Source organism: Gopherus evgoodei, chromosome 5 (genome assembly GCF_007399415.2).
Source record: "Gopherus evgoodei ecotype Sinaloan lineage chromosome 5, rGopEvg1_v1.p, whole genome shotgun sequence".
Classification (NCBI taxonomy): Eukaryota; Metazoa; Chordata; order Testudines; family Testudinidae; genus Gopherus; species Gopherus evgoodei.
The window spans coordinates 109,186,890-109,331,068 of NC_044326.1; the positions used below are offsets into that span (position 1 = coordinate 109,186,890).

The 144,179-nt window shown below is 41.5% G+C and overlaps 1 protein-coding gene across 12 annotated transcripts; it reads right to left on the reverse strand.

Moving 5' to 3' along the window:
• Window positions 1-11,573: 11,573 nt before the first annotated feature.
• Window positions 11,574-116,450, reverse strand: EMCN (endomucin). Of its 12 annotated transcripts, none has more exons than XM_030565213.1 (16): window positions 116,307-116,450; window positions 85,001-85,054; window positions 81,942-81,995; window positions 78,432-78,479; window positions 75,660-75,707; window positions 73,359-73,412; window positions 69,569-69,622; window positions 66,726-66,779; window positions 55,524-55,592; window positions 43,951-43,980; window positions 39,849-39,902; window positions 37,902-37,997; window positions 36,030-36,054; window positions 35,112-35,173; window positions 19,214-19,287; window positions 11,574-11,663 (listed from the first exon to the last, which is right to left on the reverse strand). In XM_030565213.1, the coding sequence occupies exons 1-16, from the start codon at window positions 116,365-116,367 to the stop codon at window positions 11,658-11,660; spliced, it is 843 nt and encodes a 280-aa protein (XP_030421073.1). In that variant the 5' UTR covers window positions 116,368-116,450; the 3' UTR covers window positions 11,574-11,657. The 12 variants fall into 12 exon arrangements, 1 of the variants encoding a protein (XP_030421073.1); XR_004000727.1 differs by lacking the exons at window positions 11,574-11,663; window positions 19,214-19,287 and adding exons at window positions 27,723-27,811; window positions 27,927-28,073; XR_004000733.1 differs by lacking the exons at window positions 11,574-11,663; window positions 19,214-19,287; window positions 55,524-55,592 and adding exons at window positions 27,718-27,811; window positions 27,927-28,073.
• Window positions 116,451-144,179: the final 27,729 nt, after the last annotated feature.

Genomic DNA, 144,179 nt, shown 5'->3' on the forward strand with positions numbered 1-144,179 from the left:
AAGCTAGCCTTAGCGGTGGTTCACCTCTGGGTCCCATTTTATCTCAATGCCCAATGGGCCTAATTAATTACTTTTGCCCAGAGTTCTCAGCAAAATCTCAGCTATGCAGTAAGATTAAGTCATTGCCTTTTGCATTCACTATAAAAATCTCGATAAAGTACTCTGCTATGTATCCCATGCAGACAGCAACTTGGGAAGTCAGAGGGATGATGCTTGTTGCTGGTGGCCATCTCCCTGGCAAGTGGTCCAGCAGCAGTCTGTTGCCTGGCAGACAACCTCCAATTGCAGCTTGCCAAAATGTCTCCACAGAGGTCCACCTCCATGTCAACCTGGCAGTGCGGACCTGCCAACTCACTGTCTATGCTACATGAGTGTGTACACCCACAAACAACAATCCTGACAGAGAATGGAGGTGAATGGAAAGGGAACACCTGTTTTCATTCTCTTATGGGCATTAGTCTTAAGTCAGTCCTATGCTCTGACACGTACATGCTAGAAAATATCACCATTCCATAGTGCACTACCACGTGCACATCAGGGAAGCTCCTATTGTTAGCTGGCTCATCCCATCCCTACAGGAGAGGCATGAGACAGATGTGTATTATATGTGTAGCAGCGGCCAAACCATCTTTTCTGGGCTGGGATATCCAACATTCACCACCTCAGCCAGTTCCAGCCTTTTTTCCCCACCTGTACCAGAGAAGAGCACTGGCGTCTATATGAGGGCATGCCTAAGAAAGTAGAAAATCAGATTTTGAATTTGGAAGCGAATTTACTCCACGTAGCCTTGCTTATTTGACCTGAAAGTTCAAGCACCTGGTGCCAGAAATGGACATATTGAACTTAGGATGTGCAGAATGACTGACGGAAACTAAGTAGTTAATGAATTTTGTATTACTTTGTCTGGCCGATTTTCTTCTTTGAGATAGTCTCTTAAATAGGCTTGGTTTCACTAAGATAATCCATTAAATACAAGGCTTAGTTTGGGGAAATCCTTCCAAATTTTGGATTCTTGGCAGTGTAGTACTTCCAGTAAAAAACAAAATTAGCTGTAGTCCAAGCACTAAGTCTTTTGAAAGAGAAAGCTCTAGGGATTACACTAATGTGTTCACAGTGTTCCTTTCCTTTGAGTAAGACTTAGAAGAAGATCACTGGAAAATATGACAAAGGCTGATGAGGATGATCAAAATCCAGCAAGATCAACTCCCCCAGTCCTTATTTAGGTGTAGTGCCCTAAGTGGTGGCTGGTGTTATGGCATTTAATTGTTAACGCAGGAAGAGTACATATCACTTTTCATATCCCCAAGGGACAAGGTAACATCCTACTTTGCTGCACAACTGTCCACCCTAGAGATGGGTCTGAGCTGCATAGTTCAGAGCCTGATTGTAACTTTCCTAAGGTCTCCAGCCCTAATCCTCACTGGGTACGTCTACACTATGGGATTATTCCGATTTTACATAAACCGGTTTTGTAAAACAGATTGTATAAAGTCGAGTGCATGCGGCCACACTAAGCACATTAATTCGGTGGTGTGCGTCCATGTACTGAGGCTAGAGTCGATTTCTGGAGCGTTGCACTCTGGGTAGCTATCCTGTAGCTATCGCATAGTTCCCGCAATCTCCTCCACCCTTTTGAATTCTGGGTTGAGATCTCAATGCATGATGGGGCAAAAACAGTGTCTTGGGTGATTCTGGGTAAATGTTGTCACTCATTCCTTCCTCCGTGAAAGCAATGGCAGACAATCATTTCGCGCCTTTTTTCCCCTGGATTGCCCTGGCAGATGCCATAGCATGGCAACCATGGAGCCCGTTTTGCCTTTTGTCGCTGTCACCGTATGTGTACTGGATGCCGCTGACAGAGGCGGTACTGCAGCGCTACACAGCAGCATTCATTTGCCATTGCAAAGTAGCAGAGATGGTTACCAGTTGTTCTATACCGTCTGCTGTGCCATTGTAAATTGGCAATGAGATAACAGTTATCAGTCATTCTGAACCATCTGCTGCTGTCATGGGAGTTCCTGGCTGGCTTTTGCTGAGGTCGACCGGGGGCGCAAAGACAAAAATGGGAATGACTCCCCGAGTCAATCCCTCCTTTATGGTTTATCTAAAAATAGAGTCAGTCCTGCCTAGAATATGGGGCAAGTGTACTAGAGAACCCGTGTATCAGAGAACCAGAGAGCACAGCCGCTCCATGTCAGATCCCGCAGAAATGATGAGCTGCATGCCATTCATGGGGGGTGCCCCTGCAACAACCCCACCCATTGCTTCCCTCCTCCCCTAACCTTCCTGGGCTACTGTGGCAGTGTCCCCCCATTTGTGTGATGAAGTAATAAAGAATGCAGGAATAAGAAACACTGAGTTTTTAGTGAGATAAAATGAGGGGGAGGCAGCCTCCAGCTGCTATGATAGTCCAGGCAGCACATTAAACAGTGTGGGGGGGGGGAGAGAAGCGCAGCATCCCGCTGCTATGATAGTCCAGGCAGTACAGAATCTTTTCTTTAGACATGAAAGCGGGGGTTGGGGGGTGATGGAACTCAGTCCCCAGTTGCTATGATGAGGACGGTTATCAGTCATTCTGTACCATCTACCGAGAATGACGGGAGTCATTCCTATTTTTACCCAGGCACCCCCAGCCGATTTCACCTGAGGCCAGCCAGGAGTACTGATGATGAGGAGGGCCATCAGTCCTTTTGTACGGTACCATCTGCCACTGGGGAGGAGAGGGGAGGGTAGAGGATGCTGCTATTCAGTGCTGCAGCACCACGTCTACCAGCAGCATGCAATAGACATAGGGTGACATATAAAAAGTCAAGAAACTATTTTTTTCCCTTTTCTTTCACGGGGGGGGGGGGTTAATTTGACGACATATACCCTGAAACACCCCGGGACAACATGCTCCCAGGCATTGGGAGCTCAGCCAAGAATGCAAATGCTTTTTGGAGACTGCGGGGACTGTGGGATAGCTGGAGTCCTCAGTACCCCCCCCCCCATCCATGAACGTCCATTTGATTCTTTGGCTTTCCGTTACACTTGTCACAGAGCACTGTTCTGTGGACGCTGTATCATAGCCTGGAGATTTTTTCAAATGCTTTGGCATTTTGTCTTCTGTAACGGAGCTGTGATAGAACAGATTTGTCTCCCCATACAGCGATCAGACCCAGTATCTCCCGTACGGTCCATGCTGGAGCTCTTTTTGGATTTGGGACTGCATCGCCACACCTGTGCTGATCAGAGCTCCACGCTGGGCAAACAGGAAATGAAATTCAAAAGTTCATGGGTCTTTTCCTGTCTACCTGGCCAGTGCATCCGAGTTCAGATTGCTGTCCAGAGCAGTCACAATGGTGCACTGTGGGATACCGCCCAGAGACCTATACCGTTGATTTGCGGCCACACTAATCCTAATCCGATATGGTAATACCGATTTCAGCGCTACTCCTCTCGTCGGGGAGGAATACAGAAACTAGTTTAAAGAGCCTTTTATATTGATACAAAGGGCCTCGTCCTGTGGATGGGTGCAACGTTAAATCGGTTTAACGCTAATAAATTCGGTTTAAACGGGTAGTGTAGACCAGGCCACTGTTTCAATTTTAACAGCTGAATTCAAGGGCCCCATCTCCTGCAGAAGAGCCTGCAAAAGAGAGTTCAGAAGCCTTAACTGTAACTAGAAAAGGCCTTAACTGTAAAGCTTACGGAGCCCCTGAAGAGCAGCAGCTATTATACATCAACATACGATGGGTCACATACATTTGTTTTAATTTCTCAGAACCACTTTCATCTCCAGTTCTTAATTCTATTGCAATGTGCTTTGAAGCTGCTTTTGAGTCATTTACAACCAGGTCTTACCCTGCATGCAAAATGGCTTTAATTATTACTTTGCTTTAAAAACAAAACAGAAAAACAAAATCGCAGATTTGCCTATATCTGAAGGCTGAGAGTCAGTCTTTGATCCAGATGCAGCCAATCCACATCATGTTCTGCTCAGTTGGCTTGTTGCTATTTTATGCTCTTCTTTTTGTGGTGTGTTATAATGGCATTGTATTTTAGTTGTGTGTTTAGCTCCCCAAGAACTTCAAGCAGGGGTGGTGGATTTGCTAAGTAATATAAGAAAGTGAGGAGGGAGGACAAATGACAAATCGCATCAGTAAAAGAACACAGTAATGCACAGAGAAGTGTCCCACTGATCTAATCAGAGAGTTACAAGTTGTTAATAACAGCAACAACAGTATTAGCATAGTCATTCCTCTATTGAATAGAGCCACATCTGGAAAAATGTTAAAGAATAATTGAAATTAGAAATGAAAAAAATCATCTAGCCCCCATGCCTGCCAGCATAGAATTGTTCCCTATAGTAGGTTTAGTTTTTTTCTTGTTAGAAGAATTTTGAGTCAGATTCTCTGCTGTAAAAGAAACTTTGAATTCCCTTTGTATTCCCTCAGTTCAGAGACTGCTCTGTGCAGTGCCATTCCCCTGAGTGCTGCTCTAACTTATACCAGCTGCCTATGGCCCCAAGGACTCATAACGGCAGCTGAGGATCTTTGGTGGACAGACACACGCCAACCAGGCCCATTGTACTGGCATTGCTATGGTAGTTCTATGTTATCTGAGGAATCCCCCCCTCACAGAGAGGGGGGCATTTTCCAGGGGACAAATAAACTTTGCATTGGCAGGTTGGCACTAGCACAGCCTGAAGTCTGGCCCTTTATGTTTGCAATAGGTACAAAAATGCTGTTGTAAAGATAACTGTACGGCAGGTCTTGAATGAAACTGGAATATAGAGTGTTATTCTCCAGCACAGACATAACTATGCAGCACAAATTAAAAATACTAAAGAGAGATAGAGTTTGAGAATTCTTGGTTTATTTTCTTTCCATAGCAACAAGATCATAGATGAGGAAGAAAGTCTCTTTTAGGGAGAGATGCTACTAGTAGTAGCATAAAGAGAGGGGGTAGGATTAAGAGGAATGAGAGGGGTATGTTTATGTAAAGAGGGGGCATTACACATAGGTGCAGGTATGATCTGTGCTCACATATAGACTGAATGAAATGAGAGGTTTAAAGACTGATTTGTGTCCTGGCATCGGTGTGCAAATGGGAGAGAGAACGAATGACGGGAACCTTCCCCATACAGGGGGTGAACACAGTCCCAGTTTGGCATTCAGGCAAATGTAAGTGTGGACACAGACTAGCACTGTAAGGGCAGGGCCAGTGCAAGGAAGTTTCGCGCTCTAGGTGAAACTTCCACCTTGCACCCCTCCCCAGCTAACCCTGCCCCCCCCCACGGCAGCTAACTCAGCCCCCAACCCGGGGAGCCCCCCTGCAGCAGCTACCCCCCCACTGTGACAGCTACCTCTCTCCCCCCTGTCCCCACCCCTGGCAGCTAACCCGGCCTGGGGAGACTCCCCCCCCCACAGCTAACCCTGCCTGGGGAGACTTCCCCCCACACCCGGCAGCTAACCAGGCCTGGGGAGACCTCCTGCGGAAACTAAGCCTGCCTGAGTAGCCAGCCCCAGCTCACCTCGACTCCGCCTCCTCCACTGAGCACGTGGGCCCTGCTCTAATTCTCCTCCCTGCCCAGGCTTGCGGTGCCGATTGGAGGAGACTTAGAGCTGGGCTGTGTGCTCAGCAGAGGAGGCAGAGCGGAGGTGAGCTGGGGCAGGGAGTGGTTCCCCTGTGCACCCCCCCCTTGTTATTGCGGGCAACTCTCTCCATATGCCCTCCCACCCAGCTCACCTCCACCTCCTCGCCTGAGGGGGCTTTTAGGTGCCCCCAATCACTAGGCGCCCTAGGCGGCCGCCTAGTTTGCCTAAATGGTTGCACCGGCCCTGCATAAGGGGGCAAAGGAAGGACAGAGAGGTGGCTGGACTATCACTTGCCTTGAATGGAGTACGTTTTGCAGGGTGGCTTTCTCCGTGCTTTCATTGTAGCACAGAGCCAGATCCTCAAAAATATATTTAGGTGTCTAACTCCAGTTGATTTCTATGCAAGTTAGTTTACTAAATACCTTTGAAAATCTGAGCCATAATGTCTCCCAGAGCTCTTGCTGGGGCTGTGTATCTCTGCACCATCTCCAACCCAGGGCAGTGCCTATATCTGGTAAACCACATACAACTGTTTAACACTACTAAGTTATAGCCCATCCTTCCAGCAAGCTGGCACAGCACAATAATAAATCAACATTCTAAAGTGGGATCTATTCAAATGTGTTAACCAGAGTTTCTAAAAATGAGCATAAACTCTAAAAGGCAGAATTAGCCAGAACTTTCAAGTCAACATTAGAAAAAATACTTCTTACAGGGCTGCCAAATCTTCTGTAAGTCTGGGCCGGAACAAACCCAAAGAAATGCAGATACCATATGAAATGTAGACACTCTATGGATAAGCACCTGGACTCAAGCTGAATGCTGCCTAATACAAACACCGAGCATTCTTCTCCCCTGACTAACTTGACTCTCAAGTGCTTTCTTAATCATGACTCAAGACTCAATACATCTTTGAAGGAGCTGAACATAAATTGTTTGCGGGTCAAAAATGTCCTTTATTCCTGAATTGCAGCAATGCACATTAATTACCTTCTGATTATGTTCAGACTGTCGAAATTTTTGAATTGGTTCATATTGCCACACAGAACAAATACAGGCAAGATTCATGCCTTGGATCTAGCTGTTGGTTACACAGAAGGTCAGACTAGATGACCTAATAGTCTCTTCAGGCCTACTTTCTATTTCAGCCATGTTTTACTGACAGGTATCATCTCACTGGGCTTGATTTTGCATTTCACCTAGAGATTCCATGAGTGTTTTATGTGTGTAACTGCTTACCTTTCTGTTAATTTAAAGGCCTAGTTTCTCTCCTTGGTGGGTAGTTTGTGCCCCAGCTAGACCTTAAACATCACCCTTTTGGGATAACAGAGTCCCAAAAGGGACTTTTCTAATCTCTTTCCCTGGGCCACAGCACTTCCTCAAGCATCTGTCAATCTTCTCCATTGTACAACTCAAGTACCCCTTACTGGTCATCCAGAGAGAAAGCCTTGGCCCTCAAAAATGAAGCAGGGGCAGGTCTGACCACTAGTTTGTCCCACTGAGAATATTTCCTTTGTTCTGCTACAAACATCCACTTCTTGGGCTAAATTAGCCTGTGAAATTAGCCTGGCTGTCTTCTGAAGCCTCTTCCCAGGCCTTTTGACAGAAGAGAGACAGAGCGTCTTCTCCTTTCCTACTCTATCTCTTGCTGCTGAGCCCGGCTCCTGCCCCTCTCTCTCCCACACTGAGAAAGAGAGCTCTTTATATCCCCAGCCTCTTCCCCAGTATGCTTTGCTGCAAGGCCTAAAACTCACTGGTGTTCCTTGGCACCACAATGCCAAGAATGCTTTGCTGCAGAAACAGGGTAACACTTGGACCTGAGGCCTGCCTCATGCAGTGTGCAACAGGAAAACAGGGTCAGGTCCAGTATTTGTATTTGGTGTGGATTATATATTGTGTATTTGCAGAGAGAGAGAAGAGAGGCTCTTAATACAGATACAAAGTTTTATTGTAAGATTAACATTATCTGGACACTTAATGACAGTTTCTGCACACTGATATTGCATAATCACTTATATTAATCTTCCACACTCACATTTCTCAGCTCTTTCAAACTGCCCTATAAAGAATGTGTGACGAAACACCTAGTTTACATTTACATGAAAACTTGGGCATAGATTCTTTTTTCCATTATGAATCCTCAGTAGTCAGGAAGATGAAGTGGGTATAATAATTTGTATAAACTCTAGAATTGCTCATTTTAGATGGCCTCACCTTTTGAAAGTACAGACATCATGATGCTTTTGCTCAGCCAAACTCCCTCGAGTCACTCAGATGATCCAGCACAAAGAATGCATGAGCTTTCGTGGATGAATTCGATGAAGTGGGTATTCACCCATGAAAGCTCATGCTCCAATATGTCTGTTAGTCTATAAGGTGCCACAGGACTCTGTTGCTTTTACAGATCCAGACTAATATGGCTACCCCTCTGATACTTATCTAAGCATAAAAGTTCAGCTGCAGCCTGTAGCACACTGGTTGTGGACTTGGTGCCCAGCTTTCACAGTGCTTCATAGAAAAGTTTTCCATTGAGTCTCTTAGGGTATGTCTACACTACAGGATTATTCCGATTTTACATAAACTGGTTTTGTAAAACAGATTGTATAAAGTCGAGTGCACGCGGCCACACAAAGCACAATAATTCGGTGGTGTGCATCCATGTACCGAGGCTAGCATCGATTTCTGGAGCGTTGCACTCTGGTTAGCTATTCCATAGTTCCCGCAGTCGCCCCCGCCCATTAGAATTCTGGGTTGAGATCCCAATGCCCGATGGGGCAAAAACAGTGTCGCGGGTGATTCTGGGTAAAAGTCATCACTCATTCCTTCCTCCGTGAAAGCAATGGCAGACAATCATTTTGTGCTCTTTTTCCCTGGATTGCCCTGGCAGACGCCACAGCATGGCAACCATGGACCCCTTTTTGCCTTTTGTCACTGTCATCGTATGTGTACTGGATGCTGCTGACAGAGGCGATACTGCAGCGCTACACAGCAGCATTAATTTGCCTTTGCAAGGTAGCAGAGACTGTTACCAGTCATTCTGTACCATCTGCTGTGCCATTGTAAATTGGTGATGAGATGACGGTTATCAGTCATTCTGTACCATCTGCTGCTGTCATGGGTGCTCCTGGCTGACCTTTGCTGAGGTTGGCCGGGGGTGCAAAGACAAAAATGGGAATGACTCCCCAGGTCATTCCCTCCTTTATGTTGTATCTAAAAATAGAGTCAGTCCTGCCTAGAATATGGGGCAAGTGTACTAGAGAACCAGTGTATCAGAGAACCAGAGAGCACAGCTGCTCCGTGTCAGATCCCACAGAAATGAGCTGCATGCCATTCTAGGGAGTGCCCTTGCAACAACCCCACCCATTGCTTCCCTCCTCCCCCAACCCTTCTGGGCTACCATTGCAGTGTCCCCCCATTCGTGTGATGAAGTAATAAAGAATGCAGGAATAAGAAACACTGAGTTTTTAGTGAGATAAAATGAGGGGGAGGCAGCCTCGAGCTGCTATGATAGTCCAGGCAGTACAGAATCTTTTCTTTAGACATGAAAGGGTGGGGCTGATGGAGTTCAGCCCCCAGTTGCTATGATGAGGATGGTTACCAACCGTTCTGTACCATCTGCTGGGAATAACCGGGAGTCATTCCTATTTTTATCCAGGTGCCCCCGGCCAACCTCACCTGAGGCTAGCCAGGAGCACTCACAGGCTGATGACGAGGACGGCTACCAGTCCTACTGCACTGTACCATCTGCCACCGGGGAAGGGAGGGGAGAGGATGCTGCTGTTCAGTGCCCCAGCACCGCGTCTACCAGCAGCATGCAGTAGACCTACGGTGACATTGAAAAAAATTAAGAAACAATTTTTTTCCCTTTTCTTTACGGGTGGGGAGGGGGAGTAAATTGATGAGATACACCCTGAACCACCCTGGACAACGTGTTTGACCCTACAGGCATTGGGAGCTCAGCCAAGAATGCAAATGCTTTTTGGAGACTGCAGGGACTGTGGGATAGCTGGAGTCCTCAGTTCCACCTCCCTTCCTCCATGAGCGTCCATTTGATTCTTTGGCTTTCCGTTACGCTTGTCACACAGCACTGTGCTGTGGACTCTGCAACATAGCCTGGAGATTTTTTTCAAATGCTTTGGCATTTTGTCTTCTGTAACGGAGCTGTGATAGAACAGAGTTGTCTCCCCATACAGCGATCAGACCCAGTATCTCCCGTACGGTCCATGCTGGAGCTCTTTTTGGATTTGGGACTGCATTGCCACACCTGTGCTGATCAGAGCTCCACGCTGGGCAAACAGGAAATGAAATTCAAAAGTTCGCGGGGCTTTTCCTGTCTACCTGTCCAGTGCATCCAAGTTCAGATTGCTTTCCAGAGCGGTCACAGTGGTGCATTGTGGGATACCGCCCAGAGGCCAATACCATCGATTTGCGGCCACACTAACCCTAATCTGATATGGTAATACCGATTTCAGCGCTACTCCTCTCGTCGGGGAGGAGTACAGAAACCGGTTTAAAGAGCCCTTTATATCGATATAAAGGGCCTCGTTGTGTAGACGGGTGCAGCGTTAAATCGGCTTAACGCTTCTAAAATCGGTATAAACGCGTAATGTAGACCAGGTCTTAGATACAGGGTGAGACTAATCAAAGAGAAAACAAGAAGCTGATAATGCCTACCACTGGAAGAGCACTTTTCATTTTCAAAGTACTATACAAACATTAACTAATTAATCCTCACAGCAGCCCTGTGAGTGGTAGGTAGGTGTTATTGTTGCCACTTTGCAGAGCAGCAAAACTAGAAAGAAGAGCTAAGTGACTTGCCTGAATGCATAGTGGAAAGAACTAGGATTAGAATGCTTGGTTCTCAATCCTGTGTTTAGACCACTAATCAGACTCCTGTGTCTCATTTTCATATTTCAGCAAATAAATAGAACTTGAATCAATAGATTGAGATTGATCAAATTATTGTAAATTCCAACAGTTTGTATATCTAGAAAAGCAGACCACATGGAGATAGCAGCACTATTTAGATACTTACGTAAGTGCTTTCTAAATTGAGATCTTCTGTAATTATCACTGGAAGGAATCATTAAATTTCCAGAGTTGATAAATAATGAATAGGAATTCCATGCATTACTCAAAATTGGAGAAACAAGGCCTATCACTGTTGTTATTCCCTTGACAAATGCAGCCTGTAGTATTGTAAATGCCTTGAGTCCTCACTGTACATTGGAGATTAAATCTGAAAAAATATTCTTACAGCAGATATAACAAAGTGACTACCCAAGGAACAGTAAAAAAAAACAAAAACAAATCCTATAATATTTGTTTGTAATTCGTTTGTATTTTAAGGCCCATGTGCAGCAATTTACAGTGTTTTAAAAAAATCTAATGTAAAATGTAATTGGTAAAATGCCCCCTTCATGGAAACAAACAAAACCAAAACCACTTTGATATTATCTCCAAGTGCCCCATCCTGCAAACATTTACTACTAGGTGAAGTGCTTCCTACTATGAGTAGCCCCATAGAAGTCAATGGACGTACTTGTAATGATAATTTTGCATGCTAGTGTTTGAAAGATCAGGCCCCAAGTTTGCAATCTACTACATATGATTTCAGAAGACTATTTATTGAGCATAAAAGAAAATATATTAACATATTCCTTCCTGTATGGGAAGAAAACTTTTCTATATACAAGAAAGACATCATTATTAGTCACACACCACCAGATTTTTACAATATTTGTATCATTTCTGAAAGTTTCTCTGCTTTAATATGTGTAGAAATAATAAATATGTACAGTACACCAGTTATGTAGCCATTAAGAAAACACAAGAGTCTTTCCAGCAGAAAACACGAGGCATTTAAAGTATGGAAATTAAGAGCTAATCATAGAACAATTAACACAAATGTTCTGCCTGTCTATAGGAAGCTGCAGCTGATCCACATGTCCCCTGTGGAACTATAACTTCAGAGGGCAGTTCCTTTATTCTGTAGGAAGCTGCAGCTGATCCACACGTCCCCTGTGGAACTATAACTTCAGAGGGCAGCTCCTTTATAATGTGGCAAAAGAGGCAGCTTCACACCTGAAATGGCAATAAAAATCTCAAGATTATCATCCCTATTCAGATTAGTCAGTATCAACTATTGGCATACAAACAAGGTTGTTATATGGTGCCAAAATCAAAAGAAAACTATTGGAATTATAGATGGAATGTTTCTTCTCAATTGCTTACATCTGTAGGAATTCACATTATTTGTTCTCCCGGGGCAATATTTGATCAAAGGCCTCATTTGAGAACAAGGACTTGCCTCAGTTTATAAAATATTAATTGATTTCAACTGAGCAGTAATTTCTCACCAAATCTGTCTGGTCACTGAATGTGCAAATTCATGAAAGAAAACTTGCTCCTTTAAATCATTTGCCTACATCAGGCGCACATTGGTGAAGTCTAACCGAGCACCAAGCAGAACCCCAGCCTATAAGAGCACAGTGACCAAATTTCCCACTATGCCCATACAAAGACTAACCCTATGAATTTACTATTATTCTCCAAAAGGCCTTAGAATGAAGGACAGGGGCAAGTTTGGCTATTTGTACAATAAGACCCCCCCCCAAAAAATGACCAGTAAAAACACTGAGTGAATGCATTGTTTAGGAGCTGTTCCTGCTGCACTCATGAAAGCCAATGGGAGTTTTGCCACTTCCTTCAGTGCAAGCAGGACAGAGCCGTCTGTACATTTCTCATCTGTTGTTTCTTACCCATACTCATTTTGAGACCTATCCTGTGATGTACTGAGCACCAACTAACATCGGCTTCAAAAGGAGTTGAGAACCCTCCCTCCTCCGATAAGGAACTTTGCAGAACCATAGGTTCTTCCCCAGAAATGGTGCCTCATTAATATATTTTTCACTGGTAGGTACTGTAATTTAAATGCTTTCTTTTTTTATCTACTAGAGATAGAAACTGCTTCTTATGTAAGAAAAAGGTTTATGCATTTTGATCTGAACACTTTTTATCTAAATGTACATAGTCTTTCTAATTCTATTTAAAGATTCATTTTTTCTGATTGTCTGCTTGCTATCCATATCTTCATGCAGGCTTTGGTGCCTTTGCTTTGGCATGTATTGCTTGGTAGTCTATGCATCCTATGTTCCCCAGAATTGTATATGGCCCATTTGGGAAGCATATTTTTAAATTTTATTTGACTTTAGCTCTCTGTGCCTATACTGCTAATTCCCATCTATCCTAATATTGTGCAGCATGCTGCTCGTTGATTGGCTGCCGGCCTGAGCCCTGGAATGGCTGCATTTCACTGCTGTTGATTGTTTGAGTCCTATTCCTGCAATCAGACCCATGCGGTTAGACCTCTGAGCATACTTGGAGCACCAGTGAATCACTCATGTGGATCAGCTTGCAGGATTATGGTCCTGCTATATAAAGCTCAGTGTAGTAGAAAGTGCTGTATGAATATAAATATGTTTGCACTATATACATGAATTATAGAAAGAAAATGTAACTTTTTTGCATGGTAATAGTGCTCAAGCTCTCTGTACACTACAAAAGCCACTTAAATGCCTCTGAAAATATTAATATTACTTTTAACTTAGCAGCTTCATTCACTCACAGCAACCAGGTTTCTTTTCAGTGCTACAGAACTGCTGCTCATTACTGCTTCCAGTGGAAGCTGTTATGACTTCTAGTTAAGGCAGCAGAGTCTTAAATGGCAAATAGCTGTGTACACTCAGGCCTTTATCTTCCTTGTCACACTTCAAAAGGCCAGTCTGCATTCTGCAGAGAAGTATAAAGAGATATTAAAAACCAACAACCAACCAGCTAATTAAAATTTGTGCACTTGTGGCAGAGGCCCTTTGGGAAAGGTCAGACAAACAAAGGAAAAGTGTGGCCGCAGCCATCTTGGGAGAGGTGCAACAAACAAGGATTTAAGATAAGAAGATCTAGGTGTCATGAAAGGAAAGAGATTCCCTAGTACAAAGATCTGTCTGCCCTAAAACAAAGACATGGCCACAAAATAAATTAACTCCCCCTCCAGTAAACAAACTATGGATGTGGGTGGAGAAGCCCCAGTAACTAAGGCTGACTTGAAAGATCCACCATTTAGAAATCAGAACGATCAATAAAGGAGATGAGGGAAGAGTTCCAAGTCTCCTAAAGATATTTAAAAAAATGAAATTCTAATAGACACCAAGAGCAGATATAATTTAAATTAAGGGCTCCTTCAAAAGTAAACTCCCAATCAAGGGCAAGCTTCTTTTTCTGATCCTTTTTTTAGGGATTTCAGAAGGTTTAGGGAAGGGAGGGATTATTCTAGGGGGATTTTAACAAAGTACTTAATCCCAATGAAATGTACACAGAGCAGCAAGTGCAAATTTGTTGCATAATTAAGAAAATAAGGACCTGGATGTATATGATACGGTTTCTCATGATATTCTTATAGATAAGCTAGGAAAGTACAATTTAGATGGGGCTACTATAAAGTGGGTGCATAACTGGCTGGATAACCGTACTCAGAGAGTAGTTGTTAACGGCTCCCAATCCTGCTGGAAAGGTATAACAAGTGGGGTTCCGCAGGGGTCTGTTTTGGGACCGGTTCTGTTCAATATCTTCATCAACGATTTAGATGTTGGCATAGAAAGTACGCTTATTAAGTTTGCGGACGATACCAAACTGGGAGGGATTGCAACTGCTTTGGAGGACAGGGTCAAAATTCAAACTGATCTGGACAAGTTGGAGAAATGGTCTGAGGTAAACAGAATGAAGTTCAATAAAGATAAATGCAAAGTGCTCCACTTAGGAAGGAACAATCAGTTTCACACATACAGAATGGGAAGAGACTGTCTAGGAAGGAGTATGGCAGAAAGAGATCTAGGGGTCATAGTGGACCACAAGCTTAATATGAGTCAACAGTGTGATACTGCTGCAAAAAAAGCAAACGTGATTCTGGGATGCATTAACAGGTGTGTTGTAAACAAGACACGAGAAGTCATTCTTCCGCTTTACTCTGCGCTGGTTAGGCCTCAACTGGAGTATTGTGTCCAGTTCTGGGCACCGCATTTCAAGAAAGATGTGGAGAAATTGGAGAGGGTCCAGAGAAGAGCAACGAGAATGATTAAAGGTCTTGAGAACATGACCTATGAAGGAAGGCTGAAGGAATTGGGTTTGTTTAGTTTGGAAAAGAGAAGACTGAGAGGGGACATGATAGCAGTTTTCAGGTATCTAAAAGGGTGTCATCAGGAGGAGGGAGAAAACTTGTTCACCTTAGCCTCCAATGATAGAACAAGAAGCAATGGGCTTAAACTGCAGCAAGGGAGATTTAGGTTGGACATTAGGAAAAAGTTCCTAACTGTCAGGGTAGTTAAACATTGGAATAGATTGCCTAGGGAAGTTGTGGAATCTCCATCTCTGGAGATATTTAAGAGTAGGTTAGATAAATGTCTATCAGGGATGGTCTAGACAGTATTTGGTCCTGCCATGAGGGCAGGGGACTGGACTCGATGACCTCTCGAGGTCCCTTCCATGAGTCTATATCTGGTGGGGAAAGAAACTGGATGTCTTCTACTCACGGATTCGAGGATTTATATGATTTAAATGTTCTAGGATGTTGGCTAATCTGGTCAAAAATCCTAATCCAGAAATGATATCTTGATCTGATCATGCTCCCTGCATATATTAATTTAAAAGATTTGGACTCAGAGGAAAAACAAAGGGCCTGACAGTACAATAAAACTTTGTTATATGACCCCCTTAAAATGTTCAGCAATATATGGAAAAAAAATTATAAAGGAAGGATCAATAAGTGTTTTGGGGATGCTCAAAAGGCAGTAATGAGAGGGATAGTAACAAATATAGCATCATACCTCAAAAAGATGAGAGCTCTTGAAGAAGAGAGATTGGTTAAAGAACTTTCTGTTTTGGAAAGTAAACATAACTCTACAGGATCTAAAAAAGAGTGTATAAGAAAATAATAGAGATAAGAGGGAAGATTAATCTGTCACAAAGAAGAAAAGCTGAGCAAACACATATATTAAACAAAGATATTATGAAAAGGGCAATAATTTTGATAGGGTTTTATCCAGAAATTTAACAAAGAAACAGAATAAATCATCCATCCCTCTGATTAGAAATAAAAAGGCAGATTAGTGACTGGCATCAAACAGATCTCAGAAATGTTTGCTAACCTTTTCCATACTTGGTACACTTCAGAACATCCAAATCCTGAACTTATAAGTAGATATTTGAGAAGCATGAAAATGCCTCAGCTCTTAGAGGATGATGGGGCAGCTCTTGATAGGCAAATTGCTGCAGAGGAAGTTAAAGTTGTAATTAAGAATTTAAAATCCAATAAAGCTGCAGGTCCCAACGGGTTTTCTGAGGCGTATTATAGAGTTCTAATGCAATTGTTAGTCCTTATTTTAACTGAACTGTTTAATAGTTTAATAATATTGCCGGGGAATGACATTCCAAATTCACTGAAAAAGAGGCAAATATTGTGGTCATTCCTAAAGAAGGAAAATACCTTACCAAGTGCTCATGCTACAGACCTATTTCTTTAATTAAAGTGGATACTAAAATTTATGCCAAGGTGCTAGCAAACAGATTAGGTGTTATCTTGTACAAATATATGCACCCTGACCAATGTTGGTTTGTTGCTGACAGGCATCTGTCTGATAATAGCAGAAGAACTCTGAATTTGATCTATAATGTGCATTCGAGCAGTTCTTCCCATGCACTGCTTTTTTGGACACTGAGAAAGCCTTTGACTGGCTGGAGTGCGCGCACCTCAGACGGATTTTGGTAAAGTTTCATTTTGGAAATCAGTTTTATAGGGGCATATTGCCCCTACGTACTCATCCTCATACATCTGCTTTAGTTAATGGTCATCGATGCCTTCCTTTTAATTTGTCTAGAAGCATGAAACATGGTTGCCAGTTATCTCCCATGTTGTTTGCTTTGGCAAGGGTGCCATTTGCGATAAACGTTTAGAAGCAGCCCCTTGATAAAGAGCATCAAAATGCCTTCTTGGATTAGAACACAAAATAGGTTTGTATTCTGACAACATCTTGTTATATTTGCAGTATCCAGAAGCCTAGATAGAAATTACAGATCAATTGGCTTTGGAATTTGGATAGCTATCGGGCTTCAAAATAAACCATGATAAATCTGAAATTTAGGACATATTCCCAAAAGGATCAAAGTAAATTGTTATCAGCTATATACATTTAAATGGGTAAAGGAATCCTATATATTTTAAAGAACAAATATTGTGGAGAAACAATTGTAGAGCACACTACCAGTTCGGGGTGTCTACCCTGTTTTTGACAGTCTGCCCTGTGGTGAGCTCTCATGGTCATTGAGCCATTCTAGACAGCATGACAGTGCGCTATTAAAATTTGTATGGAAACATAAAAAACAAAAGGTGAGTTTTAAGCTTCTACGGCCTACAATGTGGGATGAACTCGCTTTCCCTAATCTGGCTTCTTATTATGCATCACCATTAAAAGACATGATTCAAGTTAACACTAGACCATCCAAACATTGGGTATAACTCAAACAAAACAGAAGCCCAAATAAAGGTATTCCTAGTAATTGTTGGGTTAAAAAGAAACGTAGGTCACCAAAAAATAAAAAAAAATAAAATCACCCATTCAACCAGACATCCTTAGCAGCTTTGGAGAAATTTAGTCAACTCCTGTTGCTTAAGCCCTCTCTTTTATCTACTTTCATTAATGATCAGGAATGTACACCTAGGAAGTAAGGTGGGTATGAGCTGAGTGTGGGTATGAGCTGAGATTACTCAATTCTCACAACTGTTCCTGGGGCCTGATCTGAAATCATACAAATATGAAAATCCTATATTTCCAATATTTACAACTCAAATGTTTTATTGTGAAAACTGGACACAAGGCAGCTCTATCTAGACCTTGAATCACATTTGAAGAGTTGGCCCAGGAACAAATAAAGTAAATAAATACAAGATTTAATTTCTAAGATGTACACAGTTTTGACTGGAAAAAAATGTTGATAAGAAAACAACCCAGATGAAAAGATGGGAGAGGAATTTGGACAAATAAACTGATCTGGATGACTCAGTGTCCATGTAGGAAAGGGGTTATGTGTCTCCAATGTGTGTAGCTCACAAAGAAAATGTTTATAAATTGCTATATAGATGGCATTTGACTCCATTATATTTTTGCTAATAGAGAGGTGCTCTGTTGGTGGGGTTGTGGTGAAAGAGTAAACATACTTGCACATCTGGTGGCTGTGTCCAGGAACTGGAGAGTTTGGGGACGAAATTATTAAGAGATTCACTGACTGCTGACTTAGTGCTCTAGTAAAGGATCTGTATTTAAACAGCATGATAAATACATTTATTTTTTCTTGTAAGCAGCTAAACTTTGTTTTGCACATTAGTGGTAAAAGGTGACTCCTCATCCTATGGAATTGTGGTATAGTAAAATATGGACTGTCCTTTTCATGGAAAAGCTTTCACACCAAGTTTATACACAAGCTAAATGCCAAAAAGAGGATAGATTTTTAGAAATGTAGGTACCCTTTGTAGTGTACCCAGAGTAGGAGATCTCCCTAACCAGCCAGCCAGAATCCTTAGGCAAGGTTCTTTGAATATTAACCGGATCCTGAGTAATAAGTAATGTATGGAGTAGCATGTTAACATTTTATTATAACTTTGCCTTAATAAAAAGTAAATAAAATATGATATAATAAAAATGACAAGCGATTACTGTGAAAAGAAGGGCAAGGGTACAACCACAGGGGGGGAAAGATGGAAAGACATGACTGCCTGAAAAGACTTTATATTTGGAGACCACCACAAAGACCTTGATGGGTTTCAAGTTTTGACCTGGATGGATTCTCCAGAGACCCCTGTTTTCCTATATTCAAAAACGTGGGACAACATTCTCAAATTTAGGGTGACTGAAATCTAGCACCTTAATCCACATTGAAGCACCTAAATAAAAATGGACTAATATGTAGAGGTCTGAAATGTGCACAACTTCCTGTGAAGCCAGTGGGACTGAGGTCTTAGCACTCCTGTAAATCTGGCTGTTTTTATTTAGGCACTTAACTTCATATGTTTAGTTTGGGCTCACATACAAAAACGTAAAGCTCCACCCAATAGGAAATAATAGTCAACAGTCAAAGCGAAGAAATGCACTCGTTAGCCCCATCCTGCAAGGTGCAGGGTACCTCCATTTTCATTGGCTTCAACAGATATTGAGAAAATAGCACCTCTTAGAATTATTTCAGCACAAAGCAGGATTGACTCTTATTTCAGTAGAATGCTACCACATGATATCAGCTGTAGCCCATATAGAAATCTTAACTTTTTGAGTACATGAGTGGCAAAATATCAGGCCAGAGCAATGGAGTAAAATTCTAATATTGCTTTTACAACATGGGGAAACCCCCCCAGCTAATTTGTGATTCTAGTTCATGAAAGTTTAAGCAAAATGGCCTTAAGGTTCTTTCTGACAGAAGTCATTAGTTTTTTCTGCTTATGATTTTTTGCTTTTTGTTTTAGCTTAACTGAACCATGCTAATGATAACAGATATTAATGAAAGTTACAGAAAACAGAATGAAAGAGTAAACATACATATTTATTGCCCAGGTGTGAGGAGGATTCATCATGTTGGTGAGTTCTATTCTTTCCCTGAGAGGAGTGCTCACCTAATGTAGAGAAGGTACATTTTGATTAATTAGGCATAGAAACATAATGAGAAACAAGTGCAGCAAGAATACATCACAGGCTGCTTTGCAAAATCAGCCCAGTTTCCCTGTCAGAATTACATTACATGCAACATTCTCCATTCCACTCCACACAGTGGATCTTGACTTGGCTATTCTGTATTCTCTGTAGCTTCAATTTAGAAAAACAGGGATGGACTTAAGCATTCACTTAAGGCTTTCCTGAATTGTGGCCTAAGTGCTCATAAGTTCCATATATATCTGTTTTTCCAGAACACCCTATTTTCACTAACACGTGTATGAGAGGAGACTAATTTAAGAGGTCTATATAGTTAAATTACAATGAAGTTTGAAACATCCTTGTAAAAATGTATCATATTTATCATGATTACATACTGTATAAACATGAGTCAATACAAATCAGAGGTGCAACGAATCCAGTATGTTCTATTCAACTGAAAACCAAATTGTAGCTATTTGAAATGAATAACTAATGGTTCAAGTGACCTTACGTGGGCAGCGATATATGCCGTACGATCCAGTGCAATCTTCAGAATTCAGTGGAGAGAGACCTTTATATCAACTGGGATTCTATTAGAACTGGTTGAAAAATCCAAAAGTAATTTTACAATAAAAATTGAATTTGTTTTGATTTCAAAGTGTTTAAAATGGAAACTTGTTTTGTTTTGTTTATTTGGATTTTTTTTTAAAAGTTCATAATGTCTATCAAAAACATCAAAAAAGTTATTGAAATGGTTATCAACAAATGTTTGCTTACCGGCCCCCGACCCCAGTTTTTACTAAACAAAAAATATCAGGAACCGGTTCAATAGCTTTTTACTATACAGATTGGGGGGGGGGGGGGGAAGGGAAAGGGAAGAGGAAATATTAGAATAAAAGGTCCAGAGTTTTTTTGGTGAAAAATGGAGCAGTTCAACAATATCAAAATATTTTGTGACAATTTTTGTTTTCAGACAACTGCCAAAAATGTCAGCCAACTCTAGATGCAATACAGTTTTGCCTCAGCCAACTCCACAGATTTTTAAGGACCCTCCCTGACATCTTTATGGGTGATAACAATCCCTCCCCCCCGCACAAACACTTGTTCTTTCTTCTCCTGCATGTTTTAACCTTGCTCCACTTTTGGTCATCTGTACAGTATTAAGATAGGGAGTGGAAAGGAACACAACAAATAGAACTGGTTGAAAAAAAGTGGGGAAGGGGAGGAATTCCACAAAAAAATTTGCCAAGATTTCTTTTTCAGAATTTCAAATTTTTCAAGATTTTCTGATCAGCTCTTCTGCCAAAGGTACCCCATCCCTGTTACCCACCATGAAGACATTATTAAAGAATCACAATGCCCCCACTGAAACAGGACAGTTCTAAAGCCTTGATCCAAAACTGTTGATGTCAGTGTAAATGTTCCCCTTGATGCGAATGATCTTTGGCTCAGGATCTAAAATGAGGTGTGTTTCTTAGAACTAGCAATAATGACTGCTTCAGAAAGCTGAGTATCCAGACTCATCCCTGCCACTAGTAGTGAATTTGCTTCCTTTAAGGTCCAGGGAACACAGGACTACATTAGCCTCTCCCTAGATGGCAAAGACATTTAGTCCAGGCATGGTGCCTAACAGATGATCTAGCCAGTGTGATGTATATGACATCCGGAGAAGGACTGATCCACTCAAAAATTGCTAGGTGTCAATGTCCTCTTTGCAGGATCAATGAGCATCCACTGGGAATTTGATCTGACAGTGCAATGCCTCAATGTTTTTTTTTTAATTGGTTGTCTGTGTTAACATATCACCTGGTGGGGAGTTTTGTGGGTAGAATTCTAGAATAAACCATAACAATGCCTGCTCCATCTTTGCTCACATATTTGGATTACACATGCTTAGTAAACACAGTATTAGAGTCTATATCTATTACTCCAAACCAACAATTTAGTGAGGAGGACAGAATAGAATAGAATTTCAGAATAGAAAAGGGAACACAGGAAGTCTCTGAACAAAAGAAACTAAGGCAATAAAAGGACTGTTTCAGAAATAAGAACGGATTATGCCTCAAAGAAACTATAGAAAATTTTAGCATATACATGGAGCACCTGGACAAGCCTACAAATGGGGTATTGGAAAGCAGGAAAGGGAGCAGTATTACAATTGTTGGATCCAAGATGTTTGCTCTGCTGAATATCTTGAGGCACCAGGGGAAAAAAAACAAACAGAAGAAACTAATTTGAATGTTCTTATTTAAGTGTGAAGAGATTTTTATTAATCCAAAAAGTCTTAACTGAAAGATATTGTTCCCAAGACTGTAAAAAAATAAGTTTTGACCTGCGTATTTTATAGCAAGTCGAAAGGTTTGGTTTCCATGTGCATGTTAGAACAGCTGAGATTTCAATTTACTTGCAGAATTATTTAGCACTAAACTGTGCAGCATGTTGCTAAGTGTGGCTTACGGGAGAAAAGGTGTCTTGGTCAAAATCTCTGAATATAGTGAATCATTTTGAAAGTACTGGACACAGAATGCAAAAATATTGCTGTTCTCAAGCAATCTAGATAGATTATATGGGCACATTGGGGGACTGTTGTTCAGAGAAAGAACATGATACAGGAATCACCAGAAACACCAAAATAGCTAGCCTTCAAAATCAGTGAGAAACTGACTTTTGTTTCCTTTAGCTGATTCAAGATTGTCTAGTGAAAGCTAAGCAGCATATTTAAGAAATTCCACCATTGGCGTAGGAGATGGAACATACTGAAGGACTATATAAAAGAGTGTGAGGTCATCGGTGACAACTGACACAGAGCTGCCTCTCCCTGTATGTTTGTACAGCACCTAGCACAATGGGACCCCAGTCTCAACTGAAACATATACGTAATAGTGTAATAATACTAATGAATTTTCCCGATGCCAGTTAATTACTGTTGAAAATTCATTTCATGATTGTCTACTCTGCTAAAATCACTGATGGAATTGTTATAAAAACGAGAAAATGTGGGAATTAGGAGGTATTGACAGAAAAAAATTAATGCAGTTAAACATGTGTTGTCAGTTGCACAGGTGTAAGTGCAATGGGACCCCACTTTACCTGTGATCTTGACTTACAAGACCTCTCCAGTTGGAGTAGGAATTATCTCATATAAATTGGCAGAGGGCAGTGAGAAGCCAACTGCACATAAATCATGCACAGCTTCAAAAACTGAAAGAAATGATGCACAGATTAAGATAGAGGTCTGAGGTACAGTATTAGGATAATGGAATTACATAGATACTAGCCCGGATATTTTATTTGACAACTAACTGTAAAGCCTTACTGAAATCTTAAGATTTTATTCCTATTACTTGTATCCTCCCTCTCTCTCATTCCCTTGCATTAGTTAAAAGAACAGGAGTACTTGTGGCACCTTAGAGACTCAGGGTATGGCTACACTTGCAGCTGTACAGCGCTGGGAGTTAAACTTGTCTTTGTACAGCTGAGTAGGGAAAGCGCTGCAGTCTGTCCACACTGACAGCTACCAGCACGCTGTTGTGGCCTCATTTGCAGCATCTGCAGCAGCATTGGGAGAGGTGCATTATGGGCAGCTATCCCAGCATTCAAGTGGCTGCAATGTGCTTTTCAAAAGGGTGGGGTGGGGTGGAGCGTGACAGGGAGCGTGGGGGAGAGAGAGAGTGGATTTTTGGAGCTGACACTGTGTCAGCGCCCTACCTTGCAAGTTCCGACCCCTTCCCCTACCCCTCTCTCACTCACTGAAAGCAAACAGCAACTGTTTTTTTCCCTCACAGACCAGATAAGCAGCCGCGCTGAAACGGACACCCCCTTCCCTCCTGCCCACCGTGGTGCTTCTCTTCTCAAGCCCCCTTCCTCCCTTCTCTTCAAGCAAACATTAGCTGTGGGCATTCCAAAAGGAGCCCCCCTGCCTCTGCCCATTCACAGCAAACACTAGCTGTGTTTGTTTTTTTGATAACCAGCTCCAGAGCCCCGAGTTCACAACAAAACAAACAGAGGCATCACAACAAAACAAAGAGAGTTATCTTCACTTAAAAGGATTATGGGAAGCTTCCGGAGGTCAGTCACAGCGTAGTAAGATTATTCCCTGTTTACACTGGCATCCCAGCTCAGCGCTATACTCTTTATTCCTCTCATGGAGGTGGAGTACAAGCTGCGCTGTAACCACAGAGATACAGTGCTGTATGTGCCTTGCCAGTGTGAACGGGGAGTGAGTTACAGCGCTATAAAGCCACCAATAGCGCTGTAACTCTCAAGTGTAGCCAAGGCCTAACAAATTTATTTGAGCATAAGCTTTCCTGGGCTGCAGCCAACTTCATCGGATGAATGCAGTGGAAAATACAGTAGGGAGATATATATACACACAGAGAACATGAAACATTGGGTGTTACCATCAGGGGTGGCTCTAGGGATTTTGCCGCCCCAAGCACGGCAGGCAGACTGCCTTCCGCGGCTTGCTTGTAGAGGGTCCTCTTTTCCCGGAGCTTTGGTGGACCTCCCGCCGCAGGACCAGGCAAACCGCCAAAGGCACCCTGCTTGCCGCCCTCAGGGTGACTGGCAGAGCGCCCACTGCGGCTTGCCACCCCAAGCATTCACTTGGCGTGCTGGGGCCTGGAGCCGCCCCTGGTTACCATACACACTCTAACGAGAGTGATCAATTAAGGTGAGTTATTATCAGCAGGAGAGAGAAAAAAACTTTTTGTAGTGGTAATCAAAATGGTCCATTTGCAGCAGTTGACAAGAAGGTGTTAGGAACAGTGTGTGTGTGGGGGGAATAAACATGGGGAAATAGTTTTACTTTGTGTAATGACCCATCCACTTCCAGTCTTTGTTCAAGCCTAATTTAATGGTGTCCATTTTGCAAATTAATTCCAATTTAGCATTTTGATTACCACTACAAAAAAAACTAGGATAGCTTCACAAGGAGTACTGTAATTCAGCATTGGTCTTTGATATGGTCAGCATGGTATTATGGCACTAACTAAAAATTGTTTTTTGCAGCCTAGTAATTCAGATACTCTTATCAAAGTCATCAAGCGAAATTCAGGCACTAGACTATAGTCTGATATTCAGTTTCCTTCCTTCTGCAGCCAGTTGTCATCCTTAATCAGAATGGGGATGGAGGAGATAAAGAGCAGAACTTGATTATCATGTGACGGTAAATACAGTTCTTGATTCAATAATGTATTTACTGAAATAAATAGGAAATGTAGATCAGATGCTAGCTAATTGCAAAAAAGATTCCGCAGAGTCCCAAGTGACAGTGTCAGGCTGACATCTTTTCAGTGATAGCACAGCTGAAAACTTAAGTGTTGTTATTGAGTAAAACCATTAACCTGCAGCAAGCCAGGAGTCTCCAGCTATTACACCTAATGTACTAAAAAGTACACAGTACTAAATAAATTGATGATATGAAGGGGAAAATATTGTATTTAGTGAAGCAGTTTTTATTTGTTGAATGAAACTTTCACTTGGGTGGGGAACATATGGCATACGTAACACCCATGAACATGTTAATTAGTTCTTGTAAGTTGCTGTCATACACAGAGTGTCCTGACAGATCAGCTCATGAACATCTATTCTGACACTGTTATGCTTCTGACTTGTGTCTCATTGGTTGAGCGTATTGTGACTCTTTGCTCTACAGGGGAATTTTGGGTTCTGAAATAGACATATCTCTGTTCTATATTTTTTCAGGTACTTGAAATTTATAACAGAGATGTTAGGTTTCCAATTTGACTCAGGATGCTAATGTTGTTACCCTGGGGACAGATATGACAATATTCTGGACAAAATTTATGAAATCAAGTTAAACCTTTTTGAATTAAGTATTTTAGGAGTCCACTGTATTAAAAAGGCAAACTTACATGTACTATTGTGGTATTGTACAGAATTTCTTCAGGAGGAAGACAGGATTAATGCAATCTCTGGGAAGCATTAGGAACTTCAAAGGAATTTTTGGGACACTATATGTGATGTGCATTTCTTAGGAAACACTTGCAGGGAAGCGAATGCAAACGACCCACAGAGGATTGCATTTTTTTTCATGCTTCTCCTTGAGCAGAAAGCCATTGTCAGGCTGATGAGCTATTCACGCTCTTTTCAAAGCAAACTGGCTAAATGAAAAGACCGAGGAGTACTTATGGCACCTTAGAGACTAACAAATTTATTTGAGCATAAGTTTTCATGGGCTAAACTCCACTTCATCGGATGCATGCAGTGGAAAATACAGTAGGAAGATATATATACACAGAGAACATAAAAAAAAATGATCATCACTACAAAAGTTTTTCTCCTGCTAATAGCCCACCTTAATTGATTACTCTTGTTATAGTTGGTATAGCAACACCCATTTTTTTTCATATTCTCTGTGTATATATATCTTTCTACTGTATTTTCCACTGCATGCATCCGATGAAGTGGTTTTAGCCCACCAAAGCTTATGCTCAAATAAATTTGCTAGTCTCTAAGGTGCCACAAGTACTCCTCATTCTTTTTGCTGATACAGACTAACACGGCTACTACTCTGAAATCTGGCTAAATGAGTGACTCACAGGAGGCATGAAGGTTCTTGTTCTGAGCAAAGGGTGTTATGAACATGAACCCTATGTGGGCTTTGAAGCACTGCTCACCTGCCAAAGCTCATGCTGGTGTTGGGGTAATCTTTGGTAAGCTCATTAGCCTGCATGCAGGTTCTTTTATTGTTTTTAATGTTTTATGTGCAATGCTTTATATCTTAAAATAAATATGCTTGCTTAGAAGGAACTGTGTGGTAATTTATAACTGTTGGTAATTACTCTGTTATCAGTCTCTGAAGAGAAGGCACAAGAAGCCTACTTTGGCAGTCTGTCTTTTGCTGGGGATTCCACAGCATAGTCAGGGAATCATGCCGTCTGGAAATACCCTTGTCAGAAGTGAGAGAGTTGTGTGTCTCCACCCCAGATAGACAATGTCTGGGGAGATGGAAGCCCAGAGTAGGTGCTCTTTCTGGGCCACAGAGTGGGAATACATGTGCAGTTGCCTTGAACGGTGATAATCCCAAGCCCAATACACATGCAGAACATAACCAGAGAAGCATGCGGAGTAACAGAAGCTGTCCTAAGGACAGGTCATCCAGAGGCCTTTATACTGCAGAGACAAGCACAAGGAGCTCTTTGAATTTAATAGGAGTGCTGCCCAAGTAAGCAATGTAGGCCATCAAAAATAAGAATCTGTATTTTGTGTTAGATTTCTATGGGATGTTATTAATGAGGCCAAGTGTGCTTCGGTGTCACTCCACCACAACATCTATCAGCAAAAAACCTGGCATGTGTAACAATAATTTTGGTATAAAGCAATTGCAGCATAAGTGTGTCTTGGTCTGATGAAAATGTAACAATAGAGGCTAATTTTTCATAAAAGTGCAAAAGGCATCCGTGGAGACCAGAAGCTGTATGTTCATCACTGTAATTCTAAAATTAAAAAGGGAGGGAGTGTAAATAATGCTTGAAAATAGAACCGTGCTGAACTGAAAATGCAGCCACAGCAAAATGAGGGAGTGCAAAAATAAATTCAGTGATGACTTCACAGTTGATTGTGGCCTGTTCATCTAGTAACATTCACAGTAACACACTAGGAAATAGGAGACAGTGTGAGGCAGGTAATAGTAGGAGGAAAATCAGGGCACAGGTAGCTCTCACTTGAACCCAACCCAATGCTGATCTCCTGGCCACACTAGGCCTAACCAACCAATAGTTCCTTCTCACAACCAGCAGGACAGAGGTACCTATCCAGACAACAATGTCAGTTATGGGGCACAATGGAATAGAAAGATAAGGGATAAGTAGCTATCCACTGCTCAATAGCCAACCAGGGAAAGATGCAGAAAGAGGCAATTCCCCTGAGAGAAGGAGGTCTCAGGGTACAGCTGGCAAACCAAGTATCCTGAAAATTCAGGTGCATATATCATTCCCCAGTGCTGTGATCCCTTAGCAGTCCCCAGAGTTCTCCTCAGTGGCTGGGGTAGACTTTGCTTTAAAAACTCTTGGAAACATATACAGGACACAGAAATAACAAACAACAAAATAACACTCATTTAAAAACACAACCACAGAGATGTGCAGAAAAATGTGTAATTGGACTAGATAGCAGCACTCAGAGGTCTCAGTCAGAATTGTGTGGTGGGTGCTGTACAGAAAAATAAAAGACATTCGCTACCTGGAAGGCCATGTGGGGAATTTATTCTTCAATTTCTATGAGGAAACAACAGTGACAGGTCATTATAAAATAAGAGACAAACTAAGAGAGGGTGAGAATAAAAATCAGACAGAAAGAAAAGAAGTACTTAAGGCCTGGCTTGACATAGCCCTGGCAAGGATGACTTAGTTGGGGTTGATCCCGCTTTGAGCAGGGGATTGGACTACATGACCTCCTGAGGTCTCTTCCAACCTAATATTCTATGATTGTATAATTTCTCCCAGGGGATGACTTTCCATGAACAGCTCCAAGACTATCCACCTTCAAGGAGAAAAACAAACGAAAAAAGGCATTGAAAGCACAGTTCACAATAACAGAAGCAAAGATTTACTAAGTAGTCAAAGTCACCACCTTAAGTACATGGGAATGCCTTTACCCTTTCCAGGCACTGAGTATGCCAGTGGTCTGCTGCCTGCTGACCTGCATTGGAAGTCTCCTCATAACAGAAAGAGGGAATAGAAAGCACTTCCTACATCAGAGGGGTTTATACTTTCAGGTGACCCTGGATTCCTTCCTGTAGATCCTAGAAGAAATGAAGGAAATGAGAGAGAATGAAACCACTAGTGCAAATTGAAAAATGTGGTCTAATGTGGAACCATTCCCCATAGCCAAACTCCCTTTGGCATGAGCAGGGCACCCAGGATTGAGCCCACACTGGGTCAAACACATTGAAAACCTCAGAAAACAAACAGGTGCCTTACCTCCTTAAGCCCCATCGCCCAGATGTGCATGTGCTTATCACAGAAGATGCCTAGGCTCTGTGCCTGTAGATGGAGGGATTATTCCTTGTCTTCCTCTGACATGGTTCCAACAACAGCATGAGGGCATCATGTCTCGAGCACATTTAACCACAAATGTGTCCTGACAGAACAAATTGCTTAAACAAAACATTGACTCTCCAGTGGAGTGAAGATGGGGGTATGCCCTAATTGTGAAATGATGGAAAACCATGGATCCAAAACACAGTTGCATAGGCATTTGCTCTGAGAGCTGTGCTAAGTATTCAGGTGTAAGTGCCACAATGCACACATATTCCAATGTGTGGAGTGTTGAGTGAAGTAACAGAATCTTTTTTTCTGTCTCTCACTGACTAAATTCTGTCTCTCACTGTCTCTTCATCTTCTTCAGACACCACATGCAGCATTCCTTATCATAGAGAGGGAAGTTGCGTGTTATGGATCATAGAGGTCATGGTGGAGAACAGCATGTTAAACAGGAGAATGGCACAAAGAATTCACAGGCCACAGTACCAAAATAAAAATAAAAATCCATTCTGTCAAGTATCTCACATCTTCAGAATATGTAGCTCACATGACTGTGCATAGGACATACCTGTGGGCAATATCATGGAAACCTGGTAGGTTCAATTACAACCATTGGATACTAAAAGACCTAAGATCATTAGTATTATTAACATCCAAAAGCAATGGTTGGAGATGCTCAAGTATATAATGGACCTGGGAAATACTGGTGAGTGTGGTTCTGTGTTCTGGATTCGTGATTGGTTCAAATGTATTGTGCTATCCGTGAGCACCTTGAACAGAGAGATGTCTCTTTCCTTCAACATGGTTAATACCTAGGAATCATGGAACACTTACCAGGAAGGGGAAACAAGAACCAGCTGCGGGGAAATCACTATTCACAGACATCCATTCTGTCCCATTTCCCTCTGGTTGCATTCATCCTCTTGGGGAAAAGTATAGTAGCCCAAGAGAAAAGGAGAGGACCGTGCATGGAGTGAGTACCGAATTCCCACCAAAGACGTGGATGTGCCACCCCTTCCCATTGGCCGCCCCAAGCACCTGCGTGCTGCACTGGTGCTAGGAGCTGGCCCTGGAAGGAATGACACCTGGTGTATCAGAGAACATTCAGGTGTCTGGATTTCGCTAGGCAACTATGCAATAACTTTTACATTGCCACATTCTCAGGAGACTTTATATTAAATATCATACGGGTGTGATAACAATATCAAAGACCATTGCTACAGTCAGACAGCTGCTAGTGCAGCTACTCCAGTCTTGGTTCCAGAGTGATGATTTATGATCCATTATCTATGTACCAGTACAGTTCTACCATGTGCACTTCATATTTATGGGACATCCTCACTCCAAATACTATGCCTCAGGGCTTTCTACAGATCTGTGATCCACTTCTTTCAATTGCCTTTTAGGGAAGTTAATAAATACACACTCTACAATGAAGTAGATGAGAACCCAGCTCCCACTACAAAAGGAGGTATCTAGGATGTCATGCTGGGGTTTTTAAGATGTTAGACAACTGTATCTGGGTGATGACTGTACTTGTCTCTCACTTGTCAGAAAATCCTGCATTATTACTCATTGTCTGGAAACATGCCTAAAGTTGAAATGTCATATATAGAACTCTGTGGTGAATGCTCAGTCCTAGACAGGAAAACCCAACGTAAGCACATATATTCACAATTTTCCTGGCTGACTGTTGTGATGCATGCTACAGTATGTGATGACTTCTTGTTGCTAGCATGCAGAGCCCTTCACATGCCATATAGTCAGCCTGGAGTGGCAAAGTTATATCTGTGCATGCTCCATGTAAAGCTTTCCAAACTATATACAGTATCCAAAGTTCTTGTCCAAGTCAAATTTTCACCACAGGCTGCATTTATGCTCTCTCTCACTTCTCAGGTATTCTCATGTACTACTAAACTCTCACATGAAATCCAAACCTTATAGACATATATTCTTCAGCACACGCATTTTTCTTATTTGTTTCTAAAACGATGAGAACATTAAACTTAGTTTTACATGGTTTTCCTAATGTCACAAGGCCCATTGGCAGAACAAATGTATTTGGGCCAGCTCTTTGGTTGGAAGACATTTTCTGCACTTTTTCAACATTATTTGTAGATATCCCTCTGTATGTTCTAAAATTCTTCGCTACTTCTTTAAAGTATGATCCAAATGCACTGCTGAAATAGGCCAGTCTCCTTTGTTCTCTATTGCCAGAGACCAGATGCAAAATTCTGCCTTGACACACATCTCATCCATGCAACTTCATTGAAGACAGTGAGATTCCAGGATTGCATGTCAGGGCAAAATGTTTCCTGGTACTTTCATTTGCTTTTCTAAAAAGTCATTGTTCCTTCCTCATGTGAATAAATCCAAAAACACCAACTGTGCTTATTGACAAAGCTTACTTCAAATACAAGATCAAAATTAGCCATTTATGTAAACTTCCCAAAGCACACTGCCTCCATGGAATATTGAGTGACAATATACCCAATCAGTGAAACAACAGAAGCATTACCATTGGTTGAATATACACTTTGAGGGCAAGACACATCTAAAACCACTGAGAGATGATTAAGATACAGGAAAACATTTAAGCATGTGTTTAACTAACAAACTGAATAGCTCCATTGACTTTGATAGAACTACTCACACATGTACATTCTTAGCTGCTTTCCTGGATTAAGACCCTCAACTTTTTGCAGATACATATGCACCACAATAAAAATAATAATAGAGTCAATGGCAGCCAAAGTGAAGTCCTTTCAATGCTATTTGTGAAAATGAAGCTGGCTATACTACGATTTCCTCTTTAATTGAAAAAAGAACAGGAGTGCTTGCAGCACCTTAGAGACTAACAAATTTATTTGAGTCTTGAATTGAGTTGCTTTTCCCGAATCTAGTTTTAAAAAAAAGGAATGCATATAAAAGTTTATATGACAGATATGGCAGTTTCCTGCAATATCTTTGGGAGACCTTATTGAATTAAGCTTAAATAGCTTTGGAGTCCATTGTATTATAAATGCAAAGTTGATGTGCTATGTGGGTTTGTATGCAATTCCTCTGGGGGGGAGATATGGCCAAAGTAAACACTGGGAAGGATTATGAGCTTCAAAGGACTATTTGAAACAATGTGCCAGACAAGAATGAATTTTGGGACAAAGTTAAGTGTGTTTCCCAGGAAATCTCTAGGGGGAGGTGTGCGCAAAGGTAACACCTTCGATTATGCAAAAGGTCAGTCTTTGGAAACGACACCCTGAGGAGGGCACCTTTGTTTCCTGATTACCTATCCCTGGTCTCGAAAGATCAAAGGCCCAAGCTATACGAAGAGGTGACTCTCAGATTCATGGAGGTGATTGTTCTGAGCCAGCAGCTGTTATGAACTTTTAACCATAGGAAAATCCTTTGGTGGAATTCAAAAGATGGATCACTTGCCAGAGCCCTTTTTGGAGCTGAGGGGTGATCTCTGGTAAACCTATTAGCGTGTGTGTAAGTTCTTTTCTTGTGTTTTAATATGTTTTTTCTGTGATGCTCTCACATGAATTTACATGCTTAGAAAGAACTGTGTGGTAACCTATAACTGTGGACAATTACACTGTTTATAGCCTCTGAGGAGAAAGCAAAATGCAGACGCAGGCCATTTAGGCAGCCTGGTAAAACACTCCATCACCAGGGAGAAAGATGTGAGTCTCTGCCCAAGAGAGTTGATGGCTGAGGAGCTGGGACCATAAACGTGGGTGCTGTTGTTGGATCACTGAGGGGGAATGCAGTTGCACTGTGACAGTTTACATTGCTCTAGAATAACTTTTTCACAATGTACTTGTTTTAAGTATACTCACTAACTTAGTCTGACATTCCATACATTTCTGTGTATCTGTGCTATTATGAAATGATTGTCTTTGGGCCCAAATCTGCAACCTGTATTCAAGTGAGTAAATCTTTCTTACATTAATAGATACTTTGAGGTGACTAGGACTTCTGTGAGTAAGGAGTATTTTCATCAGGTTTGTAATATGAATGGACCCTTTTTCAGATTTTAAAAAAAAATTAATTAAATTAAATCAAATCATTTTAAGAAACTTGGAAGAAAAATGCCCTTTATACCTGCGGATATGTGTTTAATTTCAGAATTTATTAAAATGTAGAATTTCATCAGTAAAAGAGTCAGGTGTATTAAATATGAATAGGATTAACTAGGGGGGAAATTCATGTTCCCTAAGTGGTTATGATTCATATCTTCCAAATATAGCAAACATACAGCATACCTCGGTAAAAGAGAATATTAAGCATTCTCTCCACAGAAGGAGTTCAGATAGCCAACTTGTGATCTAGAAGCTGATTAAAAAGACCTCAGGCCCCATCTTGTAAAACATGGGCACCTGATTCTCTTCTCATTTAACTGATTCAAAACAGGAGTAACCTACTGAAATCAATGGCGTTATTCCAGTGTTAAAATTGGTGAGAGGGAAGAATCAGGTCCTGTAGGTGTCCAAGAAATCTAGTAACTACCAGAAGCTTTATGCAGCTTTTTAAAGAAATACTGCAATTTTACAAACACACACACACCCCACTCCAATCCACTTAAAATACACCTATGATCTCAGTTTCTAATAATACATTTTAAAAAACCCCCAAGCAAGCCCTGGAATTCAATTTTATGTTTTCTAAAACCTGGATTCCATTTGTCTTGCAACAGCAGGCCAGGGTCAGTTAGAGAGTGAAGGAATGTGGCTCTGCAGCCAGCCTAGGATAAATGGGTACTGCTCCAGCCAGGCAAAGCATTTGGAGCCTGATCTCTTTGACTGCAACAGGCCAACGGGAGCGACGGGATTTGCAGTGCAGCCAGTAGACCGCAGACTGTACCACTCCTTTCTGCCATATGTGTGAGGTGGTTTGAGTTGGCTACCAGTCCCCAGAAGATCACATAGTATTTTGAGGAGAGGGCACAGCAGCTATGTAGCAGCCCCTAGAAACTGCCACTGAGGGGAAGCAGCCAGCCAGGACCCATTAAAGATTCCAGGAAGAGGAAGAAGGGTGGAGACTTGAGGAACTCTTTCCCTGCAGATTCGTGGTGGCGAGTGTCTACAGCTGCGGTGGGGAAGGACCTATGTAGGTCAGGAAGAGTCCTGTATTGGGATGGGGAGGGAGTGAAATCTCAAATCTCATGAAGACAGATGTTCTCATGAGAAGTTTTGCTTTTTTTGGTGCAGTAACTGGGATTCGGATTAGCATGGTCTGAGTCTTGATCTAAATCAGTATCTCTGTCCTTCTGCATTTAACAATATATTCTTGTAGCTCATAGTTCCACCCCAAGTTCTGTAGGGATTATTATTTCATTATGCTTAAAACAAGGAAGGTTTAATTCCTTTCACAAACATGATATATATTCTCTGTTTCCTCCTTCAGATTTTATGATGTCAATAATTTACAGTAAACAACATCAAGTTAGCGAGTGACAGAGTAAATTGTAATGTAAAGCCGTAATAAGGGCAGTATTTTGTAACAAAAGAGACTGTTGAGTGATAGAAGCAGAGCTGGGTGAATACTGCAAAAAAAGTAATTGCACACATTAATTCAAACCAAAAGTAGGAATTTTGGAGACAGTATTTGCAACTCCTTTTATTTGCTTTCTGCAAATACTCATAATCAGCCAAGTTTTGTTCACAAAAATATCTGCATAATGGGTCACACATGATTACACTCCTGGAAACGTTTCCTGGGTCATCTTAAAAGCCAAGGTCTTTGTGGGGATGAGAGTCAATACAATCAGAGTAGAAACATAGCTGACTGTACATAACTTGAACAGTAGATTATAAACAGCAAATACTAGAAGTATGTTAGCAAGCAGTTTGCAAGCAACCATTTGCTGAAGAATTGTGAATAATGAACAAAGTCTGTTCACAGATCATTTGCCAACAGAAAAAGGGGATTATTTATCAAATATGTTAATAGTTCACCCTGCTCTACATAAGAATGCAAGTCCCCCACATAAATAAATAAATAGATAGATAAAACAAAGACGTGTTCTTGTGAAGTCACAAGGATCAATTATCCAGACTTACTACATTTCCTTGATTTGGGCTTTTGTTAATGACTGGGGTTTAAAGGGACAACAAAAACTTTAAAAAATCATGTTTTAAAAATTAAATTTGAACAAATTTTGAAAAAAAAATTATTTTCACTATAATGTTTGGGTCTGATCCAAAGCCTATTAAAGAGACTCCCGTTGACTTCAGTGGGCTTTAGATCAGATCTTTTACGTCCATTTGGCATTTCTCTCAGCTGGGACAATGAGAATCAGTTAAGTCACCTTCTCAATGCTGCAATGCTTAGGCTGCAAATATTGCAGACCACTGTTTATTGAGTGGGACAGCTGCTCAGCAACCATTGTCCTTGAGTACTTGCATTTTAGGTCCTTATTCCATACGTGGCATCCTGCCAATGTGAAAGTACCTTCTGTCCACACCACTGGGTCAGTTGGAGTTCTACTCAGGGAAAATGGCTATTCCAGGGGAATACTGAACTTGCTCCTAGCATGGTGCAAATTCATAATACTAAATGTTATTATGATTGTTTCTAGGTTTAAGCTATAAACATAGCTTTAATCTCCTCAGACAAGCAATTTTTCCCCAACTGTCATTAAAGACAGAGTCTGCATTTACTTCAAGTCACTATTTGGCTGCTACTAAGGAATCATTTTGTGATTTTTTTAGGGGGCGGGGACAGCGTAAACATCAAGTGACATCCAAACTCCTCTTCTCCCCAGCCTTTTCGATCAAAGAAAAGCATCCACTTACCCGTCTCAGGAGAAGTTGTCTTTACAGAAAGAAGTTTGACACCCTCTTTATCTGTTGTGGCTCTGTTTTAGTTGGGAGACATTTGAACAGACAATTAGTATATGACTTCTGCATATTTGTCAGTGCAGAAAGTACTAAGGGTATGATCCTGTAACAGGATCCATCTTGGTGGATGTCATGTTGGGAATCCCCACTGACTTCAGTAGGGCTTTGCATGGATACAAAGATCTTCTTGCATCACTCTGATTGTAGGGCCTAAACCAACATTTCTCAAAGTGGGTGTGCAGAGGGGAGGGCTAATGGGAGAAGCTGCTGTGGGATGAGAGAAGCTTCCTTTTCTGCTCCTGCAATGTCTCTAATACACCTGGCCACAGAAGCAGCTCAGGCATACACGGCTACAGGTTCAAGAAGCAGCTCACCAGCCAAGCTTTGTGTTTCTTCACTCAAAACACAGTTCAGCTTCATGGATACACGTCTCGGTCCCACTGAGTCAGCAGTGGGCCCTCCAGCCATCCCAAGAAGCATGTACCCTGATGGATCTGTCTCAATTTTACTCTGTGGCAACACATGTACAGCTCATCGTGCAAATGCAATCTAATTGAATGGAAGTGAATTAGTGAGTTAGGGAATGGGGAGGAGAGCAAAAGAAAAAAAAATAAAAGAGAAACAAGAGAAAAAAGAAGGGAGATGGGAAAGAAAAGCAGAGAAAGAGGAAATGGACAGAAAAAAAGCAAAGTGGCACAACTGTGCCCTGAAATACACACTCTCAAAATGGTGTTTCCCCTTTTTGGGTATTTTTATGGGTGTTAACAGTTTATTATATTTCAATGGAGAAAATTAAGAACATTCAGAAATTGCTGCCTTCACAAGAGCCACGTGACTAGGCTTAAAGGACTGCAGGGGCATAGTTTAACTTACTGTTCAGTTCCAGTCTCTTGTCCCTCTGGAAGAAGAAACAAATGTGTTATTCTGATTGCCTAGATGTGGGCTAAATAACAAGCTGAAACACAGCCATGACTAGTATAGCCCTATTTTGAGATTTTGTAGCTCTGCATCAAATATTAATAAAATAATAAACAAACAGGAATAACAACTTGCACTTATCATGCAGGGTCACCATAATTTGTAAAGGTGGCTAAGTATAATTATCATAATTTTTACAGAAACTCAGGAACAAGGATTAAATGACTCACAAAAGATCACACAACAAGACCATGAAGCTAAAGGGAAATGCTGTATGGTTTTTCCTGTATCGATTGTCCAAGTTACAATCACTGCCCATCAAAGAATAATCTCAGTTTTCATGGGTTTGTTCCAGGTCTTGCAAGCTTAATTTTGCAGCCATGCCATATTTGGAACTCCCACTGTCCCCACACACCAATGACAGTTAGAGGCCTGAACTTATTGTTTGGGGCTTCTCATGTATCAGTATTTTCACATTGATCCTAATTTCACGGCGTTGGATCGACACAGAACATCAGAGTACAATGTGATGAACAGTATCATCATGGTGTGATTTGAGACACAAAAGTTTTCCCTTTCTTTTCATATCTGTAACATTCCAAAGTTACCATGTTGCAGTCTCTAGCCTTCTAGACAAGAAGTGGACACGGAAACAATGAATTATGCATGCTATGTATTCCACATTCTTTATTCTTGTCCTGTGGGTGGGTGGGTGGGCGAGGAGGGTTAGATTAGATATATTTCTACAGCACTGGTTTTAAGAGTGTGGACGTTTAGTGAGCCTAGAGGTAGGCAAATACTTCAAAAGATGTCCACAAATATTCATTACAATTTTAAAATGAATTTGCTTCGATTGAGTTTGTATTTGCAGGGGGAAAGGCAGAGAAATTCTCTCCACCTAAAATCTTCACTCCTTGGCAATGAAGATTCAGTAATTTTCCAGGCAAGGAATCATTTCCCTTCTATGTTTTTGCGGTCTGCATTGTCATTTTCAAAATTTATTACAACATGCTATTTACCTTGGCCTGTAGCTTCAAGGCTTTGTTATAACTCCACATTTCCAGCCCCCAGGAATTTCACAGCTAAATCCCTGCATAGAGCTCCCCGCTCTTGCCAGCTTGAAAGCAGAGAGACCACATTATGGATTCAAATTTGTCTCTCCTACTTAATAACACACTGCATTTGCCTCTGGCCCACTAAGCTCATTCCCCAATATGTTTGGCAAAATTAATGTAGTAAAGTTATTTCTCCCTGTGAGCCTCAATATTTTATGGGTAATACTGGAAATGGTGGCAGACTGCTCTGTCCAAATCACTGCTTATTGATGAAAATACTGTTTTCCCTGGGATTTTATGGTGGATAAGGGAAAATATAAACATGGGATCTCTCCAAAAAAAGGAAAAATCGATTTTTTCCTTTGTGCTTTGAACAGAGCTAAAATGAACACAGCTGATTTTAACAACAAATACAACTTATTTTGCCCCTTGCTTTTCCAAGCAATTTCTCTCTGCAGACTAGAGTCATTGACAGCGTCACCAGAGCTGGCTGTTAGGTAACTGCTAAAGAAGAGAGAGCATTAAACATATTGGATTTGTGTGTTCTACAACAGGTGTTGTTTCCTCCTGTACATATACCCCATAGTGATCTTAATAAAGAAGTGTTAATTCCTTTTTTGACTAAATATTTTCAAATCAGCATGGTTATCTCTCCGAATACAATAAAATTTGTATGCTAGGTCAGATTTTAATACAAACATTTGCAGTGTTCCTTTAATAAGGAGTAATATATCGAAGAGTTCCTGGCTGCAGAAAAATGTTCAACAAATACCTGTGGTTTTCCTCTGGCACATTCTGTACAAAGCCACCAGAATGAACACAGAAAGGGTTATTACTATCAAGGCAATCACAACTGGCAAAATAATATCTGCAAAAAGTGGAGAAAATTATTTTACCAACCACATTCCACAGGCATAACTTCAAACATATATAAACATCAAACAAATTAATCTCTTCTCTTAGCCCCTCCTCCATCAGTACAGCTGAAGCTATTAATTTCTCTTGAATCTTGTTACATTTGTTACTCCTCATGCATTCACTAGGTGTCAGCCTTGCAGCCTTTTTGAAAACCAGGCCTTTAGGCAACAAAGAAAGATTTAGTGGCTTTCTCCCCCATCCCTGATCATTTTGGAGTCTTTGTCTTAAATATCAGACTCCTAACAGTACAGAGTGTATTCACATGCACATGTCTTTAGGCCATTAAGGTTATAATTTCTCGCCATGTGGGAATACTCTAATCATGATAAAAATACAAAATGTTCACCTTGAGAGTTAATAGCCCCAATATACATTTTCAGCACCCATGTTCCAGGAACAATTTAAAAAAAAAATCATGTACTGCAAACCAAGGCAGATTTGAAATTCAGTGACTAAAGTGATTATTTCTTTTTTAATATGGTAATCACAGAAAGACATGTAGGAGTTACACAGTTTAGTAATATTCTGCACAATACCTATGACCAGAGATACAAAAAGAAAGATTTCTTTTAAAAATGAGGCAGTTTGTCTCCTTTTATTATTTCCCACCATCTGTTGTTTCCTGACAGGTATTTCCCAGCCAAGTAGTAAGAATGTGTACAAGGAAAGATTTATGTAATAAGAGACACTTGCTGAAAAATGGCCCTGTTTCTCTCTAATTATAATTTTTCATGGCTCCATCCTTCACATTCAAGTTTAACAGGCTAGCCTGGTGGCCTAAAAGAGGGTTCTCTGCCCTGCAACGTGGGAGATTTTCAGACATACACTAGCACTCCCCAAGCTGATAGAGCACTGCATCAATTCAACAGCAACCTTCTCTCACTGTTTAAACAGTGGTATTTTCTGGATTCTGGGAAACTTAGCTTTATTTCCCAGACCACCGCCAGCTTTCTCCAGTCTAAGAGTGATGAAGAAGCAATAGATTCAGACTCTGGGGAAGAGCAGTGGGGGGATACATTGCATTATTCAATAGCAGTGTTTCTGACAGGTGAAGCACTAGCAGTGATACTACCTGGATCCAAAGGAAGAGCTGATCTAGATAAAAAAAGATGGTGGCCACTTAGAAGGACCTCCATGGTAGGGGGATAAAATGGGGAAATAGAATCTTCATAGCTCCACCAAGGATGGAGTTGATCCTTTCCAAAAAGTTTCTTGAGGTGATTTAAAATATAGCTACATCTGCACTGGAGCTAAGTTTAGATCTTAGAGAAAACTGAATATGCATATAGCTGAGCAACTATTAAGAAGAGTAATAGAAAACAGACCTGCAATAACACTTCCTCACAAGATGTACATGTGTTTTAACATATACAAGAAAGGGAGTAGCACCCTCAGACCAACTGCTTGAAGAAGTTTGGAGAATGCAACCTAGGACTGCACACATTTACCCTGTGCCTTGACTGGCTCTCTCAGTGCCAAATTAAAGGCATGTGAAAGGCAAGCAATTTAGTCCTGCAATTCCCCAGGTCACTTTTTCACTCATGTCCCATTGCCTTCAGTTCATGGGAATAATTGCGCAGCTCTGACTTGAGAGTAGTGTTAGCTCAGTGCCCATTAAGCCTTGCTTCTCTATGAGTAAAGCCTTATAACAGAGACAGTTCAATCGGTTTCGTAATGGGGCCCATAATCCAGGAAGGACTGAGATAAGGCTTCTTGTTTCATTGCTGTTCACTCACCTAAAACCAAACAGTTTCTACCAGCAAATTCTAAAGACAGAGAATGAAGAAACATATGTACTCACTGGAATATTGGTCATTATCCGCTTGTTTGTCATTGCTACCAGGACTGCCAGGACCTATTGGCAAAGAAACTAATTATCTCTCAGGTTAATTCAGACCTTGTTTTATAATAGCACCCCCTTTTTAATTTTATGCAACCAGTCCTGGAACAGGAGCACAGCTCCTTCCCTCCCGCCCCACCACTGACATATGTATTCTATAGAGAAGGTATCATTTGGGCTGACAAATTGCTTTGGTGACTTGGGCTCTGCAATGGGGAGGAGTCTAGCTGAGGGGAATCTGCTGTGGGCTAGGAGAAAATACTCATCAGGAATGTGCACTGTGAATGTAGCATAGCATCCAGCCCTGGGACCATCTGCGTGCTCTCTCTCTCTCTCTCTCTCTCTCTCACACACACACACACACACACACACACACACACACACACACACACACACCCAGCCCTGGGACCATCTGCGTGCTCTCTCTCTCTTTCTCTCTCTCTCTCTCTCTCTCTCTCACACACACACACACACACACACACACACACACACACACACACACACACTCTGAGTGTGCATGCCATACTGTTTTCAATGTTAGGAAGTTCCAGTACTGTTCAGTGTTTCGGTACACATATTTCCTGCCATGCAAAAAAAATAAATAAATAAAATTTTGGGTGAAGATTAGATGTGCATCGAAAAGAGCAACGATGATAAGTCAGACTAAAAGAATCCACAGGCAGAAACCAACAGGCTGAAAGTTCAGAACTTTAAACCACTTTCTTGAGAGTCAAGCGTTTTCATGGGAGATGAATGCTCTCTCTACTGTGTTTATAGACAGAAATGGTTGGTTAGTTTAATCAGCACTAGGAGTTCTCTAGGGATTTTCCAGGATCTGTTTTCTAAGCACTGTTTTCTACCTTTGGGCACTAATCTGAATTGGAGTCAGCTATCAATTACCAAAGTAGTTTATTACCTCACTGCAGAAAGGTTAAAGAAAAACAAAATCACTGAATTTGAAAGAAAAAGCGAACACTTGTGCTTCCGTGCTTACATTTCACTGCACACATGACTACATTGTTTAAAAAAGGAGGTCTGAGTCACACAAGCCGTGGTATTGTGCACCTAGAACTGCGTGTCCAATTACTGCAACTGAGCATACAAACTGAGCAAATGCCCTGTCTAAAAAAAGTGTTAGATGCCTAACAATAATAAAATAATAGCAGGACCGCCCAGAAGACTCAGGGGTCCTGGGGCAAAGCAATTTCAGGGGCCCCTTTGATAAAAAAAAAGTTGCAATACTGTAGAATACTATATTCTCATGGGGGCCCCTGTGAGGCATGCAGCCTGGGGCAAATTGCCCCACCTGCCCATAGTAAGGCATAGTATTTACATACAGATACAATATAAGAAATAGCTCTTCTATAATGGAGTAAAAAAAAGAGAAAGGTGGATTCAAGAGAGCTAATAGCACATAGAGTCATAGAGCTGAAGGCCAGAAAGGACCAATAGATAGACTCATTTGTATATCACAGGCCACCAACATCACCCTCACACTAAACCGAACAACCAAAAGTAAACCAAGGTATTACACAGCTCACAGGAGACTAGCCTATTATGTGCCACAGGCAGAGTATATAGTAGTGTTATGTATAATACATAGTATAGTTATTACTTTTTTATGTATGTTATGGTAGCCCCTAGAGGCTCCATTCAAGATGGAGTCCCACTGTACTACAGACTGCGCACGCACAACACACAGACACACACACACGAGTAGCCATCTCAAAGTGCTTATAATCTAAATAGAGTGAGAAAAAGGAAAGCCCCATTTTACAGATGGAAATTGAGGCACACACAGAGATTAAGTCACTTTCCCAAGGTTGGAGGAAATCCGTGGTAGAGCCAGAAATTGAACTCAAAGCTCCTGAGGCCCAGTCCAGTGCCTTAAACTCTAGACTATCATTTTCTTATACTGGTACTGTAAACATGTAGGGATAGCAAATAATTGTAATAACAAACTGAGCGTGAAACCCAGCTAAGCCTTAGAGCAGGGGTCAGCAACCTTTCAGACGTGGTGTGCCGAGTCTTAATTTATTCACTCTAATTTAAGGTTTTGCGTGCCAGTAATATATTTTGAAGTTTTTAGAAGGTCTCTTTCTATAAGTCTATAATATATAACTAAACTATTGTTATATGTAAAGTAAATAAGGTTTTAAAAATGTTTAAGAAGCTTGATTTAAAACAAAATTAAACTGCAGAGCCCCATGGACCAGTGGCCAGGACTCAAGCAGTTAAGGCAGTGGTAGGCAACCTATGGCACGCGTGCCATAGGTTGCCTACCCCTGCCTTAAAGCATGGGCTGTCCCTTACTGTATTAATTTCAAACTCAAGGCCAATCTTGAGGGAAGCTTCAGTTTTTAATCTATTCTTCTTAGGTTGCCATAACCGTGTGTTCAGCTATAAAATAGTACCTTGCCTACAGCTGAAGAGGAGGAGAAGGGATTGGATTGCTTCTTTACAGGCTTGCTGGATATTACAGGTTTGTTGCATTTTTCAGATAACTTGAAACAACAGGTATTCACAGGAATGTTTATCATGCAACATGTCTGGTTGGCAGCTACACTGGGAGTCATGAGATCTGGATTTTATTTCAGGCTCTGCTACTGATTGGCTGTGTGACCTTGGGAAAGTCACAATCTCACTGTTTCCCTTCCTATCCTATTTCTGCCTTGTCTCGGATTTTAAGATCTTTGTGGCAGGGATTATTGCTTACTATGTACTGGTACAGTGCTTAGCACAATGGGGCCGTGATTTAAGTGCTATAATATAATATAGATAATCATCATCCAAGGTCCTTATCTCTGCAAAGTTCAAGTTACCTCTTCTGGGGTGTCTGTCTGCTTGAAAATGAAAATGCAGGAATGGAATTCATAAGCCATCATAAAGAGCCTGAGATAATTCTAATAACTTTCATAATTCAGTGCTATCTCTTCAGATTTCTCAGAGGAATATTATCAAAACATTCATTACATTTCCTGTACTTGCTATAGCACGAATTAGGCAAGCAAACAGAAAGCACAAATTCAACTTATCATGGATACTTTTTAAATCCAGTAACAGAAACAAATTAAACAGAAAAGCTTGTCACAATAAACGTGGTCTCAGAACTCGGCATGCGTGTTCTCAGGTGTGAAGCTAAGGATTTTCATTCATTTTTGTGTTTTCTTCTAGCTCACTTCATTAAATGATGCATAGTAACACGCACTTATGTGACTGACTGAAGAATAAACCATTTACAGTACCAGTAGGATAAATCACATGGCATTATATATATATGAAACTCTCAATGAGAACTGCAACAGTTAAAAGGGATCTCTATTAAGAGGCTAAAATGGGTAAAGGAATACAAACTTGTACTCAATTATCAGTTTTATTAGCTAAAATTCTCCCCTATACCAGGCCCACCCACCTATACTCCTCGTCTGAATGTGAATTTGGAAGATGTTTAACAAACACAAAATGATCTATGCAAGTCTTGGAGTATGGGGAGAGGGTTAGTCCTCCTGGTTGCAGGAGGGGAAGTTCTAGAAAGAGCTGGAAGAGACAAAAGAACAGCATACAGAAGAGCCTGCTCTTTGATAACTCCAAAGAGCGGTCGAAAGGACAATACCAGCTGAGCGCTGGCACAGAAAACCGTTGCCCCCTGAGACCTGCCAGTACTTGCTAATTAAAAGAAAAGTGATACAAGAATTAACAGTGACTATAATAAGAATCTTAGAATATCTTGGCAAATATTTTATTCTTGTATCAATTTTCCACTGCAACCTAATCTCTCTTTAGCCTTTTTAGAGAGCTTTAATTTTGTGCCTGTACCCTGTATGTTTTCAGTGTCTCCTGCTGCAATATTATGTTCAGTTGAATTATCAGGAGAAACTATTTCTTACAGCAACAAATATATGTCTCCTCTCCATTTTAGTGCTATACTTTGAACTCATTCTCTCTCCCTGGAGCTTCCTGGTGTCCTTTATATGTATGATTCCTCTTTCATTCTGTTCTCCCCTCCCTGCATTCAATTCCCTTTAATGAACGTGTAAGGACTAGGTTCTTTTCTCACTCTTACTTGGTGTTAATGGTGATTTCCAGTGTGAGCCTACAAAAAAAAGACAAAAAGAACACTATGGTTAGCAGTTGCTTTAAGATTAGTGGCATCGTGCTGTGCGGATACTTGGAGGAAACTGCTTGCATGCCTTAGAAACTATTAAACTCCAAAAGCTGGTGTTGCTTTAAAGAATTTGAAACATACTTTGTTTGAAAAAGTTTTGCACTTAAAATCTCTTTGTTATATGATGGAGGAACAGGCTTTAAATTGAATGTCCATCCCAGCTGCAGTGAACATTTTTCACTAAGGGTGGCAAAGCTTTTTTGCATGATGCTTAGAAAGCTACAACTGGAAAGATATTAAATCAGTAGGACTTATTCATGAGGCGCTAGATAGCCACTTATTCAGTGAATTGCATGGGAGTGAGCTACAGAGTAACTGGAGTAGGCTTTCCCAGTATTGCATTGCTATTTTTGAAGCATCATGGGTGCATGTCACCATGCATCACTGTAGTAACACAAAGCAGTGCTGAGATGTAAGGCTCTGGCTACTTTGTGACTCTCTTCGATTCTGTTCAACATGATAGCTTCTCTCTTTCCAGGCTCAGCAAAAGAAGCTCTGGTCAGACCAATGGATTCTACAAAGAATACATTTGCGTACCCGACGATACAAGGGGGTAGGTATGATTACCCTAAGGATGAAATTCACCCTGTGCAGAGAGCCAGCACCAGGCCTATTTTGAGGATTTTAGTACATAGGCTTTGGGTTCATCCATGTACAGGTTGTGAATTTCAACCTTTTGTTTTAAGAGAGTTTAGATCCCGAGCGCAAAGTTATTCAGAATACATTGAGGGTAGAATTACCCTGTTACAACCTGTCTTTTAGGTTAAGTCTGTATTGCAACAGAATACACTGGAGCGGTAGCAAAAAAGGGGGAAGCAAAAAATAAAAGCATGTACATTTGAAAAAGAACAGTATCTAAATAGAAAACAAATAGCCCTTATCTTCACTTTTGTCCCCCATTTCTTCCTCTATGTTTCTGCTACCTACAATCTGCGCAGTGAAACTTTTAGAAACAGCAGTACTTGCCTGTCCTGGACCCAGCGACTCTGCTTTCTAGCCATGTTATGAACAAACAGAGATCTCTCCTGCACGGTATGGAGCTGCTGAGCGCTTTCAGTCTGCTCTGCTCCTCAGAAGATTTAGCCCTCCAATTTGTTTTTAGAAGATAATATTAGGCACTGTGTACAATGAAGTTTCTTTTTTAAAAAAAAAGAAAACATAGTTCTAATTGCTTAATCTTAGCCTAAGAGCAAGAGTAGTAAGAGTTTAATCATGTTCTCAGTGATGTAAGAGCTCCTGTCCACCTCTGATCATCTCATGTGACCATATTGCTGTAACCCTTTTTCCTCCTTGCCCCATTCTCTCCATAACTGCCAACTGACTCCTAGCTGGTGTGATAATAACATATCTCCTACACTTATGGGACTGGGTGGGGGTGGAAGTGACCTTGCACAGCATCAGCAGGATCAGAGAAGCGTAAATCCACTGGTGCTATGTGCCGTTTGGTTGTAGCCAAGGGCCTGTTTGCTGCAACTAATATATTCCGAAAAAGTTCTGAGACTAGAACTTGAGTACGTGCCTTTCAGTAGATAGCTGGCATTTAACTGGCAAACATCTTAAGTGTCTTCAATGCCTCATTGTGACAGGTAACTAGTTACTTCAGACCCTCAAGTGTCACAAACCCTTTAAAAATGAATATTCATTAACTAGCTTAGTGATTTTTGGCTAGTAGTCTGCAGAGCAGCAGGAGTAACGTGCATCATTAATGAAGAAGAAATGGACCTAATGCTTACTAACCTATTACTGTCAGATGCAACATTTACTCCAGTAATTGTGTGGTACAGTAATTCCTATTCTTGTTAGAACGCTGCTGTGCCATGTCTAGACTAGAACATCTTTGGAAATTAAGGCGGCTTGTGAATATTTCAGATTTGGAGCCATGGATTGTCATCACATCCAAGAGTGGTCTTTATGATACACTGTTAAACTCTCTCACATGTGCATTGTGAAAGTCAATGGGAGTTGGGCACCAAACTCCTCTTTGAAACTCTCCCCTTTTATATATTGTTAGTGGAATGCTGACCCTTTAGTGTGACAGAGGCTTCCCGAGCATGGGCTAGCTGACTGTGACTATTTCTATCTGGTGTGCACCTCACTGTCATCATCCTTGTCTTGGTGGTCTCCAAACTGACTTATTGAAAGGGGGCTACCTTTAATGAATATTCAGAAGCTACAGATGGTGCAGGACACAAGGCTTGATAAATTAGTGGTGTGAAAAACAACAACCAGTCCTCGCTTACAGACAGCCCCCTCAACCTGAAGCAAATACTCACCAGCCACTACACACCACACAACAGAAACACTAACCCAGGAACCAGTCCCTGTAACAAACTGCGTTGCTCATTCTGTCTACATATCTATTAAAGGGACACCATCGTAGGACCAAACCACATCAGCCACACCATCAGGGGCTCATTCACCTGCACATCTACCAATATGATATATGTCATCATGAGCCAGCAATGCCCCTCTGTCAGGTACATTGGCCAAACCGGACAATAAATAAATGGACACAAATCTGACATCAGGAATCATAACATTCAAAAACCAGTGGGAGAACACTTCACTCTCCCTGGACACTAAATAATAGACTTAAAAGTGGCAATTCTTCAACAACAAAACTTCAAAAACAGACTTCAGTGAGAAATGGCAGAGCGGGAATTAATTTGCAAACAGGACACCATTAAATTAGGCCTGAATAAAGACTGGGAGTGGATGGGTCACTACAAAAAGTAATTTTTCCTCTGCTGATACTCACACCTTCTTGTCAGCTGTTGGAAATGGGCAAGGTCCACCCTGATTGCATTGGCCTCGATAGCACTACAAAAGTAATTTTCCCTCTCTTGATGTTCACCCCTTCTTGTCAACTGTTAAGAATAGGCCACTTCCACCTTAACTGAATCAGCCTTGTTAGCACTGACGGCCCTCCTTCCCATCCATCACATGGTATGGCAACTCTCATCTTTTCATGTGCTGTGTATTTATACTGCCTACCGTATTTTTCACTCCATGCATCTGACGAAGTGGGTTTTAGCCTACGAAAGCTTATGCCCAAATAAATTTGTTAGTCTCTAAGGTGCCACAAGGACTCCTCGTTGTTTTAACAACCAGATAGCAGCTGTTCTCCAAAGCTTGTAGAAGCTTCCAGTTTGCACCTGGGTTCAATTCAAGGTGTTAATTTTGATCATGAAAGTCCTACATGAGTTTGGCCTGGCTGCCTTAGAATCTGCCTCTTTCCACATGTGCTACCCTAGCCGTTGAGAGGAGCTAGGATGTTTTTGCTAACAGCCTCTAACTGGTGCGCTCTCAGCTCTGGAATTCTCTTCCTCCACTTGTCTGACAGCTCTGGAATTCTCTTCCTCCACTTGTCTGACTAAACAATTTTGTGTTTAGTGAAAGGCCTGTCTATTTTCTTAGGGCTCTTTCTTTGCAGGGTGATAGTGAGGACTGCAGTTCTCTGATTTTATCCTGGAGGAATCTGTAAGGAGAGGTAGACTACAACTCTGCAAGAGAGACTGGCATGTGATCTGCACTCCAGCTCTTCTGGATGGTGAAGCAGCCCAAATGCTGCTTGAGGGAAAGCTGCCATAATTCAGAGCAACCTTCTGGCTACTCTAAATGATACCAAGGGCTAAATCAGCCCCTGGAGCAGACCAGAACCCTGGAGGTGTGTAAAGACACTTTCAGGGCCAGCTCCAGGGTTTTGCTGCCCCAAGCAGCCAAAAAAAGAAACCCCAAAAAACAAAAACACCCCCCTCCGCGATCGTGATCATGATCTGCGGCAATTCAGTGGGAGGTCCTTCGCTCCAAGAGGGAGTGAGAGACCCTCCACCGAATTGCCACCAAATACCTGAAAGTGCTGCCCCGCCTCAGAGTTGCCACCTCAAGCACCTGCTTGATAAGCTGGTGCCTGGAGCCGGCCCTGGTCACTTTTGCCCATGTGCTGGCCCTCTGCATAATGGTGAATTACTCCAAGTGTAATCTTGAACAGTTCACTCATCCTCTGGTGTCCTACACTGCCCCTCTATAAAATGCAGATGTTACTTACCATACAAGCATACTTACCATACCTAACGTCTGAAACACTGCATAAGTGCTATTGGTTATAAACATTAGTATTACTAGCCAGAATATGCTCACTAAAACATAGAATGACTGCTGTTGTGTGTTTGTCTCTACACCACAAATGTAGTATGAAGGAATCATATGGGAAGAGTGGGATCAAAATAAACACACAGATCTACCTACATATTACCTGTCCCCAAACCCTACTTTAAAAGAACATTACTAAAGTTACAAAGTCAAGCACACAGGAGTCAGGAAATGCAACCTTAATTTGGCCTTCTTGTACATAAGCAGTTTTTGTGTGTAATTTCATAGGTTTTTAAAAAAGCAAATTGAAAAAAAGAGAAATCCCATCACGTGGCCTCATATTGACACCCACAGGGTTCAGCAGAAGGGTTGAAACCTTGAGATTCATCACAAAGAACTCTGCTGCATGCTGCCCGGGCACCAGGCGCTATCTATTTAGCTTAACACAGAGATGGTTAAGGGGTGACTTGATTACAGTCTGGTAAGTATTTACCTAGGAAACAAATATTTAACAATGGGCTCTTCAGTTTACCAAAGAAAGTTATAACTTGATCTAATGGCTGGAAGTTGAAAGTAGACATATTCAGCCTGGAAGATATATTTAAAAAAAAAAGAGCTTAATTAACCATTGGAACAACTTATCAAGGGTTGTGGTGGATTCTCCATCACTGGCAATTTTTAAATCGAGATGTTTTTCTAAGAGACACACTCTTGGAATTATTGTGGAGGAAGTTCTTTGATCTGTGCTATGTTGGAGGTCAGACTAGATAATCACAATGGTCCCTTCTGGCTTTGGAATCTATGAATAATGCACACTGCTGTTCTGACAGATCTCTGGTCACTTTGAAGACAGACAGTGAAGGGCATTAGAGGACTCAAACTATTTAAAGGGATACTACCCACTTTAGCAGACCACCTTAGCCAGGGATTACAAAAATCACCTAACTCATGACCATTATTATGAAGTATCTTTTCCAGATGTGATCTGCATTCTACCAAAAATAGAAAAGAGAAAACAGAGAATAGTGAAGAGAAGGGAAAAAAAAAAAAGAATTGGGATCTGGGATCCCTACCCTCTCTCTTTTCCTTCCATCTCCAGTCAAACAACTGGCTTGTTTGTTCTGGAGGTGGCTCAGCAGTGGTATATAAACCCACATGTTCAAGGTGGCCAAAGCAGTAGATGTTTTCAGTTTGTATTCTCTAAATATCCAGTCAACAGACAGGTGTTTGGAGGGGTTATGCACAGCTGTTTTACAGAAAGAGAGATGGGAAGAAAGGCAGGAGTAAGATACTGTAGTTGTTCTGTCTGTTCCTAGTCAACCTCATCCTTTGGGGCTGTAAGTTAGAGGGGCAGATGCTCTGTATAAATAATCTGGGAAGACGTCCAGATTCATCATTGAAAAGTGAAGTGTACAACATTGGCTGCGCTAAATCCTTGTTGGGTGGTGAGCAAAACAATTTTTTTGGCACAACTGACTACAGTTTGGTTTGAAAATACCTGACTCAATCAATTCAGAGATGGTTAGAAGATTGACAGATGGTGAAAGAGACCAATAACTAACCTCCTTCCATTGTATTCTCAAAGGTCCTCTAACTAAATAGCCTCAATAGCCTGTAGTTTACTACTTCAATTTTGGAGGGCAGCCACATGAAACTGATACACAAGCAAAACAAATGCTTAAAATACAAACCTGACAGATTTCTCAGAGGGGATTATTGCAATATAAATCAGAGTAGAACAGAGAGACTTATAAATTCCTCATTGGACTGACCATACTTTTCTGTCTAGATCTATAATTATGTAAAACAAAACCCTGCTACATTTGACATATCCCAATCTCCTCAATTGATCGTCACATGCATCTTGTTGCTCAGAAGTTGCAGCCACTGCAGTAGCATTACGATAAAGACTCTGATAAGAGTTTTTATATAGTAGCTTGCTTGTGTACATGAAGGATCAAACCCCTGTGGCCTCACTCACATGAGTTATCCTGTTGGTTTTAGGGAGATTACTCCTGTGATTTAAGTGAGTGGGATTTGGTCTGATCTGTACAATGAAGGTACTCATAGTTGTAAGGGGTCAATTCATTTGACTATATCTTAAATCAGCCTATAGTAGGGATCACTTAATTCTAACACCCTGCTTGGTGGATCTACCCTCATATTGCCTTAACCTACAGAGTCCATGAGTCCTTCAGGAACCATCTCATGCATCCCTTGTTGTTTAAATCAAAAAATAAAATGGCACGCTATCTGGTATTGCTCATATTCAATTGGATTCTAATTCACCCCATAAATATCCTTCATCTGTTTAAAAAACAGAAGAATGATTAGCAGTATGTGCTTATTTGCTCAGCTGGAGGCATCTCAGAATGTACCATTTGTCTATTAGTATGTATATTATGAGGAAGGGTTAAAGTAAGGTGAATGTGTGCGTGAGTGGGGGGGCAAGAGTGGAGCTTGCTCTCTTTTGCTAAAAGCCATGGGGAGCTCCCCTTCCTCTTGCTGGCTTGGGTAAACAGAACTATCACAGAGCCCTCATACTCCTGGGTTGGCTGTTTCAATCTACTTTAATCACTGCATTACAGTATTATTGGTCTCTGATATTCCCTGAAGTTCTTATATAGGCTCCCCCCCTCATTTCAGCTGCTTTCCAGCTCTCTCAGATGTGCCTCCCACTGCCTAAGCTTTCTGGGAGAGCTGGCTGGAAGCTGTGAAGAAAATGTAGTTTCTGCAAAAATACTTTCAACAGGAAAATTTCAAGTTTGCGGAAGTTGGTTCCATTTCCTGTTGGGAAAAATCAAAACAACAAATATTTTGTTTCAAGCTGAGTAAAGCTAAATCAAACTATTTTGGTTGGTCAAACCAAATCTCAATATTTTATTTTGGATCAATTTGATATTATGTTTGTCCACTTGAACTGCCCGTTCTCCTGGGCTGGACTACATTGCTCACGATGCACTGCAGTCTCCCATACATTTGAACTGCAACAATACATTATGGGAGATATAGTCCAACCAGAGAGTCTGGCCCCTATTGGAGAATGGGGGCCTGAAGCCTTATATCACTGGAAATGGAGATCCCCAGCTTCTCAATGAGATACACAGCATTTGTTTTAGCTCTAGATAATGAACTGTAAATTCATATGATTGTTAAAGCTATTTAACGGTTTCTGTTTAGTCTTTGATCTCTGAATAATTGGATTCATGGTAACTTTATAGGAGGAGAACTACAAAAACAACCAGTAACATTTCTAAAAAAGCTCTAAAACCTACACACAGTGTATGATGAGATGGGGTCGTATGAAGGTTTTACTGGTACTTGTTCACTAGTGGCTTTGCCACTCATGGGTATGTAGCTGTAGGGGGGGAGTATTGCCTCTTCGAGACTAAAGGAGTCCCCAGAGCCATATCTCATTGAGGTGATTCTTCTGCAAACAGAAGCAAGAGACAAAGGTGTGATTGGAAAAGTAATTCCAAGGTGGCTACTAACTTTAGGTAGGGCCCAATAAAGGAGTCTTAAATGTGGAAGGGGCAAGACGCCTTTCTCTCTCAGCCAGACAGCTGGAATCCTGGGAAAGGTAGTCCCCAGGCTGATGGGGGACATGAGGCTTCACAGCAGAGTAGCAAAGCAAAGTTTTCTGTGTTTACAAAAACCAAAAAAAGAATAAAACTTTCCTCACAAACTTTACTATAGAACATAATTGTATAAATAATTTAATACACCCCAGCATCTATCAATCCATTGTTTCAATTTCATTTCAACATGTAGAATTTACCTGTGTTACTTAAAAAAAAATCAAATACCCTTAATTTAAAAATGGTGATTTACTTGTATTGCATTATATCAAAGTTGAAGATTACATATGGGGCATGACACATTTGCCAAAGGCTGTCAAGCAAACCAGTATATCAGAATAATTTCCAACAATGTATGTGCCTTGTGGCTTTTGTCCCAAACCCACTGAAATTAATGAAGACTCCCAGGGATTTCAATGGACCTTGGATAAGGTCCTTTAAAAATGACCAAAAACATCCTTGCTAAGAGGCTGATGATTATACATTTTCTTTACTTAGCGACTAAGTAAATATTTCATTGTATAGAAACATTGGACAAGATGAAGTACTGTGTTTACACTCCAGTTTTATATCTGTGTATAAGACAGGAATAATGCAGTGGTGAATGAAGTTCATCATGTTTAATCTAATCACATCAAAGAACTACAATGGGCCCATAACTTAGTTTCATGCTCAGCTGATGCATCTCTCTCAACAGATATACTTTATAGGACTCCAGCCAGAGAATAAGCCATTTGTGGGAGATCTCAAAGGTGTTAGCTACTCTTCCTGGCAAATACTACCACTTCTCCATCTCTAGCCAAAGTTCAAGATTTCATCCACATTTTGTTGCAATTTGAAAATCCAGTGTCACTTTCCAGTTTTCATTATCAGTTTGCCATCATATTTAATAAAGTTTTATCAGCTGCTCAAAGGATAGGACTTTCCCATCTCCAAGGAAAGAAAATAAGTGGTGGCTTTTGCATCTTACTCTGCAGTAGGTACTATGGAAAGCAAGCAGCAGTGATCTCCAAAGCTACAGCTAAACAGCTTTTAGCAGATCAGTTCATAGCATCCATGTATGTGGTGATCCATCTGCTTTGAACAGCTACTGAAGGGTTGCTGAGATCTGAAACATATGCATCTGTGTTAAGCTGGAGCTCACATCAGTTGTTATATTTCTATTAGTCAATGGAGCCTAGGGCGCTTTCTTACTCTATTCTTGGAGAATCTAGTCTGAGTTAGAACCATTTTCTGCCAGAAGTGTATAAGGCTAGGTAATAGTGTCTGCTCGCTTCTAAGAGAGCTGATTTTGAACTGTGCTGACAGCTGCTACAGACAGCAATCTGGATTGATCTTGGATTCTTCTATAATTTTTTTCTTCATTAAACTTTGGTGTTAAAGTTTGTGGGCCATATTTTCGTCTTAATTTACATGCAAGCAAAACCATCATCTTTAGTGGATTTGTACAGGGTATAAATGATAGCAAAATTTGGACCAGTAGGCATTAAAAGAAACCCAAATAGGTAGTTTGTGATTCCTCAACAGACAGTAGAGGTAAACCAGACAGAAACATTGGACTCACCAGATCATAACAAACCACTGTCCATCTAGTCTGTCCTCTACCTTCAGCCATGGCCAGTACCTAATGATTCAAAGATGAAACCTCTACACCAGCCAGTTGTACCAAGTGGCTCATGTGCTGTTGGGGTTACAGTGACATGGAGTCCACTTGCCCATTTAGCTAAGGGTGGCTCCAGGGCCCACACACAGTTGTAATCCCACAGGGATCACATGTTCCAAGAGTCACCTCACTACTGGCAACAACCCAGGTCTAAGTATTCTACTCATATTTAGTTGCTGTGAGAACAGATTGTTCTGGGGAACATGTATATTCCACAGTGGAGGATCAGTGAGATAACATAATTTTCATTTATCTTTTTTGATACAATTTATTCAGCATGGGCAAAATTCATTCCTGTACAGAGGAATGGCCAAGGTACTGTTATGAACTGGGTGAAACGGAGTTAAAAGCTCCTTGAGACTGGGCATGAACACACCTTTCAATTACCAATACTGTCAGGATAAGTTAATTACAAGCCCCTCCACCCAAGACAAAAGTGGTTCTCATCCTGCCCAAGAGTTTTGGGCAGAGGTGTTTTGCTGAGCATTGTCTGGGTAAGTGTGTGTGCGTGTTGGGTCAGGGTGAAGGGGAAAGGCAGAACATGCAGAAACACAGAGGAGAGAGAGAGACAGAGACACACACACACACACTCAGGGGCAGACCACAAAAGTCACTGTAGGTGCAGCTGAAAGCACAGCATGGGACCCTGGAAAAAACCTGGGGGGAGGTTATTTGGGTCAGCAGTGCTGCCAGAAAAGAAGCTTGGGCCTGTAAGCAATAGAAACTATTTCTTGTTACTTTGATTCCTCCTGCATTCAGAAACACAGGACTTTGTACATTCTTGGTAGATAAAACTGCATCAAAGAAATACCTGAGGGTATGTATATATTTAAAACACTGCAGCTGCACTGCTGTAGTGCTTCAGCATTGACGCTACTTACGCTGATGGGAGGGGTATTTGCATTGGCATAGGTAATTCCCCTCCCCGAGAGGTGGTAGCTAGGACAACGGAAGAATTCTTCTGTTCATCTAGCACTGTCTACACTGGGGTCATCTAGCTATATTTTTCAGGGGCAAGAATTTTTCCCACCCCTGAAAGATGTAGCTATGCCGATGTAAATTCCTAATGTAGATCAGGCTTAATGTGTCACCAATTTTAACTCTGAACTGGAACGACCTATTAGACCCTGAGTTTTTGGCTAGCTGCTCAGGTCAGAAGTAGGGATGTAAAATATCAAATGGTTAAACTGTTATCTGGTAAGTATTAGTCTAACCATTAACTCACCCTAATTGTTAAACCCCGGTGTGCCGGTTGGAGGGGCCTCAGCCCTTTAATCGGTTAGCTAGTTAAATGATATAATTTTTACCTTTTAAACAGTTAAATATTGTTTAAATAGCTACATCCCTAGTCAGAAGGGGTACTTATGCCTTACTTAAAACCTGATGTAAAGCCCACTGCAGTTATTTAGAAAGAAACCCATTAACTTCAGTGGGCTTTGGATCAGACCCTTAAGCCTATACTGAGGGCTGAAGTGGGCACGAAGTTATTCACAGGCCCTCTGCGCTGGACCCAACGTGAGCCTAAAGAGGCAACCTAATGAGGAGATTCTCTTAATTCGATCTGTAATTTCCTTTACAGTTAAATCTCAACAGCTGATTTGGGGCCTGCAGTAATATCTAAGCCTTGTGTCTAATACAAAGTATTTGGATCTCCTAAGTAGATGGAGCAGTTCTTGTGCCAATCCTCTAAAGAAGCTGACTCATTCAGATATAGCCAGTGCTTATAAATGGAAGAGCTGCACTGAGCCTGCTAGAGATTTGAATTTTGATAAAACCCATAACTCAGATCTATAAGAGACTTAATTTGATGTAAGAAGTAGAAGGAGAAAGTGTAAATCTGAGATCTCTGCTTATTACAAAGCCAGTGTTCTGTAATAAAATCCCCTGCTGGTTCCTCTTGGGCACTCAGCGATCCAGATCCACCCTTCCCACTGACACATCACTGCAGTAATTCATCATGTGCTTATTCTGCCAGCTGCAGAAAAGATTTCTGCATGCTTAACAGGAGGAGGCTGAATTCACAGCAAAGCATCACAGCAGAGAAAGCAGGTTGCTGCTGTAAAACAGAGTCACATCATCGTTTAATGGGTCTGTTGTCAACAGCTGATTATAAATAAGCTTTTAAAGGGATGCCTTACCAGCCGTCATCCAAGTGGAGTCTGATGCTGCCGTCACAGAACTCCTTGGCAGTGGTTCAGTTTTCCCTGCTGATATTTTGGTAGGATAAATGACAGTATGTTAACCACTGTTCTCAACACATATTTGTCAAAGGAATAATCAGCAGGAAAGCAAGGGGGAAAACTGGAGCTGTTCTGTAAATCTGCTGTCTGAGCATCAGGTTTTGCCTACTACTTGTGTCCAATAGCCCTTCATTTCTTTTAATGAACTGAAATTTTACATATATCCTCTCTTGATCTCAGGGTGAATTACCACTTATCTTATATATAATCCACATACATTTCAGTTTTTCCACATAGTGCATTTAATTTCCCTCCCCGCAGGCTGCTAGCTAACTAGTTTTGATATTAGAACCACATCAATAAGCCAAAAATGATTGTGAAGTGCAGAGAACATCAAAACCAAAATTATCTGTGTGTAAAAAATTATGTATAGTCAACCATCTTAGCAATTCATAGACACACTTCAAAAATTGAGGCTACTTTGGCTAAGCATCTTTCAGGCCAAAAGAAAGTGTGCATTTCCAGTCAAAATCTTTCTATTTCCCGTAAGAGATTTTAAGTGGAAAACGAAGTGATTTCTGTGGAGCTTACACCTTACACATACACACACACACACACAGAGGACCATATTTTAAACTAGGATTCACTCAGGTCTGTAATTTTGCACCTATAGTCAATAGCATATGCAGCTGATTGCAGATATGAATAAAACCCAGGTCTTATCAGCACAACTCAAAAGCACGTTATAAAGTCTGCCAGCATCATTATTCCCATTTAACAGATGGGGAATCTGAGGCAGAGAGCAAGGAAGTGACTTTTCAAAGATTACCCAGCAGGCCAATGGCAGAACCAGATATCCTGAGTTCCAGTCCAGTGCTCTATCCACTAGGGCATAGCGCAACATCAAAATCCTCAGGAATAGGAAAGCCCAACCCCCATTCAAATGAATGGTAAATCATTGTTCAAATAATCAAGGCAGCTTTGAAAACCTCGCAGGAAATGTCTACTTGATTGTGCCCCTGGTAGTCAGAGGTCTAAATTATATTAATTATAGTATTCTAATATTTATATACACACTTGATTGTGTCTGCTCTTTTGCATCTGTAGTTCACTACAAACAAAAATACCAGACACACAAAGCGGGTGAGGTAATATATTTTTATTGGACCAACTTTTGCTGGTCAGAGAGACAAGCTCTGGATCTTACACACAGCTCTTATTTGGGAGTGTGGACTGCAGGGCAGATACAGTAGTTTTGATTTAGTAAAAGCTACTAGGGTTGTTCTCAAATACTAATAGAAGACAAAGGAGAGTGGCCTAATATGTTTGGCCTAATATATCAATAAACAGAGGGAGAGGGAAAGAGTGCCTGTGGAGGGGAAGAAATATAGTAGACTGAGAAAAGAGGCTATTTCATTCTTTCACAAAGCACACAGACTTTGTGAGGGCTTTTTCCAAATCTATAATGAAAGGTGACAGCAGCAACAGAAATAGTAGCAGAGATGAGGAGAGCTGTTAAATCTCTGCTGTGTGGATGGGATCATCTTCTGAAGCTTTTACCAGGGGTTGGCATGGGGAAAGTGATTTCCCCAGTTAAAAAAGCAATATATATGTTCTTTTGCAGAAAGTCCTCATTTTTAATATTGATCCAGCCTATTGGTTTTTTAAAATTTCATTATTTCAAAATTTGAATTATTGTCATTTGTCCTCTGAGACACACTGAAGATGGGTAGTGGGAGGGAATGAAGAGTAATTGAAAAAGAAAGGCAGTGGCCAATATTCTAATAGACTAATCTCCGTTTTATGGGCAAAATTCTGGTCTGTCTTTTGTACTTGTCACAGAGGGAAATGAGGACACAGGAAACTCCCCTCCCTCATCCCTCCAGTGTTCAAATAAAGATGGTGGAATGCAGGTAATGAAGCCACAATCACCTTTCGTGAAAAATTATTAGGTCTCAAAATCTGTTTTCATTCTGCATCAGAACAAGAATGACTCACCCTAGAATAGCCAATTGAACATTTGGGATGCAGGAAACCTAGGTTCAAATTTCTGCTGTTAATCAGGCAGAATAGTGACTTTAAACTGAGTCTCCCACCCCAATCCTAGGTAAGTGATCCACCAGTCTTGCTATTCTGCTGTATTGCTTTAATCAGAAATTCCATCCTGGACTTGAGAAACCTTCCCAACAATATTTGTGTCAAAACTGTTACATTTCTGCAAAACATTCTGGCTTTGATGAAATTGCATTTTGGGATGGAAAAAATGTTGATTTTTTAAAAAATCCAACACTACCCTTGCCCTCAGAGACAGCTATATATTGTTTTATTCATTTGCAAATGCAGCTGGAGGGCGGGGAGATGGATGGAAGAAAGCTTGCTGTGTTTCTTCTGCCCCAGAGTGAGCATGCAAGAAAGGCCACCCTTCATGTTGTTTCCAATCAGAACCTTAACAGTGAATGAAAATTGAAATTACCCTACTTTGATTATGGGGCTAAATCCCACACTCCTTAATCAAAGCTCCCACTGATTTAAAGAGAGTAAAGGTTGGGTAAGGACTGCAAATGTAATCAGGGAACATTTGCCTCTTTGGTAGTAGTCTATAAACGGGAATTAGTTGGTTAAATTTTAGATTCTTGCTCCAATTGTTAGGGCTTTATAAGTAAGAAGATCACATAATAAGCACCACCCATTAAGTTGCAGACAGGATGAGGGTGTGTTGGGTGGACAAGGAAAATCATATCCGTTGAAATAGTCCTGAATTAAAATGTCAGCACCCATTTCAATTCAAATACCCACAAATTTTGAGGCCCTATATCTTTGGGCCTTTTCCAGCTCAAGACCATCTCTATGTATTAATGTATGTTTTGTTTATGGAATACACCACTCACCAGACTTCCCCTACTTTCTTTCTTCCTTATTGCTTCAAAATATTAAAGAGGTTTCCAAGCCTAGCCTACTCCAGGATGTCAATACTGACCACCACCGGGAACTAAGCTGCACAGACAGAAATGCTTTTCCTCGTCAGCATTTTCTCACATGCCAGGAGCCCTACCTGTCGGTATGTTTTAGTTTCAGATGGCTGTGCTGCACTGATACCCTTGAGTCAGGAACCTCTATCAAATCGAAAAGAGCTACATTAGTGATTTTTGCTTAGGGCTTTTGACACTTTCTCCCACACTTCAACAGCTTCTGCATTGGGGACGTTTTAGCCCGTTGTTCACTCATGCTTTCTGCAATAACAGCACCTGAATGGCTGGTCAAAATATAATGGAGAAGGAGGACCAAATGCATTAGTCTGTTCAATACAAAGGCAAAGCCTGAATTTTGATGCATACAGCCTTTGAAGGTGTAACTGACAAGTAAAAGAGAGGACTAATTTTCAGGCCCAAAGGTTGTGGACTGAGAGTAATATTGTTACTATTGTTAACATTGTTAAAATTGTCACTCTTCCCTAGCCTAAATTATCTTATGCTCACTTTGAAGCAGTTAAATCCATTACATTATAGAACACAGATTTAAGGAAAGAACAAGAAGCCTTGATGACTTATGCCATTTAAAACTAGACTCAACAATGTTTTGGAGAATATGCTGGGAAGCCATCACGCACTATTAGGGTGCTGGACTACACGACCAAATAAATATTTCCATCTTTAAGTTCTATGATAACTTGAAAAAAAGAATATTTTAAAGGCCCCAATTCAGTGAAGCACTTAAGCAAGTGATATGGTGAAGTCCTTTTCTATTTGGTAAAGCATCTAAGCATATGTAAAAAGTGCATCCTTCTGTGTTTTGCTGAAACAGGGCCAAAGTATTATTCTAGCTTTGAAAAGTAATGGTGAAAATGGCACCTTCTTACTCAATAGATCTGCTCTGAGTCCAGGGGCGGTTCTGAGGGACCAGCTGACTGTCCACAGGCAAGCCACCAAGGCAGCCTGCCTGCCATGGTTGGGGCGGCAAAATGCCTAGAGCCGCCCCTGTCTGAGTCACATCTATTTACTTTAGGGACAAAAGTTTGTACTGAATTTAACTCCCTTTTCAGTCAACACAGCTGAGGGAGAGGCAGCTGGATTCTATTCCTGCTTGTTTGTAGCAGGGTTAGCTCTGCAGCACTCTGCCTCCATTTTCCTATCAAAGCTCCTTAATAAATGCCACACTGATCTGTTTTGAGCCAGTACTAGAAATGTGTAAAATCTGGGCTTTATTGTTTAAATATGGGAATGCTATTCTGGGACCACTCTGATCACTTTATATGGTCATGTCTTGATTATCCACTTTATTTTAAAAAACAGACAATCCAAAGACCTTATCATCCCACATCCTCAAATTACAAGGTTGTTCAAATCCAGTGCATTGGTTCAAAGCCATCTCTCCCATAAAAATAAAACACTTTAGTGTCTGAGCCACTGGAGTAGGACTTCATTATGGAGAGGTTTACTGTGGAATGAAGTATCTGAGAAGTAAACTTAATAGCTAAGAGAACACTTGGGAAACATTTTGGTGGAAGCAGGGGCAGATGTCAGGACATGGCCCAAACCTGTGTTAACTGCAAAACATTTGAGCCCTTTTCCTTTGAGGAAGAAGAGAGATGCCCAGAGAAGCAAATGGCTAGAGAGGGAAGGACTGGAGCAGGTGAGACGACAAGAAAGAGGCCAAGAAACCAAAGGAAGAAGCAGGACAGACTAGACAAGAGACAAGTTAAGAACCAAATTCCTGGGGGAGAACCCCAAGGGAAAGGGATATGAAAAGGGGGAAGAAGTAGAAGCAGATAAGTTAGATGAAGATGGAGAAAGGCAAGGCAAAAAGGTTGAGGGCCGGAGAGATCCAGAAGCAAGGGCAACAACTTATTGACATCCAGGGTAAGGTGGGTAATATTGTAGATGGGGAGACTTTAAAAGTGGGCAAAAAGTCTGATGCAAAAGGTTGCCCATAGTGTGAAGACAGATGGGCAGACACTGAGAGGAAAAGGCTGCCCCTCCATCAGAATGTACCTTTTACAGATGGAAAATGGAGAGGGTGTCTATGAAGATTTTAGAGAGAGGCAGGTTAAAGAAATCTTGCACATGGGAGGGGACAGCAGCCCCTAGAGGAAAGAAAGGGCCCAGGGAGGAAACATTTTTTTAAAGGGGGGAGGGGGAGGTAAATGACAGAATGGGAGTAGCCTATGACTGGCTCACATGGGCCAAATTGGGAGACTGGACTGGATGATTAACCAGTTAAAGGGATTCAGGTCATCAGCTGGGGCTGTTAAATGGGAGAAAGGGAGGCTGGAAGAAGGGCAAAGAAATTCAGGATCTCAGAGAGGTGAGACCTCTTATTCCCCCACCTTGTGCCATCGGGGTATGTTGAAGCTTGAAAAAAGCCTTAAGGTGATGAGACACGAAGCTGCATAAGACATAAATGAAGTACACTGTGGTGAATTTACATAAGTGTGTGTGAGGACTGCCTGCAAAGGGAAATCCAAGGTGAGGAGCCCACCCTGCGATACTTACATTAATTTTATACTTAATGTAACACAGCAGGATTCATTGCAGCTGTTCATGATCAGAATCAGGCCCTTGATGTTTACTGAAGTGAAAGACTTACAGTTGGCAAGGGAAAGGCATATTGCAGACTGTAACTTTGCCAATGTAACTCAACTCCAGCTAGCTACAATACCACCTGTTATTTCAACCTTAGGTCTCTGTGGAGCATAGACTGCCAACTGTACTGGATTTTATGATCTGAGAAATTTTCCTCATAGGGGGTCCAATCCTGAAGTCCTTAGGCAAAATTTCAATGAGAATGCATCTCATTGATAGCTTTAGCTGACTAGGGACTGAATGGCGACTTCAGGAGTGGACCCTGCATTTGGAAAGACTCCAAGAAAGAAGGAAAAAGGATATATGTTAAAATAGGTTAAAATTAAAAGCAGTACGTTTCTGGGGGGTGGGGAAGGGGTGGGAAGGGGGGAGTTCTGCTCTCACTGACATTGGTGTAAATCAAAAGTAACTATTTGCTTCAGTGGAGATATGACTTTTTATTTACATTGGTGAGAGAGCAGAATTAGACCCAGTGTTTGCACCCATGTTAATAGAAAAGACATCATCTGGAGGACTGATTAATATTTATTCTTTGGAGATTCTGGGATTGCTTACCCTATGGAAAAACAAAACAAAACCAACTTTGGAATTAAAAATAGCTCTGGTCACGGGGTAGTAGGATCAGATGAGCAAGTCAAGTGTCCTTTGTCGTATTTGAAATCCACAGAACTGATTGACAGGATACTCAATTTAGCAACATAAATAGTCCGAGCTAATTAGTAAAATGAACTCAGTAGGTTGCAGCAGTCAGTCTGACTACTGACCAGTAACGTTGGATGTCTTCTGCAGGCTGAATTCTTCTGAGAGGAGGTGGGAAAGTTTAGTGAAAATGTTCAGCTGTTTCCAAGAACAAGCCTAGAGAAATAGTTTTGTTGTTTTGCTCATGTTAAAAAATTCCGGTAATCTTTTCTTTAATCAGATGTAGCACCCTTAATCTTTGGAGCAAGGACTAGAAATTTGGCAGGAAATGGCTGTTTTCTCAAGGATGTGCCTTTTTCCATCTTCATGAAAATTCACCAAAACTTGGCCTTTGAAAAAAATCACAGTTCATACATGCTTAATAGAGACTTCTTCAGATTTAGCAGCTAAAATCTCTGAAGATTCCAGCCTCACTGAAGATACTCCATCCCCTCACAGCTTCTAAGGATGACAGACTTTGTTTTTTCAGTTTGCTTTTTTCTGAAAACCTAAGAACTTGCATTAAAAAACCCTATGTTAAAAGAACATTATTAGGATTGCAAAGTTCAGCCCTGAAAAGTTAGGAAATGCCAAAATTAAGGTTGCCAATACAACCTTAACTCATCCCTCCTTGTGCATATGCATTATGACACAGTCTTTAACTGCATGATCACATAGTATTTTTTCCACAGAACTCCTGTATCATTCAGTGCATATGCTGGACTTGTGCTAGGGACAAATCAGAGTTGTGTAGTGAAGGAAACTGTTGTCTGTGGGACCCCTGCGCATCCATCCTGTGCAACAAACAAGGCAGAAATCCAGTGGAGAAAATAGTATGCAGTCATGTAATTAAAGACTATATTATAATGCATATGCATGATTAAGGTTGCACAGGCAGCTCAGAGGAGTTCAGCACAATTTTCTACTGACATTTATATTCCAAAACCAAAAAAACATCTTCTTTAAATGCATGCTCAAGTTTGTGGCGTAGAGAATCTCTCTCATTGTCTCATATGCACAGCAGGCGATAGAGACTGCTGAATCCCAGGCAAAGTGAAAACATTGAGACATTTGTACTGCTTATACTAATGGTTGAATCACTGGAAACTGAAAAGTAATATAAAGGATTGTGTTAGTGCAGACATCTTTCAGGTCTGTCTGGTGCTAAAATATGAAAGTTAATAATGTGCATACGAAGCATTTGTAACATTTAGGATACTAATGCTTTCCCTTATGTTTCCAAAGATGTGCAGGATTTAGCTATACCACTCTGGCCTGGTCTATGCTGGGAGTGGGAGGTCGATCTAAGATACGCAACTTAAACTACAAGAATAGCGTAGCTGAAGTTGACGTATCTTAGATCAACTTAGAATCACTTACTTCGCATCCTCGCGGCATGGGATTGACTGCTGCCGCTTTCTCGTTGACTCAGCTTCCACCTCTCACCGTGCTGGAGTTCCGGTGTTGATGGCAGAATGGTTGGGGATCAATTTATAGCGTCTACACTAGACAGGATAAATCGATCCTCAATAGATCGATCACTACCCCTGATTAGTACAAGGCCTGATACTATTCAACATTTTCATGAATGATCCGAAAGCAGATATATCATCACAGCTGATAGAATTTGTGGATGACACAAAGATTGGTTGTATGATGGGGCCAGGGTAAGCATACAGAGCTATTTGATCACATGATAAACTGGGTCCATTTGGATAAAATGCATTTTAATATACCCAAATGAAAAGTTATTCACCTAAGAACAAGCAATACAGGGCATGTCTACAGAATGGTAGTCTGTATCCTAAAAAGCAATAACTTAGAAAAAGATTTATGTATTGGTCACAGTAGTCAAGCAACTCCACATGAGCTCCCAGGGCGATGACGTGGTAAAAAGGGCTTATGAGATCCTTGGATGTATAAAAAGGAGAGTAGTAAGTAGGGAAGTGATTTAACTTCTGAATACAGCATTGGTGAGACCAAATCTTGAATAGCATATGTAGTTCTGGTGTCCACAATGTAAAAAAAAAAGATATTAAAAAATTGGAAAGTGTGCATTACAAAGCCACAGAAATGGATTGAGGGCTGGAGAAAATGCCTTAAAGTGAGAGATTTAAAGAGTTTATTAAAAAGAATGTTGTATGGTGACTTGATTATAGTGTGTAAACACCTTCACAGGAAGAAAAAACCAGGTACTAAAGGGTTCTTTAATCTAGCAGAGAAAGGAACAAAGAGAACTAAAGGCTGGAAAGAATAGTAAATATGGCAGGCAACCAGCCTGGCTTAACAGTGAAATCCTTGCTGATCTTAAACACAAAAAAGAAGCTTACAAGAAGTGGAAGATTGGACAAATGACCAGGGAGGAGTATAAAAATATTGCCAAGGCACGCAGGAGTGAAATCAGGAAGGCCAAATCACACTTGGAATTGCAGCTAGCAACGGATGTTAAGAGTAACAAGAAGGGTTTCTTTGGGTATGTTAGCAACAAGAAGGTCAAGGAAAGCATGGGCCCATTACTGAATGAGGAAGGCAACCTAGTGGCAGAGGATGTGGAAAAAGCTAATGTAAGCGTTGCTTTTTTTTTTTTTTTTTTTTTGCCTCTGCCTTCACAAACAAGGTCAGCTCCCAGACCACTGCACTGGGGAGCACAGTATGGGGAGGAGGTGACCAACCCTCTGTGGAGAAAGAAGTGGTTCAGGACTATTTAGAAAAGCTGGACGAGCACAAGTGCATGGGGCCAGATGCACTGCATCCGAGGGTGCTAAAGGAGTTGGCAGATTTGATTGCCATTGGCCATTATATCTGAAAACTCATAGCGATCGGGGGTGCTCCTGGATGACTGGGAAAAGGCTAATATAGTGCCCATCTTTTTAAAAGGGAAGGAGGAGGATCTGGGCAACTACAGGCCAGTCAGCCTCACCTGAGTCCCTGGAAAAATCATGGAGCAGGTCATCAAAGAATCAATTCTGAAGCACTTAGAGGAGAGGAAAGTGAACAGGAACAGGTTACTTGGGGAGGTGGTGGAATCTCCTTCCTTAGAGGTTTTTAAGGTCAGGCTTGACAAAGCCCTGGCTGGGATGATTTAGTTGGGGATTGGTCCTGCTTTGAACAGAGAGTTGGACTAGATGACTCTTGAGGTCCCTTCCAACCCTGATATTCTATGATGCCATTATTCTACGGAAGCTGAAGCCAGAAAAAATTCAAATGAGAAATGAGCCACATATTTTTAAACAGTAAGGGTGATTAATCATTGGAACAAGCTACCAAAGGATGTATCATGGAGCAGGTCATCAAAGAATCAATTCTGAAGCACTTAGAGGAGAGGAAAGTGAACAGGAACAGTCAGCATGGATTCACCAAGGGCAAGTCATGCCTGACTAACCTAATTGCCTCCTATGACGAGATAACTGGCTTGGTAGATGAGGGGAAAGGGGTGGACATGACTTTAGCAAAGCTTTTGATAGTGTCTCCCACAGTATTCTTGCCAACAAGTTAAAGAAATATGGGCTGATAGAATGGACTATAAGTTGGATAGAAAGCTGGCTAGATAGTCAGGCTCAACAGGTAGTGATCAATGGCTCCATGTCTAGTTGGCAGCCGGTATCAAGCGGAGTGCCCCAAGGGTCGGTCCTGGGGCTGGTTTTGTTCAATATCTTCATTAATGAACTGGAGGATGGTGTGGATTGCACCTTCAGCAAGTTTGCAGATGACACTGGAGTGGTAGATATGCTGGAGGGTATGGATAGGATACAGGGGGACCTAGACAAATTAGAGGACTGGGCCAAAAGAAATCTGATGAGGTTCAACAAGGACTCTGCACTTGTTACGGAAGAATCCCATGCACTCCTACAGATTAGGCAGCAGTTCTGTAGAAAAGAACCTAGAGGTTACAGTGGACAAGAAGCTGGATATGAGTCAACAGTGTGCCCTTGTTGCCAAGAAGGCTAACAGCATTCTGGGCTGTATAAGTAGGACCATTGCCAGCATATTGAGGGACATGATTGTCCGCCTCTATTTCGCATTGGTGAGGCCTCATTTGTAGTACTGTGTCCAGTTTTGAGACCCACATTACAAGAAGGATGTGGGAAAATTGGAAAGAGTCCAGCAGAGGGCAACAAAACTGTTTAAGGGGCTGGAGCACATGACTTATGAAGAAAGGCTGAGGGAACTGGGATTGTTTAGTCAGCAGAAGAGAAGAATCAGGGGGGATTTGATAGCTGCTTTCACTACCTGAAAGGGGGTTCCAAAGAGGATGGATCTAGACTGTTCTCAGTGGTAACAGATGACAAAACAAGGAGTAATGGTCTCAAGTTGCAGTGGAGGAGGTTTAGGTTGGATATTAGGAAAAATGTTTTCACTAGGAGGGTGGTGAAACACTAGAATCGGTTACTTGGGGAGGTGGTGGAATCTCCTTCCTTAGAGGTTTTTAAGGTCAGGCTTGACAAAGCCCTGGCTGGGATGATTTAGTTGGGGATTGGTCCTGCTTTGAACAGAGAGTTGGACTAGATGACTCTTGAGGTCCCTTCCAACCCTGATATTCTATGATGCCATTATTCTACGGAAGCTGAAGCCAGAAAAAATTCAAATGAGAAATGAGCCACATATTTTTAAACAGTAAGGGTGATTAATCATTGGAACAAGCTACCAAAGGATGTATCTATTGAGGTCTTCAGATCAAGACTGGATGCTTTTCTGGATAATATGCCTTAGCCAAACACAAGTGATTGGACTCAATACATGGGAAGCTGAATGAAACACAATGGCCTGTATTATACATGAGGTCAGATTAAAAGATCTAATGGTCCCTTGTTGCCTTAAACTTCAAGAATCTATGAAACATCATTGATTAATGTGTCTGCTCTAAATAGATTATAAATAAGATTATAAAAGGATGTAGTCTTACCTGCAGTTGACTGAATACTCTTGGATGGTGGAGTCATAGATGAATTTTCTTGTGCTGATATTTTGATAAAAGAAACACTATTAGTCAGTTAACCGCTGTTCTGAACAGATGTCTGTCAAAGGAATAATCAATAATCAAACAATGGAGGAAAAGGGGAGTCATTCTGCAGAGCAGCTCTCTTTGAGCAGGTAGTAATACTTTCCTTTGATGGTTTATAGATTAACCTTTTCTTTTAAAAACTGCCAATTGTTTTGTGCATTTTGTGATGCGAAGAAACATTTGAATCTCTTTTGGAGTGTGTTGTCTAACAGCTTCCTTAAAGACTCCTGCAAATTTTGCAAGTGCATCTATTTTGTGCATTGTTACCTGTGAAGAGATGCCACTGCAAATATTGCTTGCATAATTAAGAAGTTTGTTTCAAACTTTGACTTCATACCTTTTCTATTAACAGGTTTGTGTAAAGATTGTGTTCATTTGTGTAACAGCTACTAAACTCCTAAAATTATAGCAACTAATTACGGGGTGTTGAATATATGTAGTCCTGGGCATATCTTGATCTGCTATATTCCTGGATTCCATTCTGAGTGGAGAAGCTTGGCTTCTTGTATTATGGCCACATAAGTAATTGAATGAGAGTCCTTGGGAAAAACCAGGTAGGAAGCATTCAGAAGGAAACTCTTTCTTTGCTGGACTCTTCTCTTTTAAAAACATCCCAGTAGGGCGCATACTGGCATTATACTGCTTGAATCATCATCATTCTGATGAGATGTAAAATGTTAAGTAGCGAAAAATCTCACAGCACTCTTCAGAAGGGCAAGGATATTAACCTAACATCAGCATTCTGGTCAAATCTCAAGGTGGATATAATCTGCCTACCTGAAATTCCCTCTTTCATTCAATATCACATTCTTCTCTTCCTCTCCTAAAATTGAGATATTGTGTAGTTTTACAATATGCTTGGGAAAGATTTAGCACATTTCACCAAAAAAATGACTGCCTTTCAATGACAGTACATAAGGCCAAATTCTGCCCCCCGCTCCCAAGACACACCATTTCTTAATAGGAGTGTGTGCATGTGTCTGTCAGTTTGTATCTAAATGTAGAATTAGTCCAACAATTTATATAAGAACTATAATTTGTTACATTCAGTCATTGTGTCAATATTCTCTGATTCCCCCTGACATTTTCCTCTTGGTCACTCAGTGATACAGTTCTGCCCTTCCCGCTGATACATTACTGCAGTAATTCATCAAGTATCTACTCAGTCAGTTGACTTTGGGGTTCTTCTGCAGAAAAGATATGTGTCTGATTGGCAACAGCAGAACCAAATTCACAAGAAAGCATCACAAAACAGAGAAAGAGACTGCTGCACAGAACAATGTCAAATAAACCTGATTTCATTCTATGCTGAAATTACAAATTTGGTTAATCTGGAAAAGCTATTCCTGATTAACTATTCCTGATCAACTCCAAGTGTAAGAGTACTTTATTCAAAATTAGTTGAGTACATGGATTAAACTAAATTGAAATAAGGCACTCTTATTCTGGCATAAAAGCGTCCACACTTGGAAATAGTCAGGAATAGTTAATTGGCTTTACATACATACTCTGCCTTCTTCCAAAGTAAACTTTCATGTGTAGATAAGCCCTTAGACTTTTGCAAGGCATTTGACTTAGTAACGCAGAACATTCCAATTAAAAAATTAGCACTATAGAATACCAATAAAGCATGTGATAAGTAGCTAAATGACTGGTCTAAAACGTTAGTTGTCAATGGGGAATCATCATCAAATGGTGTGTTTATCATGGGGTTCCCCATGGATCAGTACTAGGCCTGATACTATTCAACATTTTCATGAATGAACCAAAAGCAGATATATCATCACAGCTGATAGAATTTGTGGAAGACACAAAGATTAGTGTTATGATGGGGCCAGGGCAGTCATACAAAGCTATTTGATACATGATAAACTGGGTCCATTTGGATAAAATGCATTTTAATATAACCAAATGAAAAGTTACACACTTAGAAACAAGCAATACAGGGCATGTCTACAGAATGGGGGTCTGTATCCTAGAAAGCAATAACTCAGAAAAGGATTTATGGGTCATAGTGGTCAAGCAACTCCACATGAGCTCCCAGTGCGATGCCATGGTTAAAAGGGCTTGAATGTATAGACAGAGGAGTAGTAAGTAGGGAAGTGATTTTACTTTTGAATACAGCATTGGTGAGACCAATACTGGAACAGGATATATAGTTCTGGTCTCCACAATGTAAAAAAAAAGATATTAAAAAATTGGAAAGTGTGCATTACAAAGCCACAGAAATGGATTGAGGACTGGAGAAAATGCCTTAAAGTGAGAGATTTAAAGAGCCTATTGAAAAGAAAGTTGTGTGGTGACTTGATTATAGTGTGTAAATGCCTTCACAGGAAGAAAATACCAGGTACTAAAGGATTCTTCAATCTAGCAGAGAAAGGCATAAAGAGAACCAAAGCCTGGAAGATGAAGCCAGACAAAATTCAAATGAGAAATAAGGCACACATTTTTAAACAGTAAGGGTGATTAATTATTGGAACAAGCTACCAAAGGAAACATCTATTGATGTCTTCAGATCAAGACTGGATGCTTTTCTGGATAATATGCTTTAGCCAAACACAAGTGATTGGAATCAATACATAGGGAGCTGAACGAAACACAATGGCCTGTATTATAAATGAGGTCAGATTAAAAGATCTAATGGTCCCTTGTTGCCTTCAACTTCAGGAATCTATGAAACATCATTGATTAAGTGTTTGCTCTAAATAGATTATAAATAAGATTATAAAAGGATGTAGTCTTACCTGCAGTTGACTGAATATTCTTGGATGGTGGAGTCATAGATGAATTTTCTTGTGCTGATATTTTGATAAAAGAAACACTGTTAGTCAGTTAACCACTGTTCTGAACAGATGTCTGTCAAAGGAATAATCAATAATCAAACAATGGAGGAAAAGGGGAGTCATTCTGCAGAGCAGCTCTCTTTGAGCAGGTAGTAATACTTTCCTTTGATGGTTTATAGATTAACCTTTTCTTTTAAAAACTGCCACTTGTTTTGTGCATTTTGTGATGCGAAGAAACATTTGAATCTCTTTTGGAGTGTGTTGTCTAACAGCTTCCTTAAAGACTCCTGCAAATTTTGCAAGTGCATCTATTTTATGCATTCAGTGACCTGTGAAGAGGTACTGCTGCAAATTTTGCTTGCATAACTAAGTGTTATTTCAAATTTGACCACATATCTTTTCTTTTAAAATGTCATAGCTACATTTGTGTACCAGCTATTAAACTACTAAAATTGTAGGAACTAACTACGGGGTGTTTAGTATGTAATCCTGGGCATATCTTGATCTCCTCTAAGTGGGCTATAATCCTGGATTTCATTCTGGGTGCAGAAGCTTGGCTTCTTATATTATGGCTAGATAGGTAATTGAATGAGAGTCTTTGGGAAAAACCAGGTAGGAAGCATTCAGAAGGAAATTCTTTCTTTGCTGGACTCTTCTGTTTTAAAAACACCCCAGTAGGGTGCACACTGGCACTATGCTGCTGGAATGATCATCATTCAAATGAGATGTAAAACGTTAAGTAGTGAAAAATCTCATAGCACTCTTCAGAAGGACAAGGATATTTACCTAATGTCAGCCTTCTGGTCAAATCCCAAGGTGCATATAATCTGCCTACCTGAAATTCCCTCTTTCATTCAATATCACATTCTTCTCTTCCTCTCCTAAAATTGAAATGTTGTGTAGTTTTACGACATACTTGGGAAAGATTTAACACATTTGACCAAAAAACTGACTGCTTTTCAATGACAGTACTATCATAAACCTAGTCCCAGATTTGGACCTTAGCGTCCAAAATATGGGGGTTAGTATGAAAACCTCCAAGCTTAGTTACCAGCTTGGACCTGGTAAAGCTGCCACCACCCAAAAAATTAGAGTGTTTTGGGGCACTCTGGTCCCCCCAAAAACCTTCCCTGGGGACCCCAAGACCCAAATCCCTTGAGTCTCACAACAAAGGGAAATAAACCTTTTCCCTTCCCCCCTCCAGGTGTTCCTGGAGAGATACACAGAAGCAAACTCCGTGAATCTAAACAGAGGGATTCCACCCTCCCCGTTTCCAGCCTTGGAAAACAGAAGTACTGAGAGCTAATTTCTCTTCCCCCCTCACCCAGAGGGAATGCAAAGTCAGGCTAGTAAATCTAACACACACAGATTTCCCCCTGACTTCTTTCTCCCACCAATTCCCTGGTGAGCACAGACTCAATTCCCTGGAGTTCCCCACTAAAGAAAAACTCCAACAGGTCTTAAAAAGAAAACTTTATGTAAAAAGAAAGAAAAATACATAAAAATGGTCTCTCTGTATTAAGGTGACAAATACAGGGTCAATTTCTTAAAAGAAATATGAATAAACAGCCTTATTTAAAAAGAATACAATTCAAAGCACTTGAGCAACTATACCCAGGTAAATACAAAAGAAAACAATAGAAACCTTACTGCCTTACTATATTTGTACTTACAACTTGGAAACAGAAGATTAGAAAGCAGGAAACAGAAAAATCCTTCCCAAAGCCGAGAGGGACAGATTCAATACAAAGACTTTTAGACAAACTTCCCTCCACTCAGACCTGAAAAAGTTTGGTTTCCTGATTGGTCCTCTGGTCAGGTGCTTCAGGTTACTTTTTTTTTTTTAGGTGAAAGAGACATTAACCCTTAGCTATCTGTTTATGACAAGTACATAAGGCCAAATTCTATCCTCAGATACACACACACACACACACACACACACACACCCTTTTAATAAGAGTTTGTACGTGTCCATCTGTATGTATCTAAGAGTAGAATTAGTCCAATAATTTAAATAGAAACTATAATTTGTTAGATACAGTCACTGTGTCAATAGTCTCTGATTTCCCCTGACATTTTACTCTTGGATACAGTTCTGCCCTTCCCACTGATACATTTCTATAGTAATTCATCAATTATCTACTTAGTCAGTTAACTCTGGGGTTCTTCTGCAGAAAAGATATGTGTTTGATTGGCAACAGCAGAACCAAATTCACAGGAAAGCATCACGAAACAGAGAAAGAGGCTGCTGTACAGAACAATGTCAAACAAATCTGATTTCATTCTTTGCTGAAATTACAAATTTGATTAATCTGGAAAAAGCTATTCCTGATTAACTATTCCTGAGTAACTCCAAGTGTGGACACTCTTATTCCAGAATAAGAGTGCTTTATTCAAATTAGTTGAGTACATGGATTAAACTAAATTGAAATAAGGCACTCTTATTCTGGCATAAAAGCGTCCACACTTGGAAATAGTCAGGAATAGTTAATTGGCTTTACATACATACTCTGCCTTCTTCCAAAGTAAACTTTCATGTGTAGATAAGCCCTTAGACTTTTGTAAGGCATTTGACTTAATAACGCACAACATTCTGATTAAAAAATTAGCACTACAGAATACTAATAAAGCATGTGATAAGTAGCTAAATGACTAATCTAAAAATTAGTTGTCAATGGGGAATCATCATCAAATGGTGTGTTTATCATGGGGTTCCCCATGGATCAGTACTAGGCCTGATACTATTCAACATTTTCATGAATGAACTGAAAGCAGATTTATCATCACAGCTGATAGAATTTGTGGAAGACACAAAGATTAGTGTTATGATGGGGCCAGGGCAGTCATACAAAGCTATTTGATACATGATAAACTGGGTCCATTTGGATAAAATGCATTTTAATATAACCAAATGAAAAGTTATACACTTAGAAACAAGCAATACAGGGCATGTCTACAGAATGGGGGTCTGTATCCTAGAAAGCAATAACTCAGAAAAGGGTTTATGGGTCATAGTGGTCAAGCAACTCCACATGAGCTCCCAGTGCGATGCCATGGTTAAAAGGGCTTGAATGCATAGACAGAGAAGTAGTAAGTAGAGAAGTGATTTTACTTTTGAATACAGCACTGATGAGACCAACACTGGAACAGGATATATATAGTTCTGCCTTACAAATTGTAAAAAAAAAAAAAAAAATTTAAAAATTGGAAAGTGTGCATTACAAAGCCACAGAAATGGTTTCAATGCTGGAGAAAATGCCTTAAAGTGAGAGATTTAAAGAGCCTAATAAAAAAAAGGTTGTTCGGTGACTTGATTATAGTGTGTCAACGCCTTCATGGGAAGAAAATACAAGGTACTAAAGGGTTCTTCAATCTAGCGGAGAAAGGCATAAAGAGAACCAAAGGCTGGAAGATGAAGCCAGACAAAATTCAAATGAGAAATAAGGCACACATTTTTAAACAGTAAGGGTGATTAATCATTTGAACAAGCTACCAAAGGAAACATCTATTGATGTCTTCAGATCAAGACTGGATGCTTTTCTGGATAATATGCTTTAGCCAAACAGAAATGATTGGACTCAATACAGGGGTAGCTGAATGAAATGTACTGGCCTTTACTATACACTCGGTCAGATTAAAAGAGCTAATGGTCCTTTGTTGCCTTCAATTTCAAGAATCTATGAAACATCATTGATTAATGTGTCAGTTCTAAACAGATCATAAATAAGATTATAAAAGGATGTAGTCTTACCTGCAGTTGAGTGAATGCTCTTGGATGGTGGAGTCATAGATGAATTTTCTTGTGCTGATATTTTGATAAAAGAAACACTATTAGTCAGTTAATCACTGTTCTGAACAGATGTCTGTTAAAGGAATAATCAACAATCAAACAATGGAGGAAAAGTAGAGTCATTCTGCAGAGCAGCTCTCTTTGCGCAGTTGGTAATACTTTCCTTTGATGGTTTATGGATTAACCTTATCTTTTAAAAACTGCCAATTGTTTGTGCATTTTGTGATGCGAAGAAACATTTTGATCTCTTTTGGAGTGTTTTTTCTAACAGTCTCCTTAAATACTCCTGCAAATTTTGCAAGTGCATCTATTTTGTGTATTCAGCGACCTGTGAAGAGGTACTGCTGCTAATTTTGCATGCAGGTCTGCCTGATCGTGGCTCTCACTGGCCGCGGTTCACTGCTCCAGGCCAATGGGAGCTGCTGGAAGTGGCGCTGACTGAGGGACATACTGGCCACCATTTCCAGCAGCCCCCATTGGCCTGGAGCAGTGAACCGCGGCCAGTGGCCCGGCCTGCCAGGGGCTTTCCCTAAACAAGCAGTGTCCCAAGTTTGGGAAACACTGCCCTAGGGAAAAACAAAACAAAACCAACTTTGGAATTAATAATAGCTCTGGTCACGGGGGTGGTAGGATCAGATGAGCAAGTTAAGTGTCCTTTGTTGTATTTGAAATCCACGGGACTGATTGACAGGATACTCAATTTAACAACATAAATAGTCCGAGCTAATTAGTAAAATGAACTCAGTAGGTTGCAGCAGTCAGTCTGACTACTGACCAGTAATGTTGGATGTCTTCTGCAGGCTGAATTTTTCTGAGAGGAGGGGGGAAAGTTTAGTGAAAATGTTCTGCCGTTTCCAAGAACAAGCCTAGAGAAATAGTTTTGTTGTTTTGCTCATGTTAAAAAATTCTGGTAATCTTTTCTTTAATCAGCTGTAGCATCCTTAATCTTAGGAGCAAATACTTGAAATTTGGCAGGAAATGGCTGTTTTCTCAAGGATGTGCCTTCTTCCATCCTCATGAAAATTCACCAAAGCTTGGCCTTTGAAAAAAATCACAGTTCATACATGCTTAATAGAGACTTCTTCAGTTTTAGCAGCTAAAATCTCTGAAGATTCCAGCCTCACTGAAGATACTCCATCCCCTCACAGCTTCTAAGGATGACAGACTTTGTTTTTTCAGTTTGCTTTTTTCTGAAGACCTAAGAAATTGCATTAAAAAACCCTACATTAAAAGAACATTGTTAGGATTGCAAAATTAAGCCCTGAAAAGATAGGAAATGCCAAAATTAAAGTTGCCAATACAACCTTAACTCATCCCTCCTTGTGCATATGCATTATGACACAGTCTTTAACTGCATGATCACATAGTATATTTTCCACAGAACTCCTGTGTCATTCAGTGCATATGCTGGACTTGCGCTAGGGACAAATCAGAGTTGTGTAGTGAAGGAAACTGTTGTCCATGGGAGACCTTCTTCATTTGTTGCAGAAATTGGAAAGTGGGTAGTGGATGAGGAAAGCATTTGCAGGAAGAGAAAGGATGGTCCCATGGTTAAGACAGTTGAATGCTGCTCTGGAAACTGGATTCTATCCCTGTCTCTGCCAGAGTTCTTGTGTGATGGCAGGCAAATCACTTAAACTAAACTTTTTATGGGCGGTTACTAATTGTGTGTTTCTCATTTACTGGCTGCCCAACTTGAGACCCTGTAGTCCAATTTGCAGAAGTGCTGAGTGCTCACAGCTGCAACGGAATTCAGTGGGAGCTGCGCTCTGACATATGAATTGCTACATAATATTAAGAACTCTGAAAGATCATGTTCTAGACAGCTCAAATTGGGTACCCAAAATTAGTGGATATTTTGACCTTAATCTCTCTGTGCCTCAGCTCCCCATCTGTAAAATACAAATAATAACACCCCTTCTTCTCCTATAACAGTTGTAAAGAGAGATGAATAAATGATTGTGAAGCCCTCAAATACTATAAGTCATCAGATTGCCAGAGAAAAACTCATAAGGAAGCTAATAATTCTGTCTTCAGAGCATGATTTCAACAGTGTGCATGGGGCCATACATTGATCAATGAGGATAAAAGAAAATATTGAATAACTGCTCATCAATTGGGCGATATCCATCCTGTGCAACACGTGAGGCAGGGATCCAGTGGAAAATATAGTATGCAATCATGTCATTAAAGACTATATCATAACGCATATGCACAATGGGACTGAATTAAGGTTGCACAGTGAAAACCTTGAGAGCTTACCTGAAACATTTGTACTACTGCTTATAGTAACGGTTGAATCACTGGAAACTGAAAAGTAATATAAAGGATTGTGTAAGTGCAGGGCTAACTTAAAAAAATTAAGAAAATTAGTTAGGGAAGTGGATTGGACTGAAGAACTTGTGGATCTAAAGGCCTGTAATTACTTCAAGTCAAAGTTGCAGAAACTGTCAGAAGCCTGCATCCCAAGAAAGGGGAAAAAATTCATAGGCAGGAGTTGTAGACCATGCTGGATGAGCAAGCATCTCAGAGAGGTGATTAAGAAAAAGCAGAGAGCCTATAAGGAGTGGAAGATGGGAGTGATCAGCATGGAAAGCTACTTTATTGAGATCAGAACATGTAGGGATAAAGTGAGAAAGGCCAAAAGCCATGTAGAGCTGGACTTCACAAAGGGAATTAAAACCAACAGTAAAAGGTTCTATAGCCATATAAATAAGAACACAAAGAAAGAAATAGTGGGACCACTAAATATTGAGGATGGAGTTCAGGTTAAGGATAATCTAGGCATGGCCCAATATCTAAAAAAATAGTTTGCCTCAGTCTTTAATGAGTATAATGAGGAGCTTAGGGATAATGGTAGGATGACAAATGAGAATAAGGATATGGAGGTAGATAATACCACATCCGAGGTAGAAGCCAAACTCTAATAGTTGTATGGAACTAAATCGGGAGGCCCAGATAATCTTCATCCAAGAATATTAAAGGACCTGGCACATGAAATTGCAAGCCCATTAGCAAGAATTGTTAATGAATCTGTAAACTCAGGGGTTGTACCATATGACTGGAGAATTGCTAACATAGTTCCTATTTTTAAGAAAAGGAAAAAAAAGTGATCCAGGGAAATACAGTCCTGTCAGTTTGACATCTGTAGTATGCAAGGTCTTGGAAAAAATTTTGAAGGAGAAAGTAGTCAAGGACATTGAGATCAGTGGTAATTGGGACAAATTACAACATGGTTTTACAAAAGGTAGACTGTGCCAAACCAACCTGAACTCCTTCTTTGAGAAGGTAACAGATTTTTTAGACAAAGGAAATGCAGTGGATCTAATTTACCTCAGTTTCAGTAAGGCATTTGATATGGTTCCACCTGGGGAATTATTAGCTAAACTGGAAAAGATAGAGTTCAATATGAAAACTGAGAGGTGGATAAGGAACTGGTTAAAAGGGAGACGACAATGGGTTGTACTGAAAGGTGAACTGTCAGGCTGGAGGGAGGTTACTAGTGGAGTTCCTCAGGGATCAATTTTGGGACCAATCTTATTTCATCATTTTATTACTGACCTTGGCACAAAAAGTGGGAATATGATAATAAAGTTTGTAGATGACACAAAGTCGGGAGATATTGCCAATACAGAGAAGGACAGGAATATCATACAGGAAGATCTGGATGACCTTGTAAACTGCAGTAATAGTAATAGGATGAAATTTAATAGTGAAAAGTGCAAGGTCATACATTTAGGGATTAATAACAAGAATTTTTGTTATAAGCTTGGGACGCATCAGTTGGAAGTAACAGAGGAGGAGAAGGACCTCGGAGTATTGGTTGAACACAGGGTGACTATGAGTCGGCAATGTGATATGGCCGTGAAAAAAGCTAATGCAATCTTGGGATGCATCAGGCGAGGTATTTCCAATAGAGATAGGAAGGTGTTAGTACCATTAGACAAGGCACTGGTGAGACCTCATCTGGAATAATTTGTCCAGTCCTGGTCTCCCATGTTTCAGAAGAACGAATTCAAACTGGAACAGGTACAGAGAAGGGCTACTAGGATGATCCGAGGAATGGAAAACCTGTCATATGAAAGGATACTCAAAGAGCTTGGCTTGTTTAGCCTGACAAAAGGCAGCTGAGGGGAGATATGATTGCTCTCTATAAATATATCAGAGGAATAAATACGAGGGAGGGAGAGGAATTATTTAAGCTCAGTACCAATGTGGACACAAGAACAAATGGATATAAACTGGCCATCAGGAAGTTTAGACTTGAAATTAAATGAAGGTTTCTAAGCATCAGAGGAGTGAAGTTCTGGAACAGACTTCCAAGGGAAGCAGTGGGGGGAAAAGGCATATCTGGCTTCAAGACAGATATGATAAGTGTATGGAGGGGATGGTATGATGGGATAGCCTAATTTTGGCAATTAATTGATCTTTTGCTATTAGTGGTAAATATGTCCAATGGCCTGTGATGGGATGTTAGATGGAGTGGGATCTGAGTTACTAAAGAGAATTCTTTCCTGGGTGTCTGGCTGGTGAGTCTTGCCCACATGCTCAGAGTTTAACTGATCGCCATATTTGGGGTCGGGAAGGAATTTTTCTCCAGGGCAGCCTGGCAGAGGCCCTGGGTTTTTTTTTGCCTTCCTCTGCAGCGTGGGGCATGAGTCACTTGCTGGAGGATTCTCTGCACCTTGAAATCTTTAAACCATGATTGGAGGACTTCAGTAGCTCTGACATAGGTTAGGAGTTTGATACACAAGTGGGTGGGTGAGATTCTGTGGACTGCGTTGTGCAGGAGGTCATCCATAATGGTCCCTTCTGACCTTAAAGTCTATGATTCTATGAATAAAGGTTGCACAGGCAGCTCCGAGGAGTTCAGCACAATTCTCTACTGACATTTATATTCCAAAACCAAAAAAAAATCTTCTTTAAATGCATACCCAAGTTTATGCTGTAAAGAATCTCTCTCATTGTCTTACATGCACAGCAGGTGACAGAGACCGCTGAATCCCAGGCAGAGTGAAAACATTGAGAGCTTACCTGAGACATTTGTACTACTGTTTATAGTAATGGTTGAATCACTGGAAACTGAAAAGTAATATAAAGGATTGTGTTAGTGTAAACATCTTCCAGGTCTGTTTGGTGCTAAAATATGAGAGTTAATAATGTGGATACAAAGCATTTGCAACATTTAGGAGCATAATGTTTTCCCTTATGTTCCCAAAGATGTGCAGGATTTAGCTATACCATTACATTCACAGCAAACTGAAATTAGTGGGCGCTGCATGACTAAATCACATGGAAGCACAGGGGTTTCTGTTGTAATGTTTGGTGGTATCAAGAGAATTATTCTAGAGAACAACTGATTTGCTAATTTCTCCTGAAGATGGCTCACCACTTCTTATTCAGTTGTTCATGCTCTAATTCTCTCACAGTGGAGTGAGAGCTACACCAGCTGCAGGCCTTGTCTATGTTTGAAAGACCTAGTGTTCTCTTGCTGATATGGTTTATACCAGTTCCCCAACCAAAATGAGCTTGAATGGTAAATGTAACTGTTGTTACACTAGTCAAACTCCTAACCCATAAATTACACTAGCAGAAATTTTAGGTATAGGATAGCCTTAGTCTCATAAACAGTCCATGATTTGTTGTTTAGAGCATGGTCAAAGGAATGGGAGACAAACAACAACACATGGGTGTGCAGCATGTTCAAGGTATCTTGTGTCATCATCTACACCAGTGAAAAGCCAACTCTTGGGAGATTATCACAATAAATGGTACTTTTTTTTAAAAGCACCAGTGGCTGGAACCAGGCAATTTTGTGAAAATCTTAGCTTTGATCACAAAAAATGTCTAGCCTTCATGGATGTGGAGAAAAGTTCTGAGAACATGATCCAAGTGCAAACTAAAGGCTCAGAAATTAGAAGACAAATTTAAAGAACCACCAAATTTATACATTTTTAAAAATCTTCTGATTTTTAAATTTTTTTTTTTTGCTTGAGTCATGATTTTTGCACACTGGAGCTGGCAATGTGACTGCACAGTGGGTGGAAAACACTACTTTTTTACACCCACCCCATACTGCTGCCAATGACTGCATAAGGTGCGGGGCAACAGACAATCAGGGCCATGATAATCAAGTTTAGGCGGAAGAGATCGGCTTAATTAGTAAATAGAAACAGCAGAGAGGCATAAAATCATCACACAGTGTGACATCCTGACATTTGGCTTTGCATCATGACATATTGTGATGATTAACATTCTATGGTGTAGACATAGAGCAGCACACTGTTATTATGATGTGACTCCATTCATAGTACTCTCATGTCGTCCCCCTGTATTGGCTGCTGAGTAGAGCAGTCAGCTTTGTTCCTTTTGCTCAGCATACTGCACTCGCATTAGCATTTCTGAGACCAGCCAGATTGAGAGAGCTGAGATATGACCTGTAAAGTATTAGCTGATTAGAAACCAGAGGAATCGGTGTGCTCTATACTATACTATAGACCTGTGAATGGTATATTAACAAAGCTGGCCTAAAATGGCAGAGTCATTCTTTCTTTGCCCATATTTCATAGTAGGGCAACAAAGCTCTGTTTAGACACCTCCTTTTCTATTAATCTAGGCTTTGTTTTGTAAAGTATGCAGTATATGGCATGAAATATATTGATAATTTGCTAATTCACATTTCTGGAAGATGCTAATCTCGACTTTTCTTTTCCATGGGGAAGGTCTCCAAACAATGGCTCCTTCTGAAGAAAGGTTCCTATTCCTCCAATTTTTTCATAGCCAGAAGTGCATCCTTTATCAAGTAAGCTGGAATATGGAAATACCCTTAGAGACCATGGAGGGAGAGGGTCAGATATGGGGCTTTTAAAAATATAGGAGAGCTTAATTTTTCACCTTATTTTATCATTTACTTTGTGCCAAGTGCATGCAAAATGATAAAGGATGATTTAGTAATATTTCGTGCCCACGTGGCACAGCTGTAAATGGTGACACAAGGTAGTGGGGAATCCAGCTCATTGTGTGGTCTTAAGAGGTGATTCTCCCCCACCCCCATTAGTGATATCTGGCCATATCTGAACTGGTGGGCTAGAAATAAAAAACTCTGTTTTCTACAAACCCTTGAGCCTCACGGTCCTCTCCTGCACGCCCATTTGCTTACCATTTAGTGACTAGGTTCAAGCTGCAGCATATGGTGCTAGCTCATTGCATTACTTTGCTATGCACAAATTCTTTAATCTGAACTGCAAGGCAATAAGTGAAGTCTAACCACTAAACTTTCAACATAGTGCACAGGCTTTGCAGCCTAGCAACTACTCTTGATGTTAACACAATCAAATAGTATAATATCTATGTACCTCTTTGAAAGTGCAGGTTAAAGAACTCTATGCTAGAGGCAGTCACTCTGTCAATTTTCTCTGATTTCCCTTGACATTTTCCTCTTGGTCACTAAGTGAAACATTTCTGCCCTTCCCACTGATACATTACTGACACAAAAAATTAGTTCTCAATGGGGAATCATCATCAAATGGTGTGTTTATCATGGGGTTCCCCATGGATCAGTACTAGCTCTGATACTATGCAATATTTTCATCAATGATCCGAAAATAGATATATCATCACAGCTGATAGAATTTGTGGATGACACAACAATTGGTGGTATGATGGGGCCAGGGCAAGCATACTGAGCTATTTGGATGCCATGATAAATTGAGCCCATTCGGGTAAAATGCACTTTAATATAACCAAATGAAAAGTTATACATCTAGGAACAAGCAATGCAGGCCATGTCTACAGAATGGGAATCTGTATCCTAGAAAGCAATAACTCAGAAAAGGATTTATGGGACATAGTGGTCAAGCAACTCTACATGAGTTCCCTGTGTGATACCACGGTTAAAAGGGCTTGAATGCATAGACAGAGGAGTAGTAAGCAGGGAAGTGATTTTACTCTGGAATACAGCATTGGTGAGACCAATTGTAAAAAAAGATGTTGAAAAATCAGAAAGGGTGCATTACAAAGCCACAGAAATGGTTTGAGTGCTGGAGAAAATGCCTTAAAGTGAGAGATTTAAGGAGCTTATTTAAAAGAAGGTTGTGTGGTGACTTGATTATAGTGTGTAAATGCCTTCATAGGAAGAAAATATCAGGTACTAAAGGATACTTTAATCTAGCAGAGAAAGGCATAAAGAGAACCAAAGGCTGGAAGATGAAGCCGGACAAAATTCAAATGAGAAATAAGGCACACATTTTTAAACAGTAAGGGTGATTAATCATTGGAACAAGCTACCAAAGGAAACATCTATTGATGTCTTCAGATCAAGACTGGATGCTTTTCTGGATAATATGCTTTAGCCAAACACAAATAATTGGACTCCATACAGAGGTAGCTGAATGAAATGTACTGGCCTTTACTATACACTCGGTCAGATTAAAAGAGCTAATGGTCCTTTGTTGCCTTCAACTTCAGGAATCTATGAAACATCATTGATTAATGTGTCAGTTCTAAACAGATCATAAATAAGATTATAAAAGGATGTAGTCTTACCTGCAGTTGAGTGAATGCTCTTGGATGGTGGAGTCATAGATGAATTTTCTTCTGCTGATATTTTGATAAAAGAAACACTATTAGTCAGTTAATCGCTGTTCTGAACAGATGTCTGTCAAAGGAATCATCAATAATCAAACAAGGCAGGAAAAGTGGAGTCATTCTGCAGAGCAGCTCTCTTTGAGCAGCTGGTAATACTTTCCTTTGATGGTTTATGGATTAACCTTATCTTTTAAAAACTGCCAATTGTTTTGTGCATTTTGTGATGCGAAGAAACATTTTGATTTCTTTTGGAGTGTGTTTTCTAACAGCCTCCTTAAATACTCCTGCAAATTTTGCAAGTGCATCTATTTTGTGCATTCAGTGACCTGTGAAAAGATGCCTCTGCAAATTTTGCTTGCATAATTAAGAAGTTTGTTTCAAACTTTGACCTCATATCTTTTCTTTTAAAATGTTTGTGTAAAGATTGTGTTCATTTGTGTAACAGCTACTAAACTCCTAAAATTATAGCCACTTACTACGGAGTGTTGAATATATATAGTCCTGGGCATATCTTGATCTGCTATATTCCTGAATTCCATTATGAGTGGAGAAGCTTGGCTTCTTGTATTATGGCCAGATAGGTAATTGAATGAGAGTCCTTGAGAAAAACCAGGTAGGAAGCATTCAGAAGGAAACTCTTTCTTTGCTGGACTCTTCTCTTTGAACAGCATCCCAGTAAGGTGCACACTGGCACTATGTTGCTGGAATTATCATCATTCAAATGAGATGTAAAATGTTAAGTAGTGAAAAATCTCACAGCACTCTTCAGAAGGGCAATTGTATTAAGCTAACTTCAGCATTCTGGCCAAATCCCCAGGTGGATATAATCTGCCTACCTGAAATTCCCTCTTTCATTCAATATCACATTCTTCTTTTCCTCTCCTAAAATTAAGATGTTGTGTAGTTTTACAGTATGCTTCATAAAGATTTAGTATGTTTCACCAAAAAATTGACTGCCTTTCAATGACAGTACATAAGGCTAAATCCTGTGCGTACACACACACACACACACACACCTTTCTTAATAGGAATGTGTTCATTTGTCCGTCAGTCTGTATCTAATGGTAGAATTAGTCCAATAATTTATACAGAAACTATAATTTGTTAGATTCAGTCATTGTGCCAATATTCTCTGATTCCCCCTGACATTTTCCTCTTGGTCACTCAGTGATACAGTTCTGCCCTTCCCGCTGATACATTACTGCAGTAATTCATCAAGTATCTACTCAGTCAGTTAACTTTGAGGTTCTTCTGCAGAAAAGATGTGTGTCTTACTAGCAACAGCAGAACCAAATTCACAAGAAAGCATCACAAAAGAGAGAAAGAGGCTGCTGTACAGAACAATGTCAAACAAACCTGATTTCATTCTTTGCTGAAATTAGAAGTTTGGTTAATCTAGAAAAGCTATTCCTGATTAACTATTCCAGATCCATTCCAAGTGTGGACACTCTTATTCCAGAATAAAAGTACTTTATTCAAAATTAGTTGAGTACATGGATTAAACTAAATTGAAATAAGGCACTCTTATTCTGGCATAAAAGCGTCCACAATTGGAAATAGTCAGGAATAGTTAATTGGCTTTAAATACATACTCTGCCTTCTTCCAAAGTAAACTTTCATGTGTAGGTAAGCCCTTAGACTTTTGTAAGGTATTTGACTTAGTACTGCAAACATTCTGATTAAAAAATGGCATTATAGAATATAAATAAAGCATGTGACAAGTAGCTAAATGACTGATCTAAAAATTAGTAGTCATTGGGGAATCATCATCAAATGGTGTTTTTATCATGGGGTTCCCCATGGATCAGTACGAGGCCTGATACTATTCCATATTTTCATAATCACAGCTGATAGAATTTGTGGATGACACAAAGACTGGTGTTATGATGGGGCCAGGACAGTCATACAAAGCTATTTGATCACATGATAAACTGAGTCCATTCAGATAAAATGCATTTTAATATAACCAAATGAAAAGTTATAAACCTAGGAACAAGCAATACAGGCCATGTCTAGAGAACGAGGGTCTGTATCCTAGAAAGCAATAACCTAGAAAAGGCTTTATTAGAGTTTAAAGGGTCATAATGGTCAAGCAATTCCAAATGAGCTCCAAGTGTGATGCCATGTTAAAAGGGATAATGAGATCCTTGGATGTATAAACCCGGGAGCAGTAAGTAAGGAAGTGATTTTACTTCTGAATACTGCATTGGTGAGAAAAATACTGGAATAGTATATATAGTTTGGGTGTCGACATTTTAAAAAAGATTGAAAAATTGGAAAGGGTGCATAACAAAGCCACAGAAATGGTTCAAGGGCTGGAGAAAATGCCTTTAAGTGAGTGATTTAAAGAGCTTATTAAAAATAAGGTTGTGTGGTGACTTGATTATAGTGTGTAAGCACCTTCACGGGAAGAAAATACCAGGTACTAAAGGTTCTTTAATCTAGTGGAGAAAGGCATAAAGAGATCCAAAGGCTGGAAGCTGAAGCCAGACAAAATTCAAATGAGAAATAAGGCACACATTTTTAAACAGTAAGGGTGATTAATCATTTGAACAAGCTACCAAAGGAAACATCTATTGATGTTTTCAGATCAAGACTGGATGCTTTTCTGGATAATATGCTTTAGCCAAAGACAAGTGATTGGACTCAATACAGGGGTATCTGAATGAAATTTAATGGCCTGTACTATACACTAGGTCAGACTAAAAGATCTAATAATATAATATAATATATGGAGATATACCTATCTCATAGTACTGGAAGAGACCCAGAAAGGTCATTGAGTCCAGCCCCCTGCCTTCACTAGCATAACCAAGTATTGATTTTTGCCCCAGATTCCTAAGAGGCCCTATCAAGGACTGAACTCACAACCTTCGGTTTAGCAGGCCACTGCTCAAACTGCTGAGCTATCCCTCCTCCCTTGTACCCTTAAACTTCAAGAATCTATGAAACATCATTGATTAATGTGTCTGTTCTAAACAGATTATAAATAAGATTATAAAAGGATGTAGTCTTACCTGCAGTTGACTGAATGCTCTTGGATGGTGGAGACATAGATGGATTTTCTTGTGCTGATATTTTGATAAAAGAAACACTATTAGTCAGTTAACCACTGTTCTGAACAGATGTCTGTCAAAGGAATAATCAACAATCAAACAACGGAGGAAAAGTGGAGTCATTCTGCAGAGCAGCTCTCTTTGAGCAGCTGATAATACATTCCTTTGATGGTTTATGGATTAACCTTATCTTATAAAAACTGCCAATTGTTTTGTGCATTTTGTGATTCCAAGAAACATTTTGATCTCTTTTGGAGTGTGTTTTCTAACAGCCTCCTTAAATACTCCTGCAAATTTTGCAAGTGCATCTATTTTGTGTATTCAGTGACCTGTGAAGAGGTACTGCTGCAAATATTGCTTGCATAATTAAGAAGTTTGTTTCAAATTTTGACCTCATATCTTTTATTTAAAATGTCATAGTTACATTTGTGTAACAGCTATTAAACTACTAATATTGTAGGAACTAACTTTGGGGTGTTGAATATGTAGTCCTGGGATATCTTGATCTTCTCTAAGTGGGTTTCTGGGTGGAGAAGCTTGGCTTCTTGTATTATAGCCAGATAAGTAATTGAATGAGAGTCCTTGGGAAAGCCACGTAGGAAGCTTTTTGGACTCTTCTCTTTGAACAACATCTCAGTAGGGTGCACACTGGCACTATACTGCTGGAATTAAAATCATTCAAATGAGATGTAAAACATTAAGTAGTGAAAAATCCCACAGTACTCTTCAGAAGGGCAAGGATATTAACCTAATGTCAGCATTCTGGCCAATCTCAAAATGGATATAATCTGCCTACCTGAAATTCCCTCTTTCATTCAATATCACATTTTTCTCTACCTGTCCTAAAATTGAGATATTGTGTAATTTTACAATATGCGTGGGAAGGATTTAGCACGTTTCTCCAAAAACTTGACTGCCTTTCAATGACAGTACATAAGGTCAAATTCTGCCCCCCGCCCCCAAGATACACCATTTCTTAACAGGAGTGTGTGCACGTGTCCATTTGTATGCATCTAAAGGTAGAATTAGCCCAATAATTTATACAGAAACTATAATTTATAAAATGCCCTGGGATCCATCTCTAGGAAAGGATCTCTATGTGATGCAACATTATCACCATTAAAAAACTATTAGAATGAGAAGATATGCAAAGATGAAACAGCATATTAAAATATACCTGCTATAAAAATGTAGTGCAGTCACTACCCTTAAATTACCACAATGCTCTTGGGATATGACAGTCAGGGGAAGGCCATTTAAAAAAAGAAAGTCTACACATCAATATATAGTTTAGACAATACCACTGTGCAATTTATTGCAGAACAGCACAGAGATTAAAAGTGCACCACACTTTAAGTGCTGCACATAAATGCAATCCCAGCTTTCTTTAGCTAAAATAACATTTAAGTGGTTGCTTGCTTCAGCCAACTCCCAAATGTACAGAGCAGCTCATCCTGCCCACGTTCCTTTCCACCCCACCTTCTCTCTGACTAAATATAGTTAGTCAGTGCCCAGCCCCTGACTTCCCAGGGCACATCCCTTTTCTAGGGTGACTCATTGCTTGCCTACAGTTGGCTCTGCCTTGATACTTTACAGGTCCCCACGCTAAAATCAGATATCTGTGATCTCTTGTTTAATTAGAATGACAGATTAATGCCTTCCCTCCTGAACTTCTGGGTGGGGTGAGAATAGTTCATCACATACCTCAATGTTTTTTTTTTAAAATACTGAATAACTAACAACGGTGGATCTAAACTCCTTCTCTAGTTGCTTGCTGTGGTATGTTCTCATGAGTGAATAAAACAAACTTGCTGAAGTCAACAATGCAACTGTAGCAAGATAAATTTATTTCACTTTGCTACATCACCATTATTTTAAAAAAATATGAGTAGGAGGACAACTGAATACAATTATACAAGAATCCAAACAGGTTTAAGAATATGTAAAACAGAAAAATAGGTATCTAGCCCTGTTAATACAGGTTTCCAGATTTATGCCAACAATTAGAAGCATGCTTGAGATGTATGATGACCATTTTGCTGTTCATTAAAAATACATCAGGGAAGTGAGTTGCCTAGCAAAACAGTAGTTTGGCCTTGTGCATACTGTACTTCTCACTGAAAGCCAAAGAGGAATTAGATCCTTATGAACAGTCTTGACAGAGGATCTAGGAAGCTTGATTTTACATGCGAGGCTAAAAGATAGATGTATACACGTTCCTGAGCTTCATGTTTCGAGGATAGGAATCTAATGTGTTGATAGTGTCAATGGTAACAAACTGATTTAAGAATATAATTTAAATATTGCCATAATGATATAGAACAAAGGACTATCTAGCCCAGTATCCTATATCTCACTGTGATGGGGCATGCAAACCCCACACTGGAAAGGAAGGGGTTAAAAAGCTGCTCTGACCCCACCACGTGTGCACATGCACAGGCTGGAGAAGGTGCTTGACTCCATCAGGGAATTGATAGGCATGATCCCCTGGGAGAACAACATGAGGGGGAAAAGGAGTCTAGGAGAGCTGGCTGTATTTTAAAGACGCCTTATTGAGGTTGCAGAAACAAGCCATCCCGATGTGTAGAAAGAATAGTAAATATGGCAGACAATCAGCCTGGCTTAACAGTGAAATCCTTGCTGATCTTAAACACAAAAAAGAAGCTTACAAGAAGTGGAAGATTGGACAAATGACCAGAGAGGAGTATAAAAATATTGCTCAGGCATGCAGGAGTGAAATCAGGAAGGCTAAATCACACTTGGAATTGCAGCTAGCAACGGATGTTAAGAGTAACAGGAAGGGTTTCTTCAGGTATGTTAGCAACAAGAAGGTAGTCAAGGAAAGTGTGGGCCCATTACTGAATGATGGAGGCAACCTAGTGGCAGAGGATGTGGAAAAAAGCTAATGTAAGCATTGTTGTTTTTTTTTGCCTCTGCCTTCACAAACAAGGTCAGCTCCCAGACCACTGCACTGGGAAGCACAGTATGGGAAGGAGGTGACCAACCCTCTGTGGAGAAAGAAGTGGTTCAGGACTATTCAGAAAAGCTGGACGAGCACAAGTGCATGGGGCCAGATGCACTGCATCCGAGGGTGCTAAAGGAGTTGGCGGATTTGATTGCCACTGGCCATTATCTTTGAAAACTCATGGCGATCGGGGGAGGTCCCGGATGACTGGGAAAAGGCTAATATAGTGCCCATCTATTTAAAAGGGAAAGAGGAGGATCCAGGCAACTACAGGCCAGTCAGCCTCACCTGAGTCCCTGGAAAAATCATGGAGCAGGTCATCAAAGAATCAATTCTGAAGAAATTAGAGGAGAGGAAAGTGAACAGGAACAGTCAGCATGAATTCACCAAGGGCAAGTCATGCCTGACTAACCTAATTGCCTCCTATGATGAGATAACTGGCTTGGTGGATGAGGGGAAAGCGGTGGATATGTTATTCCTTGACTTTAGTAGTTTTTTGATACGGTCTCCCACAGTATTCTTGCCAACAAGTTAAAGAAGTATGGGCTGAAAGAATGGACTATAATGTGGATAGAAAGCTGGCTAGATCATCGAGCTCAACGGGTAGTGATCAATGGCTCCATGTCTAGTTGGCAGCCGGCATCAAGCAGAGTGCCACAAGGGTTGGTCCTGGAGCCAGTTTTGTTCAATATCTTCATTAATGATCTGGAGGATGGTGTGGACTGCACCTTCAGCAAGTTTGCAGATGACACTAAACTAGGAGGAGTGGTAGATATGCTGGAGGGTATGGATAGGATACAGAGGGACCTAGACAAATTAGAGGATTGGGCCAAAAGAAATCTGATGAGGTTCAGCAAGGACAAGGGCGCTTAGGATGGAAGAATCCTATGCACTGCTACAGACTAGGGACCGAGTGGCTAGGCAGCAGTTCTGCAGAAAAGGACCTAGGGGTTACAGTGGACGAGAAGCTGGATATGAGTCAAGGGTGTGCCCATGTTGCCAAGAAGGCCTAACGGCATTTTGGGCTGTATAAGTAGGAGCATTGCCAGCAGATCGAGGGATGTTATCATTCCCCTCTATTTGGCATTGATGAGGACTCATCTGTAATACTGTGTCCAGTTTTGGGCCCCACACTACAAGAAGGAGGTGGAAAAATTGGAAAGAGTCCAGCAGAGGGCAACACAAATGATTAGGGGCTGGAGCACATGACTTATGAAGAGAAGCTGAGGGAACTGGGATTATTTAGTTTGCAGAAGAGAAGAATGAGGGAGGGATTTGATAGCTGCTTTCAACTACCTGAAATGGGGTTCCAAAGAAGATGGATCTAGACTGCTCTAGATGACAGAACAAGTAGCAATGGTCTCAAGTTGCAGTGGAGGAGGTTTAAGTTGGATATTAGGAAAAAACTTTTTCACTAGATCAAGCACTTGAATGGGTTACCTAGGGAGGTGGTGGAATCTCCTTCCTTAGAGGTTTTTAATGTCAGGCTTGACAAAGCCCTGGCTGGGATGATTTAGTTGGGGATTGGCCCTGCTTTGAGCAGGGGGTTGGACTAGATGACCTCCTGAGGTCCCTTCCAACCCTGATATTCTATGATTCTATGAAAAGGGGAGCAGAGCAGCTCAGGGGGTGGAAGACAGTGGAGGTTAAGAGATTTATATTAGGAGCTCCTGCGAAGGAGCACGGCACGAGTTCCTGAGGTCTGTTTATAGGGACTCGGTCAACTCCTTAAAGGAGGAAGTCACACCTCTTCAAAGGACTTTATCTTTGAGTTCATCTAATAAATGATTTTATCCATTGGGAAGAGAGTGGCTGGTAGGAAGTATCCAGGGAGGCAGAAGTATAGCACTTTGAGGTACAGGATTTAGCGGCTTACCACGGGGCTCTTGAATGGAACCTGGTGGAGAGACTGGGCCTGGGTTCATGTACCACTACCTAGGGAGTGCCAAAGACAAAAAAGTCTACCCTTGGTGTGGGAAAATCTAGTCATGGGAAGGCCTTGAAAACAGAAGCGTCTGGACCAAGAGACCCTGACCCAAGGGGAAGCCGGGAACCCCTTGCCCCAGAGGACTACGCCATTGCTGGACTTTTTATATACTCAAAATGTGCAGATGCAAATGAATGACCTGGCCTTAGGGATGAATTCATGCTTGACTTCAGATTCACCATACCCCCAAACATGCATGTTCCTACAGCTGTAGGTAAGCACCTGTCAGCTCTTTGAAAATGCTTACCTGACCTCCCCATGTCAGCAGTAATCCCTAATATAGCCAGTGGTGGGAGCATCTCATGCTTACAGGGCAGCAACTTCCTCACTCAAGCTTCTCTTGTTTGTGTTCCCCTGCCACTAAATGCAGACACGTGACCTAAGACTTTGCAATTCTCAAACCTGGGCAGCATGTTCACAGCATGATCCCTGAGCAGCTTGTAACTTTTGTCAAGTAAAGAATAGAGAAGATAGAGCTACTTTGATGGAGAGTCAAAAAATAATGAAAGAGCCAAAAGGACTAAAAATAAAACATAATGAGGGGGGAATAACAGGATGGTAAAAGAGGACAGAGGAAGGACAGGAGAGGTAGAGTAAAGAACAGAGGAAATGAGATGTATCGGAACTGTTTTGGGACATGATGCAAAGGGATGTGAAGGGAATGGGAACACCCATCTGCCGAAACAAGCCAAAGGGGGCTCCTGCAAAAATAGTTAGGAACCATTGTATACAGCAGTGGAACAACTCAGCAGAAATAAACAGTTGTAAATCAACAAGATTTCTTCCTCATGTGCTTATTATAAAATAAGAAAGTAAAATACTTTCAGAAGCATAGAGTAAACACAAATTCCAGTATCGTGTTCAACCTACCACCCCTGGGTGTGGAGACCTATTGTCTTAAAAATATTCTCTTCATTTTGCTTCAATCTTCACTAAAAAAATTAATTGTGAACAGATACTTAACATAATATTAACAAGGGGGAAGGAACACAAGCCAAAAGTAGGGAACAAACAGGTTAAAAAAATATTTAGAGAAGTTAGATGTATTCAAGTCAGCAGGGCCTGACAAAATTCACCCTACAGTATTTAAAGAATTAGCTGAAGCCATCCCGGAACCATTAGCAAAGAGACCCTGCAGAATTATAGACCAGTCAGGCTAACTTTGATACCTGAAAAATACTAGAACAAATTATGAAACCATCAATTTGTAAGCACAGAGAGGATAACCACCAACATGGATTTGTCAAGAATAAATCATGCAAAACCAAACTACTTTCTTCGGTTTACAGTGTTACTGGCCCAGTGGATGTGGGGAAGAGGTAAACATGATATACCTTGATTGTAGTAAAGCTTTTGACAGAGTCTAGTTTGCACACTCTCATAAGCAAACTACAGGGATACGTGGGCTGGATGAAATCACTATAATGTGGGTGCACAACTGGTTCAAAAACCACACTCAAAGAGCAGTTATCAATGGTTCACTGTCACGCTGGGAGGAGGTAACTGGCGAGATCCCACAGGGGTCTGTCCTGGGTCCAGTATTATTCAACGTTTTCATTAATGACTTGGATAATGAAGTGGAGAGAATGCTTATAAAATTGTCAGATGACACTAAGATGGGTGGGGTTGCAAGCACTTTGGCGAATAGGATAAGAATTCAAAATGACCCAGACAAATTGAGAATTGGTTGAAATCAACAAGATGAAATTAAACAAAGACAAGTACAAAGTATTTCACCTAGGAAGGAAAAATCAAATGCACAAATACAAAACGGGGAATAACTAGTGAGGTGGTAGTACTGCAGAAGAGGGTCTGGGGTTTATAGTGGATCACAAATTGAATATGAGCTGACAATAAGATGCAGTTATGGAAAAAGCAAATATTCTGGGGTGTATTAACAAGAGCATTGTACATAACATACAAGAGGTAATTGTCCAGCCAGCATTGGTGAGCTTAGCTGGAGTAGCATGTCTAGTTTTGGGTTCCACATTGGACAAATTGTAGAGAATCCAGAGGAAAGCAACAAAAATGAAAATGTTTGGAAAATCTGATCTATAAAGACAGGTTAAAAAAAACTAGATATGTTCAGTCTTGAGAAAAGAAGACGGAGGAAGAGGGAAACTTGATAAGTCTTCAAATATGGTAAGCTCTGTTATAAATAGGACCGTGATCAATTCTTCTCCATATCCACAGGTTACTCTAAATTCACTGCTCAATGTATGTCTACAATGCAGTGAGCCACCCAGCCCAGGTAGACAGGCTCATGCAGGCTTGGCATGATCTAAAAATAGCCATGTGGACATTTTGGCACTGGCAGAGGCTCAGGCCACCCACTCAGGCTCAGATGCATGGGCCATCAGCATTGAAAGGCTAACCTCAATTTCCCCGAAGTCTGGAATTGTTTGGAGCCTTAGTTTTGGTGCAGAGCCATCTCTAAAGATATTACCCAAACGGTATTCCTTGAGCCAGTATAGATCACAGAATCTTTTCAGCGTAATTTCCTCGCAGTACACCATGTTCAATTGAATAATGTAGATAATAATAATTGTGGACAGTTCATTGTTGGAAAGAAAATGTGCGCATAAGAGGTGATTCAGAAGATAGGATAGAAGAGAAGCCATGATGGAAATTTGCCACTTCAATTACTCCTCTATTTGGATTTCTCATCTTTCCTGTACAGTTATTCCTAACAATGAGGGTATGTCTACACTGCAATGTAAGACCAGGGTTCAAACTCAGGCTCAAACCTAACCCTCCTTCCAACCACACGCAAATCATACTAATGCAGGGCTTGGATGCAGGCAGGGATAGAGGGTCCGAGCATAAGGCAAGCTGGGACCCAAGGTTCGAGCCCTATTGCGACACAGTGCTCTGGGAATCTGCCAAAAGTATCCCAAAATCCCATGGGCTGACTTTTTGTCCTCTGGATAGTTGGATAGTCAAGTTTTCCCACAATGCACCACAAACAAAGGAAGTCTGAGATATAGGTGGTTGGACTTGAGCCCACTTTATGCAGTATAGACATCAGAGCTCCAGGTTGGGACCCAGGGTTCAACAGTTTCTAACCTGGGGTTATAAATTAGTGTAGATGCTCAAACCCGAGATTAACAAACCCATGGTCTGCTAACTCAAGTCCTACTAACCCTGGGTTTACATTGCAGTTTTGACATACACTGAGTGTTAAATGAATTTGAATGGGAGGAGTGGAAATGGATCACATTTCACTACAGCAGTCTCAATCCCATGTAAGGAATGACATTTTAAGGGTAACCAGGATAATGACAATGAGTGGAATTCATTAAAGGAATTCTTCTAGCTCCTTCTCTCCAATAGGCAACACGCTGTATATGGCTAGTTCATTTCCATCAGGTGTGACTTTTGTTACTCACTGCAATTAAGAGTCAACTAGTTCCATGAGCAGTTCACTACCAGTAATCAGCAGGGTCAAAAGTTCCAGATACTCTTAAGAGTAGAGTGGTTTTGATCTTTGGGTACAAAACTAACAACTCAGTATAACCCTCCCTATAATACTTTATAGGAAGCTCAAAAGTAACTCATCACTTAACATAATTCTGTTCCTGAAAAATGCGACTTTAAGTGAAACGATGTTAAGAGAATCCAATTTCCTCATAAGAATTAATGTAAATGAGAGGGTTAGGTTCCAGGGAAATTTTTTTCACCAGACAAAACATACACATACATACATACACACACACACACACACATACACACAGAGAGTATAAGTTTTAAAAAATTTTTAATATTGGTACACAGTGATGATGACTGTGAAGCTTGGATAAGGTAGAGGAGTCAGAGGGTGGGATATTTCCCTTACTGCTAAATGATGAACTAGCAATTGGCTGAGCCCTCAAGGGTTAACTCTCTCTCTACACAAGGCAGCAGGAATGGAGGGAGATATGGGTATTTCCCTTAAGTTCACTGCCTTGTTAATTAAATCAGCTTGCTGAGAAGGCAGCTGCCGCAAGCTCCCTCTGCCCTGAGCCCTGCTCTATGGAAGATGGGGTAAGTGGGGTGCAGGAGCAAGAGGGAGGGGGACACCCTGACATTAGCCCTCTTCTTCCTTCTCTCCCCCTGCACAGCAAGCAGGAGTCTCGGGGAGCAGCTCCAAGGCAGAGGGCAGGAGCAGCACATGGCAGTGGGAGGAGGGACACAGCTGAACTGCAGGCAGCTGCTGCACAGGGAACTTAGGGGAGCGAGGAGCTGATGGGGGGCTGCCGGTCCACCCTGGGTTCCAAGCCCCCACCAGCTAGCTGCAACGGGCTGCTCTTCCTGCAAGCAGTAGACAAAGCAGGTGGCTGCCAAACAACATTAGAAGAGAGCATTACACAACTTTAAACGAGCATGTTCCCTAATTGATCAGCAACGTAACAATGAAACAATGTTAACCAGGACGACTTTAAGTTAGGAGTTACTGTACACCATTAAGACTGAAATCTTTAACCCCACTGTATGCCAAAGTCAAACAGCAACGGGGTGACAGATGATGGAGAATTCACATTTTGCACTGTACGAGGCTCTTATATTACGATCTTGATTGCACAGCATTAGTAATTTATTACTATTTAACATTTAGATTGCAGTAATGCCTAGAGGTCAACCACATCAGGGCCCCATTGTGTTAGGTGCAGTACACACAAACATACTATTGATCAGAATTCTAGTTATTCAAAATATTTCCGAAACATTGAAAATAGTTAGAGAAATGATGGTTCAGTTAATCAGGAGTAACCTGAAAGTTACATAGGCTGCAAGACAATGCTGAAATGTAGCCATAGTGTGTCAGTTAAGTGGTGTTTGAGTAAATGCTGTTATACCATACTATACATATCAAAAAGATCAGTGGGCACCACAGAAATTCTGGGGAAAAGGATTTGTATCCCAAACAGAATGCACTATCAGGAGGTTTAAACCTAACTTTAATAGTGCCTCTTTAAAATCAAGTATGGTCACTATTTTCAACCTAGGCATTCAAAAATCATGAGATTAGAATAAAACTCATGAGTTTTTAAAAGTAATAAACTTGGGGTGGGGAGTTGTCTTCTGGTGTTTGGAGCCCTTTGGGTTCACATTTTCACCTTTTCTTTCACTTTCCTCTGTAACCACAAAGACTAAAAGCTAACTTTTTAAAAAAATGTAAACGCTGAGGTTCTCATGTGTTGAACCCAGGGGCAGGAGCTTTAGGGGAAACACCAAATACTGCAAGACTTGTGATAAAATTACACTAAATGTAGCCGTTTGTTAATTTCATAGGGCAAAAGACAAACTGCCTCCCAGTCTGTTTATATTTCTACTGCAAGCTCATGCAGCAGTTATAACACATTTAATGCACACATTCAAAAGTGCTTGCAATGGTAAACAGATATTACCAGCCAATTTGAAATTGCATTGCCTATCACCAGCATACCTTACGTAGGCGCACACAATGTCATTCTAGTGCTAATGTGGATAGAAAGTGCTGGTGTTGCAGTGGTACCATTGCAAGTGGTGTTCGCAGCACAGTCCCTAATGCTCGTGCAACCCTTTCTGTGACTACTCTGTGCACTCTCTCTTGTATTCCTGGTTTTTTCTAGCTCTGAGGTACTGCAATTTCAGTGATTTTATTCACACAAGTTTTCTGTTTTGGAAGCTGCAGTGCAATGATTGAATGAAGTGGTTATATGTAATGGTTCTCAGTCTGGGGCTCCTTGGGGGACCGCAAGCAGGTTTCAGGGAGTCCACCAAGCAGGGCCAGCATTAGATTCGCTGGGGCCCAGGGCAGAAAGCCAAAACCTCATCACATGGGGCTGAAGCCTGGGGCCCTGAGCCCTGTCACGCAGGACTGAAGCCAAAGCCTGAGCAATGTAGCTTCATGGGGGCCCCAGGCAACTGGCTTGCTTGCTACCCCCTCACATGGGCCCTAGCTTTTATATGCAGAAAACAAGTTGTTGTGGCACAGGTGGGCCGTGGAGTTTTTATAGCATATTGGGATAGGCCTCAGCAAGAAAAACGTTGAGAACCCCTGGTTATATGGACAGGCTGAACAGATTCACAACGGCCAGGTTTAATTGCCCCATTGCAAGTTGTAAAGGGGCATTTTTCTAGTACAGACTAGACTAAAAAGTGTAAGCAAAGAAGACGTGCCAATTTCTTTACGCTTAGGTGCAGAGCAGCATAAAGCAATGGCCCACCCTCACTTCAGTTTGCCAAACAGATACCCTCCCCTTCAAATACCATCCCCCATAAAGGGCAAATTAAACCTCAGTTTTTAAACACACACACACAGTTGCAGACCCCTCTTCCAGAAGCAATGAAGAAGGGAGACATCCACTCCCACAGAAGGGGGACATTCAGGCCTTATTGGGAAGCTAAAAAGGCCAGAGCGTCTCAGGATGGCAGTCCTACTATGACCTGTTGAGGGTAGGGCAGCTCTCTGCTTTGATGTGGGAAGCGCAGGGAGTAGAAGCACCTGGGAATAAGAGGAGGGAAGGGCAATGAGTAGATAGGAACCAGAACCCAAGCTACTGCAATGAGAAAGGGGGGTAACGATGCTGCTGAGAGGGAATCTAAGCCACACAGAACAGGAGGCCTCTTACCATGACAGCTGGGAGTGACCAAAGAAAGAAAGGGGTGGAAGCAGTGGAACCTGATGCAATTTCTTTACAAGAGAACAAAGAATAGCAGGAAGTGAAACGTTGGTGTTGATACTTCTCCTTCTTCCCCTTCCCAGAACACATGAGTACCACTCCTTGTGCACCAGATAAACAGTCCATAAAAGCTATTTATATGCAAAGTGCACAGAAAACTGTTCCTACACAAAATACTATAAAGCAGAATGAACAGAATAATAGTGATTCACTACTGGCACAGTGGCTTAAGATAATTAATGGCATATTGTCAGCTTACGAATCAAACTTTTGCCTAACTATTTTTACCCATTGTCATAAATAGCACTTAAAATAACTAATGGACTAAAGAAAAAGCATTTCCGTCACTTGCTGTACAGTTTGCAAACTTTGTGCTCTGACAAAATCTAGTCAGTTTCACTGATACCCCCCGTATAATCAGGCAAAAACCAATCAAAAATACCTACTACAGTATCTCCATCTCTGCATTTCCAATGAACTCTGTGTGCCCGTGGGAAGCTCTACACTACAAACTTCAGCCAGCATAGCTCTCAGGGGAGTGATGAGATGCAGTTCCTACCCAGCATAGCCATGTTAGCAAAAGCCCCTAATGTTGATGAGCTTTTGCTGGTATAGCTTTTTTCACTCAGGGGCTGGAGCTGAGATAAGCTATACTGGCAAAAGCATGAGTTTTACCAGTACAAACTGCACTACATTACGAACACTTTGCTGGTATAGTATAGCTATATGCGCAAAGTGTTTCCTGCATAGATCTGGCGCCTCGTACTATGCTGAGTAGTACAAGGTCATTCTCTATTTTTGTGTATTACAGAGTGCCATACACCTTACCTGCGCTATATACTAGCAATGAAATGCTGTACTCAGCACTTCACAATCATCCGGGAAGCTGGGCTCTCAGTTCTAGAAAGATTTGGAGGTATTTACACATCCAAAACAGTGGTTCTCAACCAGGATATGTGTTGGGAGTACACAGAGGTCTTCCAGGGAGTACATCAACTCATTTAGATATTTACCTAGTTTTACGACAGGCTACATAGAAAGCATTAGCAAAGTCAGTACAAACTACAAATTCATACAATGACTTGTTTATATTGCTGTATGTACTATACACTAAAAAGTACAGTATTTATATTCCAATTGATTTATTTTATAATTATATGGTAAAAATGAGGAAGTAATTTTTCAGTAATAGGGTTGTGCTGTGACACTTTTGTATTTTTATATCTGATTTTGTGAGCAAGTAGTTTTTAAATGAGATGAAACTTGGGGTAATGCGAGATAAATCAGACTCCTGAAAGGGGTAGTCTGCAAAGGATGAGAGCCACTGCTCCAGATGATCTCCCTCCCTTCTCCTTTTTGAGGGGGGTGGGGGAGGGGAGGAGGAATTGTAGGAGTCACTAAGGGATGATTTACCCACAAACTTGGACCAGTTTAACTAAATCAATTTTAAAATACAGTTTTGATTAAACCGGTGCAAGTTTATGTGTAGACAAGGCGTCAGGCTCCTCCTGTGCACCATATGGAGGAGTAAGAGAGAACAAAGTGAAAACCCTTTTCCCTCAGAACAATCAAGCGTGGGAATATTGATCCCCTTCCAACTCACCCCACCCAATAACTGAGAGAAGGCTATAGCACGCTGAAGCATGCTTAATTGCTACTATGTTGAGACCTTAATTGCCAAGCTTAATCCTGGACCATACTTTTAAAGAGATAAAATGGAAGTCCTAGAAGATCGTAATCTATAAAAAGAAACAGCCATTTTAAAACAAACAAGGTATTTTATTATAGTTAGTTTGTTTAGCACAATGTACTCAGTCCTGCACATTTCCCAAAAAAGCAGAATGTACTTAGTCTTAACAGAGTCTGCTTTTTTGGCATAGTGTAAAAGACTGACGACAGGCTATAGGACTCGTATACTGATGCACTTATCATATTCAGTTAAAAAGTTTGCCAAATGTACAGACAAGTATAAAGCTGCCTTCGTTGCTTTACAGGCAGTTGTCATACAGTCACTAAACGGGATCTCTTGCTCAACTTTTGATAGTTAGGGTAAGATTTTTCAAAAGTACCTAAGTGACTTAGTGAAAGTCAATGTGACTTAGGCCTCTAAATTATTTAGGTGCTTTTCAAAGTTTTTACCCTAAAACATTTTAAGAAAGTGAAGGGAAAGGAGTTAATAATCACTGAAAACTGGCTAATACCACTGCCCTGCATTGGATGGAATCAGAGCCACTTAGCTGTTTGCCATGGGCTCTATACTGCTAACAGCTTATTGAGATTCTCCATTAGAGGGGAGGGCCTGTTCTTTTAGAGCACAAAGATCTTAATTCTATTCTTTCTATTGCCCGGAAATACCAGGTGGTCAAGATGCACAACGGTGTGACAACTATGAAGTCCTACATAGATTTATTACAGTACTTTTTTTGCTTCCCCCAAATCAGTAAATTTTGTGTATGAAAATAAGTGGACAAAGGAGAACCTGAGTATGAGTCAATGGGTAGTTATCTTCTGTCATGCACTGTCACTGTAGCATGCAGTAAAACCATGGGTTTGTGGCTAGCTCTAAGCCCTGGTCTACACTACAGGGTTAGGTCAGATTTAGCCGCATTAGGTTGATTTTATAATGACTGTGTCTACACAAGCAACCCCATTCCATCGACCTTAAGGGCTCTTAAAATCAACTTCTGTACTCCTCACCGGCGAGGGGAATAGCGCTAAAATTGACCTTGCTGGGTCGAATTTGGGATAGTGTGGACGCAAATCGATGGTATTGGCCTCTGGGAGCTATCCCAGAGTGCTCCATTGTGACCGCTCTGGACAGCGCTTTGAACTCCGATGCAGTAGCCAGGTAGACAGGAAAAGCCCCAGGAACTTCTGAATTTCATTTCCTGTTTGGTCAGCATGGTGAACTCAGCAGCACTCAGCAGCACAGGTGACCATGCAGTACCCCCAGAATCGTACAGTGTAGAATGTTTCTACGCTCCCCCTATCATCTCCATCCCTGAGGTTATCGCAGATTAGAAGGCTAAAAAACAGCACTCACAATGACATGTTTTCTGAGCTCATGCAGTCCTCCCGCACTGATAGGGCACAGCTTAATGCATAGAGGCATTCAGTGGCAAAAGCCAGGAAAGAATTAAGTGAGTGCGAAGAGCAGAGGAAGGATGCGATGCTGAGGCTAATGGGAAAGCAAACAGACATGATGAAGCATTGGTTGGAGTTGCAGAAAAGCCAACAAGAACACAGACACCCTCTGCATCCATGTATAACTGCCTACCCTCCTCCCCATGTTCCATAGCCACCTCACCCAGACGCCCAAGAATGAGGCAGGGGGGAGGAGGTAGGGAGAGGCTCTGGGCACCCAGCTGCTCCACTCCAGAGGTTGGCCCAAGCAACAGAAGATTTTTCTTCAAACAGTTTGATTTTTAGTGTGGCTACAATAAGCAATGTGGCCTTGTTCTTCCTTCCTCCCCACCCCACCTGGGCTACCTTGTCTGTTATCTCTTTTTTTTTTTAATTAATAAAGAAAGAATGCATGGTTTCAAAACAATAGTTACTTTATTTCGAAGGTGGAAGGGTGGCTGGCTTACAGGGAATTAAAATCAACAAAGGGGGCGGGTTTGCATGAAGGAGAAACACACACAACTGTCACACCGAAGCCTGGCCAGTCAGGAAACTGGTTTTCAAAGCCTCTCTGATACACAGCGCGTCTTGCTGTGCTCTTCTAATCACCCTGCTGTGTGGCTGCTCAAGATCGGATGCCAGGCGATTTGCCACAACCTCCTACCCCGCCATAAATGTCTCCCCCTTACTCTCACAGATACTATGGAGCACACAACAATAACACTGGGAATGTTGGTTGTGCTGAGGTCTGACCAACAGTGCCAGTGAGCTTTTAAACATAAAGGCACATTCTACCACCATTCTGCACTTGCTCATGCTTGCTGTGGTATGGCGTCTGCACGGGTAACCCAGGAGAAAAGGCATGAAATGATTGTCTGCCGTTGCTTTCACAGAGGGAGGGGCGACTGACAACATACCCAAAACCACCCGCAACAATGTTTTTGCCCCATGAGGCATTGGGAGTTTAACCCAGAATTCCAATGGGCAGCAGAGACTGCGGGAACTGTAGGATAGCTTTCCACAGTGCACTGCTCCGTAAGTCGATGCTAGCCACGGTAGTGAAGAAACACTCCACCGACTTAATGTGCTTAGTGTGGACATACGCAATCAAGGGTATAAAATCAATTTTTAAAAATCTACTTCTATAAAATTGACCTAATTTTCTAGTGTAGACATACCTTCACAGAGTAAGACTCAACTTGGCCTAACTGTATAATGCAGGAAGGGGTCATTGCAGCTGCTCCTAGTGTGTGTGTATTTTTAACATATCCTGTATCTGCTCACTCCAGCCACACCCACACTTGCCATTCTGCTGCTGACATTTCTCCAGAAGCATTTGTGTTTGGAGCTTCAGATACAGCCTGACTCCCACATGAATTTCTGTGGGAATGTTAGAAATTGCTTTCATAATTACTTTAATTCCATACTGAATTAAGTCCCTGTTCATCTTTTTCCACAATACTGAGAATAAAGCCACAAGGACTAGAAGGTACAGAACATCTCAATATTAAAGAAAGCAAAAATGAGGTATTTGTTATCACTTTAGCCATTGGTGCATGCAGAGGATAAAATATCTCATAAGTGTAACTGGGGGCAGACAAATGGCTAGGGGAATTAACTGACCATGGATATTGACTAAATGGGTCCACTAAGTAGTCATTGTTATTTTCAATCTGCACCAGCCAGAGAGTACAGTTGGGTTCAGATTCTAAATGAGTATCTTTCTCGTATGCTTTGATGTTGCAGGGGAGAGATGGGTGTCACTAACAGTTGAGGCAGTAGGTCAACACAGCATCCAGAACAGGGTGCTGTTAAGAGGCAATGAAGAAGCAGAAGGTAGAGAGCATGGCACTACTGCCACTGTCTGCTGAAAGAGATACAGCTAGATAAGGTGTCCTAGTGTAACCCACACACCTCTTGGGTGTGGTGCTCTGTCCCATGTAGTGGCACTGAGACCACTTAGAAATTAATAAATCTGCTACAACCTTAGCTAACAGCCATGTGGCTTTTAGCTCATGCAGTAGAGGCTCATGCATTTAGCTTCAGAGGTCCCAGGTTCAATCCTGCCCACCTACAACTGGGGTCTGTCAGCATTATACTAGCAGATTAAGTTACGTTCATCTCTAAATTTCAATGACATTACAAAGTAGGTGCAACCACATCACTAAATTAGCATGCTTATGAAAAGGGGTGTATCAAGGTACTTGTATGTAGTGTTTCAATTATTGGCAGCATACCTCTAGTACTGCATTATTCTGCAAGTATTTTAATAACTGTCTTCCTCTTGATATTCACTGGAACTCCCATCAACCAACAGCTTCAAACAGAATCCAGTAATTCAGCAAATATACTTTTTGCCCTCGATACCATCTACCGCAAATACAGTAATATACAATAGCACCCTGCTGTTAAAAGAACACCATTCACAAAAAGACACTCTGATGTTGCATTAATATAATAGGGTGTTTGGGCAGCCATCCTTTCAACACTAAAGTGATATATTTCCAAAGCTCACATGCTGTGCTACAAGCTGGAGCTAAATTCTGCAGCAGGGAGCCTTGGATTCTGTAGGACTCAGATTTCCACGGCAGCCCTCAAGCAAATTTTAAAATTGAAACTTTTATTGACCCCCCTATGAAATTGAATAACTACCGTCATTAAAGTATCACCAGTGTCATTTACTTCGATATTCAGTTCAATTGCACGAACGTTCAATTTTCAGTGTGCTGCAGCATTTTGTATTAGCAATACATCCGTATTGGAGAAGCTGTCAGGGGGAAGCTGAAAGTTTTGTCAGCTCTGAGAGAGATATGTGGAGTTTTTTGGCATCTGGGGAAATAATTGGGCCAGAGGACAGTTGAAGCTATAGGCACAGCTGAAGGGATGAAACTACTCTTTCCCTTCTTCTCTTGAAGTGTTTCATGTGATCATTTTGGGGGATTAGGGTTGTTGACTTTCTAGTTCCTTGTTAGCAACTAGCTTTCCCACTGCTTCTAACAACAACTTTTCACTTAAATGGCCAGCTGCAAAACAATTAGCAAGTTTATATTATTTGATGTCCAAGTTCAATCATGCTGAGAATATGGGTAATGCCCGTAGCCTGAAATCATCTCTCTGAAATATCTACAGCCCTTGATATATCATCACTGTATTTGTTTACACTGCAAAGGATATCGTCGCAGCCTTAAAGGCTAAGATTTATTTATTTTTTAAATAAAAGTCTACATTCTGTGTTGGGTGGTGGAACCCGTGGCAAATTCTGCATCCAGGAAGTCCTGGGATATGCCAAATTGATTATTTCTAGTCATTATGGAGCAAAAAATTCACATCTCAGACCAGGAGGGTAATTACATTATAAAATTGTATATAAATTATTATATAGAAAAGAGTTAGATTATTTGGCCAGGAAGGCAGCAGATGCTAAACTTACTGTCACTGTTTTCCCCGGACTAGCTAAAAGTCAAGGATTTGGGCATGTTAGTTAGTGTTGCCTCACTAGCCATACATGTCAAGCCCAGATACGGATCCCTTTGGTATATGAATATTCTGCTAAAAATGATAAGAAGAAAGAATTAACAACTCATTAAGACAACCAACGATTCAATTAATTTAACCCTAATGCTTGAATTGCACCAGTGTTCTTCAGAAAAGCTTCAACTCTGTGCACTGAGATGTTAATACAAACTGAACGTGCTCTTTAAAAGGATTACATATCTTATAGGAGAGCTGGAGTATATCTCCCATGCTGGCAAGATGCACAATTTCATTAGAATGATAAGGCAAGGCAGAAAGACTACAATCCATGTATGTGACAAGAAAATATCACTCTGGTACTTGCTTCTTGCTCTCCGCCACCTGCAGTGTGCTGCTATCTACAACCTACAATAAACACGCCAGAACGTGCTAGTGCAAGTGAAAATGAGATTAAATGTTGTTTTGAAAATACTTTATCAACACATGGGGGGGATGGGAGGGGGGCTCAACAGTCAATGTGAATTAGGTGCCTTACTCCCTGAGGCACTTCGTTGAAAATCCCACCCACATTTATTAGTTCAATAAGTAATGCTTAGTACACTAGTATATTCTAGCATGGCAGCTGAAGAGGACCTATAGTTAGCTGTTTGAATCCTCGGGTGCATGAGATCAACATTTGGGAGTGGAAGTGATGGCTTTTGCCTTTTTTTTTTTTTGCTCTCCCCTCAAACCTGTGGCTGGCGAATGGCTGATTCATGCCTGGCACTATTTAGGGCACTCTCGGCTCGAGCCCCATAAGCTGAAGCAGTGTAAGTCCTGTAAGGGCCATTATACCAGCCAGGAATCATAGTGTTCTCCGGCCATGCCCTCTCCTTTCCCAGACACAGTGGAAAAGGAATCAACAACAGATGATATAGAGATGGTGTCATATTTAAACATGCCCAGCCCCACGTGTTTCCTTTTTGCTACTGGGTATGTCCACTCTTTGCTATGACTCCAGCTCTACACCACTGAGGAGTCCTCTGAGACAAAGCGAATTGCCAGTTGACTGTTTAAGAAGTTATTGTATAAAAGGGCTGCCACCACCATCAGGCTGCCATCCTGCATGACTGTGCAGATACAGGTGAGTTCTGTCTGTTTTCTCCTACAGTCCCTGAAGCCGACCAAGTTGCCCATCTTCTTCACCACAGATTAGACTAATGGTCATGTCCCCCTCCTGGAAAATGAACATTGTCCCTCTCAGAGTCCAATTCTAGACCTGAACTCAGGAATAATTACTACAATTCAACCTTCAGCAAGCTCCTCCAAGTCAGAATTCCGCCCTCCGATCCCAAAGTAAGGCAGTTTAAAATGCAGCCGTCCTCCAGCCCTGCACTCCAGGACCCATCTTCAAGCCACACATCCATGAGTCAACAATTCCTTCAATTACTATGCCCCTATTCCAGGCCCTACACATCTCTGGCAATTCTCCATGCTTCTTGCATCTCTTCTCTCACATCCCTCAACTCAGCTGTTCTGCAAGTGGGGGTCCCTGCAGCATTCAACTCCTCGGGCCTCTTTGCTTGGAGTCCCACGCCTGCTCATGGGAACCTCCCTCCAGAATCAACTCTCTGGTTCCTGGGTTCAGCCTGCATTGACTGAGCTGGTTCTTCCCCTTTATCGAGGACTCTCTGCACAAGTCTCCTACTCAGCAGGGTTCCCTCACTCTGGCCATTTTTGTCCAGCAACTCCTATCCATAGCACTCTCCCAACAGTTCTCTCTCTGCACTAGGAGTATGGCTACACTTGAAACTTCAAAGCACTGCCGTGACAGCACTTTGAAGTGCGAGTGTGGTCGCAGCGCCAGCGCTGGGAGAGAGCTCTTCCAGTGCTGCACAGACTCCACATCCTCATGGGGTTTAGCTTGCAGCGGTGGGAGCCGCGCTTCCAGCGCTGCAGCACTGTTTACACTGGAGCTTTACAGCGCTGTATCTTGCAGAGCTCAGGGGGGTGTTTTTTTCATACCCCTGAGTGAGAAAGTTGCAGCGCTGTAAAGCTCCACTGTAGCCAAGGCCTAGGTTTCTTCACCAGCAGCTCTTAACTACTGCTCTCGAGTCTCATAGAGTTCTTGACAGGCAACTGTCACCAGCTCCTTACTGCTCCTTCCCTATCCCCTTTTCACAACTGCTGCCTGAGTCTTCATAGTATCAGAGGGGTAGCCGTGTTAGTCTGGATCTGTTAGTCTATAAGGTGCCACAGGATTCTTTGCTGCTTTTGAGTCTTCATAGAGGCCAGGTGCTCTCTATCAGGCCTAGTTGGGAAGGAACTAACCAATCACAGGAGAACTGGACCTATTTCCTCTTTAAGGGGCCTTATGCACTACTGGAGCAATTCAAATGGCTTATATCACAGGCCAAGATCTGGCCCAGGGATTCTAATACCCCAGTTTAAGAAAGAGATACCTATTTCTTTGCATGCTGGCCTGGTCCTGGGCTTGCCAAGAGCAGATTATGGGATTTTATTAGAGCCTGGCCTAGATTCCTGACTTGCTGTATGGAAGCAAAAGCTCCTGCACATCCACTGGGCCAAATTCTGCGTTAAATGATGCCCCTTGTAATCCTATTGAATTTTGACAGTTTTGCCGAGAGTTTTAGTCAGGGCAGAATTTCTCCAGCAGTGGCCATAGTTTTATAGCATCCCAACCCCGACAGACCTTTTTACTAACCAATTACAACGCAAATTTTTAAAATGTCATTTATAAAAAGTAAATGATCAGTCTTAAATTTGCTTCAGCAGAAAATCAGAAGTTCACTGCAGTACAAAATCAGTAACATCTCTCTGTGGTTTCATGCTATGTGGTCTGAACATTCTTTAAGCTATAATGATAGTTTCCCGGCAGAATGTCACCAGTTAGAACCTTCATTAGTCTAGTAGGAGACAGTATGTCTCAAAAGAGTTTTGTCATTTATGTATCTACAGATTTTTGCAGAGGTTGGAGATAAGCATGTAGGTAAACAGAAGGTCAAACACTGAGCTTCTAACTCATTCTGTAATTAGGAAAAGCTCATTGACTTCAGTGGATATTTTGCCTGGATAAAGTCCTCTGGATTTGGACCAGATATAGGAGACAGAAAAAAAAATACACCAAAATCATTTCAAGTGAGAAAATGTATGAAAGCAAGACAGCCTCTAATTTGGTATTTTTAATATTATATAGTGTCATGTTTGCAGCCAGAGGTGGCTGAATTTATTATGCCTTAAGGATCCAGCTTCCATTTGTTCTGGCTGCACATCATGCCCTGCTCACCAGTCAAGTGAGCTATTTCTACTCTCAGCCAGGGCCGGCGCTTCCATCTAGGCAACCTAGGCAGTCGCCTAGGGCTCTAGGATTTGGGTGGGTGGCATTTTGCCACCCTCGGTGGCAATATGGCAACGGGGGGGGTCCTTCCACGCTCCAGGTCTTTGGCGGCAATTCTGTGCTGGGTTCTTCACTCGCTCCAGGACCCGCCGCCAAAGTGCCCCAAAGACTGGGAGCCACGGAAGTACCCCCCCACCGCAGAATTGCTGCCAACAACCAGGAGCGCAGAAGGACCCCTGCCTAGGACACCAAAAACCCTGGCGTCGCTCCTGCTCTCAGCTTGTGTTTCCTTATCTTATCCACTTGCATTGAACCTGACTTTGTGTTTGGGAGAAAAACATACTACAGAACAGAACAAAAATCGTAAGTTTACCTTTGAAATCCACAAGCCATTCTTGGCCCAACATGAGACAGCAGTAATGAGTCAAAGGAATGGGTCAGGAGGGAGAAAACCACCTGCCCAGGAACTAAAGCTCAATTAAAGGCTAGAATAAATTCCATTTACTGCAATTTGATGTTTGAAAATGTCCATCTTGCAAAATTGATTTCAGATGTCCCCACCTACTAACAACTGACAAACCCCAAAATGTTTAGAGTGCAAGTTCAGTTCAGTTCAGATAAGCATTCAAAATTCAGCCAATTACCCAATTTCTATTAAATTTCTTGAGTTTGCACAACTGAGCTGATGAGCTATTTCAGCATTTGACATCTCAACCAAAATGGGGAGAAGGCGGGGAAGAAACACAGAATAGGAAGAAAAGATATTCAAGTGTTGCAATAGCTCAAAAAAATGGTTCCCTTTTCATCTAGTTCCTAAAACAAATGAAGGTTTGTGTATTTGGGGACATGGGTGAGGGAAGGAGAGGAGAACAGTTTGTCCATCTTTTCTGGCTACAATTAACGATACTTACAAACTTAAAGCACATCTAAATAGAAATGCAAACAACCATCATTTGAAAGTGCTCCTGTTAATTAGTATAATTTGTCTCAAGCTGCAAAGCTGGAATCCAGCAGTTTGGTTTGTCTGGTTATAGAGATGGGGTGACACACAAAGCTCAGTAGTGTTCAGATCTGCAGGATTTGGTTGAGGTCGATCTCATTCAGGGTTTGACACAAAGGCTAATGAAATCAATGGAAAGACTTCAAATGACTTCAGTGCCCTTTGGATCAGGCCTGTAGTGCCAAATTCTGCCCCACTTCCATCCCACACACCTGCCCACCCACACTAATTTAATAGTACCTTTCTCTTCAAGTATTCCTGTTTGTTTCAAATGCCTGGTTTTGACAGGAGTGCTTGGAGGGCAAAGTGCTACCCACTGTCAGGAAGAGTCACAGAATCAGGTGCTTAGTGAATATATTTATTGTGCTTCGAAGAAGAGATGCATTCTAGAAGTGCTAGGTATTATTCTATAAGCACATGCTAACGCCTACACTGAAAAAAATTAGAGAACAACTTCATTTCAGTCATGGTTTATTTCCTTGGGAAAATAAACCTTGGTGCTGACTCAGAAGGAGTGTCTGTATTTGATCATCAAAGGGAGGGACCATCGAATCGTGGAGGTAAATGCGTGGTTACGCAGGTGGTGTCAGAGAGAGGGCTTTGGATTCATTGACCATGGAATGTTGTTCCAGGAAGAAGGATTGCTAGGAAGAGATGGAATCCACCTAACGAAGAGAGGGAAGAGCATCTTCGCAGGCAGGCTTGCTAACCTTGTGAGGAGGGCTTTTAACTAGGTTCACTGCAGGATGGTGACATAGGCCCTGAGGTAAATGGGGAAGTGGGATACCAGAAGGAAACACAAGGAGAAGGGTGCAAACAGGGGAGGCCTCCTGATTCATACTGAGAAAGTAGGGCAATTGACTAGTTATCTTAGGTGCACGTACACAAACACAAGAAGCCTGGGAAACAAGCAGGAAGAATTGGAAGTCCTGGCACAACCAAGGAACTATGATGTGATTGAAATAACAGAAACTTGCTGGAATAACTCACATGACTGGAGCACTGTCATGGATGGGTATAAACTGTTCAGGAAGGACAGGCAGAGGAGAAAAGGTGGAAGAGTTGCACTGCATGTAAGAGAACAATATGATTGCTCAGAGCTCCAGTATGAAACTGGAGAAAAGAGTCTTTGGGTTAAGTTTAGAAGTCAGAGCAACAAGGGTGATGTGGTGGTGGGCATCTGCTACAGACCACCATACCAGGAGGATGAGGTAGACGAGGCTTTCTTCAGACAACTAACAGAAGTTTCCAGATCACAAGCCCTGGTTCTCATGGGGGACTTCAATCACCCTGACATCTGCTGGGAGAGCAATACAGAAGTGCACAGACAATCCAGGAAGTTTTTGGAGAGTGTTGGGGACAAATTCCTGGTGCCAATGTTGAAGAAACCAACCAGGGGTGGTGCACTTCTTGACCTGCTGCCCACAAACAGGGAAGAATTGGTAGAGGAAGTAGAAGTGGGTGGCAACCTGGGCAGCAGTGACCATGAGATGGCAAGTTCAGGATCCTGACAAAAGGCAGAAAGGAGAGCAGCAGAATATGTATCCTGGACTTCAGAAAAGCAGACTTAGACTCTCTTAGGGAACTGATGGGCAAAATCCCCTAGGATGCTAATATGAGGTGGAAAGGAGTCCAGGAAAGCTGGCTATATTTTAAAGAAGCATTCTTGAGGGCACAGGAACAAACCATCCCGATGTGCAGAAAGAATAACAAATATGGCAGGTGACCTGCTTGGCTTAACAGAGAAATCTTCGGTGAGCTTAAACCCAAAAATGAAGCTTACAAGAAGTGGAAATTTGGACAGATGATCAGGGAGGAGCATAAAATTGTGCTACAGCATGCAGGAGTGTAATCAGGAAGGCCAAAGCACAATTGGAGTTTCTCCTAGCAAGGGACATGAAGGGTAACAAGACGGGTTTCTACAGGTATGTTAGCAACAAGAAGGTGGTCAGGAAAGGTGTGGGACCCTTACTGAATGGCGGAGGCAACATAGTGATGCGGAAAAATCTGAAGTATTCAATGCTTTTTTTGCTTTGGTCTTCACCGACAAGGTCAGCTCCCAGACTGTTGCACTGGGCAGCACAGTATGGAGAGGAGGTGAGCAGCCCTCAGCGGTGAAAGAACAGGTTAAGGACTATTTAGAAAAGCTGGACATGTACAAGTCCATGGGGCCGGATCTAATACAGCCGAGGGTGCTGAGGGAGTTGGCTGATATGATTGCAGAGCCACTGGCCATTGTTTTTGAAAACTTGTAGCAAATTGGGGGAGGTCCTAGATGATTGGAAAAAGACAAATATAGTGCCCATCTTGAAAAAAGGGAAGAAGAATCATCCAGGGAACTACAGACCAGTCAGCCTCACCTCAGTCTCTGGAAAAATCATGGAACAGGTCCTCAAGGAATTCATTTTGAAGCAGCTGGAGGGGAGGAAGGTGATCAGGAACAGTCACCATGGATTCACCAAGGGCAAGTCATGTCTGACCAACCCGACTGCCTTCTGTGATGAGATAACTGGCTCTGTGAATATGAGTAAAGTGGTGGATGTGATATATCTTGACTTTAGCAAAGCTTTTGATACGGTCTTCCTGTCATAAACAGATAGCTAAGGGTTAATGTCTCTTTCACCTATAACAGGGTTAACAAACAGTGACCTGAAACACCTGACCAGAAGACCTATCAGGAAACAAGACTTTTTCAAATCTGGGTGGAGGGAAGTTTTGGGTGTGAGTCCTTTGTTCTTGGTCTGTTCTCTTTCTGGGTTCTGAGAGTGACCACAGGAATCTCCAGGCTTTCTAATCTTCTGTTTCCAAGTTGTAAGTACAAGGATAGTAAGACAATAGGTTTATATTGTTTTTTTGTATTTACATGTGTGTAGTTGCTGGAATGTGTTAAATTGTATTCTTTTTGGATAAGGCTGGTTATTCATTTTTTCTTTTAAGCAATTGACCTGTATATTGTCACCTTGATACCGAGACCATTTTATGTCTTTTCCTTTCTTTTTATATAAAGCTTTCTTTTTAAGACCTGTGGATTTTTTTTTAGTGGGGGCTCAAGGGGATTGAGTCTGCAGCTCACCAGGGAATTGGTGGGAGGAAGAAGACAGGGGGGAAGAGAGAATCTCTTTGTGTTAGATTTACTAAGCCTGACTTTGCATACCCTCTGGGTGAGGGGAGAGAGAGATTGATCTCTCGGTACTTGTGTTTCAAGGACTTGAAGCAGGGAATCTCCTAGAGTACCCAGGGTGGGGAAATCTGGGAGGAGGTAAAGAGGGGGAAGGGAAGTGGGTTATTTCCTTTTGTGGTGAGACTCAGGGCATCTGAGTCTTGGGGGTTCCCCAGAGAAGGTTTTGGGGAGCCAGAGTGAGCCAGACACTGGAATTCTGGCTGGTGGCAGCGATATCAGATCCAAGCTGGTAATTAAGTTTGGAAGTTTCATGCTAGCTTCTCATGTTCTGAACTCTAAGGTCCAGATCTGAGTAGGACAGTTATGACACTTCCACAGTATTCTTGCCAGCAAGTTAAAGTATGGATTGGATGAATGGACTATAAAGTGGATAAAAAGCTGGCTAGATCATCAGGCTCAACAGGAGTGATCAACAGCTCGATATCTAGTTGGCAGCCGGTATCAAGCAGAGTGCCCCAGGGGTCAGTCCTGGGGTTGGTTTTGTTCAACATCTTCATGAATGATCTGGATGATGGGATGAATTTCACCCTAAGAAAGTTTGCAGATGATACTAAGCTGGGGAAGGAGGTAGATATGCTGGAGGGTAGGGATAGGGTCTAGAGCGACCTAGACAAATTGGAGGATTGGGCTAAAAGAAATTAGATGAGGATCAACAAGGACAAGTGCAGGGTCCTGCACTTAGGATGGAAGAATCCCATGTATTGCTACAGGCTGGGGACCAACTGGCTAAGTGGCAGTTCTCCAGAAAAGGACCTGGAGATTACAGTGCACAAGAAGCTGGATATGAGTCAATAGTGTGCCCTTGTTGCCAAGAAGGCTAATGGCATATTGGGCTGCATTAATAGCAGCACTGCCAGCAGATCGAGGAAAGTGATTATTCCCCTCTATTCAGCACTGGTGAGGCCACATCCTGTGTATTGCATCCAGTTTTGGGCCCCCACTACAGAAAGGATGTAGACAAATTAGAAAAAGTCCAGCGGAGGGCAACAAAAATGATTAGGGGGGCACATGATATATGAGGAGATGCTGAGGGAACTGGGGTTATTTAGTCTGCAGAAGAGAAGAGTGAAGGGGGATTCCAAAGAGGATGGAGCTAGGCTGTTCTCAGGGGTGGCAGATGACAGAACAAGGAGCAATGATCTCAAGTTGCAGTGGGGGAGATCTAGGTTGGATATTAGGAAAAACTATTTCACTAGGAAGCCAGTGAAGCACTGGAATAGGTTACATAGGTAGGTGGTGGAATCTCCATCCTTAGACTTTTTTAAGGTCAGGCTTGACAAAGTCCTGGCTGGGATGATTTAGTTGGGTATTGGTCCTGCTTTGAGCAAGGGGTTGGATTAGATGACCTCCTGAGTTCCCTTCCAACCCTGATATTCTATGATCCCATAGCTCACAGCTCTTTGGCCCAATTTCTCTCCCAGCTGCCCCACCTACCTGTCAGATCTTTTCCCCAGGTAATAGGTAGTTAGAAGCATGATGAATCAGCCCAGGAAGCATTTCTGTGCCAAGATATATATTTATTTTGGTGCAGACTGGGATAGTGGTAAATGTGGTTAGGCCAGAGCCCTTTAATTCTAGAGTCGAGGAATTCCCAAGTCTACTGTGAAGTTTGGGATCCAGAAGGATGAAGAGAAGCCTTTAGACTAGAGTTGAGTTGTCAGGAAGGTTCTGGGGCTATTATTTTGCTATTAGTGGATCCTGAACATCTCTAGATTCATCCAGCCTCCAATAATATGCTTGTGGAGGGTGACTACCTGTCAAAATGCATGAGAGTCCAAAGAATTTCATATCCAAAACTCAATTGGAAAATTAGGAAAATATTGCTAGCTCACAGACTGTATTTAGATCCTAAAATTCTCCAGTTCTGTGGGGCTGCCAACTTCTCTGTCTCTCCTTGTATTTGTTTCTTGCAGGAGATTGAGTTCGGTACCCATCAAGCTGCAGTTAACCCCTGCAGGCTAAGGAATAGGACAACTGCATGTCCTTTTGGGGAGAACATTCCAAAACACTGCAGATCATAATGTATTTTTATGTGTGTGGAGAGGTTCCAGACAAATTCACAAATCGCAAACATTACAATGAGAATCAGGCCCAAGATGCACAATTTGATGCAATTCCAAACTTCTCCATAGTGTTGGGAAGGGAGTGTTCATCTCTTAGGCTATGGTTTGGCTGAATCTATAATTTCAGCTAAATATAATTCTAAAATATGACAGGTTTCAGAGTAGCAGCTCTGTTAGTCTGTATCCACAAAAAGAACAGGAGTACTTGTGGCACCTTAGAGACTAACAAATGTATTTGAGCATAAGCTTTCGTGGGCTACAGCCCACTTCATCAGATGCAAAGAATGGAACATATAGTGAGGAGATATATATACATACAGAGAATATGAAAAGGTTGGAGTTCCCCTACCAACTCTAAGAGCTTAATTCATTAAGATGAGATATTATCAGCAGGAGAAAAAAAAACTTTTGTAGTGATAATCAAGATGGCCCATATCAGATAGTTTGACAAGAGGTGTGAGGATACTTAACATGGGGAAATAGATTAAATGCGTGTAATGGCTCAGCCATTCCCAGTCTCTATTTAAGTCTAAATTGATGGTATCTAATTTGCATATTAATTCAAGTTCAGCAGTTTCTAATTGGAGTCTGTTTTTGAAGCTTTTCTGTTGCAAAATTGCCACCTTTAAGTCTGTTACTGAGTGACCAGAGAGATTGAAGTGTTCTCTTACTGGTTTTTGAATGTTATGATTCCTGATGTCATATTTGTGTCCATTTATTTTTTTGCGTAGAGACTGTCCAACTTTGTAGGAGGCACTGTCACAAAGTCTTTTGCCAGAATGTGGGAATACTTACACTCCATTGCACAAAAAGGGATGCACACAGGACTGTACAGTTTTGAGATGCATTTGAAGGCACCCAACACACATTAGGAAAGGGAGACGCAAAAAAAATGGCTCTGTCATCTGCCTTCATTGGTAGTCAATACCTGATGCTTCAGAGGGTGATGTATGCCCTCCTCACGCACCCTATAATGGTCCCAGACAATCGTGAAAGGCTATACATTATCTGAAGATCTGAGAAGGGGAGACCACTGAAAGTCTTCAGGGTATGTCTAAAGTGTAGCTGAATGCAACACTCCTACCCCTGGCAGATACTCAAGATAGCGGAGGTGGAGCTAGCTTGCTAAAAACAGCAGTGTGGGGGTTGCAATTCAGGGTCCTGGATCTGAGCTTGAGTGGCTAGCTAGAATTTCTGCAGCAGCTGCAACTTCCCACTCTAGCACGAGCCCCACCACCATGAGTCTTTCCACCCAGGTCACTGCTAGCTGCAACGAAAGCATACTCTCAGAGACTAGAGGAGCAGCCAGTTAGCTTTGAGAGGGCCACTTACTAGATCCCTAAGATGGGAAAGTAGTGAACATATGTCACCTGACTTAAAATAAAGTGAGGTTGCCATAACTGCACTTTATTTGAAGGGACACTGTCAACTTAAATCATAGTTACTGCCTGACATTTTTTACCTGCTGTTGTTACAAGGAACACCTAGGATTATTGAAATCAAATGAAAATAAAGGAAAAATAACCCTCATTTTTCTCAATTTGTACACTTTGAGCATTTGACAGAACTTTGTGTGTATAACAGTTTCACTCTCCCCATATAGCCTCTGGGTGGGTCTTTCACATGGCACTAAGATAGAAAAAATTTTTAAAAATAGGAAAGTGGGATTATGAAATAACACAACTAGCAGGGGAATTCAGTAGCAAGTGTAGTACCTGAATTTGCTCATCTCATTTTTTGAAACTGATCAGATTTCAAGTTGACAGTGTCCCTTTAAATAAGATTGTGTCGAACATGAGTCGATTCCTTTCTGTCCTCCACATTATGAAGTTTTGCAGCTCCTCTCATGTTTCATTTGTATGGTAGAGATGGAGACCTACAACTTGTATTTTTCCACCCATGGTCTTCATTTTTTCTTATTATTTTACCAATGGAGTTTCAGCACGTCTGCCTTGAGTTTAAGATTTTTTTTTAACAGAATACAATAGTTAAAAGCAAATGTCCATTACTTGATGATACTTGCCAATTCAGCATGATGAGCTCTTCCCTGCTGCTGCACTACCCAATCATTCCAAATCAGCTACAGGAGAGGTGTTAGGAAATTCATTCTACAGAAATCGTAGCTCTCCTTTGCATCCCCTTTAACCTGTACATGTTGCTTTCTAATAGGCTTTTACAAACAGCACTGTTGAGCCTGCTCCTACTGAACTAATTCCACCTTGCTTTTCAAAAGACCTGCAATGAATTCAAGGTTTAACAATGGCAGGAAGGCTGCTCATTCTAACCCCAGCAGACAGAGCATAAACAGCAGCCTGAACACGTACTTTCACAGTTCATACTGACCTGGCAGGGTCTGAAAAGCAAATTTTCCTGTAGCAACAGCATTACATGTCAATGTCAATCACGTTTTTAACAGCAATGAGCCAGAAGAAAAACACAAGTTACACCACACAAGACACACTTGTTTACTTGTGCATCAATTTCTAACACGTAACCCAAGTAAAAGTTTGAGGACACAGTGCCTGCAATTATTTAACCCTTTAATAAAAGAATTTCTGTTCACTGGTTAGTAGCCAGCCATTGAAAGCCATCTGCTCTAGTGACATCTGTAAAAGATATGACTACAGATCTCCTGCATAATGGGCCAACAAAATGAGAGAGAGGAAAATCAGCTTTGTTTTCAATCCTTGATAAAGATGAGACGATAATTTAAGTTATAGTTGCTTCCCCCGTCATGAAAAGTAATTTATTCTGCTTTGAACGTACGCAAACTTTTACGCAGAAAAATATTAGAAAAAGCAGGTCAATGGTCATTATGTCACCTAGTAACATCAAGTATTTAGAGGCGGGAGTCAATTTTTCACATTGCAGAACTCCAACATTACTGCCCTGGGCATTGTGGGATTACACTGGAGGAATGCTACAAGTCTACATGTATTTGTGGTCAACATACACTGGCTTCTGATAAGCAGACTTGCCCAAATTCATTGCTGGTGTAATTCCAATGAAGTCAGCAGGGTTACACTAGGACACGCTGAGTCCACTGTAAGTTCCCCAATGTGTTAAATGGTGTTTTCAAATCTGACAAACACTTCAAATCCTTTTAAAAATCCCCCAAAAGATATTTTTCAAAGGAGAAGGGGGAAAACATTTTTTGAGTAAGTGGCTTTTCCCACTTGCTGGGTGCTTTTAATCCCTCAGGTTTGGGAGGCTCATGACAGCTGGACAGAGATATGCCACAGAAACCGAATGGTCACTATACTATTTTCACTATAGACATTTAATTTGATTAAAATCCATTACCATCCATGCAGTGCCTCTTCCTCCAAATGCAGTTACTCAGCCCATACATGTGGGAATGAACCACTGAGCTGCTATAGTACACTGAGGTGAAGCCTTCACTAGCAGAAACCCATAAAGAGATAACTGTGCCCAAGGGCACTTAGCTGCTTACCAAGAAAGTCAAAGGAGTGAGAGAACAGTGCACTCTTACCATTTGTGGTGCAGATGCTGAACACAGCCAGGGAGAGAAGGGCAGCTCCAAGCAGCTTCATGCTTGTAATCTGTCGCACTGGAATTCCCTTGCAGAGCCCGGCAGGGTGTGTTCTCTCTCTGTGAGGCAGGCCCTAATTGGTAAGTGGAAAAGGTGTGCAGAGACTGTGCAAAGTCACTCCCCATTCCAGCTTATTTTGGGGACTTTGATAAAGAACAGGAGGAAATGCAGCATATTCCCTCTGAGAGTTCAGTACAGAGGAGATTTATTGTTTCAGTCCTTACAGGAACTCATTTCCTTTGGCAGTCAACTGTGTTTTTGTTAATACTTTAGTTTGGGTTTTTTTCCAGCCCAGAGGTCAGGAAAGGTTCTAAACAGAGGTAGATCTTTCTTTAGAATATGGTGTACATCAGACCAATTTTCGTAACATTTTTGGATATTTTTAAAACGGATTTTTATTAATAGTGACAGTCCAAACAAGAGCCATTTTATAAATACAGAGCAAACTGCAATTTAATATAGTCTGCAAATGAATAAATAGCAACATTTTAAGACAGGAAACCTTGGAATCCCAACTGCATGGCCAGAGATGACTCAGAATCAAGTGAGCACCAGGTGGCCTGGCATACAGGTAATTGCTTCTGGTCTTCTCCAAAGAGAAGGGAATGCATTGTGAATCCAGAATACCCTTTCCTTACCCTGAGGTTATGTCCCAGGATGGGAAGATCTAATTATGAAATGCAATCTGAGTAAGTCATACTCTGCATTTGATATGAAATGGCAAGTCATTTTAACAGCCACATTCCATAGCCAGAAGGAGAGGCATTTGGACTGCCTATGAGAAACTTAGATTGGCTAACTCCCATTCTGTACTCAGTGCAGCAGCATTCAAATGATTCCTGGTCAGTCACTACTGATAGGGCTGGTCATAAATGGGCTAAAAAAACCTTCTGTTTTTCCTCTAAAAATGTTGAAAATTTCAAAACCAGCTCTAATCACTGCATCCAGAGTCTGACTCATAGTACCACGAGATATATTCTTGTTCTGCTGTACAGTGATTTCTAATCTTAATTCACTGCACCTTGTGATGAGACTATATCCTTAAAAGTGTAACTCTCTACCAGGCTTTCTAATGAGCTAGAGTCCTCCTCTACTTTGACCTCCTTGCCTCCTCCTTCTCAAAAGAGAATCTGGTGGAGCTCTATGATACAGCCATTGGTGCCAGCTGTTAAAGGGTTCAGCAAAGTGTGTCAGCAACTCTTAACAGGCCTGACAAACTCACTACATCTAACACCATTTATAGTATTTATCCAGCAAGTGTCTTGTAAAGGTATCACATGAAAGGCGGTGACACACATTGGTCGTTAATATAGTGAAATGTGTGCATTGACACTGTATGAGGAATTACATATTTTCTACTGATATTATGCTTTCTAATACATATCCAAGGGAAAAACATATTTTTGGCACCGGCGCACCAAGCCAGCGAGTACATAAACTGAAAGGGGTACTTTTCCATGGTGCTGCAAGCACTGGTGAATCACAAGGGACGTTTCACCAACAGCAACGTGGTATGGCTGGGAAAGGTACATGACGCTTGCATCTTCAGGAACTCTGGTCTTTTTCAAAAGCTGCAGCAAGGGACAGTCTTCCCAGACCAGAAAATAACTATTGGAGATGTTGAAATGTCTATAGTTATCCTTGGGGACCCAGCCTACCCCTTAATGCCATGGCTCATGAAGCTGTACACAGGCAGCCTGGACAGTAGTCAGGAGCTATTCAACTATAGGCTGAGCAAGTGCAGAATAATGGTAGAATGTGCATTTGGACATTTAAAAGTGCACTGGCACAGTTTACTGACTCAAATAGACCTCAGAGAAACCAATATTCCCACAGTTATTACCACTTGCTGTGTGCTCCACAATATCTGTGAGAGTAAGGGGGAGATGTTTATGGCAGGATGGGAGGTTGAGGCAAATCGCCTGGCCGCTGATTACGCACAGCCCAGACAAGCTTTGAAAACCCGTTTCATGACTGGCCAGGCTACGGTGTGAAAGTTCTGTTTGTTTCTACTTGATGAGCCCCCCTCCCCTTGGTTCACTGTACTTCCCTGTGAGCTAATCATCTTCCCCTCCCCTCTTCGATCACTGCTTGCAGATGCAATAAAGTCATTGTTGTTTCACATTCATGCATTCTTTATTAATTCATCACACAAACAGGGGGATAATTGCCAAGGTAGCCTGGAAGGGGTGGGGGAGAAGGAAAGGACAAGGCCACACTGCACTTTAAAACTTATTGAATGCCAGCTTTCTGTTGCTTGGGCAGTCCTCTAGGATGGAGTGGTTGGGTGCCTGGAGGCCCCCCCCCATCACATTCTTGGACATCTGGGTGAGGAGGCTATGGAACTTGGGGAGGAGGGCGGTTGGTTACACAGGGGCTGTATTGGCAGTCAGTGCTCAAGCTGCCTTTCCTGAACCTCAACCATACACCGGAGCATATCAGTTTGTTCCTCCAGTCGCCTCAGGATTGCCTCTTGCCTTCCTGACACCACCTATCATCTTCAGCTCACCACCTGTCCTCGTGTTCATATTGTGCTTTCCTGGACTCTGACATTGTCTGCTTCCATGCATTCTGCTGGGCGTTTTCAATGTGGGAGGACTGCATGAGCTCAGAGACCATTTCATCGCGAGTGCATTTTTTTCACCTTCTAATCTTCGCTAGCCTCTGGGAAGGAGAAGATAGTGTGAGAATTGAAAAGTTTGCAGCTCACAGAGGAAAAAAAAGGGAGAGCGGTAGTTAAAAAAAACACATTTTAGAGAACAATGGGTAGACTCTTTCATGGTAAACCTTGCTGTTAACATTACATAGCACATGTGCTTTTGGTACAAGGTTGCATTTTGCCTCTTATCGAGGGTATGCTGGTTTGGTGTGAGAGATCTTTCATACAGGGCTGGGCAACAGAATTTGGCTTGCAGGCAGCCATGGTATGACACAGTCTTTTTGCTTCTTTAACCTTCATAACATGTGGGAATGGTTTCAAACAGCAGCACCCTCATTTACCATACCAAGCAGCCATTAGGTTGGCCATTTAAAATGGGTTGGCCATTTAAAAGGAGGAGGGGCTGTGGTTTTGAGGTTAACGTGCAGCACAAACCCAACTAAACCACACACACACAATCCTCTGGGATGATTGCTTCACCCCTCTCCCCACCACGTGGCTAACAGCGGGGAACATTTCTATTCAGCCACAGGCAAACAGCCCAGCAGGACTGGGCACCTCTGAATGTCCCATTAATAAAATCACCCTATTTCAACCAGATGACCAGGAATGATATCACTCTCCTGAGGATAACACAGAGAGAGAAAGAACAGATGTTGTTTGAATGCCAGCAAACACTGGGACCATATGCTGCCATGCTTTGTTATGCAATGATTCCAGACTACGTGCTACTGGCCTGACATGGTAATGTCCTACCATGGAGGACGGAATAAGGCTGCCCTCCCCAGAAACCTTTTGCAAAGGCTTTGGAAGTACATCCAGGAGATCTTTATGGAGATGTCCCTGGAGGATTTCTGCTCCATCTCCAGACACGTTAGCAGACTTTTCCAGTAGCTGTACTGGCTGCGAATGCCAGAGCAAAGTAATCATTAAAAATGCTTGCTTTTAAACCATGTATAATACGCGGGGACTAGGCTGCGACGAGTAGCATATTTACAAAAGGTACACTCCCCAGAAGTCCCTTCTCTGCCTGGCAGGTCCAGGAGGCATCCTTGGGTGGGTTTGGGGGGTACTGACTCCAGGTCCAGGGTGAAAAACAGTTCATGGCTGTCGGGGAAAGCAGTTTCTCCTCTTCCTTGCTGTGAGCCATCTTCCTCATCCTCAAAACCTGCATTCCTGTTGCGTGCTACTCAGGGCTGGCTCTAGGCACCAGTTAAGGAAGCAGGAGCCCGGGGCAGCAAATCTGAAGGGGCGGTACTCCATCCATTCTTGGGGCGTTTTTTTTGTTTTGTTTTTTCTTCTTGGTTGCAGCTCAGCAGCAGCTTTTTCATTTTTTCTTTTTTGGTGGCACTGCTGTGGCTGTTTTTTTTTCTTTTTTTTCTTTGCTTCACCACTTGGGGCAGCAAAAAAGGTAGAGCTGGCCCTGGTGCTATTGCATTGATGGAGTCAAAGCACAGGGGTGGGGTAGTGGTGGCTGCACCACCTAGAATGGCATGCAGCTCATCATAGAAGCGGCATGTCTAGGGCTCTGCCTGGAGTGGCTGTTTGCCTCTCTGTTTTTTTGATAGGCTTGCCTCAGCTCCTTAAGTTTCAAGTGGCACTGCTGCGGGTTCCTGTTATAGCCTCTGTCCTTCATGCCCTTGGAGATTTTTTCAAATGTTTGGGCATTTTGTCTTTTTGAACGGAGTCCTGATAGCATGGATTCCTCTCCCCATACAGTGATCAGATCTTGTACCTCCTGTTTGGTCCAGGCTGGGGCTCTTCTGCGATTCTGGGACTCCATCATGGTCACCTCTGCTGATGAGATCTGCACTCACCTGCAGATTGCCATGCTTGCCAAACAGGAAATGAGATTCAAAAGTTCACGGGCCTTTTCCCATCTACCTGGCCAGTGCATCTGAGTTGAGAGTGCTGTCCAGAGCGGTCACAATGGAGCACTCTGGGATAGCTCCCGGTGGCCAATACTGTCAAATTGCGTCCACACTACCTCAAATTCGACCCAGCAAGGTCGATTTCAGTGCTAATCCCCTCCTCAGGGGACGAGTACAGAAATTGATTTTAACAGCCCTTTAAGTTGAAAATAATGGCTTCATCGTGTGGACGGGTGCAGGGTTAAATCGATCTAACGCTGCTAAATTCAACTTAAACTCGTAGTGTAGACCAGGGCTAAGTGTACAGGGACTATTGCCCCCTTACTAACAGTCCGTGGGGGCGTTTTGGTTGCTAGCTCCCACTACTAAAAGGGGAAGAGTCGATGAGAAATCAGGACCCTGAGACTGACAGTCCCCAGGAACAATGGGGAGAGGCCAATGCTCCAGGTCAGCTTGATTGACAGGGAGGGGCAGGCTAATCAGGGAATCAGAAGGCCAGGGGGTCCCATCCTCCATGTGAGCTGAAATTGCCTTGGTCAGACAGAGGAGGGCCAAGCTAAGCAGAAAGCAGGAGCCCAAGCTGAGCTGGGGAGCAGAGCCAGTGATACAGCCCAGGGAGCAGATCCTGTGTTGGGAACAGAGCTGCAGCCACAGAGCCAGCGGCACAGCCCAGAGAAAGTAGATCCTATGTTGGGAGCAGAGCTGCAGCCAGAGGGGCCCGAGAAGCAGCCCAGGGGGCTGAAGGTAGAACATCATCATCAATGCTGAGGCAAAGTGGAGCCAAAGCTAGAACAGTGGAGCTGGACTAGTCTGGAGCCAGGTGTAGTGAGGAACTGGGGCCAACCAAGGAGGGACCCTGGGCAAAGGACCCAGCACAGAAAGACACCCCCAGCCAAGGGTCCTTGCAGGCCAGACTGGGAGGGGGATCTTAACCCAACAGGGGAGTGATGCTGGGAAGAAGGGTCTCACCACCCAAAGCCCAGAGGTGTGTGTCCACCACCAGAGCAAGTGTCCAACCCACAGCATTCCTGCAGCATAGCCAGGGCCTGAGACCTACAAGGAACAGACTGTGAACTGCCCTGATGTTCCAGAGACACTGTTTGTGATGTTCCCTGCCACAGGGTGCAGTGATGTGTTTTCCTTTAACCTTTTCCATTTTTCTTTATTCTTTTTAAAATTAATTGTTGTTTAAATAACTTGCATTTGCTTTAAATTGTATGTAATGATCAGTGGGTCAGGGAAGTGCCCAGTGCAGAGAGTGTACCCCGGAGAGGGGACACCCTAGCTCCTGTCCTAGGTGACCACAGCAGAGTTGGGGGTCAAGCCCCCCCTAGGAATCCTGGGCCCAGCCTTGTTGGGGTTACGAGGACTCTGCCAGACAGGAGAGTAGAAGGGGAGTTTTCACGGGCAGGAAGGCCTGTGGGTAAAGGAAGTGGGAGTGAGGACTCAGATCCTTTTGCTAGCCTATTTCATTGGGATAGTACAGAAGCCAGGAAAGTTCTCCATAATAGCGGGACCATTCCTCCGCTTACATAAGCACTTACCACATATGCTCCAAGGAGAAAATCCGGGATATACACCTTAACACACTTAAAACTGTCTTCACCAAACAAGGACACTCCACTGGAGAAGTAGATCATACCATGAAATGGGATACCTAAATATCCCAAGAAAACTTGCTTCAATACAGAAATAAAACCTTTTATGACTGCACACCCCTAGCTGTCACCTAGCACCGTACACTGGAACCCATACAGGGTATCAAACAACTAAAATCCATACTCAATGGGGATCCCAACCTGAAAGAAATATTTCCTCAACCCTGACTTCTGGCCTTCAAATCCCCTCCCCAAACTCTTCAAGTTCATTATCAGAAGCAAGCTCCTCACAGACCATGACACACCAACTCAAAGCAGCACCAGACCCCACCAGAACAACAGGTGCAAAGCCTGCAGACATATCTCCACTGCTACAATGATCAACCCCACCCCCAACACACCTTTCAGTATCAATGGATCCAACGCATGTCTATTCCAACATGTGGCTGTGACACTCAGTACCTTAAAATAGCACCCTGGAACTCCCATATTCACCACTATGATAATGATTTGATATGTTTGGTACAATGCATGCTCTATGGGGTATCATTTGAAAAGTCTTGATCTGTTGAACATTAATATCCTGTTTGATTGTGTGTGCTATCATTACATGGAAATTTATGAAGTATTGCTGTATGTGTCACTGAAACATGTTGTGAGGTTGGAAACACCCACAACCAGCCTGTCAGGCACAACAATGGAATCCACTCTCCCAAGGGCCAGAGACTTCTCAGAGGTAGAACATATACAGTGGAGACTGCCTGATCCCCATGTCACAGCAAAAGATCTTTCCAGCAAGGTAGAAGAATATATAAATGAGAAAAGAGTCCCAGCCTGCATATTGAAGATCTGTAACCTGCTTATACCATCTGTCAGGGTGAGAGACACCACTTGATTCAAGTCCTGTTTAGTTTGTAGAACTGAGTCTGCAAATTTATTTTTTTGTTTCTTAAGTAACCAACTCTGATCTCTATGCCTGCTACTTGTAATCACTTACCATTTATGTTTCTGTAGTTAGTAAATCTGTTTTATATTTTACCTAAAAGAGTGTGTTTTGGTTGAAGTGCTTGGGAAATCTCAGCTCAGTTTACAAAGGCTAGTGTGTGTCCTCTCCACAACAAGGGAGAAACAAACTGGATAATGAACTTACACTGGCCAGGCTTCTCTCCACTGCAAGATGGCAGAGTGCTGGAGTGCAAGAATGGGGAGCTGGGGAAAATTGGCTGGAGTCTCCCTCTTGATGGTTCATGAGTGGCAGGGAGATTATTCATGTAACACAGTTGGGTGTTTATGCAGTGCCTATCAGAAGACTGTAACTTGAAAACAGCATCACAGTGAGAGAGGGATACCCCAGGTGGGTGAGACAGGGGACTCAGCAGTCTCACAGTCCAGGTTGTACCCTGAGGACCCCGTCACAGTGGTATACCTCATCCAGTGCACTACATGCCCCAACAACAACTAGGTGGACGAAACTGGTCACTACGCTCTCAAATTCACACAGAAAAATGATAGACAAAAACATGTCACCTGTGGGTAAGCACTTTTCACAAAGTGCTAACCCTATATCTGACCTATCAAAAGATGAACCTGGGAGTTTACATTCATGATTCTGCTAGACACTAAAGCTATGTCTACTCTGCACTTTCATCAGTAAAATTTTTGCCACTCGGGAGTGTGAAAAAACACACCCCAACCAACAAAAGTTTTACTGATGAAAAGTGGTGGTGTGGACAGCGCTTTGTTGGCGGGAGATGCTATGATTTGATCAAACGTCTGAGGCAGCAATTAGACTTTCAGCTGATACCGAATTGTTTGTATGCATCTTTATTTATGAGAAAATAGGATCAAAATGTCCTCAAAGCTTCATGGGCGTAAATGTAGTTTATCTCCCCTGGGCCAGACCCTCAGCTGGAGTAAATCAGCATAGCTCTATTATTTTAATGAAGCTATGCCAATTGTGGATCTGGTTCACTGGCTTTGGTAGCTGCTCCAGACTTATATGGCGTAACAGAGCAGAACTTGGCTTTTTTTGTTGTTACTTAGCAACTAAACCATCCACTGCTTGGCTGACTCCTGCCTTTCTGATCAGAAGTCACATTCCTGACTTGGAGAGGCAATGTGTTAGTTAACAACAAATATCCAACTAAACACCACAAGGAAAGGAGGAGGGGAGATGCTTGTGGGTAACATGAGAAGCTGCACTTTCAAAGAACTATTAATACTGATGTGCTAATATTGCCACATCACTGATCAGACGCAGACTCAGACATGCTGACAGCAGCAGTGGAGGGAGGGAGAGAATGTGACTGGCTGCATCAAGTCAAATTGCACGCTTATGGGTGGGGAATCTAGAGAGCTGCAGAGAAGTTATAAACAACAATTCAGGAGGGAAATTAAATATGGAAGCTTACAGATTTGTGCATGTGATTTTACATCTTGTAAAGACTCCCAAAAAGTGTTAATGAGCTTTGCATCCTGTCCTGAGCTAATGAAATGGGAAACAATGAGTCAGTCTCAGATTCTGTTGTGATTTGAAACTCATGGAATGATTATAATCTTGGCTGTCTCAGAGGAAACAAAACAGAAGTATGTGTTCGGGCCAGGCCTTAATTTTCCAAAAAGATTGAATAAACCCAACCACTATCTTTCCAGACACAAATCTTCTCTTCATTGTGTTAAATTGAAATGAGCTAATTCTTCTTTACATGGTTAAAAACAAACAGCAGTGTGGGAAGACAGGTACCTAAAGCATATATCAGTACTGTGCATCCATATTTACTTTCTGTTCTGTCATTTTCAATATGCGTAGGCATCATGCTGAAGAACATTAAGGTGCTGATGAGCTGAACTTCTGTGGCTCTCTTTTTCCATTTGTTTTCCCCTGGAAAAATATATCAGCTTTCTGATCAATCCTGAGAGGGTATATACAACATATTGGTCTGCATAAGTTACAATATTTAACTACGTCAACTTTGTGTTCAAACCACTAGTGCCCCAAAACAGTGTTTCCTCTTAATTATAGAATATTTGATTGTAAAATGCCCAAAATATGAAAACATAATCTAGTATTATAGCTCTCTCATCAACAAAGTTTGCAACCCAGCTTCTGATATAAACCTGTGTTTTCATTCGCTCATAATAGAAGTCACTGAAAAAGAATTTCTATGAATGCAAGATTTGCGACTATCTTCATGTCTTTTGACATTTGTACTTATGGGGGTTTATGGGAGGATTCAGAGGGTAGAATATGGGGCTACATCAAGACAGAGCTTGCAGGTGGTATGACAGCTGGGAGGAGCTAGATCTATGGTAGATAAAGGCAGTGATGAACTGGATAGTCCAAGACATTTGTTTAAATGCTCTCCTTTGCCCTGCCCTATCATGGGTTAGGCAGGATTCATAATTTGAGGCTGCTTCTGAAGTGAATAATAAGGTCTCCAGAGTTAACAAATTCTGATTCTTGATTCAATTGCCACCTTGAATGGAGTTTTTGTTGTAAAAGGCCACTCATGAACCTTGACACTTCCTAATATTTCGCTTTTTGCCCATTCCTTCCAGCTTTCTTTCCATTACTCCAATCCAGCTTTCAGCCCTGGGAGGCTTGCACTGTTAGCGGCTTGAACCGCTTATCTACAGCAACAATTGCTGCCTCTCCTCTGCGTCTGACTTCCCATTCTTGCATTCCTTTGGTGTTTTTCAGACTTCCTCTTGCTAGTATCACACAGAGCCCTGCCAAACAGGCACTTTTTGATGCACAGCAACAAACGAGGCACATCCGATCCAAAATCTTGTCTGATAATGAGGAGACAGAGTATCCAAGACAAGAGGGCAAGATCCTTGAGCTGTTCTAAAATATACCCCAAATAATTCAGCTGCTCAGTGAACCGCATAGCTGCTCCTTTACAGATCTTTCAAATATTTTCGGTTCAGTTTCCACTTTCCAATTTATGTCAGATATAAAGGGAATAAAATATTTTCCATCGGATGTATTGCTATCAACGTAGCCAGTAAGTGTCCAATTGAAAATAAAAGCATCTTGGGTATTTCAAATTATCCACAAATAGTTGAAAAGTGTACATAATTTTGCACACAGATGCTTCTAGTGATTTGTTAAATCTCTGGTCAGTTCCTCATTACGGATGCTCCTGTACATATCTGTCTCTACTTATAGCTATTCCAAATTCTAAGTCCAGACAGCTTGGGTACACCTAGAACCCTTTTTTTATTTTTTTAAAGCTGGCCTACAGAGTAAAAACTGCCTAAAAGGGACAACTACTACCTGAATTTCAGGAATATTTCATTCAGGATTGTTCTGTAATAATGGGAATTGATTATACTAACACAGAGTTGAATCTTGTCAGCTTTGTACATTAAATCATTAAAAAAAAGATAAGCACTGCACTATATTCAGTCTGCAATATATTCAGATTTGTGACTCTACGAACAGGGAGTGAGTACTCCTCAAACAGGCCTCTATTTGTATTTTCATTTGGGTTTAGATGTTTGGATTTGTACAGTAACCATCTATAGCTAAATCAACCTCTGCTGAAATATGTTCTTGAATCAGATCCAAAGGAGGGCTAAGCAAAGAATGACACTAAAGACTACTTTGCATGGGAAAACATAGGAAAGGACCAAAAATGTGTAAGCTACTGTATATCTACTACTATATAAATAATGTTTTGCATATCAGGCTTATGAGGTCGTAGGAGATCACATATTGATTCCTAATATGAATTAGTTTGAAACTGGCCCCTTTCACAGATTACAAGCCACACACATCACATATATAAAAAGAGATATATGAGATACTATCCCTAGATATATAAACACATGTCCCAACTATGAGCTAGCTCATTCCACTATTTACAGGTACATTATGGGCTTAACAAACCAACTTCCTCTAAAATTTCAAGGAAGTCAAGTAAATTACTCAGAGTGGCTTGCTGAGCATCAACTCCTTTGCTCTCTCCTGTTCTCTTACACAAGCCTGAAGTTATGGTGCAAGTTGAAAAGTGTGTGTGTTTATGTAAATGAGGGGCAGCGATAAAGGTTGGCAAGCAACGTTACATCACACTGTCCAAACCCAGTGTGATCTGCTGACTAAAATAATATCTCTCTGAGCTTTCCTAGCCTCACAGCTAGAGGTGATGGCTACAGCTACAGGTTATCTCAACAGCGTCCCAAGCAATGGCAGTTGCTGTCGTCCAGGGTCATTTCCAACCAGGACTGACATGTCTCTACATTTATACTGCTGGTTCTGCTCTGCATATCTCTGGAAAGGTTTAAATGGCAAGAAAACACAGTTCTCCTGCTGAACTATATACAGGATGCTCTAGTATAGTCACTAGCCACTGATGTAATTTATGGATATTAAACTGGAGACTCCTGAGAAAGCAGCACTTCACCCAAACACACAGCAGCAGTGCTGTGGCCTCATCTGACTTCTGCTTCGGCAAAGATACATTTTGGTCAGGCTCATTCTCTTTGTTATTCCTAAAGAACAACAAAAGGGCAAGAACACATAGACAGGGCAAAAATGACCAAGTGGTGCTACTGACCCTATAGCCATCTGACTGCCTCAGCTAGAATACAAAAAAGTTTGAGTTGTTTTAACAGAAACTTACTCAAGTTTGTGCTCAGCTTAGCCAGGACAGAACAATGCAAGCAATTTAGCAAAAAGGCTGAGTGAAACAAGCAGAAGCAAGGACTTCTTGCACAGTTCTGAGTGCCCAACCCAAGGAAGTACTTGAGCAACACTAAAAGCAAAAAGTAGAAAAACTCAGATATTGTCTCTAAATAAGGCAATCTAGCCCTGGAGTTCTAGGATTCCTCCCCCTCCTCCCTTTTTGTTGTTGTTGTGGCACAGAACTATTCTAGTTTTAAAAATGTGATTATACTAAACAGTTATATTCTTTGAATTTTGGAATAGCTAATGCAACAGAAAGTGATTACAAAACAGAGCTATAATTTCTCTGTACTGAGGTCTGTTTTCTGAGGGACTATTTATGGTTCCTAGCATACCACCAAGGTATTGTTTTTCTTAGTTGCTCACATATATGACATCCTAGTTTGCTGCTCTAATTACACTGCTACCTGCCACATTGTATCCAAAGTCCCTATCCAATGCTTTTTTTGAGAGTTCATCTTATTTAATGCAACAATCCTGAAAAAGCATTGTCACCTTGCCTACTTGCCTTTTTTCCTAACCAAAGCTTTAAAATACATTGATGGTGCTAAAAAAGTGAAGCACATACGTGGTATAAGACTGTTGGTTTGCTTTAATTTCTGCCAATGATATGAGTAGCTGGCTGACATCCAATATTTCTAGACTGGTTTTCAGAGGGGATACTGCAATACACAGGACCTTATGATTTCAGGCATAGGTTCCATAATCACATGGATAGATGGAATAATCATCACTAAGTGAAATTATTGCATACTGTTGCCACATAAATTAAACTTTCTTCTGATAAGCCTGTATTCATTCTTTCTGCTGGGGTTTTAGAAATAAGGCATTCTTGTGGTCTGGAAGATTTATCATTTAATCCATTCAAGTAACTGTGATAAGAGTGCATTACAGACTCAAGTCCATCAACTATTATTACAAGAGGTGTGGAAGCGCCCATAAAAGCCTCATAGATAGAATGTATCATATCTACGAGTTAACAAAGGATGGGTGTTTAAGATGATGGAAGACATTACTGAAGCAGAAAGGCAAGCAGGGAATAACTGATTTAGTCATTAGTAACATTGTCTATTATGCTCATTTCACAATGATGATATCAATGTCGCCATTACAGCATGTGACTGCAATCAGTTACAATGCGAACTTAATGAACAAGTTAAGTTTGGACCTAATCCTATGCTTGAATGGAAAACGACAGGAAAAAAAATAGGTGTTGCACGAGGTAATATTAATCTATTAGTGCTGAACAAAGGCTCCAGCTGAGGACTAGCTGGAGATGTTATCATTCAGAGAAAATAGATCCAACCATTCCAGTTAGAGCTGTCATGATTAACTTTTAGGAATCATTGGGAAAGGGATAGATAAGACAGAAAATATCATAATGCCTCTATATAAATCCATAGTACACCCATATCTTAAATACTGCATGCAGATCTGCTTGTTCCATCTCAAAAAAGATATTGGAATTGGAAAAAGTACAGAGAAGGACAACAAAAATAATTAGATGTATGGAACAGCTTCCATGTGCGGAGCGATTAAAAAGACGGGGACTTTTCAGCTTGGAAAAAAGACGGCTAAGGGTGGATATGATAGCGGTCTATACAATCTCGAATAGTGTGGAGAAGTAAATAACACTTATTCTCTTTCTTCACATAAAGCAAGAACTATGGATCACTCAATGAAATTAATAGCCAGCAAGCTTAAAACAAACAAAAGGAAGTACTTCTTCACACAATGCACAGTCAGTCAATCCTTGGAACTCTTCCCCAGGTGATTTTGTGAAGGCCAAAACTATAACAGGGTTCAAAAAAAGAACTAGATAAGTTCATGGAGGATAGGTCCATCAGTGGCTATTAGCCAGGATAGACAGGGATGCAAAAACATTATCTGAGTGTCCCTAGCCTCTGTTTGCCAGACGCTGGGAGTAGATGACAGGAGATGGATAACTCGATTGCACGTTCTGTTCATTGCCTCTGAAGCACCTGGCATTGGCCACTATCAGAAGACAGAATACTGGGCAAGATGGACCATGAGTCTGACCCAGTAGGGCCGTTCTTATGATTAGAACTGTACGGAACTACAAAATTTCACTTTGCAAGAAACCTAATGTACACATGAGTATTTTCTAATTTTTATTTATCTATCTTTCCCAGCCAGCAAAACAACAAAAATAGTTACTGCATGGCACTAATACACTATGCAGAAGAACATTAGGAGCCTGATTTTCAGAGGTGCTCAGAACCTACGGCTCCTTGTATTTAACAATAAATGGAAGACAGATGTCACTAAATTATATAATTGAATGCAAAAGTTAATCATAATTATTGAAAAAGACGAAAAGAGGGAATAAAGAAAAAGGCAGCAGGACCAGAATGTGATAAAGCTAGCGCAATGCAATTTCTCATTTGATCAAAAGGTGATTCTTTGCCATTTCTACCAGCAAACAGCAAAGTTCCATCCACTCACAAAATACTGCACTTTTATTTATTTGGCAGTTTCACAAAGCCCTGTTGCCATATTTACAGCAATAAGAATGATTGACAACTATATGAAAACTCCCATCATCATAAAAGGTGTTTTTGTGAAAAATTTGAGACAGTAATGAAAAATGCTTCACAAAATTTGACTCCAAGAGTTTCAAAAATAAGAGCCTACATTTAGGCTCCTAAATCCTTATTGATGCACCAGGATCACTGGCCTGATCTTTATAACTGGTAATCACTCAGCAGTTCCAGTTAAATTAACTTATTTAGATGATTAATATGGATTTCAGAAACCTAACTTTAGGCACCCAGGTATGAAATCTTAACCTTAAATCTATCCCCCGGTGAGCATGTGAATACCTGGATTTCAAACTGCTATTAGGATTTTGTTTCAAGGTCAAATCCAGAAGCAGAAAGGATCTAATTTTCCAGTTCTAGGCCAGATGCAGCCAAAATCTCACTATTACTCGGCAGCATTTTGTGTAGGAATAATTTGCTATGTACTTTGTTATAATTGACTTTCATGGACAGTTTCCCTGACACATATGAAGTAATGCTCACTGCCACATGCATGTTGGAGAAGGGTAGGAAGCTGAAGAACCTGAGGTGCAAGTGCAGTGCCAGCACCAGAGCTTTGCTTCCCTTCTCTTGCCCAAACCTAGCAGAGATATTGCATCAGGTTCCACTGCTTACCCCTCTTCCTCCCTCCCAGCTATCTCATTAAGAGGCCTTCAGTGCTACCAGTCTTCCAAGTGTTCAGCGTGACTTCGTCAGACTCAGCAGCATCATTCCCACCTCCAACTACTAGGCTGTAGTGGCTCCCAATCTGTGTTGCTCCCACATCTTTTGCCTGTGCTCAGTAGCTGCTTCTATTCTCTTAGCCTCACATATCAAAGCAGAGGTCTGCCAGTCCAGTGGTCTACTTATCGTCCCCTAGCTTATCACAATAGCCTAAAACAAGCTTCCCTGGCCCAACTAACATCCCCATGGGATGAGATCCCTGTGGCAGGAGATAGAAACTGAACTATCCCCCCAGGAGCCCCTTTCTGGTTAAAGAAGTGGAGTTGTAATAATTGGGCCTACAAATTTTCCCTAACTGTGCGCTTAACAATACTGAGTAAGTTAAAAAGTCACAATAACCTATAATCACCAATGTTGATGGGAAAAGGTGCAAAAGCAAGACAGAGACTGAATTAGTCCACATAAAAAGGCCCACTGATACAACTCAATGGTTGTGTTAAGATCATGCCTGGTAAATAAGAAAAATGTGGAACTGCTAACCTGTGAACCAAAATTGTTGTGTTAGACATTAGCCCTAATTGGTGGGCAAACAATGAGAGGATGGACTATTCTGCCCATCACTTCGCTAAAAAACAGTATGGAGAAAAAAACTGGCTACTGGAATAAGCTTCACCGTCATAGCTGCCACCTCCAGTGTCTCCTGGTACCTTCTTTGTCCTAATCCCAAGAGTCTTTACACCCCTGCCCTGTATGTCTATTTCCTTCCCCATCGTATTTCTTCTCTTTCCTATCTCTCTCCTTTTGCCTTCTGCTTAATGAGAGTCTGGCGCAGCTGGCCCAAATAATATACATTACTGTGAGCCCGTGACCAAAAACAGACAGCTAAAACCAATGCCCTAAACAGCCCGATGCTGGTGTAAGTTTGCTAGGTCTTGGAAGGCTAATGTAGGTTCTGCCTGTTTTTTTCTAGCCGGGAGTTTGCAAGTCAGAGTCAACATCAAAGACAGAATTTGCATTTTCTATCTTTGCTCTTCTTTTTTCTCATTCTTTTGTGTGTTCATCTTGTTTTGTCTTTTAGAAAATTGGGTTGGACTTTAACACCACCACCAATGACAGCTCCAGTCCATCTCTATTAACACTTTCCCCCTAAACGAACAGTTATTAGCATCTTTAATAATATCTAAAAACTGTTGGACAAAAGGGGGGGGGGCTCTTTCTAAAAACTCTTTCCAGATAAAGGGAAAGGTAACAAGGGATGTTATTAAAATCAAAACCTTATTTAATACTTTATATTTGAAAGGCGTTAACTTTTTCCTCCTTCTTTCCTGTATCTTTAATAAAAAGTTAAAAGAAAGACTTCTAATGGCATGTTTGCCATGGTACTAATCAGGTGGAAGTCTCTGTATACCAAACCCTGAACCCTATGCAACAATAACTATGTTATATTAATACATTTGGCCCATATATTCCATCAAAATTAATAACACAGTGGATCCTTCTCGCCTACATAACTATTGGAGGGCCCCTGGGGAAGCTGAAGATAATCAAAAATAAGATACTTAAGTGATTAGTTGTTAAAATTGCCTTATTGACCTTGCTGGGACCCTTCACAATCTAGGAAATATAATTACAGGATGTAACTATACTTTAAACAAAAATCAAAGCCAAATCTCAAACCTATTCCATATTTAGACATAAAGTAAGCCAAAATCCTAACTACAAATCAAATCCAAATGCATAATCCTATTCCTAGAAACTAATATTTTCAAGTAAAATTAAAATGTCATCTTTTGTCATCTCAGGCCTTGTCCACTTATAAAAGTTGCAGCAATTTAAATAATCTGCTTTAGAAACTGATTTAGTTTAATCGGTGCAGTTGATTCCTTCTGATGATTCAACTGTTGTATATAGAGCAGTGCTCAGTGCAAGACGAACCTGCAAAAATTCTGACAGCTATGTGCATTCAATGACAATAAGTGAGTAACTTTACTAATGTGAGTAGTCTCTTCGACTTCAATGGCAATACTCAGATGCATAAAGGTATTCACGTGCTTAAGTGTTTGCAGGATCAAAGGCTGAACTGTGAAAATTACAGAAGACAAAAAATGGAATTTATCAAATGATAATAGTTTTTTCAATATTAATAACTTGTAGTTGTTGACACTTTATTGACTGAAATGTTGATGATCTGTGAAAAATGTGGGAAATATCTATATTATTTTTTATGACTATTGTATGTATCCCAAGTCAAATATGGTTAATTCCAGCTGGAGATCTCCAGTTGTACCAGGAACCATTCAGTGAGTAATCAAATTAATGGTGCTTAGATGGACTATTCAGTGAACCCATCGCTGAAAGTCTTCCTCCAATCCAACTGCAAAGGTGCATAAACAAGATGGACTAGATTCAGGGGTCCCAAGACAAACGAAGGGCTTTTGAAATGAATAAAAGACTGCCTGAGAACTTAAGGAAGAGACACTCATTGGGAATCAGACTAAGACGCAAAAGCTAGAGGGGTGCAGTCTGTCTCGCTGATCCCCGGCACTGGGGGTGCTACTTCACCTTGCAAGGAAAGGCTAAGGTTTAGGTGAAATAGTATTCATATAGGCCTTTTGTTTTAACATTTCTTTCTTCTGTTTGTGCTATGTTCCTATGGATAAATAATTCTTTGTTTTGAACAAGCTGTTCTCCATCACTGCACTTTCATACTGGCTCCCTGGAGTGAAGTATATAACAGGAGCCAAAACCCAGCTGGACCGGAGGACACAGTTAATAAAACAGGGGTACTGTGTCCTGGTCACCCAGTCTAAGAGGAAAGGTGAATTGTGGGTTTCAATCTAAACAGCATGGGTTTAAGCCTTTCATTTGGAAAGGTGCCCGTGGGGAGACAGAGGTGAAAGGTACATCTTGCCCTGACTTGTAACAGGAGCATTTACAATTTTTTAAGTGAGGCCTACCCCTGAAATTTAGTCATTGTGACTGAAACTATTTGATATATTTTGGATTTTATCTATTTATTGTACCCAAAGATAGTTGTCCTCTTTCAGCACTCCCATGTCTTTGCAAAACTTCAGCGGGACTAGTAATTCACCCTTAGATCACTGGAGGGAGGGAGGGTGCATGATTAATTCCTTATGGGATGAATAGGCATGTTCGTCTCCCATAATCTCCTAGTCCCTTGGGATCTAGTGCAGCAAAGGGCTACCTGTGCAGAAGACAAAGACATTGTCTTCCTACTGCTCCAGGGATTCCCTTTCATTCCCTGATATAGTGCTGTACTGGAGCTGCACTTCCTCAATCCACCACTGCTCTCAAGACCTCCAAGCACACACACACACTCACACATGAAGCAGAATGTAGAGAGAATGCACAAACTCCTAGTCCCACTCCAGTCTACATATTTAAAACGTAATAGACATTTGCTGCAAAGTTTAGACCTGGAATGCTCCTAAGTTCTGAGCTAGTGATATCAGAGGGTTGGGTTGGGTTGGGCTTGCTTATCCCTAAAAGGTAACTACCATCAAGTACCAATCAATGATAAGAGACAAATCAAGTGGAAGCTAAGTAAAGTGAACTATGCAGAAATGCAAGATTTTTTGTTCTTGTTACAGAGTATCAGTTGTGGCAGACTGTACCCCTTTGTTCACCACTATTACAAGACTATGATACATTTTGTACAAAGTATGCCTTGCGAGGTATCATTTGAAAATTCAACATTATTGTCCTGGTAAAATGCATGTAGCAACATTGTATGTAAATGAAGATTTTACAGTATGACATTGCTGAGACATGCTCCAAGTTTAGCAAAGTAGCCCAAACCAGTCCCTCAAAGACAAAAGGCAAACTGACACCTCAGCCAGGTGTCAACAAAATCAATTGAATAAACACCTGGGTAAGCGGCCATTTTTTGACTGGGAAGATTGGTGCGAGAGTGAGAAATTTACATCTTAGCAAACAGACTTGCTGTTGCCTGAACCCCAGATGGAGAGGATCTTCAAAGGGAAAATAGAATCAGGGGTGGAAAGTTTGTAGAAATTTTGGTGGTGTCCAGAATGCCCAGAGCCCATCTTCCATACTCTGCCCCACACCTGCCTAAGGCTCTGGGAGGGAGTTTGGGTGGGGGGAGGAGGTCTGGGGTGCAGGCCCTGGGCTGGGGCAGAGATTTGGGGTGCAGGATGGGTGAGACGGACTCTGGGAGGGAGTTTGGGTGGGGAAGGGGTCTGGGGTGTAGGCTCTGGGCTGGGGCAAGGGGTGGGGATACAGGAGGGAGTGAGGGGTGCATGCTCTAGGAGAGAGTGAGGGGGCCAGAGGGGGTATGTGGGAAAGGGGGGTTGCAGGCACTGGGAGGGCGTTGAGGGGTATGGTGTTTACCTGGGACTCCTAGGCAGAGCGGGCTGGGGTGCCTCCATGTGCTGCTACCCCCAGGCACTGCCTCTGCAGCTTCCTATTGGCTTCAGGGGTGCTTGGGGCAGTACAGGAGCTTCAGGGTTTGCAGGGAGGGATTGGCAGCCCTGTGGAGCAAGCAGGCAGGCAGGAAGCAACTCAGCTCCGCTGCTCTTCCATGGTGAGTGGGGGCCCCAGGGCTGTTTTAAATATCCCGGGGAATGCGGGGGGGGGACTTTGGGGCAGAAGATGGGGCCGAGGGAGAGATCAGTGCTGGAGCCAGGCCCAGGCACCATGGGCCCATAGAACTCGCTGCTCATGAAGAGAACCATAAGAAATGAGAAGCCCCAAAACCCTCCTCCCTTTCTTTCTGCTCACATCATTGACACCTGAAGGAACACTGAACTGAGGGAGGGATCCTGACTCAACGAGTTCAGCTAGTCAAAGCAGGTGGTGAGAAAAACCTTTGCTTTGAATTAATTTAGCGTGATAAGTTAGGTATTAGTTTGCATTTTAACTTTTATTTCTTTGTAACCAATTCTGACTTTTACGCCTCATTTTAAGTGATTACAAGCAATCTATCTTTCTGTAGTTAATAAACTTGTATTGCTTTTATCTAAACCAGTGTGTTTAGATTGACCTCCATTTGAGATAATAGGGTTTGTGCATATCATTTTCTATTAATGAAGTGACAAACTTAGCAAGTTTGCAGATGACACTAAACTGGAAGGATACAGAGGGACCCAGACAAATTAGAGGATTGGACCAAAAGAAATCTGATGAGGTTCAACAAGGACAAGTGATCTAGACTGTTCTCAGTGGAAGCAGATTACAAAACAAGGAGTAATGGTCTCAAGTTGCAGTGGGGGAGGGTTTAGGTTGGATATTAGGAAAAACGTTTTCACTAGGAGGGTGGTAAAACACTGGAATGGGTTACCTAGAGAGGTGGTGGAATCTCCTTCCTTAGAGGTTTTTAAGGTCAGGCTTGACAAAGCCCTGGCTGGGATGATTTAGTTGGGAATTGGTCCTGCTTTGAGCAGTGGATTGGACTAGATGACCTCCTGAGGTCCCTTCCAACCCTGACATTCTATGAAACTTTCTATGAGCTTGTTGTACTGCACAGAAGGAAGGAGCTGCGCAGTACAAGACACACATTTCTGGGGACAAGTTTGGAACTGAGCATTTGCTAGTGTCACTCTGAAATATAATTCAAAAGTGGCTATCTAGAAGCACTCATATCAGTCAGTTGGGAGTGATTTTGCATGCTAGAGACTGTGTGTGAACAGGCCAGGAGTGGGTGCTCTCACAGCAAAGAAGTGTGAAAGGCACCCCAAGTTGGAGGATGGAGAGGACACAGCTATTCATCTGTCCAGATTGTACCCTGGGGAATGTAGCAATAGTATAAGAATGTATGGCTTTGAAACAGCTCATCTTAAAGAGCAATTCAACATTGCAGCAAGGAAAACTTGAACAGGTTTGCATGGAAAGACATTATAAAACCACGAAGCCACTGTCCATAAGACATTATACATGGAACTTTTGCTCCTGCAATAATTGCTGGCAATTTTTCTGAGCTTCTAGAACTGCATATCACTTACTAGGCAGAGAAGTCAGGGAAACCACTATGAAGACAGATGGGAAGGCTGTGGGCAGTGAAACTTCAGTGAATCACTGATTTTTTTCCCTCTTTCATCCTGCCGATCACTGCTTAAAATATTATTAGGTGGATTCTGGTTTGGGTAGTAACATGAGTACTGTACTCTTTTAAAACCTGAATATAGAACAAAACCTCCAGTCAATTCCCTTTGCTTGGCAAGTAAGCAAATAAATACACAGACAGAGATAGGGAAAAAAAAATCAATGGAGTCAGCCTATTTTGAAATGGATTATTATTATTATTAATAATTTCTATTACAGTAGTGCCTAGGGATCCCCATTGTGATCGGGCCCCACTGTTAGGTGCTGTACAAACAGTTCCTACCCAAAGAGCTAATAGGGAAATAATCTATTATACCCATTTTATAGATTTGGAACTGAGGCACACGAGATTTAGGCCCTGATCCTGGAAGATACAACAGATGAGCAGACCGTGTCATTTGGGCTCTGCACAAGCTCAGGGGTCAGCCCAAACATTGTAATTTGCAAAATTAGGGCCTAAGTGATTTGCCCACAGTCATGCAGGGAGCCTGCAGTAGAGCTGGGCACCAAACTCAGCTCTCCTGAGGACCAGCCAGAGTATTTACAAGACCAACTTACACAGACCATATATATTAAGTTCATATATACAAAAAAGTTCAAGGAATCCACCTGAATAGGTGAGGGGTGAACATCTCTTATTTTCTTGTGTATTTAAAAGAAGAGGTCAAAAGGAATTTGTTCGATTGACAATTGATTTTACAATACCCGAAAATAGGATAAACAATTGTAATTACATGAAATATTCAACCTCTAATACTATCAAATGATGCTAGTTAATAAATGTGACACAGACTCTTATGTATCATCACCTCATTTCACATCCTCCATATCATCTGCTCTGTGCGTGGTGAATGTCAGGTTAGAGGAGAACTAAAGGTAGCACTGAACCAAGCTCCCTGCTATCAGGGTTGGCTGGCACTGCCCCAGTTCTTGGGGTAACCTAATGGCTGCTCTATCTTATACTAGTTGCCAATAGTCTCAATAGGCCAGTTGAGCAGCTAGGGATTAGCTGGATGCAGCAGTGTCCAAGCCACTTCCTCTGCCCTAAGTCATACCCCTGCATCACTGGAGGAATCCCCAGAATGGCCATAACAGCCAGATTTAGGTCTGTTTTGAATTAGTGAAATTGCACAAATCAGTTTCAACCAAACCATCTGCCCCTGTGTACACCGCGAGTAGCGCTACGTGCCAATAAAAACTTTTTAATATTAGATATATGTGTATGTGTTTGTGTATACACACACACACACACACACACACACACACACAGAGCACAGCATTATTGTCAGTCTCAGCAGACAGACCAAGGATTGAATGGCCCTGGAACTGAATCACCATCTCTTGCATAGAAGGCATACCTCCAGAGAAGTGCTGATGCAGTTTCTGTGCTCCATTATGCTAAATACTGAGCTATTTACTTAGTTTTTATTCAATCATTCCTCAGACAAGCTTCCATGGACTTGACTGAGTTGTTCCAGAGTAAGAACTAAGTTAAACACTGAGTAAACCCCTCCAGTTTGGCACAGACTTTTAAAAAGAATGGTGTTTGAGATATTTTGTAAAGGTTGGCTGGGTAGAACAGGAGAAGGCCATACACTACCACTACTTGTGTTATCTGTGGTCTCTGTATTAGATCCTTCAGTCTCCGTTTCTATCTATCCAGCACCTTTCATAAGCAGTCAGATTCAATTTAAAGTAAAATATTAAGTCAAGTAATGGGAGCAGAATTAGGCCAAGGCGGAGCAGTTTTGAAAGCCTCACACCAAGGGTATGTCCAGACTACCTGCCGTATGGGCAGATAGCGATCGATTTATCGGGGATTGATATATCGCATCTCATCTAGACGCAATATAGCGATCCCCAAACGCACTCCCCGTCAACTCCAGAACTCCACCGGCATGAGTGGCGGTAGCGGAGTCAACGGGGGAGCCGTGGACGTCGATCCCGTGCCATGAGGATGGGAGGTATGTCAGAATAAGATTCTTCAACTTCAGCTATGGTATTCACGTAGCTGAAGTTGCGTATCTTACATCGACCCCCCCCCAGTGTAGACCAGGCCTAAGGGTATGTCTACACTGCTATTAGACACCTGCAGCTGGCCCATGCCAGCTAGCTCAAGCTCACAGGGCTCTAGCTGCGGGATTGTTTAATTGCAATGTAGACATTCCACCTTGGGCTCCAGCTCGAGCCCTGGGACCATTCCAACCCACAGTGTCCTAGAGCCCAGGCATCTACATCACAGTTAAACAGCCCCACACCCTGAGCCATGCTGTAGCCTGATCTATAGATTATGAATAAAAATTCTCAGTTATCACTTTGAGGGTTGACAGTTTCTTGTCCCAAGATCAGGCCCAATATTATTAAAATTAGTATGTAGTTGGGAACCCAAACATGCACAGGTGTACACTCACACTATAGGAACTGTTTTATATTTACAAATAATTTAGTAATACATTTAGTAAAGTCACACATACACTAACTCAGTAAGGTAGACAGAGATAATACAGAAAGTACATCAGAACATCCATACTCTCACCATCCTCTGCAGAACAGCCTGAAATGTTAGCCATTATCTTACTTATCACCACCACATTCTTCATCTTCCCCAGTGGCCATCATTCTGGCTTCTCCCAAGGGCTACACCTCTCTCCCCTAGTGCCCTGGGATGCCACGTTTGTAACACGTTACACTGACGTTACCATGTCTAATGGAAATTCAGTAGAGATATCTCCTCTCTTCCTTATCTGTATTTCCACACGTTATCAATGTTAAGGTGTCTTTCTTCTATAGGTTAGTGTATTTATGATTTTAACCCATTATCCTATACGCCAATCTGTTGCCATGGCACTCTTGTAGTCCAGAACCTTCCAGAAACTGGTGTCAATTCATGTTCTGTGGTTGGCTGATGTCATTATGGACAAAATTCCCCCCTACCCTCTACCTCCAGTTACCCAAACTTAAGAGTTACCCAAGTTTATCTATGAGAAAGTTCTTAGGCCTCAAGTCTCATGCTAACCATTGAAGTCAATGACTTACAGGACACAAGACTGTAGGTTCCTTGCATTACTGCTGAATATAATAAAGTGGACTATAAGGCAAAGCAGTGAATATAATAGAGGTAAGCTGGCCCACTGGGCTACACTGCAAACCTAAATTAACTGGCATGGGCCAGCCATGGGTTTTTAATTCTAGTGTCGACATAACTAAATGATCCTAAGAGTCTTAGGGTATGCCCCTAAGTTTAAATTGCACCACAGTTCCAAGTTAGAAAGGAAACCTCCAGAAGTGGAACATCTATCACAGAGGGGCTGATCCTACACCCACTGATTTCAATGGGAGCACAGTTAGGCCTTGTCTACACTACAGGGGAAATTCGATCTAAGCTACACAATTTGAGTTATGTGAATAGCGTAACTCAAATCGACCTACTTACCGCGGGGTCCACACTACACAAGGTGAACAGGACTTGCATCGACTCCCCCTACTCTTCTCGATCCAGTGGAGTACAGGAGTCAATGGGAGAGCAATCTGTGGGTGATTTAGTGGGTCTTCACTAGACCCGCTAAATCGACCACTGATGAATCAGTCCCCCAGTAAATGTAGACAAGTCCTCAGACTCTTAGTTAGATGATCTCCTTTGTACTTCTAACCTCAGAATTCCCGTTGTTCTGGAGCTACATGGCATAGCAACTCTAAAGGGTGAATAGGTGGACTGTAAACAACCATCTCTGCTTCCATGTTTACTTAAGCATGTTATATTTGGCAGCACGTTTCCAGTAGCTGAAGACTCATTTCCTGATATCAGCATGCAATCTGGCAGTTAATGCAGATTTCTCAGTGAAAGTCATGGCATGGCTTGAGCACAACATATTAAAGTCCTGCAGTATTAAAATACTACTGCTATGTCCATATGACTATACGATAGAGTTAAGACTCAGACAAAAAACAAAGAAGTTGTGAGATAGGTTGCCAGAACAGTGACAGCACCTTTAACTCAGCCACATTGGCATTGATTCTCTCCCTATACGTCCCATGTCTAAGTTCTTTTACCCTGAGAAATCCTCTTTACAAACAAATAGCAATAATCACTGCATGAATTAGGCACAAAATATTTATAGCCATCTGCAGAATTAGCTTATTATTAACATAAATAGTCACATTGTCCAGTGGATTAAGAAGCAAATAAATGACAGTCCTTATCCAGATATGCAAGAACCTGAAGATCTCTTGCTTATGTGCTATAACACATACTGTTTCATCAAGAAATGCCACTGCCTTATTTTAATCTATTCACTTAATGTAAATTTAAGAACTTTCACTCACAAAAACATCTCTCTAGCTTACACAAACAAACGTGTGCAACTTCCTTTGGGAAGCTATCATTTTAATTTGTTTTTGAAGGAAGTCATTTTTTTTTCTCATGGCAGATAAGATAAAAACAACTGTCTTTGATTATCTCTCTGAAAGTTATGTCACCTTTATATTATTAGCATCTCTTCTCAGTGGATGTAAGTTCTGCTGCCACGATCCACAAAATAAAAACAACACCAGTGGCTCACCGGTAGACCCCAGATTGCAGCAATTATTCTTAGTAGCTAGCTAAACAAACAAACAAAAAACATGCGAGTAAATTGTAAGGAAACAAACACTGAAGTCAGGAAAGAATGAGCCCATCCATTGCTACTGAAGAAAAATCAATCATGAATAAGACCACATATTACTATGTTCCAGCGGAATCTATCTAGATGCCAATATGGCCCTCATCACCAGAGTATCTGAATGCCATGCAGTTATGGATAAATTAATTTATCCTTATCACAACCTCAGTGGGAAGTGAGGCACATGGACAGAGTAAATGACTTGACCAAGGTCACACAGGGTCTCTGTGGTTGAGACAGAAATCAAACCTATGTCTGTTGAGCCGCAGGCCAGTGCCCTATCCATTAGACCGCTATGTCCCCTCCTCCACCACCAAAAAAAATCCCTCCCTCAAAGTCTGAAAATCTGCAATAGGAAAACATTTCTTCCGTACCACTAATTTGGTGTGGAGTTCAGCCCTGTGAGTATGAGCAAAAAGATAAATCACCCATGTTTATGTTTATTACCGTATATACTCTAAATATTCCTACTACATACCCAAGTAATTTCCCTTAGAATCTCAGCACCTCTCAGAGCAGCCAGTTCCAAAATCTTGAGTATTCTATGTACTGTATGTCTTCTAGTCGTCATAAAAATCATGAGGCATGTGACAACCACATTTTTACAGGGATCAGAATGCCCTGCTAAGCAGCTGCACATTTTCCCAGTTGGACAATGCTTGGCATGTGATCCAGAGCCAGTGCAGACTGTGTGGGAACATGAGCCTGGCTCTACTTACCTTTTCTGGTCCAGTTTCAGCATAGGCAGAGCTCAAGTCATGCCTCCAGTTCTCTCCTTTAGACATCTTCTAGCCACCTGAGCCACTAGGCGGACTACCCTCATTTAGAAGGCCCACCTACCTTCATTCCTTAGTTCTTGATCCTCTTCTCATGCAGGGAAGAAAGGAAAGAAATCTTAGAGTGGTTTCCCTTCCTGTGGTCTGCAATATAAGAAAGCGAAGAATCATCCCTGGTATGGCCTTTTTCTAACAACACATACATCTGACATGAGAACCATCTTTCATCCACCTCCCCATGTGGTCTGGATACCCTGCACTACCTATTCTGTACTGTATCCCAGGACTGTAAAAGCCTAGAGATCAGCTTGCTCCATGTCAGCTCTGAACACACCAACTGCAGGATCCACTATGGTCTCATCCACAAATATACCTTACACACCATTGCTAAATGGGACCAAATAGTCCCTGTGCCTGATATAGGCCAGAATCATATAGAGACCACAACAATGCATGTATATTTTAGAACAAAGGTCCTGCTGCTATAACTCAAATCCACACAGAGAAGGAAAAGATGCAATGATTACCTTCTATAGCTGACTGTTCTCATGTTGCACATCATGTAAGGCTTTCACTTGGAATAACTTTTTGAACAATCACAATTGAGGTGAAAATATATTTTCAAGGCCTAGTATAAATGAAACGTTTAAGATCCTTTGAATGTAAGCAAGTTCCTTCATTTGCTGATTACACTGGTCTACAATTTTTGAGAAGTCGTCTGCTTCAGAGATAAAATGTGATATTTATTATGTATTTTGATGTGCTGAATTCAAATATGACAATTAAAACAACTGATTGGCTACTGTTTCTAAGATATTTAAGTTTTTACATTTTATGTCTATGTATATTGTGTAGATAATAGAGTTTTAATCATAAATTGTAAACCTAGGTCTTTTCATGTGTTTATGGTTGCTTTACATGATAATATTTCACCTGTCCTGTTTATGTAACACTTTAAAAATCAGCAAAAGGGTTATATAAATAAAATTGATTATGAAACAAAAAGCAAAAAACTATTATGTACATAGTTTAGTCCTATTCAGTGTCTACTCGGCGCTTCTTGGCTTGTCTCTTGTATTCATTAAATGGAGCATCTCTTGTCACTGTCCAGCAATAGTCTGCAAGCATTGATGGGCTCCATTTGCCCTGATAGCCTGCCAGGAGATTCCACTGCTGTAGTCTGGAGCCCAACAGCTCGGCCTTACTCTTGGGTAGTTCCAAATCCCTGACAAGGTCATTCAGTTCACCTTGTGTTAT

Coding starts and splice junctions, on each gene's coding strand:
- EMCN (XM_030565213.1), bottom strand. CDS start 116,367: ATGAAGCTGCTTGGAGCTGCCCTTCTCTCCCTGGCTGTGTTCAGCATC. Junction 75,708..78,431: donor CAGTAGTACAAATGTCTCAG/GTAAGCTCTCAA, acceptor ATTACTTTTCAG/TTTCCAGTGATTCAACCGTT. Junction 35,174..36,029: donor CAAGAGACTGGAACTGAACA/GTAAGTTAAACT, acceptor CAACTAAAACAG/AGCCACAACAGATAAAGAGG.